Source organism: Pezoporus flaviventris, unplaced genomic scaffold (genome assembly GCF_033815535.1).
Source record: "Pezoporus flaviventris isolate CSIRO_AGI_PZ_B2104156 unplaced genomic scaffold, CSIRO_AGI_Pfla_v1 ptg000063l, whole genome shotgun sequence".
NCBI classification, from domain to species: Eukaryota; Metazoa; Chordata; class Aves; order Psittaciformes; family Psittacidae; genus Pezoporus; species Pezoporus flaviventris.
In genome coordinates, this window is record NW_026892611.1 from 11,814,091 (window position 1) to 11,952,724 (window position 138,634).

The 138,634-nt window shown below is 53.9% G+C and overlaps 7 protein-coding genes across 15 annotated transcripts; 3 read left to right on the forward strand and 4 right to left on the reverse strand.

The window, feature by feature from the left end:
* Window positions 1–1,540: 1,540 nt before the first annotated feature.
* MTMR4 (myotubularin related protein 4) lies at window positions 1,541–57,944 on the reverse strand. Of its 5 annotated transcripts, XM_061470680.1 has the most exons (20): window positions 57,885–57,918; window positions 52,191–52,845; window positions 37,073–37,146; window positions 26,719–26,808; window positions 24,218–24,334; window positions 23,455–23,537; window positions 23,066–23,232; window positions 21,542–21,638; window positions 16,462–16,575; window positions 11,134–11,330; window positions 10,737–10,865; window positions 10,336–10,447; window positions 9,722–9,917; window positions 8,761–8,946; window positions 7,847–8,017; window positions 7,570–7,724; window positions 5,960–7,223; window positions 5,532–5,642; window positions 5,167–5,255; window positions 1,541–3,789 (listed from the first exon to the last, which is right to left on the reverse strand). In XM_061470680.1, the coding sequence occupies exons 3-20, from the start codon at window positions 37,073–37,075 to the stop codon at window positions 3,612–3,614; spliced, it is 3,459 nt and encodes a 1,152-aa protein (XP_061326664.1). In that variant the 5' UTR covers window positions 37,076–37,146; window positions 52,191–52,845; window positions 57,885–57,918; the 3' UTR covers window positions 1,541–3,611. The 5 variants fall into 5 exon arrangements, with proteins under 5 accessions (XP_061326664.1, XP_061326663.1, XP_061326665.1 ...); XM_061470679.1 differs by lacking the exon at window positions 52,191–52,845 and having other exon boundaries at window positions 57,885–57,944; XM_061470681.1 differs by lacking the exons at window positions 52,191–52,845; window positions 57,885–57,918 and adding an exon at window positions 57,112–57,508.
* Window positions 57,945–59,905: 1,961 nt separating this feature from the next.
* On the forward strand, window positions 59,906–63,889 carry LOC133278149 (caspase-1-like). 2 transcript variants are annotated; one of them, XM_061470650.1, is made up of 8 exons: window positions 59,906–59,972; window positions 60,444–60,719; window positions 61,045–61,163; window positions 61,419–61,595; window positions 61,757–61,991; window positions 62,096–62,248; window positions 62,855–62,961; window positions 63,304–63,889. In XM_061470650.1, the coding sequence occupies exons 1-8, from the start codon at window positions 59,966–59,968 to the stop codon at window positions 63,394–63,396; spliced, it is 1,167 nt and encodes a 388-aa protein (XP_061326634.1). In that variant the 5' UTR covers window positions 59,906–59,965; the 3' UTR covers window positions 63,397–63,889. The 2 variants fall into 2 exon arrangements, with proteins under 2 accessions (XP_061326634.1, XP_061326635.1); XM_061470651.1 differs by having other exon boundaries at window positions 60,447–60,719.
* Window positions 63,890–64,784: 895 nt separating this feature from the next.
* On the reverse strand, window positions 64,785–67,680 carry ABHD11 (abhydrolase domain containing 11). 2 transcript variants are annotated; one of them, XM_061470654.1, is made up of 6 exons: window positions 67,662–67,680; window positions 66,629–66,764; window positions 66,380–66,553; window positions 65,888–66,058; window positions 65,345–65,526; window positions 64,785–65,041 (listed from the first exon to the last, which is right to left on the reverse strand). In XM_061470654.1, exons 3-6 carry the CDS (start codon window positions 66,500–66,502, stop codon window positions 64,903–64,905), a joined length of 615 nt encoding a protein of 204 aa, XP_061326638.1. In that variant the 5' UTR covers window positions 66,503–66,553; window positions 66,629–66,764; window positions 67,662–67,680; the 3' UTR covers window positions 64,785–64,902. The 2 variants fall into 2 exon arrangements, with proteins under 2 accessions (XP_061326638.1, XP_061326636.1); XM_061470652.1 differs by lacking the exon at window positions 67,662–67,680 and adding an exon at window positions 66,873–66,958.
* A 232-nt stretch (window positions 67,681–67,912) lies between these two features.
* CLDN3 (claudin 3) lies at window positions 67,913–69,209 on the reverse strand. Its single transcript, XM_061470655.1, has one exon. The coding sequence runs from the start codon at window positions 68,823–68,825 to the stop codon at window positions 68,181–68,183; it is 645 nt and encodes a 214-aa protein (XP_061326639.1). The 5' UTR covers window positions 68,826–69,209; the 3' UTR covers window positions 67,913–68,180.
* A 5,675-nt stretch (window positions 69,210–74,884) lies between these two features.
* Window positions 74,885–76,705, forward strand: CLDN4 (claudin 4). The gene has a single exon (XM_061470660.1). The coding sequence runs from the start codon at window positions 75,251–75,253 to the stop codon at window positions 75,878–75,880; it is 630 nt and encodes a 209-aa protein (XP_061326644.1). The 5' UTR covers window positions 74,885–75,250; the 3' UTR covers window positions 75,881–76,705.
* On the forward strand, window positions 76,109–79,952 carry LOC133278153 (claudin-4-like). 2 transcript variants are annotated; one of them, XM_061470658.1, is made up of 2 exons: window positions 76,109–76,234; window positions 79,110–79,952. In XM_061470658.1, exon 2 carries the CDS (start codon window positions 79,116–79,118, stop codon window positions 79,758–79,760), a length of 645 nt encoding a protein of 214 aa, XP_061326642.1. In that variant the 5' UTR covers window positions 76,109–76,234; window positions 79,110–79,115; the 3' UTR covers window positions 79,761–79,952. The 2 variants fall into 2 exon arrangements, with proteins under 2 accessions (XP_061326642.1, XP_061326643.1); XM_061470659.1 differs by lacking the exon at window positions 76,109–76,234 and adding an exon at window positions 78,191–78,801 and having other exon boundaries at window positions 78,946–79,952.
* A 288-nt stretch (window positions 79,953–80,240) lies between these two features.
* On the reverse strand, window positions 80,241–82,626 carry METTL27 (methyltransferase like 27). 2 transcript variants are annotated; one of them, XM_061470657.1, is made up of 5 exons: window positions 82,505–82,626; window positions 82,301–82,429; window positions 82,095–82,230; window positions 81,930–82,022; window positions 80,241–81,541 (listed from the first exon to the last, which is right to left on the reverse strand). In XM_061470657.1, the coding sequence occupies exons 1-5, from the start codon at window positions 82,610–82,612 to the stop codon at window positions 81,303–81,305; spliced, it is 705 nt and encodes a 234-aa protein (XP_061326641.1). In that variant the 5' UTR covers window positions 82,613–82,626; the 3' UTR covers window positions 80,241–81,302. The 2 variants fall into 2 exon arrangements, with proteins under 2 accessions (XP_061326641.1, XP_061326640.1); XM_061470656.1 differs by having other exon boundaries at window positions 82,301–82,626.
* Window positions 82,627–138,634: the final 56,008 nt, after the last annotated feature.

The following is a 138,634-nucleotide window of genomic DNA, read 5'->3' on the forward strand; positions in this document are numbered from 1 at the left end:
GAAACGCTGCTGTAAATCCCGGGCAAAAGCGATTTGCAGTAGCTTGAGGAAAGCGCGTGGGTCTGGTGATGGTCTTAAATTCACAGAGAAAAACTAAAAGCTGTGGTATTTCTACTAAAGGCGAGTGTTCAGAGCAGGGCGCGGGCTGGTTTCCGTCGGCCGGCAGCAGGCAGGTAGGTAAGTGCGAGTGGAGCTCCGCAGCCCCAGAGAGGCTCCAGCGAGAGCCAAGGGTACGCTGCTGCCGACAGCGAGCTCCGGGGCCGGCCCGGCTGGAGGCGACGTGTCCGCAGGCAGCCGCCGAGCCGAGGACGGAGCCGAAGCGGCTCGGGAAGGCTCGTGCAGCGCGCCGGGTGCTGCTCCCGCCGCAGGACGCGGCTGCCGGCTGCGGGCGCACGGCGGAGGACGGCGGCCGGGCTGGGCCGGGAGCGGCGGCGGGGCGGGCTGCGGGCCCGGCGGGGGCTGCGGCCGCCGGACACCGGCTCCGCGGAGGCCGCTCCTCGGCCGAGCGCGGGGCGGGGGCGGAGCGGCGGGGCCCGCGGGGCGGTGGCGGCCGCGCTCTCCTACCTGGGACACACAGCGAGGGTGGAGCCGCCGCGGCCGGGGCCTCGGGCTCCCCCTCCCGCCGCACCGCCCGCCTGCAGCGCGGCCCCGGCCCCGGCGGCTGAGGGGGATCCCGCGCCGGGGCAGCCTCACCCGCACCTTCCACTGGAGCAGCTTGATCCAAGCCCCTGTGTCCAACCTGGCCTTGAACACTGCCAGGGATGGGGCAGCCACAGCTTCTCTGGGCACCCTGTGCCAGCGCCTCAGCACCCTCACAGGGAAGAGCTTCTGCCTCAGAGCTCATCTCAGTCTCCCCTCTGGCAGCTTAAAGCCATTCCCCTTGGCCTGTCCCTACAGGCTCTTGTTTAAAGGACACTCCAACTTTCTTACCGGTCCCTTCAGGTATTTGGAAGGCTGCTATGAGGTTTCTGTAGCACCTGTCTAATATGAACACTGACCTGAACTGTAGTACTAGTTTACCAGAGCATCTGCTTAATTACAAGATCTTTGGGGCTTTAAATTCATGACAGGCTTTCTAGAAGATTCTTTCCAGCTCAACCACAAACTGTAACTTCCCAACATGTCCCTTGGCACATCAAGCTAAGCACGATGGTCCCCATCCATCTTTCTGCAGCGCAGAACACAACCATAAAAGTACCAGACAAAATCTGGTATAAATGTGGTGGTCAAGAGCTGGTGCTTCCTGTCCGAGTCCTTCCCTGGGAAAGAAAAATCCCTTTTTGGGTCATTGCAGGCGAGGCTGGAAGAGGCTGGTGTCCCAGGCAGCTGCGCGTTTGCTGGGAAGAGCGTGTGGGGCCTCGGGGTAGGAGACCATAGCACAGGGGGCTGCGTGTCCTACCTTTCACTCTGATTTGTGACACGGAATATTAAATCCCTAAAGTACCTTCGTCAAGGGGAGAAGCAGCAAGTGCCAGCAGCCTGGGAAACACCATGAGAAGAATTCAGCACAAACAAAAGGATGGGTCCCAAACACAGCAGCACTAATATAGAGATTTTATTTCGACTGCATTGAGTTGTACAGCACATTTTGTTTGTCACAATGCTATGGAACTGATTTTAGAGGTTTTTGGCCAGCACATTGTGACGCTGAACTCACGAGAGCTAAAAGCAGTTTGGACTAATGGCCTGAACGAAAGGGCCAGGAGTACCTAGTTTCTGGCTTCCCCATCGCATGCAGTCACTCCAACACGTGCAAAACAGGAGCAAATCCAGTTTCTTCTGCCAGCCCAATGGGCACTCTCCCATGTCTGGCAATGACTGCACGGTAGAAGGCAGGGAAGAAGCTGAAGCAAGGTGCCTTCTCTTCCCAAAGCCATCTTGGTTGTTCCCGGTATGGAAAAGAAGCAGAGTCCAAGGAAGTACAGGGTCTTCAGATGATGCTAGCTTTGCTTGCACTATTGGGATTTACAAAACCAGAGGCTGACATATCAAAGTGCAGGCAAGGGTTGTTATTACACTCCCTCCCACAGAGATGACAAACCATTAGCAAAGAATTTGGGAGATCGCAACAGCATCAAGTACTTTGCCTGGTTAGTAGAAGCAAACATCCTCACACGTCCTCCCCACACACACAAAGTCTCAGCTCTTGAGGTGCAGAATTTATCAGACATTTTCATTTAGCTGGAGCACACCTCTGCATTTCTGCAGAGAAATCCCCACTTTGAAACTCTTCTTCCTCATTAACACCACAGATCTCTTAGAAAGGAGGTGGGACGGGTGCTCTCCAAGGGATCTAGGGATTAAAAGCCCACCCAAAGCCCACCTTCCTCCTAAACCTTTTTTCTTTCTAGCCCCACTTCCTTTTCCTCAGAGTGAGTTGGGATTCCGGCTCTCTAGTTTCAAGAAGCAGAGAGGCAGTTACAAGTTGGCAACTCTGAACTTTGACCACTGTACAGGAAACGAAAAAAGTCAAATTCTAGAGGCATTTTAGGTGGCGCTGGAATAAGTCGGAGAGATCGTTTCCACCACTGAACAGATGCACGTGTCCTGTTGATCACTGCAGCCTGGCTATACCTGCTGAAGTGAAAAGCACAGAGCGCAGTGTCTGTGTGAGCCAGTGTCCTTCCCCATCCCCATTTTGGTATCGATGCTTCATTCTCCCTTCTTCGGGTTACATTAAGTGCACAGAAATATATAGCAGCATTTGAACTGAAACCCTCACATACACCAGACAGCACATTCCCGGAGGTAAAACAACACATTATGGCCTGTACCCTCAAGGTATCAAGTTTTCAGGATAAAGAGCAGTAGGAAGTGGAGAACTGAGGGCAGAAGAGGGGAGGAGGAACAACAGAGGTACATGAGTTCTGGTTCCGTGCCAGGAGAGGATCAGAGTGCCATTCCTGGTAGCACCAGGCTGTGACATGAGCGCAGACAAGCAGACGGGCAGAGCAGAACTGAAAAGCCAACCTCCCATCTCCCCGCAGTGCTGGGGGCAGGGGCAAAGTCAAGTGCGTTCATCAGTTCCAGCGGAGCATGGAAACGGGCAAGATCTGCTGGACCCGCTTTCAGCCACGGTGAATTTCTCTTCAACGCACGAGAGAAGATCCCTTAGTGATGGCTGATGAGTCTTATTCACCGAGCTGATCGCAAATCACACTCACAGAAAGAGAATCCACAGAGCTGCTCCGGCCTGAGGCCCTTCCACAGCCCATGGCACCACTGGAGCCTGCCCTCTTCCTTTTCACACAGCAGCCAACCTTCGCAGTGGGAGTTGGTTCTAAACATGCCTTTCTATTGCTTTTGGGGCACTTTGAATGGGCATTATCTGTGAAAACATCGTTTTCCAGCCCACAAAAGAAAGAGGTTGCAATCCCCTCTTTAGCCCTAGCTTGTCAAGGCTACAATGGTACCAGCGTGGGGACACACACACCATACTCTCTAATCTGAGCTCCTCTGCTCCAGACTGATAGTAAGACTGCTGAAGACAATGCATTCAAGCTTGGTGTTCAAGCCTTGCATCAAAGGCCTTCACAATGACAGTGGAGGCAGTCACCCGTCAAACCCACGAGAGGAAAGGCTGGGCTTAGACAGGTCCCTTGTGGTGGCATTCAGCTGGAAGCTGTGGCGATGGGCTTCTTCAGATGTTGGCTCATGAGCTCCCTGGCACGAGAGACTTGGATGTGGTCATAACAGGAGTTACAAACGAGGACAGGGTCATACAACTGTTGATCAGGGATGGGCAACTTCAGGTGGCAGCAAGCAGCACAAAACACGTTCCCACAGTTCCTGTTGAGGAGCAAAAACAACCTGTGAAAAGAGAGCTGGGAACACCACAGCAAAACCTTATCAAGTAGAAAGGATGCAGTTCAGGGGTGAAATACCAGCCTTACTCATGGCTTGTCAACATGCTTCTTAAAGTACACACTGTGGTCTCCAGTGCAAGCTAACTGGCTAGCACAAAGATGAATGGGCTGAGAAAGTTGGGGCTGTTCAGCCTGGAGAAGAGAAGGCTGCGTGGAGACCTCATAGCAGCCTTCCAGTATCTGCAGGGAGCTTATAAGGATATTGGGGAGGGACTCATCAGTAGGCACTGTAGTGATAGGACAAGGGGTGACGGTTTAAAACTTAAACAGGGGAAGTTTAGATTGGATATAATGGGGAAGTTCTTTACTGTAAGGGTGATGAGGCACTGGAATGGGTTGCCCAGGGAAGCTGTGAATGCTCCATCCCTGGTGGTGTTCAAGGCCAGGCTGGACAGAGCCTTGGGTGGCATGGTTTAGCGTGAGGTGTCTCTGCCTATTGAAGGGGGGGTGGAACTAGATGATCTTAAGGTCCTTTCCAACCCTAACTATTCTATGATTCTACGATTAAGACCTAGGAGAAGGATGGAAGGGCTTGGAAAAACAGAAACAGGAACAATGTAGAATGGAAATCTGCACGGAATTCATGAGGCCTGGGAAATAAGGAAAAACTTAAAACTTCCTTCTTGGAGCTGGAGGGAACATTCATTGCAGGTAGGTGTTTGGTGAGTTTCGTGGTTTGAGCCCTGCCAGTAAGTCAGAACCATGCACCCGCTTGCTCACTGCCCCCTTTTCCCCTCCTCCTCATTCTTGGAGGGATGTGGAGGAGAATGGGAAGAATGTAACTCCCATGGGTTGAGATAAGAGCAGTCCGGTAACTAAGGTATAACACAAACTACTACTGCTACCACCAATAATAATAATAATGATAAGGAAATAACAAGGGAAGAGAATACAACCGCTCACCACCCCCCGACTGATACCCAGATCAACCCAAGCAGTGATCTGGGCCTTCTGAGTATCTCTCCCCTGTTCATATACTGGGTATGATGTGCTGTTGTATAGAATACCCCTTTGGCTAGTCTGGGTCAGGTGTCCTGTCTCTGCTTCCTCCTGGCTTCCTGTGCCACTCCCCACTGGCAGAGCATGAGACTGAGAAGTCGTTGATCGGGGTAAGCATTAGTTAGCAACAACTAAAAACATCAGTGTGTTAGTTAGCATTGTTCTCAGGCTGAAGTAAAAAACACAGCACTGCAGCAGCTACTAGGGAGGAGAAAAATAACTGTTAGAGCTGAACCCAGGACAGTGAGGTCTGTGAGGAAGAGGCTGAGAAGAGCAGTGGAACTACAGGGATAACGTTTACCTGCAGTGGTGCCTCCGCTTGGCCAGCCAGAATTCACAATCGCAGTTAAAACAGTGTGAGGCCATATGGTCTGGAACCCACCGCGTGACCTAGGGCAGACACCAGTCCTCATCAGCTCTCAGTTTGTAACTCCACAACAGCCATGTCTCAGGACCTCAGCGCTGGCTGAGATGTGGCTTTGGACCGTAACAGGTCAGCCAGAGTGAGCCCACCCCACAGGCTGCCCTCTATCAGACACAGCAGCACCAGAGGGTGTCCTAAAGGACAAGGACTCCCTTGCTTCCAGATCACTCTCTGCTGCCAAAGTTAGCCACAATGAAACATCCTCTCCTGCTGCATTACTGCTGCTGCACCACGACACATACCTCAGTCTCCTTCTTATCCACAGGCTCCCAGCTTGCTTCTGACAAACAGTCCTCACTATGATCAGAACGGAAATCCTCAGTGTCGCTGCTGTCCGATTCCTTCAAACATGTCTGCAAAAAGAATCACAGATCTCCTCAGCTGCCTCTGTCACATGGCCAAGGCCATTCCCTACTCCAGCCCCCCTTAGTGCTTGCTGAGGGCATGCGGGTGGCTCCACAGCTCCCCATACAAAGGATTGAAGCACTCATGACCATGTAGGAGCCATTGCTTGGCCCTCAAGAAGCAGAGGTACTTCTGGGTGACATGAGAACACGGTGCATGGACAGGAGAGGAACAGGGCTGAGGAAACACAGGAACCACCCACTCCAGAAGAAAGAGATCGAGACCCACGGTCAGAGAGGGCAGTGTAAGGGATGCAGTTACTTACAAAGTCATCCTCGTAGTCCATGGGAGGTTCGGCTGGGGGCGTGCAGAAGTGGCGGATGTCCAGACGCAGCTGCAGCTCTCGCACTTGCCTGCGCAGCTGCTCTACCTCCTGCTTGTAGCTGGCCTCGATCTGCCGCAGCCGGTGCTGGATCACATCCGTGGGGAAGGGCAGCCCGTCATCGTCCAGGTAGAGAGGAGGCACAGGAGATGGACATTTTGGTGGCATGTGCTTGGGACCAGACACTTGTTTCAGGTGGCAGGGTAGCCATGAACGGCTGGGCTTCCCTGCAGAGCCTGCACAATGCATGCTGTGGCCAGGGCAGGCTGAGGACTTTGCACCTTCTCTGGCAGACCACTGGCTGTTGAGGCACAAGCTTGGTACCCGCAGAGGTTTGCTGCTCACCCTCTTGCTACAGCAGCCATAGGAGAGGAGGTGCTTGGGTGCAGGCTCGCCAGTGGGGAGCGATGTCACCATTCCTTGAAAACTGTCCCAGTTGGACCCCAGGAAGGAGAACTCACTGCTTTGGCTCTGGGAGATGGGCTTGCGCCACTGCTCCAGAGGGACTCTCCCCAGCCGGGCTGGCTCCTCACAGGGCATGCTAATTCCAGCATCACTTTTGCTATTGTCTTCATCCAGGCAGGGGATGGTCAGGGCAGGGCCTGGGATGTCCCGGAAAGGGGCGTTTGTTGCCAGGGACGCCTGGCTGGGAACGTCTTGGCATGTGGCATTTCTCTTGGGGCAGTCTCCTCCACTGGACACCATGCCAGCAGCCTTCAAAGGTTCTTGGGGACAGGTTTCTAGTTCCTGGGAACAGGAATCTAACTGCTTTCCAGAACTGGTGGAAACCCTGTCGATATCTTCCTGTCCAGAAGAATCTGGAGCTGGACACATGCTGTCCACTTCCTCCATGTATGTTCCATTTCCCTTTTCAGCCTCCGCAGAGACACTGCTTGCTGGCACTGAAGCCCAGCTGCTCAGTTCCTTGCTATGTCCTTGGTGCTCAGCATGCTTGCTGCAAGCGCTATTGACTTGCAGGGCAGCGTTTTCCTCTTCCTCCTCCACCTGCCGTGGGTCTCCTGCAGCCACCGCACTGCCTTCACTCAAGTGCAGCTCAGCTCCCTCAGTGGTGCTGTGCCGGGCTTCCAAACCCACCCGGACTTCCTGACAGTGGTTATTCAGGTTGGGGTCACTAGACGTGCGGGTCAGCGGGCTGCTGGAGTCACAGGCTGAGAGCAGGTCGTCCATAGATCTTGTCTTTGGTAATCTAGAGTGCAAAAAAATACAAAACCATCTCAACAAAAACCCTGAAACTTCCCTCATTTCAGTCAAAACTGAGATAAGGGAAATGCTCCTAATTGTAGATCATAGGGTGGGCAGGGACCGGTGGAGCAGCAGGATGAGCTGAACTGCACAACTCTATAGCATGGCCTTTGCCCTTTTAGGTCCAGTGGAGGACTGAACATGTTCCTCGCTGTGACAATGCTAAAGGGCTCTTGCTCTTCACGGGAAGGATGAGAACCACAGGTAAACCAGAGGAACTACAATGAGCAAGGAGGGAAAGAAGGACTGTGAGTAGGCAGGAACCTGGGCCTTGAGCTCTGTGCTCTTACCTGTCCAAACATCTGCCATTGAACTCCTGGCTCTGAGATCCAGGGGGTGGATAAATGTCCATATCATCCTGTCCCAGAGGATGCGGCGAGGAAGTTGGGAGATACACTGCTGTCCAAACATGCAGTGCTCGCACATGGCACACTGGGTGCAGCACCTGCAACAACCACTTCTGATTAGAAATGAACACAAAAGGAAACCCCTCCAACCTCTCCCCATGCTACCCGTGTTGCCTGGCAGGCAAAAGGCCTGGAAAGCTGGGCCAGGAGCTTTACAGACCTGCTCAGATCCTGGCATGTAGAGAAGATTGTGGAAGTTCTTATTGCCAGCTCGCAGGAGGGACCAGACAGAGCAGGTACGCTTGTAGATGTTGTGCATCTCTCGCTCGCAGGGACTGTTCCCAAGGAAGGTCCCATAGAGGCAGGAATACGTGTGCTGCACCAGTTTCACCTGCAGCATCAGGAGGGGGACAACTGTCAGAGTTCTTAGGAACTGGTGTCTCCTGTGTACAGGCCAAACACCCTCCACTTTTCTGGGATGGCTCACACATTTCCCACCCGGCTGGTGACCTTGCTGCTGTCCTCTCTTCCACACAGGGCAGGGCAGAGAGGAGAGAGCAACAGGAATCACCTACATTAAAGTGAAATCAACAGTCCGCTGATAGCATACCCATGCCTCCGGAACCCAAACCTGTATTATTTGATACGACAGAGATTACTAGCTATTATTCCCTGGCTTATGTTTCATACTTGTATTGCTCTGAGATACACAAATCAGGCTTTCAATCAGAACAGCACTGCCGATGGTATCTGGGCCAGAAACAGACCTGAAGAAGAAGGGATTCAGGGAAACCAGAGAACATAAACTCTTCCTCCCTGTAAAATCAGCTGGGTGCTCTGAGCCTGCAGCACCTCTGGGAGGGGGAGGAAATGGCCAACAGCTCACAGAAGCATCACACACACAGAGCCAGGTCAAAATATCACAACCAAAGGGCAGGGCTTGGACCCACACAGAGAAGGGATGTCAGGAATGCAGCAGAGAGCCCCAGCACTGCTCAGACACTTTCCCATTTTTAGAGAATCCAATTTATGTATTCTTTCAACTACCACACTGCAAAAAATCATGGCCCTCCCTCCACCCCTGCTCACATCTGGCAAGGAGAACAAAGATATGTTTGCATGCATATTTCTTACCAAGAAAGCTTCATTGAATTCAAAGAGGCAAGGAAATTGCTTCAGAAGCTGATGAACAGCATCCAGCCACTGGAGAAAAACTGGGCACTGCTCATTCTGATCTTCCACCTTCTCCTGGTGACCACAGCGATCACCAAACTTGTGACCAAAATCCAGCCAATCTGATTCAACAAGCACCTGGAAGCCCTGTGTATACAAGAAAATGTACCTGCAGACCCTTTGCTGTAGACCCCATACCCCAGCAATGCCAGGCAGGCTCAGTGTTGCACCAGTACTTCGTCTGGGAGCAAAGCTACCTGAATGGCAGAGATTGCCAAACATGAACTCACAGCTGTTATTTCTATACAACAAACAGCTTGAAGAATATGCACAGAGTAGGGAAGCAGCTGAACCTTGAACACAAGAGGCTATTTACTGCAGCACTTCACCAGGCTGGGGAGAGCAGTGAGGTACAGTACACTGGAAACAGGCAGAGGTGAGCATGATAAAAACCAGCATGTGCAACAGCAGCTCTGAAGTGCCACTAAGCTCATTAACAAATGCAATCCTGCTTTCTCTGGAGACTTGTGAAATAAAGGGGGGCTACAAAGAAATCCGGAGAGGGGCTTTTGACAGGGGCCTGTAGGGACTGGCCAAGGGGAATGGCTTTAACCTGCCTGAGGGGAGACTGAGATGAGCTCTGAGGCAGAAGCTCCTCCCTGTGAGAGTGCTGAGGTGCTGGCACAGGGTGCCCAGAGAAGCTGTGGCTGCCCCATCCCTGGCAGTGTTCAAGGCCAGGTTGGACACAGGGGCTTGGAGCAAGCTGCTCTGGTGGAAGGTGTCCCTACCTGTGGGAGGGGGTTGGAGCTGGATGAGCTTTAAGGTCCCTTCCAACCCAAACCATTCTAGGATCCTATTATTATGATTCTATGACAAAATGCCTTTCAACAGCCATGAACCAGCAGCACAGCACCACTCGTACCTCCATGGTCCTGTAGTAAGGGTCCAGAAGAATCTTGGCCAGTGCTACAATCTGTGGAGTCCTGTCCCAGCCATCGGAGCAATGAACCAGCACCGGACGCCCTTCTCTGTCAACCGCACTGGAGACTAGCACTGCTGCTTTCAGCATGACAGAAAGGTGCTGCAGCCACTTGGTACTCTCCAGGGCTGAAAGCCAGCTAGAACGTGGGCAAAAAGCAAGAAAACCGTTGCTCCACTCTCCAGTGAGAAAATAAGATAAATTTTAATCTAAGTCTTTTTGGAGCCCTCTATGAAAACCGGTCTTAAAAACACATGTTCCAGAGGAGCCAGCCAGCCTGGGATTAAGTGCAAAGAATCCAACTCTTAATTTCAGTTTTCTCCCAGATACAGCCACATTTGAGAAACCCTCAGAGAACACACACAGCTAATTGACAGGCAGTGCTGCAATCCCCTCTGGATTACCAGGGATCCAAAAAGCAGCATTCAAGCACTGTGAGCACTTTCCTATCTCTCAATTTTCTGAGGTAGAAACCTGAGATGGGAAAAAGGAGAAGGGAGGGAAAAGCCCCAGGACATTCACATAGCATCAAAGTCAACTAGAGAAAAGTCACTCACTTGCTGGGGTCTGGCACCTGGCTGCAGACAGCACGCAGATACTGGAAGCTGTTCCGGATGGAGTGGATGTTGGCCATGCCCATGAACACGACTTCACAGTTTGGGTAATACTCTGAACACAACAGAGACAGAGATGTTCAGAGAAAGCTGCTGCCACCGCAGCAACACATGTGGAGGCTGTCTCCTCACCACACAATTCCTAGTCCCCAGCAGGCAGGCAGGCCTACAGAAGCCTTGTGGACCTGCAGCAATGTATCTGCAGTAACAGACTTTGCACGAGCAAGTAGAGGAACATGCTCCCAAAGTACCAAAACCTGACCTGACCCCCACCTGCTCTAGGTCCTGCTCAATGTAGCAGGTCCAACAGGAAGACGTCCTGGGATGGGCTCAGCCCTGTGTACCTTCACATTCGCAGCCGCCTCCCTTTGCTCTGTTGGCCACAGCTGCAGTGTAGGACCTGGCATCAAGAATCAGCAGCTTCTGAGGAGTTCCAGCATTCTCCACACCTGAACACGCAGTCAGGGACGAGTCTGCAGAGACAGACATGGACTGAGGTCCTGGCACCTCCCTCTCCTACAACCTGCCCCCAGGGCCACCCAATGCTGGCCATGAATGGGCCCAGCAACCCATCCCACACACTGCAGACAAGGCATGACAGGGCCCAGATTATCCATTCGGATCCTGGCTTTAATCCCTGCGTGGTAACAGCCCTGTTAGCAGCAACAGTGACGCTTGGGTGTAGGAAGTGTGGAATAATTGTGTGTTTAAGACAGAGTGGAAAGGAGTGAGCTGGCTCACCAAAGTCGGCATCGCAGGCCTCGCTGCCGTCACTGCTCCCGGCGTGCAGCACACCACCGGATAGCTTCACTCCAGGGTTCAAGGCACAGGCTTTGGCAATAGATGTCACAAGGTACTCATCGTCAGCGTTTCGCCAGCCCCACCAGCTGATTTCAGGCTGGCTGCAACGTGCAATCACTGCCCCATTGCGCACGTGTCTGCAAAAGAAGCGAGACCCTAAATGAAGATCCCTGAAGAGGTGAGGAACAACCCCAGGGAGCTTCCCCTCTGATTACTTTTGTGCCTTTACTCTGGAGCAGTGATTAAGATCAGCCTGCAGAGGACTTGGGGTGTTGGTTGGTGAGAAGCTCTCCATAACCTGGCTTCAGTGTGCACTTGAGCCCAGAACCCCGCTGTGTGCTGTGCTGCACTCCCAGATCATGACCAGCAGGTCAAAGGAGGTGATCTTGACCCTCTGCTCTACTCTGTGAGACCCCACTTGCAGCACTGGGTGCAGTTCTGGTGTCCTCAGCATAAGAAGGACATGGAGCTGTTGGAGCAAGTCCAGAGGAGGCCACGAAGATGATCAGGAGCTGGAGCACCTCCTGTATGGACACAGGCTGAGAAAGTTGGGGCTGTTCAGCCTGGAGAAAAGAAGCTGTGTGGAGACATCATAGCAGCTTCCAGTGTCTGAAGGGGGCTATAAGGATGCTGGAGAAAGATGCTTCATCAGGGACTGTAGTGATAGGACAAGGGGTGATGGGTTTAAACTTAAAACAGGGCAAGTTCAGGTAAGAAATAAGGAAGAAATTCTTCCCTGTGAGGGTGCTGAGGCGCTGGCACAGGGTGCCCAGAGAAGCTGTGGCTGCCCCATCCCTGGCAGTGTTCAAGGCCAGGTTGGACAGGGCTTAGAGCAGCCTGGTCTAGTGGAAGGGGCAGGTGGTTGGAACTGGATGATCTTACCACAGCTATGACAAGAAGCAGTGTGAATCAAATCAGCGGCCATATCTCAAAGACTTTGAAATCACTGTGGCACTCTCAAAAAGCCTCAGCTCAGTGCTCAAGAGAAGCAAAAGGGTTAAGAAGGCACTAGCAGTCATTTCAAAAAGAATAAGACAGAAAGTATTATATAAAAATATAATATTTCACATCTTAAAGCATCTTCAAGATGACACAAATTTCTCTCGAATCCATTTCGAAAAGGATAAGGTAGTGCTGTGACCTCCAGAGAAGGGCGGCACAGACAAATCAGAGGTGCTTCGCTACAGGGATAATGTAAGTAGGAAACAGCTCCCCACCATGACAGAAGGTCACAGATGGATGAGAGGCATAAAAGGTCATGAAAGGTATAAAAAGTGGGTTTGAAACATTAGTCTTATTTTTCCCTAACAGACATGGAAACAAGCACTGGAATGATCATGTCATATGCTTAACAAAAACAACAAGCATTTTTTGGACAACCAGCAAGCCAGACAGTGCAATGTGGAAGTGTGAATTGGTTCCAAAATGCATTGAAGTCATGGATGGAGGCCTACCAAGCAACCACAAAGCATAAGCCCACACTCTCCTGAATACCTGTCGTATGAAAGCTCAGATAGTGGTTGCTCCAGAGATGCACCAGGGAAGAATACCAGCACACCTGTCCCACTGTGACACTTCCCTGTGATGCTGCTCCTGGGGACAGGATAATGAACCAGCTAGCCTTGCACCTCAGCTCTTTACAACAGCAGTGCCTGTCCCTCCGTACCCCAAGTGCCTCTCTGCAGATGAGCTGCAAGTAAGGATGAAGAAGTAAAGCTCCTGACTAATCACATCGAAGTTTGTTTATGTGTAGGTCAGCACCTCTGAAAAGGTTGCTCTGATGGCCAAGTTGGGGTGTAACATTCTAGATCCTACTGCACACCAGCACCACCCTCACCCCATTAGGCAAGGGCTGCTTAGCTACAGTGCTCTACAACCACTCCTGAAGACATCTCTCTCCTGTTGCACCCCTGTAAGGGGCTCTGCTGTTCCACAGAGGAGACAATGCCTGTTCTTGGAGACACACCACAAAAATGTGTCAAGGCTTTGGACTCCTAACAGCTGTGTGTGGTGTCTCTCAGCAGCTACTGCAGTTTGCAGGAATGGTTTCGCTTCTCAAAGACAAGGTCCCCTAATTCTCCTGAGGCAACTTGTCAATAAACACAGAAAATGTATTAACATCTCATAGACAACAATGATGAAGACTTTAAACTGCAGGGTCTTTTACCTTTTTGTGCTCTCTGTCTTCTTTTGCAAGGTGAGATACAGAACAGTCCTTCCCAGATCTATTCCTGCCTCCACGATCACTCAAGAATGGTTAACACAGACAGCAGCAAAGGCTTTGTTTATACTAGTAAATGAAACAGAGCCAAGGTGGGAACTCGAGCACCTGCCTATGATGGTGCAGGCTGGTTTGTGAGCACACCCACAGCTCCTGGCCTGCGCCAACCAGCGCCTTCCCACTACCTAAGCACGGTTTTGGGAGAGGCAGGTTCTGTGCCAGGGACTGCTCCTGACAGGCAGTTGGGACGGAGGACACTGTCTTGGGGAGCAGAGGCCACTTCAAGTCAGAGCAGCCTGCTTAATGCAATGCTACCGACATTGCCCAAGTGTCACGTTAGGTTAAGAAAACTTGCTGGCACAAACTTCCCAGCTCTACGACAACTGCCAGGCAAAGGCTGGCCTTGAGGTAGCCAGTTTCAAGAGACACAGCAACATGCCAATAAACACAAAGAAATACAGACAGCATCGATGAGCATGAAGTCATCAGCAAGCAGAAAGTACATAAGGAGCCAGAGGGTGAACCAAAACCACAACTGAACTTGCAATGAGATTCCCAGGTCAGGAGAGCGCCCATGCCTGGACCGCATCCTTCTGCAGCTCTCCCAGAATGAGTGTATGAAACATTTCAAGTCTTTCCTTACTGGGGATTTTTGTGGAGGTCTTCCTCAAAGCTAAAAAGCTCTTTTCTTGCCACTGGAGAGGCAGAAGGTGACAGAGTGGTTTAACTTATTCTTTAGGGATCCTCAGTTTAGTTTTAATGACTCGAGACCCTTTCAGAATCCACAGCTGGAGTATGAGGTGCCTCTGCAGTTTATCAATTATCGACTCCCAGATTTATTCAGAGTACAAGGCTAGAGCACACCTAAGACTGTTCACACATGCCATTTAACCCAGAACAATCATCCAGAAAACATCAACTAATATCTCTTGAGACACTCTCTGTTATTTTCTGGCCATTTATTGCTCATACACGATGTAGAGTCAGCAGCTTAGCTTAAAACACAACAGCGAGCTGAGAGGCTTTACAGAGCTGTCACCTAAAAGTTCCCCACTGAGATAGATGTGCATAAGTGCCCTTATTCCCTGAGTCTCTGTGCTAAATTCCTGTCTCTGCCATGCTTCAAAAGCCTAAAACTGAGCACTCAAGCCATGGGGCTGGAGCAATATCCACTGTCTGGCTGCTGCTTCCCGGGCAGCTACTGCAGCACCAACATGGACAAAGGTGCTGCTGACCACCTGTGAGGAGCTCTCTTGCTACCATAGGCTCAAGGTCTTCTGAAGGTGGCTGTGCAGAGAGCACTCCAGAGGAGGCTGGCAGGCAGCACCCCTCTGCCTCTTGTCAGCTAAATAATTCAAGGCATCCTTTCCATTGTTTTAAAGGTGAATTGTGCCTGGATGCTCCTGCATCTCTCCTGTGCCTCTCTGAGCACTGTGGGCTCAGAGGGGTAGACCTGAATTTCTGCTTTGCTTAACAAATAGATTATACTTTTTTTTGTAAGAAAACTCACCTTTGGTGTCATGTGTTACAGCTCTGACAGTGACCACATGAGCTCAGGCTTGCTTTCCAAAAGCTATGAAGTCTACCAATCAGTCCTGTTGTTACAGAGCCCGTGGGAGGCATGTGCCTCAGCCCACCTATCCGCTCTCTCCTGAGCTATGACTGAGGAGGAGCTGAGTGCGAGGCGTTTCTTTTCTCTCCCTTCCATACAGCACAAGGCACTCCAGAAGCAGCCATGGCCTTCACAGACCCGACTTTAAGAGATACACACTGGCAAGAATTTGTCCTATCTTGTAACATCACTTGTCAGCATCTTCTAATCTGATCCCAGGCTGCAAAGGGCTGCAGCTCAGCTTGTAAATTACCAGCTACTATTCCAGTGATATTATAAAGCAAGGAACAAAATAATTATCAGAGTAGCAAAAAGACAGGGCTTTGCCCTGGGGTGGGAGGCACAATCGGTAATCGCAAATACAATTAACTTCTTAGCTGACTTGGCTACAAAGAGGGAAAGGCTCCATGTGATATGCAGCATTTACTATTACCCTCTTTAAAATTTAGTTCTTCTGGAAGTAATACACTGTGTTTTGCCAGCATCTGACAGCCAACCGCATGACATGACATAAAGAGTTAAGGTACAAATTCACTGGGTTTGTTTCCCAGCTTTTGTACTTCTCAGGGTTGTCCTCTGTTGTGCAGCTCTGGTATTTTCAAAGTCTCTTATATTTGGATTTAGTAACTGCTAACAGAGCCTAAGGCTGACTCCACACTGTACATTTTACAACGCACACGCTGGTTGTGTGCACCTATTCAACCAGCCTCCCATTTGTTTCAAACACATCAGTCTCCCAGGAAACGTGTTTAGTGAGAAACCAGACCCCTACCCTGAAAAGCTCTGCTCTATTTGCTGCCTGGCCGCCTGCATCCCCCAGTACAGATAGATTATTTTTGGAAGGCTGACCAGGGACTATTTACCAGCCACATGCAAACATTTCACTCTGTTACCTAGATGTTGTCAAACTCTCAGAACTGGGTCAAAACAGAAGTGATTTGCAGTTGGGTATTAAAAGGAATGTCCAGGCCTGAGCCCTTAGTTGAGAGCAGGGCCTTGCAACAGGCCCTTTTGGGTTGAGATTTCGTTTCAAAGTAGCAATCTGCAAAAAGGTTTTGAAACTCAGAGAATGTTAATGTGGCATTGAGCTCTGGCTGCACCTCCCACAGGAGGAGTCACCCACGCCTTTAGATCTAACTGAAGGCCACACTTGACTGCATGTTTTTTTCCCCCTTTGGGTGAACACCCTGCGCTACCACCGCAGGCTGCGTGTCTGCGGAGGCCAATGTGTGTGCTGGGAGCAGTCCTGGGAGCAGCACATTTTCAGGAAGGAAGCAAAAGGAATACACAGTGTGAGGATCAGGAGGCAGCTGTCACTGTCATACCACAGCCCCGTCCACATGCTCTGCTGACCTGGCTTCCCTATGCCCTGTGCAAGACAACAAGGAAAAGGGCAGCTGTCCTGGTGGAGGTACTGCTCTGGGTTCATGCTTACCTGTACACCACCACAGGGATCCTTTTCCATGACCTAAACGATGCCACGTTCTCTAGCTCTTTGTCAGTGATCCAGACAGGGACCAGCAGCTTCTGGGGATAACTGGAACAAAGCCTGGAAAAGAGAAAGGATGAAGGCAAGGTGAGGACTCAGACATCAGAAATTTGCTCCAGAGAAGCTGTGAAGAGAGAGGGAAGGAGCAGCTCACACCTCTCCAGACTCAGCGTACAGGACTTCGGTTCTTCCTCTTCATATCTGTATCAATACAGTCTCAACATGGAAAAGTGACCTGAAAAATGCTGTCAGGAATGAGCTGAGAGATGTCCACCTCCTTTCACCCCAGGCTTCACCTCTGGGCCCATACTAAGCACCCCGGCACTTCCCAAGGATGCCTGTAAGAATTCATGCCGGTTTAGGGGAACAGTCATTAATTCTGTATAGGGTTTGGGTGTTCTTGTAGCACTTGCAAACCCAGAAGCACACAGTGCTTCTGGTAAATGACAATCTGCCACTTTGTGCCTTGCAGAAAACAGGTCACCACTTTTTTAAAGCTTTACACATCTTTCTGCAAGGAAGATGTAACTCTGCCCAGAAAGACGGCAGTGGTGGTTTGGTGTATGCTATGATGAAATGGCATGAGGGGTAACTAAGAGTGTATCTTGTTTGGTGGGGTGCTAGAAATCAGATTTCTAGTGTACATCTGACACATATTAGGAGCGAGAGGAATATGATGGGTAAGTCCCTACAAATCTAGTCCAGCAGGGAAGAAATTCACAGCATGCACAGCTAAGAGCAGGGGGCACCTAATATCACTGTGCAGAGCTGCAGGACCAGAGGAGTCTTTGATGTGCAAAGCAGCTCTGCTGAAATGGAAATTCAGCTGAGGAGGGTGAGGATGATGAGAGGAGGCAACAGGTTTGCAAATGTCCCAAGAAAAGATGTTAAAAAACAAACTGCAAGTACATTATCAGCAGGGCAAGAGGGAAGCCAAGGGAAAGAGGGGGCCAGCCAGAGTGCTGAGAGAAGGGGAGAGAGCAGTACAAGTAGAAGGAAGTACAGGGGAAAATCCAGGCGCACAGGGCTGTGCAGCCCTATGCTACCATCCCTGAGCTCCAGCAGCCCAGGCAGACACAGCCCTGCAGGGCAAGAAACATCAAAGAGCAGCTCCAGCTCTAGGATATAACCCACATCATTCAGAAAGAATGTTTCAGGGCAGATGGGAAGCAAAGTGAGGGGGCTAAAACCATCCATCCAGAAGCTGCAGAGGGTGGCCTGGTGTTCCCTGAGCCCAGGCTATCCCAGCTGATGGCAACAGGCACAATGCAGTGCTTCCTATTCCTCAGCTCGTCCTGCTAGCAAGGAGCTGCCTGCCATGGGAGGAGATGGCACTTCTTCACCCACGGTCTAGACAGCTGCTCAGAAAGCCCCAGGCACAACGCAAGGTTGGTCTACAGGATAAAAACAACAGGGTGAGGAAGAGGAATCCAGGAAGCAAAATTAAAGCTGTCAGGTAAGAAGCTGAAAATGAGGATGTCTGTGGTAGGATACCTAAGCCTGGACGTCTCTGAAATGCCTCAAGAGTCTCTGTGTAAAGTTGGACAGGAAATTAAGGCAGCAGTGAAGTGTGACTGAGAATAAAGGTATGTGCAAGACGGTTAGCATCAGTTAAGATCTGGAGGACCTTTTGGAATAGCTGAGTCTATACAAGTAGGGGTTTCATTGAAATAAAACCACAATCAGCTCCCTGGCACTTCAGATGAAACGTTACAGGAGATGTCTTAAACTAAAAATTGGGGAAATATAGTACAGGAGAGGTTCAGAAGCATAACTTCTAAGAGTCAAGTCACTAAAACTCTGTGGCCTTCGGGAAACAGTAAGACAGAATTCAATAACACTAAGGTAGGAAACAGGACAGTCTCCAGAAGTTAAGCCAAATTTAAGCAGGGTGCATAAAAAACAGCAATGGGGTCAAGACAAACAGACCTGTGCTTCTAGGCTAGAATTTCAAAAACTGAAGTAGAGCAACTTAAAAGCCAGGATAAAAAAGTGTTTGCTGGTGTAACAGCACCCTAGCAACTGGGTATAAGGAAAATTATTAGTGGTACCCCAAATTCCATGCTTTGTAGGAAGATCAAAATAGGCTGAGCTAGTGAGCAAAGTGTGGCATCTTCCAGGAAAAGGGAAAGGTAAAAGTGCAAGGCTCAGAGCTACCAAGATGCAGCAATGCAGAACAGGCACGGATGCAAATCCCAAGCCCAAAGAAAAACAGGACAGCACTGAGGCTGCACTACCAACCACTGCAGCGACAGTAACAACACCCACGAGAGGCTGGAATTGACACCGAAAGGCTGCAAGGGCAGAAACTGCAATGGGAGACTTGTACTGCCTCCACATGAAACACAAAAGCATCACAATAACATGTAAGACAAAAACGACATTTTTAGACACCATCAGCTGCTTCTTGGTGCTGTCAGCCAAGGAATACAAGAGGACATGACCCTTTCTTCAGTTCTCTAACCTGCTCCACAAGAGAGTAACTGAAAAATCACTTTGCTATTACAGTATTAAGCACACAGCTGAATTCAACACTATTTTTAGCTTCCCATGACAGTTGTAATGAGTTTCAGAAAGGGAGAAGGAGGGTGCTTGCAGATAGTAAGAGAGCTATTCAAACATGCCCTTCAATGGTCACATAAAATGCACCAAAATATCAGACAGGGCTGGCAGAGTTACACAGTGAACAAAAGAAGGATTTTAGAAATAAGGGCGTAAATGTTTCCAAAGGGCATGAGAGAAACCAATTGTGCGCCCGAGTTAGAAAAAACTAAACCCAAACAAGTGAAAATGAGACATATGGTGCAGTTTCTGAGAAATGACCTATTAAAAGATTAAAACTCTGAAGACTTTTCTCAAACATCTTGGAGGTATCAGCCTGCTGCCAGAAGGTCTAATAGATCCACAAGATCACAGCAGAAAATCAGGACTACTGGTGCTGGTGTTCAGCAGAAGAGCCACAAAGAAGCTGCCACACCAAGCTCTATCTACACGGGATAAGGCACAAGAAGAGATTAATGTGGAAACTTCTGCAGGGGAAATTACAGCAATCTGCTGGGAACAAGGAGTAACTGATCCCCAGGACTAGACAGCTAGACAGTGCTCAGCCCTTGACGTGGAGCTGTTGGAGCAAGTTCAGAGGAGGCCACAGAGATGCCGCAAGGGCTGGAGCAGCTCTGCTCTGGAGCCCGGCTGAGAAAGCTGGGCTGGGTCAGCCTGGAGAAGAGAAGGCTCCTGAAGGGGAGACCTTAGAGCAGCTCCAGTGCCTGAAGGGGGCTGCAGGAAAGCTGGAGAGGGGCTTTGGACAAGGGCCTGTAGAGACAGGCCAAGGGGAATGGCTTGAACCTGAGGCGTCGGGATGTTTGCAGGAAACTGCAGCCTGCTGGAATCCCCAAGTAGGAGCCCAGCAAGTTGACGGAAACAGAACCAGGCCTGCACCCAGCTCGCTGAGGTTTGTTTCAAGTTTTCTTCCCTAGTTTGCTTGGAAACAAAACATCTGTCTTTAAAGAAGTTGGCTGTGTATTACTGGCCAGGAAGTGAACCACAGATGAATACAAGCTGAACTTTCTGAAGTAGTCAGAGGAATCACATCCCAGAATCCAGCAGCACAGAAAGCCTGACTGCTGTCACAGACATGCAGAGACTGCCCAGGGCAGGGACTTCCAGGGCATGCACTGCAAAACAGAGCAGTTCAGGAAAACAGTTTTCACTTTACATCCATGAAGAACCTGTGTAAATGCCATCAAAGTCATGTTAACAGTCCAAGAGCTACGATGTGGTCAGCAAGGCCAAGTAGGAACTCTTGAGTCATCCCTCAAATCTAGCACTTGCTGCCTGGATTCCTGTTGAAGAGAGAACAGGCAGCAAACTGCAGAATTCCACCAGGACTTCCCCAGGTTTCTCATGGTCTCCACAAGAAACCAGTGACCCGGAACTGGCCAGTCTAGAGGTGATGGGGCTGCTTTACAGCTGAGACAGAGCGAAAAGACTGAGGGATATGAGTTATTTCAAAAAAAAGGCTTAAAGGGAAGGCAGAAATGAAAATGTCAAAGCTTGATAAAATCCTGCTGGCTTAATGCCACCAGCTGCAAAGAATGCAGCAGCGCTTCTCCAAGAGCTCCTGCATTCTTCAGTAGAAGACAGGCTGGAATCACTGACATGCTGATGGGAAAGACCTTCTAGTGATCTCCACTTCAACCTCCTGCTCACAGGGAGCCACCTCTAACACCAGATTATCAGAGACTTGACCTGCTGCAGTGTTGGAGAGCCCTCACCTCTGGTATCTGCCCCAGCACAGCTCTACACTCCTGGGGAATGCATTTTTCCCCTCCCATGTCCACTCTGAACCTCCCAAGCTGCACCTTGTTCAGTTGTCTGCCACTGTCAGCAGTTTCACTCCATCACCTTTGCAAATGCCTTTCCAGCAGCTGCAGGCTGCAAGCAGATCCCCCTTTAGCCTCTTCTGCACCAGACTGACCAAGCCTCACTCGTTCCCAGGACTTCTAAGCATCCCCACAGCCCTCCACTGACCCACCCAGTTTTTCAGCAGAGCTGAATCACTGCCTGACTTCATGAAACCTTTGTGTTTTTAATTTCAAACAATATGAGCATTTTAGAGAGAGTGACTGACCAGAAAGCTGACCCTACAATGGACGGTTCCTTCAAGACTCACCAAAGACTTCAAGGATGAATTATGACCACCACATTATAAATTACCCAAGTCAGCGTTTGCAGTTGCTGCTAGCTCTGACAGAATTAGAATGTTCTTGAAGGGACCTAAGATTATCCACTCCCAACCCTCTTCTATGGGTTGGGACACCTTCCACTAGATGTTTGGGCTTTATTCCTTCTTCAATTCCACTGTATGAAAGGCAGAAAGAAGATCTGGCTCATGCTTTGAGGGTCATCAAGGCCAGGATGGAGGATTAGCTGGAGCCTGATTCACCACCTGCTCCGCATAGGGACTGTGGAGAGGAGAAGGTATAGAAAGAAGACAGTGAGGAGAGCCTGGTGGTGAAACACTCACTTGTAATTGTTGTTGATGTCAGAGACGCGCCAGACATTCTGCAAGTCAAAGCCCATCCTCACCAGCTCCATCTCAAACCGGTATTTCACATGGTCTCCTGGAAGAACACAGGACAGCTAAGTAGAACTGAGGAAATCTGCACATCAGTGGCAGCTCCATAGCAGCTCTCACAGGCTGGACAGAAACTGCAGGACAGCTGATGGCAGGGATCTTGCATTGAAAGCCAAAGAGACTTGCCCCTCATGGGGGTTCCTCTGGTTTTAGTTTGAAAGCAAGATCACCTCTCAGTTTCAGGGCACAGAGTGGAATGGAAGCAGCCCTCTCATGTCTATATGGGAGTGTGTGTGGGGGGTAATTTAATCCACTTTTGCCCTCCTGATAGAGGCAGCTTCCAAATGGACATCAGGAACCCCATGGCAGAGCAGTACTGAGCACCCAGTGTACCTCCTCCTCCCAGACTACGCTCACAGAGGCTGACTCAGGTTTTGCTCTTATGTTTTAGCCCACCTCACAAATTCTGGATACCTTTGTTGAGTATCACATCTTGTTAATAAATAAATACTGCCAAGCTCTTTGCCTCATTCACATCCTGCAGCAACAATTTCCACAGGAAGTTTATTTATACTAGAGAGTAATACTTTCTCTAAATGAATGACAGCAAGTATCTCCCAAATGCCGGTGTTTGGGACATAGCAAGGACATGTAGTCTACCTTTTCTTTATCAGCTTCTCTCAAGTGTCTCCTTCAGCCATACTATTCAACCCTATCCTGCCATCCCAGCCTGTGTTTGGACATTTCATTCTCTCCTCTAGTATCAGCACATTTTTATGTTTAAAACCAGGTTTGTCACTCATTTTAATCCCCTTTCATTCATGAAGAAGCTGCTTAAAGACAAAGCAACTGCAAGTGAACTTTGTGGTTCCAGAGACGGGAAACTCCTGATTCATACAAAGGCACCACCACAGCTCTGGTTTTCTCTTTATGGACTCAGGGATGGCAGCTGTGCCTGTAAGTATGACCCAGACATCTCCACAGAGCTGACCACAGGAATGGTACAGCATTTCTAGGTATTGGAGAAGTGGCTGGACTCATACTCATTATGCTGCCTCAAGGCTAACAACATTTACTATCCAGGGCCAAGCCTGCTTGAGCTCACCAGCATCATGATGAGAGTACTGAAATATGACAGGTTTTCTTCATTCACAACGGGAAAGGGAAAAGCTGCTCATGTGTTGCTGGCTCAGAATGTTCCTTATTGTTATTACTATTATTCTATTATTCTTTTTTTTATTATTATTATTCTTTTATTACTATTATTCTTTTACTGTGCATGATATCCAGACACATCTGGCCATCAGCTGGATCTCTAGGCCAGGTACAGGATGCCCCTCAGTAAGGTGAACTTGGGCTATGGCTACAGCAGACCTTAAGAGACAGCCAGATATGAGTTTATGAACAAGAGTTCAAAGTGCACTGCAGTTTTTCTGGACAGAAGAGAAAGAAGGGGGCAGGCCAGGAGCCTACCTGGACGGCAGAGATGTGCATGTTGATCCTCCTCATCAACACAGACTCCTAAGCACCATGCATGGTAGGCAAATGCGAAGAGGTCCTCAGGCTTAGCAGGGCGGGCAATGGCTCGAGTCAGCCTCTTCAGCCACTCCTGGCACTGCTTAAAGGTGGAAAAATGGCACCTGCAAACCCAAACGCAAACTCTCCTGAGTAGGTATGTTCATCCAGACAAGGCACACACATCCAGCTCTGCTCCCCTTAACCAGGAAACAGAACAAGCACCAAGTGTCAGCAACCTTGGCCATGAACTGCTCAATTCCAGGAGCAGCACAGGGGAAGACACCAGAGCTGATCATGGCAATTAGCCTGCAGAGACATCTACAACACAGCAATAAAAGAGATACCTGATCACTTTGGAGTCCTTGCAGACAATGTGAAGCTGGAACATATCCCGGCACTCCACACTTTCCATCATCCTCAAAGGCACCTGTAAGGGAGAGATGTAGGGCATAACAACACATACCACATCACATAGACACATCTATTGCAGCCTCCCCTGCAGGCCCATTATGCACAGTCACAGCTCCTTCAACAATCATGAGCTTCTAGCTCAAGCTACAAACCCACTCTGAGGTGTATGAAGCATCATGACTCAGCACAGAGCCTCCTTCAACAATTACTATTCCTATTTCTACTCTGTCCCTAGGTAGTCTCCCACCTGGGGCCAGTTCCTGACTAAATCACACCCAGACAAACGCAGGAACTGAGCCAAACAAAAGCTGCAATAAAAGATGGCAAGTCAAGACAGCGAGAGGAGGCCTCAGGCTCCCACTGTCTGACTCTCGGTTGTTGGTCTCTAGGTAGAAGACTCATTAAAACTGGCTTGTAGGAGACCTTAACAGTCTTAAAACTGCCAAGTTTAATTCTTGAATTTAAAGAGAACAGCAAAGAAAAGACCTACCTATTACCTAAAGGAAAAACCCCTCCACCCATCAAAGTGCAGCAGCAAAACAGCAACTGCATGACCAGCAGTAACTAGAGACAGCATCAGGCTTGGCATCCTTCAAGAAGCACAGTTCCTATGCCACAGACCATGGGAATGGCTTATGCCCCCCTGCAAAATACTGTGAGAGATTCAGCAGGCAGAAAAGCCACGTTCAGACTTACATTGATCACAGAATCTTTGAATTTGATATGAAGCCGGTAGTTGGAGATGGCGATCACTGCGTCGTTTGCATGGCCAAGGTATTCCACTCCCTCACCCTGCAACACAGTGAATGGGACCTGGAAGAGAGACATCATTCCAAGACATGTAGAGTACTTTGCACACCATAAATGCCAAGAGTCCTTTTTCCTACTGCCTCCACAGCGCATCTCCTGCAGGAAACCATTCACAGCAATGTGCTCTTCATGCACTGAGATTAAACAACAGCATGGAACAGTACCGGTACCACCACCCAGTCCCATAAGATGGATCTTCTTCCAAGGATGCCTTATGAGCCACCAATCACCTCCTGATGGATCACATCCTGATAGTATGACAATACATTCTGTGCACACTACCTCTGGGCACCTGGTAACAGGGTCTTTCGTGGGGGCAGAGGGATTTATAGTCTCTGCTTTTGGAGAGAGTAAACTCAGCCCTGGCACAAGTGGCATGATAAAGGACAGGACCTCAGGCACAGTTCAGACACTGGGGAGTGCTCTGCAGAGCTCCAGGTGAAGCCTGAGGCGATTTGCCCCAAGGCAGAGTGTCCCATATGTGACCCTGCTGCCTTCGTCCTCTAAATGAAGGGGGCTTTTAGCAGCGCTGCAAGAACCACTGCTGCCAATCCAGATAAGTAAACGCATTTGCCTAATTTCTGCTAAAAAGGCCCTGAGGGAATTTGTGTGGCTGAGGAAATGACACTGAAGTTACCTGGATTAGAATTAAAAAAAAACACTAAACAAAATCCAGGCAATCAAGTGTCTGGTTTCCCCCTCAGCCTGGACAGGCTGTGGCTGGTTTTCAAAACAGGGAATGCTGGGACATGACAAGTTTGAATTTTGTTTTCTTCTATTTAAAAAAATAGGTAGAACAGACTAAAATTCAGCAAAGTCCTTTGTCCCCAGCCCAGCAGCCTCCTGTGTGCCCTGAATGCCACTAACACCAGGGGATGCTGCTAGCCAGCGATGCAAGAAAAGTCACAAAGATTTCTCCTTCCAGCCAGAGCCCTTTCCCTGCTCCACAGGGCACCTGACAGAACAATTCACTGTAATTAGCACAAGTCAGAACAACTTGTCTTTATTTCTAAGTTGCTTCTATCGCTTGGGTGTATGCTGCCTAAAGACTGAACTTCAGGCTTCATGTGTGACAACTGTACTATTAACTTCTCCCTTAAGTTACTTGTACAAAAAAAAAACAACCTTAGACTGGCATCTGTCTGAATACTCTTTAAAAATTATAATTATTTGACATTAAGAGAATATACTCTTTTATTTCTGCAGTTTATTTATACATGCTTGCCAGAGCTGTTTTTAGTTGACATGTGTTTCTTCTGCTTATGTGGCTCTTTCACACAGCAACAGAAGGGAGATAGATTAGAAACAGGATGGCAAAACTGCAAGAACTGACAGAGGGAAATCCTGGAATAAACTGAGAAGTGCCCAAATAGAGCCTCTTATCAAGCCTTTCACACTTCACTTTACCTTAAAGTAACAACTGACTGAAGGCAAGTTACCCTTTGGGAGGGCTGAACTTCACGGTCCTCTAGAGAGAAGACCACAGCAGATTCCATTCTCCAGGTCATCTCAGCTCAGAGTCCTCTCAGTGGCTTCCCCTGCTCAGGGCCGCAGATCTGCAGCCTTGACCCTCTGCAACTCCTCAGTCACATCCACTCCTTCAAGTAAATCATTCCAGTGTTTGCCTTTATCAGCACCATTCACCAAGGTGATGCCAATCACTAAACAAACCCAAATACTGCAGCAGCAGTGGGAACACACAACTGAGCCTGGCTCCAACCACAAGGGGAGGAGGATGAGCACTGGGCACTGTTACAGGAAGGCCCAAACACCAGGAGGCTCCGGCTCCCCCACTCACAATATTGCCTTTCTGCACAGGAGCAGCAGTACTCAGGTCTCCTTCAAGGGCTTTTTGCAGTGGGAGCCTGGCACCATATGGAGATTTCTCTTTCCAACAGCTCTGATGCAGGAAAATGCCATGAGCAACGTGTACTAGGGCCAGCTCAGCCACTGCATTGCACACTAGAGCTGCACCAAGCACAGCCCAGCCCCGATACTCAGCCTGTCCCAGAGAGCATCTACCTGCTGCAGAGCTACACAGGCAGCACCACGGCTCCTGACTGTCAGTGCAGGCGGACAGGGAACACCCAGCGCGGTGCTGGATTGCATCATGCCACTTACAAGAAGCAGAAGAGATGCTGTACGGGTTGCAGTGCCTTGGCAGGGCTGAGAAGGCTGGGCTGGGGCACAGAGAGCTTTCATCAGCAGCCTCCACACATGCACACAGAACGACGTGGCTGGTCCAAATGTGACCCACAGTTCTGCTGGCCCACAGCCTCCAGAACACGTCCTGGGCTGCAGAACTGCCCTTGGGTTTCACACTGCCACAGCTGACCCTGACACAACTGCCACATCCCAAAGCTGTTTTGTGTTTCTTACTTCCTTACCTGCAATGACTCTTCCTCCTTTATGAGCTCTTTTGGTGGGAACAAGTCCTTGGCCTGGATATACTCCAAACTGGGAGGGCCTTCCTCACCCTGCATTACAAACAAAACACACATTGAGACAGGCCCCAGCCAGCACGTGTCATGAAAAGCCCAAAATCAAAGATGCTGGATGCTCTTGGTACCCCAATACCTTGGGGATCCCCTGGGCCTGTGCATGGCAATGGCTGTTCTGCCTCCTGACCACACTCTGCACTGCAGGACCCCAGCAGTTCCTCTGGCTCCTGCAGAAAACCCACAGCACAGTGAAGGGAAGGACTGAGGCAGGTCTCCAAGTCCTGTCTTCCAACTGCATGGCATTTGGAAAGCCAAGCAGATACACCTGGACCATGCACAGGATCTTGAGATAGTGTTGTCACATCAAATGTTACCTCATCACCTTCACTACTGCACCAAAACCGAAACACTGTGACACAAAAGGGTTTTCATCTACAGTCCTACTCTTCCTTCTGTATTGATAAGGACTGCTTACTTTTGGGAGTTTTCATTTTCACTCTTAGCCCAATGGGATCTGGGAAGAACCTGAAGCTTTTTGAGGAGCATACACCAGGGTGAAATGTAACCCTGTAAGAACTGCATCTAAGTACATGCAATTCACAACATGACACTGACTGGTGACAGCACCCAGGATATTCCTCCTTGGGGCAGTCTGACCTTCCCAGAAAGACACCCTGAAAAGCTACAGATGCCTCAGAAGTGGTCTGAGAGGACACAGGGTTCTTAACTGGATTATCTTTAACACCCATTCCAACCCAAATCATTTTACGATTCTGTGATACACAGAACTTTGACACACCACCCTTGGAAAAGTGGAGAGAGTCTCAGTTTGGGGCCTGTGAGTCTTTGATCACTCATGAAGTCTCGGTCCCTGTTTTCACCAACCCTCACCCCATGCTCTGTTGAAGCACTGACTTGCTGTATGAATGAGCAGAGGATGCTCGCTGCTGTGAGCCCAGGATAGTGTTAATTCCACACATATTTGGCATGAGTATGTTTTCTTCAGAATGCCTCTTTGCTCTCTAACTATAGCTCCTCTAGGTTCCAGCATTTACTAGGAAATACTCTATTCTGTAAGCATTAAATAATACTTCTAAATGACATATCTTTCTGGGTAAGTTACCTAAGCCACGACCCCAAATTTTAATCCAAAGAAGCAAGAACCATCCCTTTGGCTCTGTTATGTATAAATGATGCTGAATTCTGTTAAGTCGCTGGCATCCACTCAGGTTTTGGCACCTACAGGCACAGCCTGGCCTGACGCGCTCCCTGGACCTCAGACTGTGGCAGCCAGACTCAGCTCAGCTCCTCTCCAGCTCCAGGACATGGGGTACGGCACCTGGTCCAGCAGCCACCGGTTACCGGGGACTGCAGGGGACTCGGAGGCCTCTCCTGCCAGTGCTGTGAGGCCAAGGCGCTGGCTCAGATGAGCACAAAGGGAAGCTGCATGCCGGCGTGGTTCCGGGGAGCAGAGATCCTCTCCCAACACCACTTTGCAGCTTGCAAAGAAATCCCAGTGAGCAGCAGGAACTGGAACAGGGCAGCCTGAGCCCTCCGCTGGCTGGGGTGTCTTTGCATCCCTCCTTGCCTGCAGCATGGGGACACGGCAGGAGGCTGAGCATCATCTCCTGCCACAGCCCTGTCTCAGGGTACCAGCAGGGCAGTGGGATCAGAACCCTGCTCTCTTCACGAGCCAGCATCCCCTGACACCCTCAGAGCCCATTTGGCCACAAGGCCTTTGGGGCAGCAGGGTGGGGGGCTTTCTGCAAGAAGGGGCATCAACTCTCCTCTGAGCAAGAAAACGCCTTTCCCAGAAGGTATAAGAGATGTCGAGCTCAGGACCCCTCCCCCTACAATATCACCCTGGCAGCACCAGCACGGGAGGAGGACTTGCACAGCACTGCCTGTCACGCCACAGCCACGGTGGGAGCACAGAGCTCCCCTGGGGTTGGCTCCTCTCACAACGTAATTTTCCAGCTCCAGGCAGGGACTGGCTGCAGCCTGCGTGGCGTGGCACGGCACGGCACTGCACACCACCGCACAGCACAGCATGGCACGGCACTGCACTGCACAGTATGACACCACACAGCATGGCACAGCACTGCACAGCACAGCACGCCATGCCACACTCGGCAGGGCCTTCCAGCCAACTCAACCCGCCATGCGGACACTGCTGTGCCCTTGGTCCCGGGCACGGCAGCAACACAGCAGTGACAGGGGCCATGGTGTCCTCCAGCTGCACATGGGAGGGAGGAGAAGGGGATACCCTTTTGCGGGGGCAGGGGGCGGCGAGCCAGGCCTGGCAGGAGGATCGACACGCAGCCCGGCCTCAGTCAGCAGGGGAGCTGGATGGGGAAGCTGGATTCCAGCCCTGCCTGCATGGAGGGAAGGAGGGTGGGGGTAAGAAAAGAAGCACTTACGAAGCAGTTGAGCATGGAGCAGGAGACGCGGCCTGGCAGACTCATGTTCATCTCCCGAGGCGGCGGCTGGGCCGGGCACGCTCAAGCAGCATCTCCTTCCTCCGGTGCCCTGCTGCTGCCGGCCCCGCAGCCGCCGCGCCGGGACTGCCACTGCCGCAGCCGCCCCGCTCCGCCGCGCAGGGCAAGCGCATCCATCCCGCTGCCCGCGGCCGGGCAGGTGCCGCCGCTGACAATGGAGGAGGGAGGGCGGAGGACGTCCAGACTCCACCTACCTCCGAAGGCCGCCGAGCACGGCTCTGCCATCCAAGCGTCTCCCCGTGAGGCGAGACAGAAAATGGAGAGACGGTCGCAGGGATCAACCCCTCCCCTCCCCATCCCGTCCTCATCCGCACCCTGCCGATGGTCGGATGGCAGCACCGCAGCCCCCTCCCCGCCGGCCCGTGCGCGGAGCGGGCTGCCGGGAGATGCAGCCCCGGCCGCGGTCCTTCTCCCGCTGGCAGCAGCCTCGTGCGGCAGGAGCGCCGGGAACAATAGCGATGAGGAGGCTTTGTGCCCCAGCACTGAGCGCCGCGCCCGGGTCATGCGCCCGGAGGTCAGTGGGAGCCTCCGCTTGCAAACGGCTGCCTGGGATCCTCCCGCCGGCCCCGGACCCCTGCCCAGGACAAAGGGGCTGCCCTGAGGCTTCCTTACTGCTGCATCATAGAACCACATGTGGTTAGTGTCGGAAGGGACCTTAAAGCTCACCCAGCTCCAACCCCTGCCACGGGCAGGGACCCCTTCCACTAGAGCAGCTTGCTCCAAGCCCCTGTGTCCAACACTGCCAGGGATGGGGCAGCCACAGCTTCTCTGGGCACCCTGTGCCAGCGCCTCAGCACCCTCACAGGGAAGAGCTTCTGCCTAAGAGCTCATCTCAGTCTCCCCTCTGGCAGCTTAAAGCCATGCCCCTTGTCCTGTCCCTATATGCCCTTGCAAAAAAGTCCCTCTCCAGATTTCCTGTCAGCCGCTTTGAGGGGCCCTAATACTCCCAAGACTTTATGCCCTCCTTCCCAGGACCTCCTGTGTGTGCAGGGAGTAAGTGGATGTCTCCGACTCTCACCACCACTCACCTGCCAGAGGGTGGTCTCCAGTGTGGACAAGGTTCTCTGGGCCCAGACCCTGGACAGTTAAATCCTGCTGGAAGTTTCACCAACTCCGTTTTAGCAATGCTTACAGACCTCTGGGAAACACCTTGGGTGCAGGAAACACTGTGGGATGAACACCCAGCTCCCAGCCCAGCCCCCCAGGAGCTGACTTTTTCTGCCTGTTTGTCAAGTCCAGGAACAAACTGCAAGCTCCCTGGACCACAGCCTGTCACAGAAGCCACAGGACAGCAGCTTCCTGGGCAATGCCATCTCCATTTCCATCATCAGCTGCTGCTCTGCCCTCCACCTCCCATCACTGAGACAGAGTGGCAATCTCATTTTAAGAATACAGAATTAAAACCTAGACCATCATTAATCCTCCAATGCCCAGGCCCAACTATTTTGCTTAAATCACATCAGCTTTTTTTGCTCCTGGACCACCAAAACTGAGCACAACCTGTAGTCATTAAGCTCCTCTTAGATGTGGTTGCTCCAAAGATACCACCAACAGCTCTACGTAGCCATACCAACGGCACCTTGAAAGGTTTTACTCAGGTCAGATAAAAGATTTGGATATTTAGGGTTAGAGCTGATCAAGGTACAGCTTTGCAACACCCAGACCCACTGCCCACTGCCAGTGTAGGGCAGCAGTGCCCAGCAAAAAAACACTCAATGACCTCCCTCACTGAGAAAATATGCACAGGAAGAACCCCACAGACCATGGTCACACGGGCTTTGCTATTCGGGTTAGAAGCCCTAGAAGGAAACATGACTATGCCTGGAGAGAAGCCACCACCTCAGCTTCATCTCACTCCACCATTCACATGGTGGATGGTGGGCAAACCTCGGGCATTTTCCAGCCTTGGGGGCACCCACAAACCAAAATGAGTTTGTGTCACGTACAGTCAACACAAGTTGAGCAGAGGGCTATGGACAAGGTTACAGATTTGTCTTGGCCAAGACCAAGTGGTAGGAGTAGTGCCCTGCTCCCCATAGGCTCTTCTCTAGGATGAATTCCTGAGGTCTGCTGCAAAACCTGCAAGGAACCTGTTATACTGATCTGTAGCAGGAGAAAAGCACCAAAGCATGTCTGTCACTAACAGCAGACAGAGAGAGAAGTCTTTACACTCAGAGCACACAGCACCTGACCAGTGCTTCTAACACCAACCCATGGAGGAGGTCTCGCTCTGACCCACAGCGAGATCTTTAGGACCAGTGCTCACCTCAGGCCCGGCACAATGACTGTTTCCAGTTCAAGGTGCAGAAGAACCTTTGTACTCCTAAGCTGCAGTTGCATTAAAAGGCTGCTCATCAGAGCATTACTTTGAATCTCCAACCTAAGCTGACCTGAACATCCATAAATAGATCTCTGCTTTCAACAAAATGTTTTTTGCACTTTTAGCATTAGGAAGACTCACACATGGCTCAAACATCTGCCCCAGCGCTGAGCCTCGTGAAGAGCAGAACTAGACCTTGCCCTGAAGTTCAGCAGCATCTCGGAAGCTTCAACAGTTTCAGGAGGAGCTGGACTCAGACTCTACCACTTCCACCTCTTCCTCCAGCCGTTCCCAAAACTCCTGCTCTCATTTCCATCCAGCCAGGCAGACGACAGGAGTGGTGGCAGTGAGCCCACTGGGGCATGCTCATCCCACTGTCTTAGCTGAGGGGATTTCCTGAATGCACCTCAGATGCCTCCTGCCTGAACAGCTCCATCACCACCAACCACCACCAAGCTGGACAAGGTTATTTTCACGACTGGGCTCCTCTGAGTGCCGTGTGTATATGCAGAGAGAGAAACCTCCTTTGTTTTCTCCCAGTCACCACAATCCTAAAGGTGTCAGTACTCTGAGGAAGAGGGGAGCTGAACATAACAGGGGTAGCCTGTTCTTAAGGCCAGTTGGCTGTAATTAATCCTTTCTCCTCTCACCTGCACTGCACTGTTGATGCCCAGAGTGGCTCTCTCCCGAGCTGCTCCTCCCACCCCTCCGTCTGTCTCTGCTTACACAGTGCAGGTAAAGGGCTTGTAACCTCTCTTCAAAGTCACCACAGGGATTTGGAGGTTCTGAGATAGCACAGGGCTTGGCAAAGATAGGCCAGGTGCTTAAGGGGCCATCCTGCAACAGTCAAGGGAGATGATATTCCTGACGGAGACTTGCCTGCATGCACCAGGACCCAGCCTGCAGCATGGGGCCTCACAGGGTGAGCTGCCCAGGGAACACGTACTGGGAGCACGGGACAACCACAAAGGTGCTGAAATCTCTAGAGCCAGTCAACACCCTGAACCACATCTTTCTGCTAAGGGCTAGCCCAGCTTTCTGCAAGACAGGTAGATGGAAGAGCAGCTACCAGCCACCCTGCCCGGACACCTCTGATTCCTCTTCAGGGGTCTGCAGCTCAATCTCTCCCCTTCAAAAATCACAGTCCACCCAAGTCAAGATCTCCAATGCTTCAAAGAGCTTGAATGACACATAGATGTACGGGAGGAGACCAAACGCCTTGTGAAATACAGGTGCTGGCAGAGTCTATCACTTGTAGAAAGACGGAACCAAGCAGCCAAAGGATAAGAAGAGGAAAACTGGTCCCATCTGCTGCAGGGAGGTTCTACCAGGGGCACACTGGACTCAGGCTTCCCAGTACAGGCATGCCCTTCCCTACCTTGACATACCTTTATCTTTTATTGCTTTTCAGGTACACAAAATTACTGTAAATACTCCTTCAGTAGGCAGAGGGCACTACTTCCATCCCTTCTAAATATTACAGGCAGGCTTTTCACCTATAATATGCAGGTGCAGATGGGGAGGAGGGAAAGCAAGGGGCTATGGCCATGGATGACAGAGATCTGCATCCACAGCCATTGCACAGACTGCCCATGTCTGCATCCAGCTGGAGAAGAATGACAGAAAACCTGGCAGGAAGAGCTGATTGTACTGGGGATGCAGCTCAGGATGTCAGGAGCAAATCGTGGGAGCCAGGACAGCTCTGTCCCACAGCCTGTGGCTCTGGCAGTCACTGAGCCTTCACGGCAGCTGCAGGCTGAGACATTCCCAGCAGCAGAAGTGGTATGAGGGCACTCTAGCTTGTATCTGCCCAGGTCTGAGTATTTTGAATGAATATCAAGGTAGGAACTGGCTATTGAACTTTTTACAAGGAGGGGAAGGGAGAAACTTGTATGCTTTATCTCATCCTAACAGAATTTATCCTTTCTGCTTAGCAGATACCAGATGAACTGTACTCAGACACATACCGCTATTTCTCTCCACTGCCTCGGCAGGAGAACAGCAGGAGATCAACATGAGCTGATGCGGAGAGCTGACTACCTGTGGCCAAAGGGACATCTTGTCCTGCCTCTTCTACTTCTGTTGCACAAAGGGCATCTTTGTTTCACGTCTCCCTATGAAAACAGTTCATCTCCTCAAAGCCTAAGGAGGTCTTTGGGTGAATTGAAAGGCTGCTGAGCTACTGAGGTGACCTCTCAGAAATAAACCCCTAAATCTGTGTGAAGTTATGATTTTGTACCCTGTAAATCAGGCCTGGGATGGTGAGTGCCATCTTTTCATCCATACAGGATGACAGAAGAGCTTATAGATCTGTAATGCTACAAGAAATATTTGTTCAGAAAGCTGCCCTGAGGTGAGCAAGCCAGACATATGAAGCAAGAAGCCTTTGAGAAGAGGGATGAAAGGACAGGAGTCGAGGGCTGTTGACTGGGCTACCAACTCCATATGTCAGTAAGAGGGGACAAGGGATTGCAACCTGCAAAACCCACCTAGACTAACAGCCCAGGTCCCCTCAAAGGGGTGTGAACCATCATGGAAACCCAGGTGTCCTCAGTCCCAGTATCCCTGCAGCGAGGGTAGGGAATGCTGCTGTGGGAGATGTTCAGTGAGCCGGAGGTGCTGGCAGAGCAGTGCAGCAGCTTGCACTCACAAGCCAGGTGAGTCTTAGGTAATATATTATGGTGACTGCCATTAGCCAGTTAAGGATTAAACCACCACTAGCACTATCTTGAAGGTCATTTTCATCAGAAGCTACTCATTGGAAAAGAAAGGAGAAAGAAGTCTTACAATCAAAGCAAACAAAGCTCCTAACCAGCACTAGGCCGAGAAAGAAAGAAACCAGCACTTTCTGTAGGAGCAGAAAGGGGAACACAGCTTGAAATCCACATTTGGGGTGCTGCAGGGTAATGCAGAAGCTTTGGGGCATGCCCTTGCTAAGCAGAGGGTATTGTTGCTGGGCAATCTGTGGTGGTCAGGGGGCAGTAACTAAGCACTCCACATGCCTGCAGGGAACTGGTTTTCCAGCCAACCCTCCCAATAGCTGCCTGAAGTCCAGCCCTGAAGCTCAAATTAACCAGCAACAAAACACCCATTAACCAGCAACCCACCTCCATCTTTCCCTGCAGCCCTGCCTCTAACTCCAGCCAGAACCTTCCAGGGAGGTCACAAAAGGTCTCAGAGGAGGTTATCAGGACTTCACATCAGCTCCGTACCTTCAGCTGCTGACAGCAGCTCAGGTAAGTAGGAGGAGGTAAATGTTATTTCTACAGCTCACAATTACAAGCTGCTTTCTTACCCTTGGCATGGGAGAAAAAAACCCTACACCCTTCCCAAAACAGTGGGCAAGTGGGGTGGGGTTTTTATTTTGGTTTGTGTTTTGGTTTTGTTTTCCAAAAGGAAAAAATATATATAAAAAATAATCAAAAGAACATTTTAATAAAATATAACATCCCCATATATCTTTTTCAGAAGGTCTTTTGAAACTGTAAAGTCATCTTCAGGTACTAAATAATAATAAGAAGACTCTCTTGTCTAGAAGAAACCAAACCATCTGTGGTTACAACTAAGGGTGGATCAAGGCCAAGTCAGGATAAGTATCTGTCAATACACTGGGAAGAAGCAGAGTGAAAACAGTAAGAAACCTGGAGAGGGGCTTTGGACAAGGGCCTGTAGGGACAGGCCAAGGGGAATGGCTTTAACCTGCCAGAGGGGAGACTGAGATGAGCTCTTAGGCAGAAGCTCTTCCCTGTGAGGGTGCTGAGGCGCTGGCACAGGGTGCCCAGAGAAGCTGTGGTTGCCCAATCCCTGGCAGTGTTCAAGGCCAGGTTGGACACAGGGGCTTGGAGCAAGCTGCTCCAGTGGAAGGGGTCCCTGCCCGTGGCAGGGGTTGGAGCTCGATGAGATTTAAGGTCCCTTCACACCCAAACCAGTCTGGGATTCCAAGTATCCAGATATAATGATTAAAAAGTGAATTAACACATGGAAAATGCATCAAAAAATCCCTCCAGGTAATGTGGAAAAGGCCTGGCTGGGTCCATCAAAGACAGATACCCAGCCATGAGGGGGCACTGGTGAACGCCGCAAGGAGAGTCTGGGGGGAGCATCTCTGTGGCGTGTGCTCTCACCTGTCAGGATCTGCAGCTCAGGGACCCGGTTAAGTCAGAAACAATTCAATGCTGTTTTATGAGCCCTTGGTAGACCAAGGATGCTCCAAACTCTGTCCAACCTGGCCTTGAACATTGCCAGGGATGGGGCAGCCACAGCTCCTCTGGGCACCCTGTGCCAGCGCCTCACCACCTGCACCACTCTCGTCTCAATGCTATACCAAGAAGTTGTTGGGTTTTTACAATTCCCAGCTGACACCAGAGTAACTCCAACTTGAACTGTATGACACTTTATCAGGTTACAAGGGCATACTTTCACCTCTCTCCCTTAGAGCAAGCTCCTCAACCTGAAGTTGCAAGAAGCTCTTCCAACAGACAGCACACAAGATCTTGAAGTAAAACGAGGCAGTATGAAGATAGGAACCACATCAGAAGTGCTGCAGCATAACTACTAGAGCTGACAGTTCAATTAAAGCAGAGAGCACATTTCCTTTTCTATTCCAGCTGTTAACAGATCCCATGGGGGACAATCCCATGGGAGATGTCTCTATTTCGTGAGGCAGTCTGCCAGCTTCTTTATTTATTTTTTTTTAACATGTTTAACCTAAATTTTCATGCGCTCAATTTGAATTCCCAGCCCTTGGACTGGTCCTGCTGTTCTCCTCTGTGCTCCTTCCAACATAAGGATTTGCTTCTGGCAGGGGTGGCACGACGCTGATGACAAAACCATGTCACTGCAGCGTTGCTCCAGCTCCCTGCCACCCACGGCCCAACATGCAGATCACCCTGTTGCCTTCAAACTCCCTGACAACACTCCAGCACAGCTGCCAACATCGCTGCTCTCAGCTTTCTTCCTCTCATCAGATCACACACATCTGGGGGTATTTCTTGCTGGAGGCATCAGAGGCATTCACCCGAGTTTATCAGCAATCTGGCTGTGTATCAGTCTTTCCAGATTCTTTATACCATGTTCTTCTGTGACTAACTATTGTGGTATTTCTGCTACCCTGGCAGCAGCAGAGCACATGATCATCACAGTGTTAAATCTTCACTGAGAGGTGACAGAGGAACAGAATGAGAAACCCAGCACTGAGTTTTAAAGTCAAAATAAATCAGTAAGCCACAAGAACTGGATGACTATATCAGTAGTCCAAGGAGGCAGAAGGGGATATTCTAATAAAAAGTTTAGGGGTAAACTTATGCTGTCAACAGCATCTAGGTGATAGTAATAAAAACTCTATTATTATATATAATGCTCAATACTGTAGCACTCTTCTTTCCCATTCTTGTATTTAGCCTCATACATTTAGCAGCAGAACAAAATTTGGACAAAGAAAGCAGAAAACCACCCACAGAGGCAGACTAGAACATATACTCACCATCCTCAGACACAGTCTAAAATCTCCTGGTTCAATCACAGCTCAGCCTTTTCTTGTTCTTTCACTAGTCTCACCTGCAGCAAAGAAGAAACAGCCCAGAGCAGAAGTTTAGATCAACAGTCATGATAGTTAGGTATGAACAAAGAGGGAAAAAGTCTCCAAAAATCAAGAGCCCAAGAAGCCAGTACCCTGTACCTCTCCCTGCTAACCTCCATTCAGTGTCTCTTCCAGGAGCTGCTGGAAGTCAGCTCAGTGTCCCAGGGAAGACACCAAGTCCATTTGGTCAGCCGCAACTTAAGGCATGCAGGATCCACCAGCACAGAGCAGCCAGTACCCCTGAGGTACAAACAACACACCTCGAGGGAGCATAAGAGGGAGCTGAAGGAAGAGAGACCTTGGCATTATGGTTCAAGGACCTGGGGAGGATCCTTCACATGAAACTAGAGTGCTGGGAGAAGACTGCTGTGGTCTTAGGAGGAACTCACCTCTAAAATCACATCTTGTCCTACCAAGGAGATAGGGCAGGACACAAGAGCTGCAGCCCCTGCTGCAGCTTCTGCCCCACTAGCAGGGGCACTGGTCACAGGAGGTGTTTCACAGGACAGTAAAAGCCAAGCAGCAAGACTTGTGCAAGGTCCTGCTCTGAGAAGGTCCTTTCAAATAGCACTGGGTGGTCCCCACAGCTGCCCTGGGATTTCCATGGAGGAAGAGACCATTCCTCAAGGTTTTCAGATCTCTCCAGTATGTGATCACTTGATCACCAACATCTCTCTCACCTGTCCACATTCTGCCCTCTGCTCTGCCCTTCCAGCCCCACACCAGGGACTGAGTTACACACCATTAAGCATCACCTTGGGGAATGGGCTGGCAGCCCCAGCGCTACTCACCCGGCTGCACACACAGCCCCTTCACTGTGCACACAAGCAGCATGTGTGTCACAGTATATAAAAGCATTAACAGTGTTTTTGGTGGGGATGCTCAGGATTTCAATGTAGCCTGAAGTTGGCTTAGAGCTCCTCAACTGAACCTGCTTCCTGCCGGTGGCCAGCACACGCCAAAGCTCCAGGAGTGCTCAAGGTCTTTGGGAAGTTTTGCCACCATTTATTTTTAACCTTGTTCCTCCACAGATGAAGTACAAATGTCACAAACGTGGAACTGGAGACTCTCGCGCAACATACCCCAGCTGAGAATCACTCCTCCTGCTGCCACTGAGGAACAGGGCTGCCTATAGAAGAGTTTCTGAATTCCTCCTCAAGGCTTTTTCTTCCACTCAGGAGTTTCTCTCCCAGCCCCGAATTAAGCGAGGTTGGACAACACACGACAGCAGCCAGGCTGAATGCCAGCACTGAGGAGTCATTTCTGAAATGTAATCCTCATGGTGAGCAAGCAGCAGGCAAGTCCCTCAGCACCCATCCTGCTCCAGCAGCACCCGGGTAGCAATAGTTAGTTACTCTTGTGCTTTCAGGTCATGTCTCATGTCCTGCCATGCAGTCAGTGAGAAAGTACTGGAGAAAAGAATGGGAGTTCAGAAAGATTCATCACTTGTGCACTGTATCACCTTACGTTTAAAAACAGACCACCAAGTTCCAGGAAAACATGAAAAAAACCCACAATGGGAATTAACTTTTTTCCTAGGAAAACAGAAAAAGACAAATACTGCAATATCTCCCTTCAAACCCAGATGCAGCCTCTTTTCCACTATAAAAACCTTTTCCCCACTATTTAGCACAATGACCACGTATCAGGCTTCACAGGGAGGAAACAACCTCGCAGGAGATTAAGATGCCACCAGCAAGAGTCGCTGCCAACTAACTTTCACAAATGAGCTGAAAAGCACAATTAGCAGGGGAAGTAAAACGTTCAGCAAGCTTTGCTCACTGCTCTGGAGCCATCTGAATTATTGATAACCCTAGATGCCACACGAGTATTTTTCCTGCAGTACACTTTGTACTAATTCATTAAATCATTGCTAATGGCTACTTCAGTTTCTCCCTTCCTTCCTCGTAGAAGTCAGTTATCAGTAGCAACTGCAGCTCTCTGCCTACGTCATGTTTGAGGATGTTCCTGCTCACTCCCATCCCCCAAGCTCTTCTGGAAAGCCAGTTGCTCAAGAGGAAGGCAGCAGGGACTCCCGCAGCCGCATTAGCTCATCCCACAGGAATGCTGCCCCTCCTCCGCCTCCAAGGGCTTCCTCCTCCTGGTCGGGCAAGGATGAAGCTGAAGGGACTCCTGAGGATTCATGGGGTGAAGGAAGCCAGGAGATACCACAGAAACCCAAGTGCTGCTACTAGGACCGAGGAGAGCCTTGTGTCTCCAGCAGTACTCACATTACACCCGGCCCAGCCCACCTATCTGTGGTCAACTTTCCTCTTGTACTTGCGAAGCTCCATGTGCTCCTCTGCTGCATCCCAAATGCATCCCCCTGATTCAGGACAGGTTATGGTGCTCCTCCTTCCAAAGGCTGACAGCTCTGCTGCTGTAGCTTCCATCCAGTCTCCAGCCCTCAGGAAGAAGGATGGCAGCTGCCCAGTGCACCCAGCACCACTGCCCAAACACCGCACCGGGCTGGCATCTACCACTGCCCCTGCTAAAGTCACCCACGTGCTTCTGCAGCTGCTCAAGGAGCTGTTTCACATGCAGGAAGTTGGAGTCCCCCAAAATCCAGGTCAGAAGCTCCCCTAAAATCTTGGTCACAGGAAACGGGCTAGAGCTGGCCCCCTGCAATGCACAGCCAAGACGGAGGCTGAAGAGGGGACCAGACCTCAGCAAAACAAAAAGGACGAAACTGAAGAGATAAAAGGAGCATGACGCATTTCCACACATGGGTGGCAACCATGGCCCAGGGCCTTGTGCTGTTCTGGGGGGCGTAAACATGGGCAGAACATGGGCCTCGTGACCCATGGCTGGGGCCCATTGCCAGGCTGGCAGGAGGCACAGGCAGCTCTACCAGTGCTGGGCCATGGGGTGATGCTGCCTGACACAGCTGGGCTGGGGAAGCAAAGGAACAAATCACTTCACTTGAGCATGTTTATACCCTGGATCCTACCCTGGAACTGTTTATCTCAGAGCCAAGCCCTCTCATAATAAGTGTCAGAGTTGAGAATGCTCATAAAACTCTCGATGTGCTCTCCCATGGCCACTTGTCTGTCTGACTTGGGCATTATCACACACTTTGTTGCACAACCACGTTATTCCCTTCAGGGATCTCTGCCTCTCCCAGTGCTGAACAGACTGGCAGGGACTGAGGCAGAGGCTGTCTTGAATCCTCTGCCCCCAGTTGCTGCAGATGCTGGAAGAGACACAGGGGCTGCGAGAAGAGCCTGGATGGAAGGACTGAGCAGCCTGTGGAGCTGCACCCATCCTCCTCCAGCATGGTCGGCCTCCACCTGAGCATGACACTTCACAGATGACCAGAGACCGTTCTCCATTTTCTGAACTGCAGCTCTGGACTCAAACACCAGTTTGTGTCTCAGCTGCAAGGCCAGCCAGGGTGGGATAAAACTGAGCATGTGCTGGAAAACCTGACTCTCCAAGCAAACATTAGGCTGTGAAAAATCAGAAGAAACACGTCTCACGGAGGTGCCATGGAAGCGCACTGCTGCTTCACCAGCCTGTGCTTACAGCAGCCTCATAGACAAGCTTGTGAAAGGCCTTGAGCACAGTTCGATTAACAACAGCAAGCCAGGAAACACCGAATTACAGGGAACGGCGCGGGTGCTCCCTGCACTCACCTGGGAGGGAGGGAGGGAAGAAGGGACGGCAGGAAGGAGGATGCTCATTAGGGCACGTGGAGCTTTGGGAAGGTGGAAAACGCAGCAAAGGAGGCTTGCAGCTCCAGCCCTGCTGGCTCTGCCGTGACGTGGGTTTCGGTGCGTGCCCCAGGTGAGGTGCGTGGCCCCTCCAGCAGTCCCAGGCTCCATTTTAATTGCTCATAAACCTTTGCCAATTGTGTGCAGTTGGAGGGAGGTTCCCGTGCTCAGCACCCGCCACAGGCGGAGTTTGGTTTAATTTCAGCTCAAATGGTAGCGTTAGTCCTGATGTGCTTCTTGGGGAAAAACACGTCCCAGTATTAAACTGGGGGTGTTAGAAGAAACAATCAGGAACCTGACTAGCCTTAGTTTGACCCCAGATGAAACAGAATAACCATCTCAAGCTTCTCAACTAATTAAAGGCTAAAAATGTAATAGTCAGACCACACAGTTACATGCAAAGCTGATTGTATGGGATGGTCTTTGTTATTTTAAGCACAATTACAGGTCCAAGGGCTGTCTCTAACGAAGGCAGCTACCAGCTGGTCTTCAACAACAACAAAACTTTTACTGCTGAGTAACTATTAACAAGAAAAGATTGGGCTACCAGAGCTTGGGAACGTCACAGCAATACCAGATGATGATGACAAATTGCCAAACTATTCAGACTGCTCTGCAGCACCAAATGATCCTAATGTAACTGCACTGGGGTGCAACCGGGGGCAAGGTGTGAATTCAGAGGTCCAGGATGACCCACAGGTGCTGGAAACGCACCTTGGAAGACCCCACAACCACCTCTGCTGGAGCTGCCGGCCACGGAGCAGGCAAGAAGTCTACTGCAATGAGAGGCAGAAGTAGGGAAGAGCAGAGGTGGTGAATGCTGTCCTCACCATGCTAGGGCCATACCTACAGCTGCCTCCCAGCGGCCAGTGCTAAGACAGCAAGTCTGAAGCACAGAGACAAAACCCACCCGGTGATCCAAGGGAAAACAAGCTCCCATATGCAGTCTAACAAATACATCTATAAATAAAGAGAAGACATGTTCAATATGTTTAAGTATTTATGCAAAGTACAGTCAGCTCTGGGTAACTCTGCTGACAAGGACGTAGCTCAATCCAATTACTGGCAGATGAAGTTTCAGAATTAGATAAATTCCACCAAGCCTATGAAAACAGCCATCCTTTTTACTGCTCAGACCACTTCAGTGGATCAGCACCTGGGGAAATCACCTGGGTGACTTCTTCCTGTCCACGTCTGAACTCATGAATCCCCACACACCCCTGGGCACGCAGAGCTGGTGATGCCCTCAGCACAGCCTACACCTTCCTGAGGAGGTCAGAGACACAGGAGCACAGACCGTATCTCATGTTCAAAGCCAACCTGACTGTGAGGGGCAGGGAGGATACAATAGACGTTCTTCCAGGGGAACATATGCCATGGCACTGCATGTGCACTACCCATCCTGACTACCAAGGCATGGTCTCAGACCAACAAGGAGCAAGACACAGACATCACCCCTCTGAACCCACGATACAGGACCACACACTGCCCGAGAGTGGAGTTACCCTGGCTCACCTGCCCTCAGAGTGTTTTCCTTCATATTGGAAAATGACCAAGATCTCTCTGAAGACTGATTAGGCTCTTCTTGTGTTTGAAACAGGAACATCCAGGTTTCAAACATGGGATGGCACTCAAGGGCACGGACTAGGACACAGAAAGCAGCTCTTTGCAGGACTGCAGAACTGCTGTGGCCAGAAACACTCCTGACTATGCAGCACCATACCAGAGGAGAAAGGCCCTCAAAAAAACAGGCTGAGAGAGCTGGGCTGGTTCAGCCTGGAGAAGAGAAGGCTCCTTAAGGGGAGATCTTCGAGCAGCTCCAGTGCCTAAAGGGGCTCCAGGAAAGCTGGAGAGGGGCTTTGGACAAGGGTCTGTAGGGACAGGCCAAGGGGAATGGCTTTAACCTGCCAGAGGGGAGACTGAGATGAGCTCTTAGGCAGAAGTTCTTCCCTGTGAGGGTGCTGAGGCGCTGGCACAGGGTGCCCAGAGAAGCTGTGGCTGCCCCATCCCTGGCAGTGCTCAAGGCCAGGTTGGACACAGGGGCTTGGAGCAAGCTGCTCTATGGAAGGTGTCCCTGCCCGTGGCAGGGGTTGGGGCTGGATGAGCTTTAAGGTCCCTTCCAACACAAACCCGTCTGGGATTCTGTGATGTGGCTGGCGCTTTCTCAGAATGTACAGTGAAGATGCCAGAGGCCACATCTAAGCCAGCACCATTATCAGGCCTGGAGTCATGTGGGTAAGATCAGGACAGATCACCCAGCCCTGCTGGGCTGACAGCCTGGCATCAAGGAGGAGGGAAACAGCACACGTATGTGCCAGCTGCAGAGGACTGTGTGCCCAGGTAAGCCTACAGGGAGCTCAGAGCAAAAGGGGGATGGGAACCAGAGCCACATTGGGAGAGCAGATCCCTACGGAAGTGCTGAAGGAGCAGCAGAGGGAGCTCAGGGAAAGCATTTCAGATGCACAGCTGCCTGGAGTCAACCCTCCTGAAGAGTGAAGGGGCTGAGAATAATTGGAGATTTTGCCATGCTCCAGGTATTTGCAGCAGCAGTTCCAGTGCAGTGGGCGAAGCAGGTTGAGAAGATGAAGGACCTCAGTCTGAATGGCCTACGTAGAGGGGACTTACCAGGTGAGTGGCAAAAAAAGCCAGCCACGGGAAGGGAGCAGGAGCAGAGGGAGCTTTGCCTCTACAAGGGAGATACTGCACAGCACAGGGAAGGATTTGGAGTTGGTGAGAATTTGAGAGTAAGGGGGAAGAGGAATGGTGCAACAGTGAGGAAAAAGCAGCATAGGGTAAGGGGCAAGAAAACAAAGCAGAACTTGTGCCTGAAGCAGGGGAAGAAGAGCACTGGGAGAATCACCGAGGCAGGAGGGGATATCAACATGGTGTTTTGTCTTTTTCCCTCCTCTACAGTGAAAAGTAAGGCAAAAGAAGACTGGAGAAGTCAGAGGTGTGCCCAGAGCAGCCATAGGCTTGATGCTGACAAAAGCTCCTGTTTAGGGAAGACCACAGCAGATCCAACCCAAGCCTTGAGCCTGCAGCACGGCGGCAGGACTGGTCCAGAGCTCTACCATGGAAGCACCACTGCCAAAGCAGGAATGAACCTGAGAAGTCTTGGAAAAGTGAGTATATGACAGGAGAGATGGGCTGGAGAAGGCAAAGCTTGGAAGAAAAATTCCACCCGAATTTGAAAGATGCCAAACTGGACAGGATGGGCCCGAGATGCACAGGCAGCAACAGCCTAGCACCCACCTCTGCTGCAGGCCCAGGGAAGAGCTTAGCCTGGGGTCACGACCAAAGCAGTCTAAGAACAACCTGGTTTGCAGAAGAATGAAAAACCAGGGAAGTGAGAGACCCTCATGGGGCAACCCAAACTGCAGGACTGCTTTTCCAGCACCATTTCATCTGTCCCATCTTTCCCTCTGCCACACCTCATTCAGCCAGCAGTCAGGAGAGATGGATACGCAGAGGAACCAGAGCACACCATGTGCAAGATGGCAGTGCACAGGCAGGCAGACACTGATGGACTACGACTCCAGCAGTGCCAGCCAGATGTCCCTACATTCTGGAGGATTACGAGGGAAGAGCACAGAGCCCAGGCCCCTCATGCACACTGCTATCCACCACCACAGCTACTGCAAGCATCATGAACTGCAGCAGCCTGCTTGCCTGCCAGCTGGCTCCACTCTGACAGTGAAATCAGAATTTCAAGGGGGAAACTGAAGGAAGCCCCAGGGACTGCAGTGAGGACCACTGATGTGTGTTACTCACGATCACCTCCTTTCTCTTACCAGTGCCGTGGCAGTGGAATACACAGCTCTGAGGGTGAAGCACCCGGGGGCTGGCGGCACCAGGTGGCAGCAGCACCCAGGGATGTTTTTGCCTTCCTCTTCCCTCCAGCACTGGCAGAGAACAGGCCTGGCAAAGGCGCTGCCATCGCTGCTCTGAGTCACTTCCCATCCTGGCCAGCAAGAAGCTGTGGCACCAGCAGAGAGCAAGACAGACCCTCATTCATCTCAATGGCACTGGTGCAACCCTGGACTTAAAGATCTCCCCCTGAACTCCCCCAACCTCCTGGCCTTTCATTCTGAGCTGGCAGAGGAGGGATCCAAGCTGAACTTCGTAACCACTTGACTGAGGGAGCCAGGAAGCACAGCTCTGGCAAACATTTCCAAAGCCCCTGGAACTCCAGCCCAGAGTTCTCCAGATTTGTTTGCTTTTCTTAAAACAAACAAAAAAACAAAACAAAGCAAACAAACAAACAAAAAGAGGCAGTTGGGACACTGGGATTCACAATTAAGCCTTTACTCAAGTACAATCGCCTGGCCCCTACCCAAAGCAGAGCAGAGGGACTGCAGTCCAGGCTCTCGTCTGCTCCCTGGGTCCTCTGCTGGCAGCCTGAGAGATGTGAGTGCTGGGCTCCCTCCCGCTCTGCCACTGCCCCTCTCTAAATCAGATTTTAACTCAGTCTCAGGAAGGAAGCAACAACGGCTTCAAGGAAATGGGGCCTGTGCTACTAAGGTCACATCCCAAGTGTTCAGGCTGGAGCAGCTCTGTCTGAACTGGTATTTGTGCAAACACTCCTTACCCATCAGGAACGTTTGCCTTTTGATTCTCATCAACTTGTGGAGTCTCTGACAACTGCAGTTTTCTTTGAAAGGCAGACTTTGTGCTTGCAGAAAAGTGTCTCAAATACGTGACCCAAATGCACCAGAAAGCTCAGAAATCAAAAGATAAAGCCCTGAAGCACTGCACCTGCTCTCCACCCTTCACCACCCCTCCCAGCCTGGCTCAGGGCTCTCCAGAGCACCCACCTGCCTTATGCTTATAATAACCATCTGGGTATTTTAAACAACTTAAACAGCAGCAACACAATTTCAGCCCTGTTGCTATTACAAATATCACTTCTATTATTCTTTTACACAAGAGGGATGTGGAGCTGTTGGACTGAATCCAGTAAGGGCCACAGAGATGCTGCAAGGGCTGGAGCAGCTCTGCTTTGCAGCCAGGCTGAGAGAGCCGGGCTGGTTCAGCCAGGAGCAGAGAAGGCTCCTGAAGGGGAGACCTTAGAGCAGCTCCAGTGCCTAAAGGGGCTACAAGAGAACTGGGGAGTGGCTTTGGACAAGGGCCTGTAGGGACAGGCCATGGGGAATGGCTTTAACCTGCCAGAGGGGAGACTGAGATGAGCTCTTAGGCAGAAGCTCTTCCCTGGGAGGGTGCTGAGGCGCTGGCACAGGGTGCCCAGAGAAGCTGTGGCTGCCCCATCCCTGGCAGTGTTCAAGGCCAGGTTGGACACAGGGGCTTGGAGCAAGCTGCTCTGGTGGAAGGTGTCCCTGCCCATGGCAGGGGTTGGAGCTGGAGGAGCTTTAAGGTCCCTTTCAACACAAATCAGTCTGTGATGATTCTCTATACAGGTGTCTAAATGTATTCATTTGGTGTTATTCTAGAAGCCTGAGGGTGTCTAAGGCGTCTGCCTGCAGCCGGACAGAGAACATGACCAATGGGGGAACTATATCCCCAGTAAAGGCAGTTGAAGGCTGGGCAGGATGCCTCTGACTTCCCGACACGTACTAGACTAAACTGGTACCTGCCTGCAAGTACCTGAATCCACCCCTGGGACAGACAGTCAATAGAAACAGTGTCTGAAAGAAAAAAAGCTGCTGTTATTGCAGGTGATCACACTCCTCAGGGGTGTGACGGCCCCGCACAGCCACAGCTCCAGGCAGGCCTCCTGCTTTCTCCAAGGGTAGCTTTCTTCCATGGGAATAAAATGAAGCATTTTTCAGCCACCTACATAAACACGTACACGAAAAAGCTACGACCAAAACTAGAGCAGGTCCGAGAGGATAACAAAGTATCAGATTTCTTCTCTTGAATAAGAGCCAAGCCAAGCCCAGTTTCCCTCGCAGCCTCCCCACTACCAGCTTGCACCAACCGAGGAGGATCCTGCACCAGGGTCTGCAGCACTGTCTGCAACATCTGACTGCTTGAAACACGGCTGTGAACACAGGTCTCTGCTCCATGCTCCTGCCTGCTTCTGGAAACCCTGTTTCTCTCTAAAACTGGCAATAAATGCACTATTATCTAGTGAAGCACACAACTCCACCTGCCACGGGAAGAAAGCTCTACAGCAGAGTGATGAACATCTGTTCAGGGTTTCTACCGTCAAGTTACAGGAAGACAGGAGTCCACAGCATGAGAGGAAAACCCTCAAGAACTGTTATTAGTAAGTTAAGAGCTCACTTGTGATTAGATGGTGTACTCAAAATCTCGCTGTTTGCTGAGCACAGGCAGCCGCTGGTCGGAGCTGTCAGCTCCTGTGGGAGCACCACGTCCGAGGGGAAGCTTCTCTGCACGGTGCCCAGTGACAACAGCCCGGACGTCCTCCTGCCCTGTGCTACAGCAGACAGGAGCCCTCTCAGGGCTTCATGTTGACACCACTGCTCTTCCCAGCCAGGCACATATAGCAGTGAGCTGGGAAACCTGCCCCTCCTGAGGCTTTTCCTGGGGGTTGTATCCCTCCCAGTAGCAAGCAACACCTAACCTGGCTGTTAACAATTCCCCTTTCCCACCCAACCCCCCAAAACTCTGGTTTAAGAAGGTTAAACTGGAACCTCTGGTCTTTGATCTCTTGGCATCCAGAGCCTTCAAAACTGCTTTGCACTTTAGCAGGGGAAAATCACGTGAAGGGACTGCCTTGCACACTGACCCGCTTTCATTAATCAGCTCACCTCAAGCAACAGGACAGCAAGCTCAGGTGATCTTAACTGCCCTCCACCATGAGCTTAGCTGGTGCTAAAAGCAGTGCTGCACATGACATCCTCTCTAAAGGCACTCTTAGAAAGGGAAATCCCCAGCAATCAATAAAAGGAAAGAGAAGGCAATCAGATATATACAGCATGTGCCCCGCTTATTGAGCAGCGAGAGCTGCACAAACCCACATGTGCTGTCCCTTCCCTGCTGGCAGCTTCCACCAGGACAGGATATGAAGACAGGCACGTGACTAAAAGGACCCTGAAGATTTATACTCATCTGCTGCCATTCACAGAAACTTGTTCAGTGCCAGGAGCACAGCCTGGGACTTCTTACCTCTAATGACTGTATTAAAACTCATTAAGGATCAAATCCCTGCCTCTGAAATATTTAGGAAAAACTGAAATGCATCTGACGTACCGTATCTAAACCCAAGGACAAATCTCAGGGAGCAAGGTGCTTCTACTCAAGGAATTTCCAGAAGGGCAGATGCAATAGAGGCGGGGGAGGGGGGGATAAGAATGGTGGGACAGTGGGAAGAAGGGGGTTTCACTTCTCATCAAGCCTGTGTTTTATTATAAACCAAAACTGCTAGCCCACTTCACAGGATGAAAACTCTTTTGCTTCCTCTTTTGCCCCATTTAGCAATGGCAGTGGAAGCTCTGCACAGTTTCCTAATGAGGCAGTTAGATCTGCACAGAACGCCCGCATTCATTTATATTATATATATATATATTTTATATTAAACTAAAATCTCACTCTCCTTGCTGAACAAACAGGCTCTGTCTAAGATCATCTTATCCAGCATCCAAAAGTGCTTGGCTGCCCTCTTCCCGCTCAAGTGCAGGGCAGGCAGCAGGAAGGTATCCGTCTGTTGGCTGCCATGGTCAGGGGTGGCTTTCCCTAGGCAGGGGTATGAGCAAACTTAATACATTCACTTTTAAAGTTCCAGAAAGGGGAAAGAGCAAAGAACACAGGAGGCACGAAGCAATTTTATGCCAGTCCAAGAAGTGCAAAGGACAGGAGCGAAGGCTATGACTCACTTGCTGGTACGTCCCAGCCCTGGCATCCACTCCCCCTGTGGGTCTGCATCAGCCCATGCTGGCTGCCTGCCGGTAACACGACATTCCCCCTGTAGCTGCCCACAGTATGTCTCCAGGCTGCCCTAGATGCAGCACAGTGTCTTGGATGCTAGAGGCTACCAGCTCTTCTAATGGGAACAGCCAATGGAGCGAGTCAGCCACAGGCACAAGAAAGGACATGACCAATTCTTCAGACAAAACCATGCTAGTCCATTAATTTCTTCTGATCATTTACTCATCTTTTAAGATAAGGGGCTTCCCTGCCGGCCCTGCTCCTCTTTAAGTCCATCAGATCTAAGCCTGAAGCAACTCCATTAATCATCACTTCTTCCCCCAAGTCTCATCCCTCACCTTCAGCCAGCAGAAAAGCTCCAACATGGCTCTTCATGCTACCAACCAGCTGTGCTGCAAAAAGAACGCGTCTGCTCTTCTAGGGTTGGCACCCTGGTAATACCTGGTATCACACTATTCAGGAACAGAGCCAACAGCATCACTTAACGTTTAAGGTGAAGATTACTTTTGCCCAGGTCACCTCTCTACGAGATGCTGACCCCAGCTCCCACCAGTGTTCCCTCCAGGCACTGCAGATGCCCACTTGAAGGATCACGACTGCTCGGCTGGGGAACAGGAACAAAGCTATCACAGCCACCAGAAGGATCAGAGCAAAGCTGCTGCAGTAGCTTTTCTGAAGGTCCCGTGTCCACTCCAGACAGAGGAGCACTTAACACTGCCCCATAAGATGGTGCAATCTGGCAAAGCTACAGGGAAAGTCTGGGACTTGCTCCTGGGTCCCTTCGGGGTTTCCTGCACAAACCTCCAATACCTGGGAGCCTCCCACACGGCCTCTGCCCTCACCACAGGACTTCTAACAAAAAGATTGTCTAGTCTTGTTATGTGCCCTTTAGTAACAACTGCCACTGTGACAAGGCACTATGGGCTCAAAATCCCCTGGAAAATAGGGACTTCACAACTTGAACAAGCACTTCTCTATTGAAATCAAGGAAATTTCTCTTCCCACAGGCAATTAACTCCAAACATGAAAGCCCAGCATACAATAACAGACATTCAGAGCCCAATACGCATTTCACCTGCCTAAGAGATAACAAGGCCCTGGGCAAGGCATCAGTGCGGGCGCTGGAGCAGGAACAGGACGGACATACAGCAGTGGTTTATCCTGGCAGAACTCCCTAAATCTGGTAATAGAACTACTTTATAAAGGCACTGTACTGCACGAGCTCTAGTACCAACCTGAGCCTAGGAGTGCCAGAGCGGGCAGCAGTACCAAAATTCAGTCATTTGGTTAACAGTCCATCAGTTCAGTGAGGCTACCACTTCCCTGCAAAGAGCCACTGCTGACCTCAGCTCTGTCCCCTTCCCTGGACACAGTGTTATTCCCGCTTCCTGCAAAACGGAAAGAGGCAGCACACACAGCTCCTTTTGGAAACCAGGTCCAGACAGAGAGGTTTCTCTGCTACAATCAAGATGCGATTTCCCTTTGCTCAGGCTCCCTCAGTATCCACAGCTGCCTGCTGGGTTTGCACACACATCCACAGGCAGGGTTACCTCTGGGTAACAACAGGTCGCCAAGTGTGCAGAAACTGGGGGCACTGGGAGCTTTCCTTTCCTAGAGCAGTTGCTTCTTGTCAGCTGCTTGGGAAGGATGTGGCTATGAAAAACACAAGCCAGTAGCTCCACTGACTGTTAGGCACTGGCACTTTCCAGAAGCAGATTTCTCCCCCATACCGGGCAGGTGGTGAACAGCCTCAGGCAGGTGAGAGATCTGTTTGCAGAGGACTGAGAAGAACCAAGCACACTGTGTAGAGGCACAGAAGATCTGAATACACAGAAAGTAAAGCTGATACCCCAGGAAGAGAAGGCAGAGTTAATCCCCCTGCAGGGATTCCAGCCATTTGCTGTCTAACCCATTGGGACTGCAGGGAAATGGCTGCCCAGGAGCACAGCAGATAGAGGCAGGCAGATCCTCCCCACACCAGACCTCAGCTGCAGCTCCCCAAGTCACGAGGGCCTCAGCTTTAAAAATAATAGTAAAAGCATCAAAGGAAATAGCTCCCACATACAGATGTTAAAGTATCAGGCCGTGATAAACCCTGGAGTCCCACCACTTGTCACACTGGAGGAGCACTGCAGAGGGAATGAGGAGCTGACAAGGGCCCAGACCTCCCCAGGGATGCAGGAGAGTTGACAACAGGACTCCGAAACATGAGCTGTACTTCAGCACAGCCAGAGGGAAAATTTAACACCGCACATCACTGGCAACACACAGCAGACACAGCATCATCGGTGGTATGCAAAGCGATTTAAAAGCACCTCTGATGCTTCCAGAGGAGCTCACCAAATCCCACTTCACTGTGCATCTTCCCACCCACCCCCCCAATACGTTACAGCTGTATTTCGCCCATCTGATTTCTGCCCCACCACACACTGGCTGCTCCACTTCACATCAGCCTCCCCAAGCCTTGGGGCTGAAGAGACTCCCTTCCACTCACCCAGGTCTGACCTTCAGGGCAGCACAGGTTTCTTGGTTTGCAGCCAGATGCCACGGGCTTGCTCCAGTTTTCAGTAAGAACAAAGCACTTCAGCCATTGGGAAATCCAGTCTATCATTAGGGAAGAAACGCAGAAGTGCCTCTGGCACTGGGGCGGCTGCAGCCCTGACCTGGTGGGAGGCAGGAGGGGCTCTGCAGCCTGGCTGGAAAGCAGAAGTACAAGGCCGAACGACGCTGACTGGGGTGAGAGCCTCTGGCACTGGGGCAGCTGCAGCCCTGACCTGGATGGAGGCAGGAGGGGGCTCTGCAGCCTGGCCCAGAAAGCATAAGTACAAGGCCAAATGATGCTGACTGGGGTGAGAAGCAATGGCTCCAGGGCTCCTCACATTCTCCTAACCCTGCACATGAACAGCCCAGGTCACCAGGAGCCCATCAGGTGAGGAAGTGCAGACACTGACCCAAGCTCGGAGCTGGCAGCCAAGTACCCTCATGCAATGTTCTCAACCCAGGTACAGGGGCCTCATCCATGAAACCCTGAAAGAACAGCTTCCCAGGCTCATTTTAAAACAGCAAGACAGAGTTCCACCTGGCTCTGCCCCACTGCGTGCTGTGGCACCGAGAGCTATGTGCCAGCCATGCTCCAGCCACAGAGTGCACTTCCACAAGAGACTTTAAAAGGTTTAAAGAGAAATTTATTGTGAATCCAGGCAGCACAATTGAAATAACAGAGGCAACTGAACAGATTTATGTTGGATCGCCACAAGGCACTCATCCACTCGGGGAAAGCTGGCTACTTCAACAAGTTTCTAGAACAAAACAAAACCCCTTCTGAAGCTTCCAGAAAGAACAATGCAAACTGCACCCCCTGCTCTGAGCAGTGCTCACTTGCAACAGAGATGTTCAGAGAAAGACTGGCAGGCTAAGCAGTTGAACTGACTGTGAAGTAGAAATGCTTTGAGGGTCCTTACCATAAAGCTGTCACTCACAAACAGTACCATGTCCAAGCACGTTCTGCCAGAGAGAACAATCCCACAGTCTCATTTTGCAACGAAGAACTGGTCAGGTTGCAAAACGAACAATGACTCCGTTTTCCAGTCAGTGCTGTCTGAGCCATGAAATGGAAGAACGCTGAGCTCTAGAGAGTACCCTGCCATGAATGTGGGCTTAAGTTCAGATAGAAGACTTTGCCCCTGAGCAGATAACTTGTGATCTGTGGCTACCTCTGCCTCTGCTGCCAGGATGGACTCCTCCAGAGGGGTGGAGCTGATGCAGAAGTAGCCCCTGCAAAAGTCAGCAGGCTCAGCTTCTTGCTAGGTCTCACCCAGAGGTCCCCAATATACAGCCTGTACTTTGCTATCCAAACAGTCCCATGTGCCTCATCTCTCTCTAACTCCCTTCCCAAGGCTCAGGTAAACCACATCCCTCCTGTGAATGCTGTGCCCATCCTCCCCAGTGTGATGAGACCTACATCCTTGCAGGAGGCAGCGTGGTATCTCCACCCCCACGAAAACACTTGTTGGGAAAAGCAACACTCTGTCATGTACGCCCCGGAGAGCCGACCTCAATGGGTCTGTAGCGCCTGAGATCAGCTGTATCCAACACACTGTTGAGCAAACACTCCACCTAGAAGATAAGCAATACGATGAAAGAGGGAAGGAAGGTTGGTATTGCTCTGTATCAGACACTAAAAGGAACAGGCACTACAAAAACACACAATGTAAAAGGAAGCCTCTGCAGTCAGAAGCTTGATATGTGCTTAAACAGAATATAGAGACATGTAATGCTCCTCCCCTGGGACAGATGCTGGGCAGGCTGCTCCTGCTTGAAGAAGAAATTTGAGGGCATCTCTCAACTGAACAAGAGCAACAGAGTCAAAACAAGTAACAACAAAGTCATTACCACTGCTAAGAGCAGGAACCATCTGTTTGGTTTGTTGCTGCTATGGCCCATTAATGTTATCTCCTCTAGGGAAGGCAAGACACTGCTTTAAACTCCACCATCTCAGGTCTCTGAAAGATGCTGCAAAACCAATCCTGTGCAGAACCATTCCCACAATTCAATCCCATCCCCAGCGAAGCACAGGGCCCTGGAGAAAGGGAAGGAGCAGCTCCAGCTCAGAGGCAAACCAAGAAATCTCAGAGTAAACGGAGGCACTGCATCAAAACCTCAGGGTGAGGGAGGCTGAGCACAAACACAGTGGTAGAACTGTGACAGAGCTGCATTGGAAGGAGTCTGAACAGACCCTAAACATCCACAGGCATCAAAGCCTCTGAGCAGCCATGAGACTGACCAACCCAGAGATAAGTGAAGCAGAGATGGAGGGAAATGAATGGAGGTAAGAGGGTGTGTGTGTGTGTGCACAGCCCAAAAATGGCTCCGAGAGTTCAGGCTTCAGGAGGAGGCTTCCTGTTACCAGTACATGCTCCCTGGCAGGAAAACTGCGTGCTGGGCTGCACCCCCAGAGCGTGAGCAGCAGGTCGGGGGCAGGGATCCTGCCCCTCTGCTGCCCCCTGGGGATACCCCCCTGCAGTCCTGATCCAGCCCTGGGGCAACACCACAAGAGGGATGTGGAGCTGTTGGAGTGAGTCCAGAGGAGACCACGGAGCTGCTGCAAGGGCTGGAGCAGCTCTGCTCTGGAGCCAGGCTGAGAGAGTTGGGCTGGTTCAGCCTGGAGAAGAGAAGGCTCCTCAAGAGGAGACCTCAGAGCAGCTCCAGTGCCTGAAGGGGCTACAGGAAAGCTGGAAAGGGGCCTTGGACAAGGGCCTGTAGGGACAGGACAAGGGGAAATGACTTTAACCTGCCAGAGGGGAGACTGAGATGAGCTCTTAGGCAGAAGCTCTTCCCTGTGACAATGCTGAGGCGCTGGCACAGGGGGCCCAGAGAAGCTGTGGCTGCCCCATCCCTGGCAGTGTTCAAGGCCAGGTTGGACACAGGGGCTTGGAGCAAGCTGCTCTAGTGGAAGGTGTCCCTGCCCGTGGCAGGGGTTGGAGCTGGATGATCTTTAAAAAGGTCCCTTCTAACCCAAACTATTCTATGATTCTACATAAATAGGCTTATTTCAAATGGGATTTAACCACTGAATGTGATTCAGTTTCATTTCTGCTCACATTCCCAGTTAAAAGATTTTCCTGCGCAGACAGAGAACCAGGCATGGCTCCAGCACACACAGCAGCACAGTGTGTTACAGCTGCTGGAGCTGTGCAAATCCATTGCAAGGTCTGAAGCTCTGGCTCCAGAGCTGCAGCACCTTGCACCAGGGCGCTTCCTTCCTCACAAAAATTCCCCCTCTCTGGTGGGAAACACACGATTTCCTTGGATTGGGTTCTGGGCTGCGAGGTGCAGGTGCAGTTGTACTTGTTGCAAATGCAGAGAACAAGACGGCAACCAAGCAGAGCAACCGACCAACATGTACTCAGAAGTAGGCCTGAAGAAGCTTTTACTATTTATAAGCCAATCATCTGATCCCTCCCAAGGGAAATCCTATCCTTTTGTAACTGCAGTCTCTGCAGGACTGTGAGGGAGGAACAGAAGGGAAGCAATTACATCGACGAGGAGCTTACCCAAAGCACTGGGACAAAATTCCTCCCTGCTCTGTAGCAGTGCAGGCATCTTCCTGGAGAGCAAGCCAGGGATTACGAGCAGGGATTAATCTGTTATGGTAATTTGCCAAGAGCAAAGTAATTTTTTAAACAGCTCTCTTCTCCATTCATCACTCTCTAAAAAGGGCTCCAGTCTACTTCTGCAAATGTTGGCATTCTCCTGCGAGCAGCAATAGGGAGTCTCACGATAAAAAGCTGGCATACAGATCCAGGAACACATCAACCAGCAGAGAACCACAGTTGGATGGAGCTGCCTTGGGGAGTGGGCAAGCAAGGATGGAAGAGAAATTGCTTCCATAATTGCTTGCTAGTTATTAATTCCTGAGGGAACATTCCTGTCCTGGGAAGCTGAGCATGACGCGCAGGTATGCATCACTGATGTTTTTTTTTTTCCTCCTGTTCACATTTTGTCCTGATATAAATAATTGGGGTTAGATTATATAGCTTTATTTGCCTGTAAAACAAAGCTCAGTCCTTTCCAACGCAACCACACAATCCCCAAGAAACAATCTCATTTTCTCTCCAGCCTCCTGTGAAAAAACTCTCTCCTGCAGATGACAGTGGTCTCCAAAGCCAAGCTGAGGATACAGAGCAGGAGTAGCAATAGCTGTGTCCCCACCAGCACAGACTAAAGCAACATCTCGAGGAGGTGGCCCAGCTCCTGGCACAATCTTCACAAGCGTGAGGGAGGCCTCGTGCTGCCTCCAGGTGAGCAAAGCTCAGCCAGCTGCAGGCCATGGGAGGGGGAACCAGTGCACCCACCACCTCTGCTCCCACCAGAGCCAGGACAAGGATGGCTCTGAAAAATCCACATGAACCAAAGCCAAAAGCAAGGCAGTACATCTCCTGGTAGATTCAGATAGAGCAACAGCTGCACAGCAGCATTCTCCAAAGCTGCTGTACCATGGTAAGATACAGCCCCAAAGCTTCCCTTGAGTTTGGATTTTTGCTTTGGCTTTTTTTCCTTTTAGCTTGCTCCAGACAGGTCCAAGTGACTCTGCTGGCCAGACACCCCAGTGAGGCCCAGAAGGGCACTGCCACAAAGCCAACGGCAATGATACCTCCGAGGCTCACTCAGCTATCTGTCACCGCCAGCATGAACAGCCTCATGTGAATGCAGCGAAGGGAAGAGGGATCCGTGTGCTCCTAGAAATTAACAGCTATAAATGTTAAAGTTTTACTTATTTCCTAGTCCCCATTTCCTGGCATATTCCTCTTCCAGTGAGCATCCTGAAAGGTGCCATGGTACCCTACAAGCTCCCAAGCTGTTCCCACACAACTCCTCTAGCTGGCAGCCGAGCAGCAGCACTTGCCCTTGCTTTTACTGAAAAAAGAAAAGCATTGAGACTTCATGTTAAAGTTGGCAGCTAATGCAGAGTCAAGGCTGACTCGGGGAGGTTTGTTCTCATGCTTGAATCGTTATCACTCCAAATACAGGCTCTGGTTTTGAGGTGCACACTTGCACACCACCACCCACTGCATGAGTGCCCACAGTGCAGCCTCTGCCCTCCCCAAGTACATGCAGACTGACAAATCCCCTCTAGGCTTCCCGCGGGATGGAGTTCTCCTCACCGCAAGGCAGCTTTTTGCACCTTTAATCCCACCCTCGTACAATGCCTCTGAACTCCGCCCAGCTTTCCACCAACCTTCACATCACACAGAGGCACCAGCCCTGGGCACTGCTGCCTTTGCACCACTGTGGGAGCTGAGCTAACTGGTACCTCCTCCTCCTCAGGGAAGTACCAGAGACCACCTTCTCCTGCTTGCTTCTAGCCATGCTTCTTCTGTTCAACATATTCATGAAGCCAGGCAAAACCCACCTAGGAGAGACTTCACACCCTTCTTCCTTGTTTCTCTGTTCACATAATGGACTGCTCCTGAGCAGTTCACTTCCTCTGGTAGATGTGTGGCCTCACCAGAAGTACAAGGCCAAACTAACCAGACCACTGTATCGCAGCCTCATCTCCAGTGTTCTGCACAGCACTCTGAGCTGCTTGTGCACTTCATCAACTTCTAGCTGCAAACTTTCTCTGGGTCATTGACAAGATCAATGGTAAGATCTTTGTGAGACCATTAACATCATGTCCCCCACAATATCCTGGGAGCTACCAATATGACATGGGTTATCTTGAGCTCATCTCCCTTCACAACTCAGCAGGAAAAGCCAAAGGCATTGTAGCTGCTGCTTTAGGGAACCGGTGTGCACAGCACGTGGGTGCCAAAGCTTATTGTAAATAAACGTCAAAGCTGCAACACAGACTCCATACACCAACCACAGACCCCCAGCCACCTGCAGTTTCTAGGTGCTGCAGGGATGACTCTGAGCCCCAGCGCAGGGGAGGCACCCTCCCCGGAGTCACCGGTGCCTGGCCTAGGGCGGGGGCACGGGCACAGGCGGGAGGCTCCGGTAGTACCCGGCGGGGTCTCCGCGGCCCAGCCTAGGTGGCCCTTGGCAGAAGGGGTGTGCGCGCCGCCGCAGCTCCTCTCCCCCGGCCGAGAGAGGCGAACCGGGCCCGCAGCTCCGCGCCCGCGGCCGGGCGTCCCGCCGGCGGGCACGGTTTACCGGGCCCAGGGGACGCCCACTGCAGTTCCCGGTACAGCGGGGGAAGGCCCAGCGGACAGGCTGCCTCAGCTCCGGCCTGGCCGGCGGAAGCTCCGAGGCCCGTTCCTTTTCTTTAACGCGATCCAGCCCGTACCCGAGGAAACACCTCGGGGCCGCCCCCGGCCACCCCGCTCCGCAGCGGGCGGCAGCGCAGGCCGGCGCGGGCCCTGAGCCACCGCCCGCGCAACCGGGCCGAGGCTGCGGGCTACGGCCGCCGCCTGAGCGGTGCCGCCACCGGGCCGGCAGCCGCCCCACGCACACAGGCCCCGGGAGGCCCCGCTCACCGCGCGGCGACGGGAAGGAGCGGGGCCCAGCCCGGCCGGCTGGCGGGAGAAGCCTAAGGGGCGCAGGCAGGGTCGGGCAGGGGCAGAAGCGGCGCTCGGGGCCGGGGACCGGAAGGGCGGACCGGCGGGGGGGGCAGGGGGTGGGGCGGACGGGAGGGGGCACCGGCAGGGTCTCACCTGGCTCCGGCCGCGCCACTCCCGCCTCTGCCGCGTGCAGCTCCGCGCCTTGCCCCCCCCACCGACCCGCGCGGCGCAACCAATCAGCGCCCGGCGCCGCCGGCACCGCCGGCCAATGAACACAGAGAACGCGTCCCCGCCCAGAGCCTCGGGCAGGCAGGGCACGCCCGTAAGCCTATCCCGTGACCCGGCGCTACGCGCGGCGCGGCGCGGGGCGGGACGCGGCGCCCGGAGCCCAATGAGAAATCACAGCGCGTCCCGCCGCAGCCAATCGGCGGCCGCTTCACCCTTCCTTCAGAAAAGGGTGGGCGACAATAACCGGGGAAAATGACCACCACGTGACCGGGTCGGCATCCGCAGCCCGCCCTCCCTCCCCCCCTCCCTCCCTCCCCCCCCCTCCCTCCCCCCCTCCCTCCCTCCCCCCCCCTCCCTCCCTCCCTCCCTCCCTCCCCCCCCCCCCCCCCTCCCCCCCCCCCCCCCCCCCCCATCCCTCCCTCCCTCCCCCCCTCCCCCCCTCCCCCCCTCCCCCCCCGTCCAGCCCCGCGGGCGGCGGGAACCGGTCACGGCGCGGTCCGCGGCGGCGTCTGGTCGGTGCCCACGGCCGCCGGTTGCACTTCACTGGCGGCCCCGGGGAGCTCGGTCCCCGCACAGGCCGCGGCCTCTCGCGGGGTGCACCACAGGAGCCTTCGGTTCAGCCATGGCCGGCTGCCACTAGCTCCCCTTCCGCGTGTCCCAGCTGCTCGTCCCTGCGTCTCACTGTCGCGGGTGTTACTCTCTCATTCCCACCCAGGCCTCACCCCACACTCAGCCCTGCTCATACAGCTATGGGGCAACCGCAGGCTTTCATAGTCCAGCTGTTAGGTTTTGGGCAGGCAGCCCGTGTGGGGACAGGGATGGAGAGCCCTCGGGTGGACCCGGACTCTGCTGCCCGAGGTGGGGTGTTGCCGCCAGTGCCTAGACAGGGCAAGAGGAAAGGATGAGCCGAGCTCAGCTTCAGAGAGGTCTGGTGAGGATGAAGGGGGTGTTGGTCCTTGGCCACCTCTGCTGGGCTCTGGGACTGGGGGCTGCTAGCGGAGCTGCACCGTGCCTGGCTATGAGGGGTGCAGGAGGGCTGGGAACCCCTTCCTTGCCCTGCGGGAGCTGGGTGCTGCTGGGCTGGAGACAGTCACACTGTGTGGGTGCCCCAGTGTGAGCTGAGCATGCCGGGAGTGATGCAGAGAGTTGACCAATGTACAGGGGGGTTGTACAAGCGGGTTAGAGGAATTTCCTTGCTTAAACAAAAGTATTGTCTGTTGTAAATGCCTGCTAAGCAGAACAAAGACACCTGGTCCTATTGATAAGGAAAAGCAGACACTTGGTTCTATTGATAAGCAGCTATTGATAAGGAAAAGCAGACGCCTGAATCTACTGATAAGGGGGACAAGCAGATGGTTTATGGCTGGGATACCGACCAAACCCTAAGGCCATATGTGAAGACTAAAAGGTGAAAAGTGCAAGAAGAGGAAGACTCATTTACTTCATCTTGAAGACTCCTACCCACAGGAGGAAGACTCAGTAACTTCATCTTGAGACCCCTGCCCATGACCAGAGGGGGCACTGCGCAGGTGCAGAGGACCTTCTGGCTCATTATAATATGAAGCCGGACTAGGACATGAATATGTATAGGCGTGTTGTGCAACCTTATGAATATACATAACTTTAGAGAATAAATGTAGATGGAAACAACACTGAGGCACGCATGACTTTGAGGAATTATCCCCGTGCGACTCAGTGCTGAATAAAGCATACCTACTTTACAACTTTAACGAGTTGTGGAGTCAATCCGCACATCAGGAGGACGTCTGAGCGTGGCTGCAAAGGACACGGGGTCTCTGGCCCCAAGGCACAGTGGGCTCGCAGGACCACAGGGGCTTGGCAGGATATGATGACAGCCCTGGGATGACAAGGCCCCAGCTGCAAGGAAACAGGAAGTGAAGCTCTGGACTTCCACTTTCACTTTTCTCCCTTCCCTGCCACCTCCCCAGAAACGGACTCATTTCAGGACTTGAAGAAGCCGGGACAGCTTCTCCTGTCTGGGGGTGATGACAGGTGCGTGCGACCGCCGGTGCTGCGGCTGCTGGTGGTGGGATGGGGTCCTGCCTGAGCACTGCCAGGGTGCTGCTCATCACCTGCTCACCCGGGCAGGCCCAATGCACACAGCATGGTACATAGGCTGGAGTCCAGCACATGGCGTCCCTGAGTAGCTGGGCCCTGCTCCTTGCAAATATCCCCTGAGGAACTTTCTGTGGGTGTGTGGGAAAAGAGGGAGATGGGAGATGGCAGGGGAAGGAGGGGAATCACCCAGGGCGATGGCAGGGGAGGGATCAGCAGCTGGGAGGGGGCAATAAGGAAGGGGGCAGCCCCTGGGGGAGGCAATGGGGAAAGGGGGACAGCAGGAGGGGTGTTGAGGAGGGGATCAGCACCTGGGAGGGGCAATAGGGAAGATGAAGCACCCAGAGCAGGCAGCGGGCACTGCGAGGGTTTGGGGGGGGGGCTCTGGGCGCTGATGGGTCCACCCAGCAGACAAGCTGCTCCTGAATGTGCGGCTGGACTTCGTGGAGCGTGCGAGCAAGCCACTCATCTCCGGACTGCTCGATGAGCTGATGGCCCGAGGGGTGCTGAACCAAGAGGAAGTGGAAGAGGTGCAGGATAGGTACACGCTGCGCACAGACAAGGCCCGCTGCCTCATCGACTGCGTGCGCCTGAAGGGGCCCCGTGCAAGCCAGATCTTCATCGACAGCCTCCAGAAGCGCGATGGCATCTTGGCAGAGCAGCTGGGCCTGGCCACTGATGTGGGTGAGTGTTGAGGGGCTGTGGTCTGTCTCTGACCTTGCTGGGGCTCCCATTGCCTCCAGCAGGATACTGGAGGAGGCCTGGCCCTGGTGAGTGTACAAGGCCTACAGGCAAGGAGCAGCTGAGCACCCCCAGTGTCACTGCTCTTTGGCACTGAGTCCCCCTTGCATACAGTCAGGACAGGGCTGTCAGGGGTGGCCATCCCCAGTGGGGCTGAAAAGGACCCCCAAGGGGCAGTGCCTGGCTCTGCTTGCCTGTACGTGGCCTGGAACAGGCCCCTCTTGCTGCAGGCTCTTCCCGGTGTAACTGGAGGGCTTTTTGCTTGCAGGGCCCTCAGGTGTGCAGCTGGCTTCCACCGGCCCCCTCATTGCCATCCAGGGCCAGCAGTGGATCCGGCAGTGTTCCCTAAGCGAGTACCAGCACATCAGGGCCACAGAGGGAGACCAGGTGCTGTGGGCAGAGGAGATGAGAGGAGTGCTGGAGGGTGGCCCAACCATCCTGCTGGAGTAAGCAAGGGCTTACCGAGAGGAGCCAGGGTCTCTGCTGACCCAGGAGCAGGGCAGGAGATGTGGGGAGATGCCCCAGGGACGGGGAGATGTGGATGCTGCAGCACTGGACCTGCTCTGCTATTAGCTGCCTCGCAAGGAAAGCCCCTGCACCCAGCCACCCGCTGCTGAGTGCTGCCTCCCTCCATTCCCACAGATCTATCCCCTCTATCTGCCGCGGGAGTTGCGAACCCGCAGGGCCCTGCTCATCTGCAACATTGACTTCGAGCACCTGAGCCGGCGGGTTGGGGCTGAAGTGGATGTGCAGGGGATGAGAGAGCTGCTTGAAGGACTGGGCTACGTGGTGGACATCCACCTCAACTTATCTTCTGAGGTAAAGGGCTGTACAAAGCAGCTGCCACTGGCCCCAGGAGTGGCGCAGGGACCCTCCTTGGGTGTGCTGGTGCTGGGGGACTTGGGGACCTGGTGGCAGTGGCTCCTGCCCACAGCTGGTGGCTGGCTCTCCTGATGTTCCTTCGTTGTGCTGGTTTGTAGGAGATGGCTACGACCATGACTGATTTTGCAGATCGCAAAGAGCACCACACCTCTGACAGCACCTTCCTGGTCTTCATGTCCCATGGGGTCAGGGCTGGGATCTGTGGGACCAAGAGCAGAGACGAGGCCACAGACATCCTCTCCCTCAATACCATCTATGAGAAGTTCAACAACCAGCACTGCCAGGCGCTGCTGGGCAAACCCAAAGTGGTCATCATCCAGTCCTGCCGTGGAGGTGAGTCCCCACCACAAGGTGCCTGCAAGTGGCCATGTGAGCGCCGAGAACGGGACGAGGTGGGGATACCCCATCATCACTGATATCTGGCCCTGCCTTCCCAGGCAAGGTGGGCTCTGTGCTTGTGAGCGATGCTGCAGACCTCTCCGTGCCTGCCTCCAGCTCTGCTCACACCACCCGTGCGACAATGGAGGATGATGCCATCTTTGAAGTCCACCTGGAGAGTGATTTTGCCACTTTACATTCCTCCACACCTGGTGAGCAGCTCCTGGAAGTAGGTGCCCTGCCTGGGGGGAGGCGAGGGCAGTGGGGATTCCTACTCCTGATGCCATGGGTCTCCTCCGCATGTCCTCCTCCTTGGGCCTCCATCTGGTGCCTGCTTGAGCATGCTCCAACAGCCTCTGGAGAGGGCAGTGTCCTCCAATGCTAGGGTATGCAGCTGCTCCAGGACACCCACAGATCCCTCTCAGAGCCACCAGGGCCAGAGCTTTGTGCCCTGCCTGCCTTCGTTTGCCCTGGCTCCATCCCTCCCCATCAGCTCTGCTCCTTCCCCAGCTGATTGATCTTACCACAGTGGCTGCCCAGGGCAAACTGTCTGTTCCTGCTGGTTAACATATGTCTCCAGGCTGTGCCAGCTGAGCAGCTGGCGTAGCTGGGAGCATGGGAGGGCAGAGAGGCTGGAAGAAAACACATCATTCTGTCTTCCCTGGGGTGCCCTGTCCTTTTCCATGTTGTGGGTTGGATGAGCCAAATATAATGATCTTGGAGAAGGCACCTGCCTCCTGCTCCGGCTCCCAACGATAATCACAGTTGCAGCGAGAGATACCAATGAAGTCACACTTGGGCATCTCCTGTCTCCCCAGATACTGTCTCCTGGAGATCAGTAACAGGATGCATTTTCATCCAGCACCTGATAGAGCAGTTTCGAAACCATGCCTATAACAGCGACTTGGAGGAGCTATTCCGAAAGGTGAGGTAACTGCAGGAGTGCCGGCACATGCAGCTGTGCCAGCCACCAGGAATGCTGCTGGGAGCAGAGCTCAGGCCAGGCCATTTCTCAGCCCTGGGGAGCAGGCTCTGTCCACAATGTGTCTGGTTTGGCCAGGAAGGTCAGCTGGATCTCTGGAGGCATCATCGTCTGCCACATGGTGGGCACGCATGAGCCTGGTGTGCTGGTGCAGCCCTTGGTGTCCCTTGAACCACCACACATGTGCTTGGAGGTGCCCCTGGGGATGCCTCCTGACACCCTTCATGCTTCCCATGCCTGGAACAGACCTTCTCTCATTTCTCCCCACTGTCATTCTCATCCCAGGTCCAATATTCCTTTGGAAAATTCCCTCGGCAGTTGCCATCGAAAGAGCGAACTACAATGCTCAGGAAGTTTTACCTCTTCCCAGGCCACTGATCTCCTGACTATGGTGAGTCTCTTCACCTCACACATCTGTGGCAGTCTTTTGTGTGTGCCCCACACCCAGTACCCAGCCAGCATGGAGGAGGGGGAGGAATTCCCCATTGCTCCTGGGCTCCAGAGCTCATGGCTGGATACCCAAAGGATTTGTGTGCCAGTAGCTGGGGCCAGGCAGCAGCCTGACCCCATCCCCATCTCCCAGCTGGCCACAGCAGAGGAGTTCTGAAGGAACTCCTTGCAGTAGCCTGTGTCTCAGGAGCTTTCTCAGTCTAATGTTCTTCACAGGTGAAAAAACAATACACGGACAGCAAGTGTTTGAATTGGGAGGTAACAGCAGAGAGCTCAAGGCTCTGCTCCAGAGAGGCACTTCTTCAGAAAAGGAAGGACCAGAGGGAAAGCCCAGAAAGAGGAAATCTCTAAACCAGCTACTTGTGCCCCTTTGCTAGGCAATTGCAAACAGACCTGGAATAAAACAGTCCTTGGTGTGCTATCGTCCCTTCCTTTTGTGGCCTCCAAACCCCAAACTAAGCAGGGAGCATCAGACACCTGACTCTGGAGCATTGAACACAAAGCTGGTCAGTGTTTCTCTTAACTGTCCCCAGAGCCTGTCCCCAGTTGCAACAGAAGACGATCCATCATCCCCAGAGCTGCCTCTGCCCCATCACCTAACAAAGGGGTTTCACAGCAGTTGGCTCCGCGCTGCTGCCCACAGGCCCATGGTGGATGGTTGTTCTGGGCAGCAGTGGCTGCTTTTGTGTTGCCTTCCTGGGAACACTGAGCAAGCAGGAGATGGGAAATCGGAGGGAGCTCAGGGAGGCAGATGTGCTCCAGCGGAATTTTCATGCTTCCCCCTTGCAGGCTCACAGCATCCTCCTGCTCAGGAGGAAGCTTCCCCCACTCCTCCATCCTCCTGCTACCCCGACAAGGAGGAAGGATGCAATTCCCTCTGGAAGACAAGAAACCCTCAAACCCATGTCTTACATGTGCTGCTCCCACAGCTTGTGGTGTTACAAGCCCAGCCCAGTTGTCACCTCCCAGAAGCATCACCCCATATTGCTGGGACACAAGAGCCACTTCCTGTGCCCACCAAATGCTCCCCATCTTCCACAGCCAGACCCAAACCATTTGCTGCCTTGGCACGGATTCAGCTTTATTGCATGTTCTGCAAAGTCAACAGCCAGATCACCAGTGGTCTGGCAGCAGTACAACAGGGTTCTCCTGCCCCTGCCCAGTGCTTGAGGTACCCCAGTGAAGCCAGTGCAGACAGGACAGGCTGCGCAGGCAGGGCAGTGTCCCTGGACTGTGTCATCCCCTGTCCCTGCAAGGTGACAGGAGAGCTCAGTGGGATGGATGTGCCTCTCTGTTCCAAGTTCAGGCAAAGGACTGGGCTGCAGGTGGGCAGCCAGCACAGGCTGAATCCCTCCTCGCAGAGCCCAGAGCCCTGCAGCACTGCCTGGAGCATCTCAGGACCCACATGGGGCTTGCAGGAACCTGGTCCCAGCACTATGGTGGTGGCAGGAAATTGAGGACAGCAGTGATGAATTCCCCAAATTTATCCTGATGGACTATGTGGCCTGCCCCTGCAATGTACTGGATATCAGCTTTGGGGAAGAGGCGCTGGATTTCCGGGTAGTCTTCGGACCTGCAGGACAAGGGAACATGCCATGGGAAATGTGGTGAGAGGCCCACCCAGGTATCTGCCCTTCCCCTCCGTAGGCAGAGGGGTCCCAGGTCTGACCGTGTCCCACTCTCTGCTGGGAAAGTCTGGAGCTGCCCTCAGGTTCCCTCTCACTCTCCAGTGCATTTTTGTTATCACTGGCTGATGGAGGCAGAGAGCTCACTCCAGAACCTTCCCCATCTCGGGGGCTTTCTCCCACCCTTGGCAGCTGCAGAAGAGCACACAGGGTGGAACCACTGACCTCGCACTGCTTCTCTCCAGCCCCACCTGATATAAGGTGAGTCAGATCCTCCCAAGAAGAGTGCAGGGCCAGGATACGACTTGTGGAAGACGGGGAAGTTCATGATATCTACCAAGTGCTGGGAAATAGCGTCCAGATTCACTCGCCAGACGTAGTGGCCCTCCACCTCTACCAGGTTGGTGAGCAAGAACTGCCTCAGCTGCGCGTGCTGCCACAGAAGGGGATCACACACTCTCCAGTAAAAGCAAAAAGCCCTCAAGCTGTTCTGCCACCCTCCATCCTGCCCTCCACTGCCTTCTCCCATGCTGTCATTCCCCTGTGGCCCCACAGCCCTGGTAAGATGTCTTCCAGCTGCCCATGATTGTGTCATGATTCTAACAGAGCCTTGGGCGACATGGTTTAGTGTGAGGTGTCCCTGCCCATGGCAGGGGGGTTGGAACTAGATGATCTTAAGGTCCTTTCCAACCCTAACTATTCTATGATGGAGTCCTGTGGGCCTAAAGCCTTGTGCTCTGGACCCAGAGATGGGCTGGGAGTAGAAACCCCATCCATGGAACAGAATTTCCTACCTGGACCACCGGACGCAGCTGATGGTCAGCCAGCTGGCGGGCTGCAGAGCGAGACAGACCATCCGGGATCTTCACTGACTTCATAGCAGAGATGTAGGCAGAGAACTCGGAGACGGGTGCGGTTGAGGTGGGACCAATGTCGACAGAGATGAGGCGCTCCACCAGGTCTGGCTGGGGACATAAACAGGGCAGACGGATGCCAGCTGGGAGCTCCCCAGTGGGATGGGGCACAGGGCTCTGCTCCCAGCCGGACTCATGGGAGGTTCTCAGCTCCCTCCTGCCTTGGCAGAGAGCTCCACATGCCCTTCCCTGATTCCCTGTGTTTCAGCGTGGGGAATCTCCAAGGTCCTGCAGCTGGGCTTACAGCTCTGAGCAGGACAGCACCCCGACCCTGATGGAGAAAACCTGCCTCTGTAGACAAGCAGCCCTCCCTCCCCCGGTGCCAGCCCCCTTCCTACAGCCCCCAGCCCCGAGCACCCTGCTCCTGCCGACCCGCTGCAAGGCCAGGGTCATGGCCGTCTTGCCCCCCATGCTGTGTCCCAGCAGGATGCACTTGGTGATGCCCAGGCGAGTCAGGAGGTGCTGCACGTCCAGGCTCATCACTTCATAGGTCATCAGCGCGCTGTGGGGGCTGCTGCCGTGGTTCCGGGCGTCCAGCGTCAGCACCTGCCTGGGCAGGGGCACGGTCACCGCCGTCCCCGCGCCACCCCCGCGCAGTGCCCAGCGCGGTCCCCTCCTCACCGTGCCGCTGCCGCCGCGCACCAGCGCCTTGGCCACCGCGTGCAGGTTGGCGCGGCTGCCGAAGAGCCCGTGGAGCAGCACGAGGGGCGCCCGGTCCGCGCGGCCCCGCTCCTCGCCGTGGGACAGCGGCACGGAGCTGCGGGGAGAGCGCGCTGGGGGCCAGCCCGGAGCCAGGGCCCCAAGCTGCGGGAGCGGGGTTCGGCCTCCAGAGCCCCCCCTGCCCCGCGCGCGGACGGGAGCTTACGTCACCACGGAGCGCGCGGCGGGAGGCGGGCGGGGGCGCAGCCGCCGCGGCGGGGCGCGGGCTCGGGGCAGCCGGCGGAGCAGCATGGCGGCCGGCGCGCAGACCGTGACGCTGTGCGTGCCGGCGGCCCCGCCCCGCCGCCGGGCGCCCCCTGGTGGCGGGAGGGCGGCCACACGCCGTGCCCCCGCACCGCCGATCCCTGTTGCCGCCGGGCAGCGGGCGAGGGGTTCTCGCGGGCAGGAACCCGGCGGGGCCCCGAGGGCGGGAGACGCGGGCTCCCGTTGCTCGCTCCTGCCTTTTCCCGGCCGCCCCCGCCGGCGAGGCCGTGCAGGGCAGCAAATCTTCCCGCCGCGCCCGCGGGCAGTGCTTTCCCGAGAGCCGCTCCGAGCCCCCGGGCGGGCGCAGGGCGGGCGGCGGCGGCGGCAGCCGCTCGGGGCCTGCTTACCGGGCCCCGCTGCTTGCCCGGCCCCGCTGCCTGCTCGGGCTCGGGTCCTGCCCGTGCACCTGCGTCGCTCCTTCCCCTTTGTCCCTGCCCGCTGGAGCGTTGCGAGGCCGTGGCCGGGCCGGGCGGTGGGAGCGGTTGTACACAGGCGGCCTCGCCCCGCCGCGGCTCTTGGAGGGGAGGGGGAAGCACCCCGTGTTCCGTCTGTGCTGCCAGACTTTGGACCGCGCAGGCAGGGAGTGCCGCTGCCCGTTCCCCTCCCGCCCCGATGGCTGCCGGAAAGCTGCCCCAAATGGGCGGAGGGGGGCAGAGACCCCCGAGCCGGGAGGACAGCCCCGTCCCCAAACCCGGTGCTGCAGTGGAGCTGCGGTGGCAGAGGGTGCGGAGTGGCTGCTGGGGAACTGGATCCCGGTCCCCCTCCCGCACCAGGTGGGATCTTACCCCCTCACTCCCCAAGGATACTCGGGCTACCAAAACAGGACACGTTTATTGACAAATGTAACCGGTACAGAACAACACGTAACAGGGACAGACGGTGCCCGGACGGCAGCAGTAAGGGGGGAGGGATACCAAGGAGGGGGGGGGGGGGGGGGGGTGAGAGCACCGTTCCCATCCCTATCCCCATCCCTATCATGTCCCGTAGGTGTGGGCAGGGGCACACCGGGCGCCACTCTTCCCGCCGACCCGAAACTGCCTCTTGTTTAACCGAAACCGTCTCTATTTACACAGCCCGGCCCTGACCCAGCGGCCGTCCCCGTCCCCTCCTTCGTGCCCCCCCCTCCTGGTGCCTCTGTTTCCTGTCCCCACGGAGGGTGATGAGGGTCCCGGGGAGGGGGGTGGGGAATTTAGGGGGGTCCCGAGGGGTCTCAGACATAGTTCCTCTTGTCGTAGCTGGTGACAGCAGAGCGCGGGGCGGAGTAGGCCACCTTGCCGGTGGTGTACCTGTCGTCTTTGGGGGGGCAGGAGCAGCACAGCAGGGACCCCCCCAGCAGCAAGAGGGCAGAGGCTGCCCAGCCCACGTAGAGTGAGGCTCCCAGCTCCCGCTTCTGCGCGTCAAGCACCAACGGGTTGTAGAAATCCCGAATGATGGTGTTGGCCGACCAGGAGGCAGGGATGAGAGTCATGATGCCGGAGAGGATGAATATGACGCCGGAGGCGATGGTGATCTTGGCTTTGGTGCTCTCATCCTCTACGCAGCGGGTGCACTGGGCGCCCACAATAGCCACCAATAAACCGAGGACCGCCAAGACGATGGCCACCACCAGGAGGGCGCGGGCAGCTTGCAGGTCCTGCGGCAGGGCGAGCATGGAGTCGTACACCTTGCACTGCATCTGCCCCGTGCTCTGCACCACGCAGTTCATCCACAGCCCTTCCCAGATGATCTGGGCCGTCACAATGTTGTTGCCGATGAAGGCCGTCACCCTCCACATGGGCAGCGCACAGCAGATGATGCTGCACAACCAACCCAGCACTGACAAGGCCACACCGCTGATCTCCAAAGCCATCGACATGGTGGATGGTTTTGCTGCCGTACGCCGGGCGATGGCGGAGGAGAACCCACGGACCGAAACCGCACTGCTCTCCGGTTGCTGCTTGCGGTGGGAGATCAGCTTACACCTGGGTGCACCTGCACTTATACAGGCTGGCGGGGCCAGCTCCAGCGCCCGCCCCGGGTGGGGTTTCACTGCTGGACGCTCCTCTCCTGCTTCTCCGTCATCGTCACCATCACCTGCGTGTCCCACACCCTCCCCTTTGTTTGCAGAGATGGCGCCAGGTTATACTGGAGAAAGGCGGGAGGGGGGGCAGAGACGCCACCAGCCACAGCTGTCCCCCTGGTTTCAGGGCGATGGCACTGCTCATTCCGACCCTCTGAAACCCCTTCCTTAGGGATCTAGAAATCCCTCAGCTTTGCCATTCCCCCCTTCCCCAAGGAGGTACTGGTGGGTCATGGTTTGGTGTATTTCTGGGGCTTTCTTATCAGTGCTCACGTTTAATAGCATGGCTGTGCAAAGTGCAACCTCTTTGCCTTTCAGCACAGGAGCACCCATGGGTGCTTCTTGTCAAGGCAGGGTGGGAGCTGGAGGGCGTCCCCTCTGCCCAGCCCCCCTCCAGCTCCCACCCTGCCTTGGCAGGGAGTGCTGGTGGGAATCCCCAGGCAGATGATAAATATCTTTGCTCATCCTGCTCACATCTCATGGGCTTGAAGGAAGCTGATAAAGCACGTAACTGCCCCGGCAGCGTCACCCCGAGCAGGAAGGGAATCAAAACCCACAGGGCAGGTGCAGGCAAGGCTGCCATAGTCACGCTCCAAACATGGCTCAGGGGTGCATGTGTGTCCCCCCTCAACTGCCCCCTCCCCCCCAGTCTTGCGTGTTGGTGGCAGTTGTGGTATTCCCAACACCCCCTGCCCCCAAGGAATGTGGTTGCTGGACATGGGCTTGTTGCTGCCTGCACTAAAATCTCCCCTACAACTTATTAACTACTCAAGAGCATGGTGGGATCCTGGCAGCCCTCTCTTCTCAGGCACCGATGGGAGAGCCCCACATCTGCTTGCCTATATCCCACAGCAATCCACAGCCAGGGGGCTCGGCTTTGGATGCCCCACAGAGCCTTAAAATCCCATATCTGGCTGGGTCAGCTGTTGTCACCCCATGTTACCCAAGCACCCTGTATTCATCCCCTTCCAAAAACCTGTATCTGACTTACACCAGTATCTGACTTACACCGTCCTGTGACTCCATGTCCAGTCAGGTTAGCCTCTGCCAGCCCAAGGCAACCCAAAACCATCCTTTGTTTGGCCAGGTGGGCTTCTGCCACCTGTTTGTACTCTGATCACCTTCCAAGGGCACCTGAAGTCCCACCCCAGCCAGCCAGGGCTGGTGGCTGTGGGGGTACCCATATGTGCTGCTGAAGTAGAGCCCATGCAAGCAGCACCCAAGGGCCTTGTGCCCTTGTTACTGGGGTGGTGCTGGGGGTCCTGGCCCTTGGGGGGCACCTTGGGGTGCCCATGATGCTGGTGCTGCCAGAAGGTGATGGTGGGTATATCAGCTCCATCACCCCCAAAACTGAGTGTGATCTGAAGTGGCCGAGGGCTGCCAGGTCTGCAGGCAGGAGTGTGGGCAGCAGCCCCAGGGTGCGATTTGTGCGCAGGTGCAACACCCCCCGCCCCCCCCCCCCCCCCACACACACACCCCCTCTGCCGGCGGGGACACCTCAACACACAGACACACAGACAGGTGAACAGGCTCACGGCGGCGGTACGAGTGCACACATGCGCACCCCACGGTGCGCACACAGTACACCAGCACATGTCCCCAACTGCTGCATGGACATGCACGGCTGCAGGGTTGGGGGGCAATAGGGATACCCCAGGCAGGAGTGTGTGGTAGGGGGGCATACTGCAGGTAGGGCTGTGGGGCAATGGGATACCCCAGACAGGGCTGTGGGGCAGGGGGCAATACCGGTGGGTACTGCTGTGGAGCAGGGGAAGAGGGGAATACCACAGGCAGGTGCATGGGGCAGTGGGGATACCCCTGGGGTAGGGGCTACTTGCGCAGGGATGGGATGAGAAAGGGCGGGCAGCCCCCTACCCTGCAATCAGAGCCCCACACGCCGCGTCCTGGCTCTGGCATCCCAAACTGCCCAAACTACAGACTGCATCTGCCTGGGGCAGTGGCTGTCACCTGACTCACAGCTGAGGAAGGGGCAAATCACCCTCTTTCGGGGTGCCGGCACCGGCACGCTTCAGCTTGCATTCTTGTGGCTAGGAAACCTGCCTGCCGGTGTTTACTGACAGCAGTGGAGCGAGGCCAGCATCCCTGCAGGGGTCCTGGAGCATCCCCATCCCTCCTGCTGCAGTATCCCCCACCCCAGTGAAGCCCCTCTGCTTTTCTCCCACAGCTGGGAGGGGGTGGGGAGTTTCACCCGCAGCAGGTCCCCCAGCATGGGGACAAGGTGGGGTGACTGCATGAGAACAGGTTTGACCCTCATGATGTGGTGACCTTGGATGAAGCTCAGACCCAAGGGTCACAGGAGCATCACTGGTTTGGTGGACCTGTGCTGTGGGAAGGACACAGGCACTGACGGGGGAAGACACCTCAGTGCAGGCACCCCCATATCCCCACCGTGTACCCAGCACCCCAGCGTGAGCAGGAGGTGACAGCAGAAACTGCCCCGGGCACTGTGGGGCTGCGTCCTGCTCACGTGCACCCAGAATCGGCACAGGGTTTGGGGTGTTCCCACTCCCCTGTGGTCTGGGCAGTGACTGCGTGTTGCCCCCGGGGAGCAGGGCAGGGGCGGTAAGTGCTGCCTTGGCTGCTTATATTTCAGGCGTGGGGCTGCTGGCTCTGCCCCAGCCAGGGCACACAAGCCGCCCATTGTTGAAGCCCCTTTGGCGGCAGCGAGGAGCAGGTAAGGCGACTCCGACCATCAATGGTGTCTCTGTCTGCTGGCGCGGTGGGGATGGAGCTGAGGGCTGTGGGGGCTGTGATCCGGCGGGATGTGGCAGGGGGGTGGCTGCTAGCCCATGATATGCTGGGTTACCTGGAACCTCAGTGTGCCGGGGGCCTCTCCACCCCTATGGCTTCGGATCATTGCCGCAGCATCGCGCTTCTTCCGAGCATCGCCTGCAGGGGAACCCCCATGGCACTGCTCGCATCCCCTGTCCTGAGCCATGGCCATTGTCCCCCCCATCCCTTTGACAACCACTGTGGCAGCACTCGGGTGTATTTTTTTGCCATTCAGAGCCACTTGTTGCTCAGCAAATTGGGCTGGGCTCTGATTTTCGAAGTGACTTCAGGTTGAAGGTCCCGTCTCTTGCAGCAGCATCCTCCCAGGGACCCCACAGCTCCTGCTGCACAGCTCCTCTCCTGCCCCGCTGATAAGACTTTGCTTTCCCATAGTGGGAAACAGCCTGACTCCACAGATTTGAGCTGGTCAGGGGGGTTATGTTTGGCAAGGACTATTTTTTGGGAACATTGAGTCTCTGGGCTGCAGGTAAATAATCCCCAGCTGCTGGCAGAGGGGGAGGGGTGGTGGCCGTGCCTCACTCGGCCCATGTGAAGCCCAAGATCCTGGCGGATTGCTGCTGGTGAGCGTCAACTGCCTTTTCGGGACCTCAAGGTAGCCGGGGCAGAGAATCCATGCGTGTGTGCTGGGGAGTGAGTGGCTCTCGGCAAAGCACGGGTCTGAGCCAGAGCTGTGCATAGGTGAGGTGGGAATGTCCCCTGTGTCCTGGGTGGGGATGTCCCCAAGCCTATTGGCAGAGGATTTGTGCCCCAGAACCCTCTCCCTGTGGGGCATCCTCTGCCCTGAGCAAGATGAGGGTGGTGCAGCCTCTGCTGTGCTCCCAGTGATGCTGGGTTTAATGCCACCTCCCTGGCTGGGGATGGCCTCCCTGCCCAGCCATGGGGCTGCAGCATGTCCCCATCCCAGTGAAGCAGAGCCCATCAGTGGAAGGCGTTTCTTGGCCACAAAGGGCTGGTGGCCGATGTGCCATGACGGGAACTCTGTTGTCGCTAAACCCATTAGTGTTCAGTGGAGCAGGGATGGGAGCTCGGAACTCCTTCATCCTACAAATCCTGCTGGATTTGGGGCAGGGTGGGCATCCAGATGGGTGCTGGGGTAGGCACTGTGTAGCAAAGGCTTGGTATGGGATGAGCACTCCGTTCTGGGGTGTAGGAGATCCCTTCTGAGCAGGGGGCTGTAGTCCATCAGGACACGTGCCTGTGCCGTGTCTCCTTGCAGGTGCCGCTGGACAAAGCTGGGGTGAATGTCCTGCATGATGCACCAGGCACGAGCAGCCGGGATGGGGCTGTGGGGCTGGTGCCCATGCAGTGATGGCCCCAATGGCTCTGTGGTGCCTGGTGCCACCAGTGCTGCATCCTCTGGTTCAGTGGGTGCTGGGAACAAGGTGCTGGTGCTGGGATGGGATGCTGCCCCAAGGGTTGGCTGTTGCCTCTGTCCCCCTCCAGGCCTGCGTCCATCTGTCCTGCTGGTGATGTGGGGCTGGCTGTGCTGGCTGGTGAGTGCATCACCAGGGGACGTGGGGAAAGGAATGGGGACTGTTTCTGGGTGGCAGACGCCAGTTTGAATATATGTCACGTTCTGGCTTTAATTACAGTAATGGGATGTTGAAGGGCCCTGCTGGCGCCTGCCCTGGCTCTGAGGGGGAGCAGGAGCAGCTCAGACCTTTGATGCACTGCATGCGGGGAAGTCCCTGTCCCCACCTTGCTATTTGTCCCCAGCCCAGAGGCATGTCCCCATGTGCCTGTGGGGACATGGCCCATGCACGCTGCACATACACGAGGGCGCGTGCCTCTTCAGCCCAAAATAATGTGGTGGTTATGGCAGTGCTGGGAGGTGAAAGCCATGCTCAGCCTCAGGCCCTGACAGGAGTGCTCTGGAGCCTGCATATTAAAAGGAGCCCTTGACCACGCGGCTCCGGCCCTGGGGTGAGAATGCTGGAATGCAAGCAATGCAGGTGCTCCAGAAGGACAGATGGATGGAGCATCCCAGTGTGCCTGGTGCCTGGGTGGCTGCTCCAGCACAGGTCAGGCAGGATGCTGCCTCGTCCCCATGAGTCAGGGTCTGCAGTGAGACCCGAGTGTCCCCGAGTGCCTGAGCTATGCTGTGCCTGCTCCCACTGCGCTGGGCACTGGCATCCTCACAGCACTGCAGTGCATGGACCACCTGGCTCATCCCGCTGGGGCACATTGCCCAGGGACATCCTGGTGTGAGCAGCAGCAGCTGCAAATAGCACAGCAAGTGGATCCTATCAGTAACGCCAGTGCTCAGGTAAACCGAGATAATCTCAGGCCCTCTTATCTTTTCCAGAGGCCCGGGGTTAAGCTGGGCTGGTGAAACATCAGCACAACCTAGCCAGCGGGTATGGCTGGTTGTACCCAAATGTACCAACACAACTGGGTGCCCCATCCCTGGCAGTGTTCAAGGGCAGGTTGGACACAGGGGCTTGGAGCAAGCTGCTCTATTGGAAGATGTCCCTGCCCATGGCAGGGGGTTGTAGCTGGATGAGATTTAAGGTCCCTTCCAAACCAGACCATTCCACCTTAAAGCCACCTCTGTCCCCTGCAGGCCTGACCCTTACGCCTGGCTGGCAGCCCAGGCAGTGCAGGCAGGGGGGTGCTGCAGCCCTGCCACCGTGGGTGTGTGAACGCCGGCTGGGCAGCGCAGCACGAGGTGGGATGTGTTCTGGGGTCTGGCCCCCCATGGCCCAGGACAGCGCTGCCTCTCCTCTGCGGGAAGCCGGCAGCTGCTCCAACCGGTTTGTGGGTCTGGGCGGTGACACCTCCTGCCCGAGGCCTGACGGAGGGCTGGGAAGCACTGGTGCAGGCGCCAAGCAACAAACAAGAGCTGCTTGTGTCCTGCCTGGGCATGGAGCCCGGCAGTGGGGCCTCGACAGCGTGCTGCTCCCTGGCACGGGGCTATGGGGGGGCAGAGATGGGATTGCTGCTGGAGCAGCTGCCCCACGAGCTGGGAGGAAACTGAGGCACAAAAGCATGAAGAGACCCTATCCAAGTGATGGGGCAGGAGGGGCTGGCAGTGATGTCAGAGACATCCTGGTGACTGGACACCAGCGTTTCTCCTTCAGCATCCCAGGCTGAGCCCTGGTGGCTGCCCTTGGCATCTCCTGCCCACCCGTGGGCAGCAGTGGGACATGTTCCCCTGCCTGGGTGGCCTGATCCCAGTCCCTGACATCCTCCTCCGCGGGAGCAGCCGGGATATTAAGTGTCATTGCTGCAGGGAGAAATGCAAGTAGAGGAATCCTGGGAAACTGGTTTTACCCCTCTGTCCGGTGCCGGCGGCAGGACGGCGGCAGTGGTGGTGCTCCTCCCTCGGCAAAGGCATATAATACCTGCCGTGGTCCCACAGCCGGCACTGCGCTGTGGGAGGCGGCCAGTGGTGCAGGCAGCAAGTGATGGCCTCCATGGGGCTGCAGGTGCTGGGCATTGCCCTCTCCGTCATCGGCTGGTTGGCCTCCATCCTCTGCTGTGCGCTGCCCATGTGGCGGGAGACAGCCTTCATCGGCAACAACATTGTGGTAGCCCAGATCATCTGGGAAGGGCTGTGGATGAGCTGCGTGGTGCAGAGCACGGGACAGATGCAGTGCAAGGTCTATGACTCCATGCTGGCGCTGCCGCAGGACCTGCAAGCCGCCCGTGCCATGGTGGTGGTGTCTATCATCTTGGCCATACTGGGCACCCTGCTCGCCATCACCGGTGGCAAGTGCACCAACTGCGTGGAGGACGACACCGCCAAAGCCAGGGTCATGGTCCTCTCTGGCATCATATTCATCATATCCGGCATCCTCATCCTCATCCCCATCTCTTGGTCAGCCAACAGCATCATCCAGGACTTCTACAACCCACTGGTCACCAACTCACAGAAGCGGGACCTGGGGTCGTCCCTCTACGTGGGCTGGGCAGCCTCCGCCCTGCTGCTGCTGAGTGGGGGGGTCCTCTGCTGCTCCTGCCCGCCCCGTGGAGAGAAGCCCTACTCTGCCAAGTTTACAGCCGCCCGCTCGCTGCCAACCAGCAACTATGTCTAGGAGCTGCTGCGCCTGCCTGGACCCGCCGAGTTGCGCCAGGGAGCTGGGACCCTCCTGGCCGGGCTGGGGACTGGCGGGGAGCCGCGCCGCTGTGAGGACGGGCAGACAGAGCTGCCTTTGTTCCACGGGGGATTGAAGCTGGTTCTTTAATCTCAGTTGAGTCGGGGAACAAGGAGATTCTGCCCTGGTTGCCCACCCCGGTGGGGGTCCCACTCCCCACACAGCGCCCAGCGCGGCATCTTCTCCAAGGCACCACCCGATCCCCTCCCTGGAGCATCTCCCGGTATCGGGGTGTGCCGCGTGGTGACGCAGCTCCCGGGGCCAGTCCTGCAGGTGGCACAGGACTCTCAATGGGTAAAACCTCCCCTGGGATGCGTCCCTCGTGGCGGGGTGGCGGTGATGGTGGGACGAAACCTGTCCCAGTGGTCATGGGGACATGGCGGCTCTGCAAACCCCGGCAGGGTTTTGAGGGGCAGCAGGGGCTCTCTCCTGCCAGTACCCTGCGTCGTGACTGACCTACTTTTAGGGCTTGCAGTGGCTCTACTGATGGGATTCTCGCAGCAGCTCCCTGGGGTGGGAGCATTATTATCCTGGGAGTGGGAAGGCAGTGGCTGGGCTGGGAGAACCAGTCAGGGAGTGGAGCAGGGCTTTGCACCCGCACAGAGTGGGAAGACTCCCCAGCCCAGTCCTGTGGGGTGCACCCAGCCCCTTGGTCCCGCTTGGCATTCCCCAAGTGGGGTGCTCGGGCCAGGGGTGGGTGGCTCATGGTGCTCCCCGTCCCTGCTGCCCTCCATCCCTTCCCACATTAAACGGCAGCTCCTCAGACCTCACTGTGCTTCGTTTTCTTTACCCTCTCCAAACCCGCCTTGGTGACAGTGACACAAATCCCCATCCCTCTGAGATCCCCAAATCCGCTCCCTGGAGCCTCCCACAGTGCTGACCCCTGCTCCAGCCCTGCCATCACCCACTGCTCCCCTCCTCACGTCAATGGGTGCCTCTGCGGCACAATGCTGTGGTGGTGCCGGTTGCGGCTGACACATGCTTGTCCCGGCAGGATCCTCCCGCCGAGCAGGAAGGTGATGGGCGCTGGTGAGGGTGGATTGGGAAGCACTGGCCCTTGGGCCATCCAACAGCCCTGGCTGGGAGCACCCCGGGGCTGGCGTGGGCAACGCTGTTTTGCTTATCTCACTTCCGGCACGGCAAGCTGTGCTGGGGTGCAGGCTTGGGAACATCTTCCTTCTGCATTGGGGGATGTTGGGATGTGGGGCGATGTTGGCTGCCTGGCTCTGGGCATCTCATCTGGGTGCAGGAGCTAGAGGACTCCCAGCTTCCCCATCTCTGGAATGGGAATGGTGCTGGTGGCTGGGTGGAAATGTCAGTGTGATGCTCCTGCGAGCATCCCTGCCAGGACCCAGAGGGACAGTGCTTGACCTGCTGCTGCAGGCAGGCATGCACCCCATTTTGGGTGTCTCTTGTGGTCCAGGGTCCTGCTGGCTGGGGAAGGATGCCTGGGATGGCTTCCTGTCATCCTGGCCCCCTGGCCTGCCTGGAGGCTGGTCTCCCTTTCTTGGGGAGAGTGACTTTAGTTTTGGTCCAAAAGGGATTTGTGGACCAGCAGAGGCAAAGTCCCTGGGTATCCATCAGGATGCCAAGGGATGGAAGGTGCTGGGGAAGGAGCGGTGCTGCAATAAGGAAGGAGATGTGGGAGAAACTGAAGCTGGGATCAGAGAAAGGAGGGTGAAACCTGCCATGCATGCCACAGGGTGTGCCAGGCTCAGCCGATACCCCACTGCTGCTTGGGGGTCATAAAAACTCTGCTGGCTGCAGCCACCAGGTGTGGGTGCGAGCACCCATGGGCGCAGGGCGCAATTTGCCCCATGGCAGCACTGGGCTCTGCTCCATGTGGGACTGTACAGAGATTTGGGCTGAGCCACGGTACACAGTGCCTGCGTGTGACTGTGCTGGAGCTATTGTTGTGTCCAATGTATCCCCCCTTCCCATAGCGCCACCCCTCTTACAGGGGTGATGCCTGCATGACCCTCGGCTCTGCAGCCTCTTCCTGGGGCTCTTGGTGCTGCTCCTGGTATAAAGGATTCAGGTATCGCTGAAAGCGCGGAGCACCACAGCCAGGCTCAGAGGCAGGCCTGACCTCTGACCCATTTCCAGCACCCCAGAGAGGAAATCCCAGGTCCAAAGGGTGCTGCAGCGTGGCTGCCAAGGGCAAAGCAAAACCTGCCCCTGAACAGGGAGCAGATGGTGTTGCAGTGAGGGCAGGGGCTGCCTGTGGCCCCCAGCGTGATGCTCATAGAGTCATACAACCACAGACTGGTTTGGGTCGGAAGGGACCTTAAAGCTCATCCAGTTCCAACCCCTGCCACGGGCAGGGACACCTTCCACCGGAGCAGCTTGCTCCAAGCCCCTGTGTCCAACCTGGCCTTGAACACTGCCAGGGATGGGGCAGTCACAGCTTCTCCGGGCACCCTGTGCCAGCGCCTCAGCACCCTCACAGGGAAGAGCTTCTTCATAATGTCTACTTTTATGTAATGTACCATGTCCTTGTCATGGCCAAGAAGGCTGAATCACCAGCGGTGGAGAAGGGCAGGGGCTGGGCATAGCAGGTCTTAGGTTAGAGCATGCCAGGATGGACACAATGAGCCCATCATTCTGCTCCCTGGAAGCCATCCCTTCCCTGACACCAGCCATGCACTTGTCCTGGCGGGGATGGGGCAATGGCAAAGGACTGCCCTGAGCTGCAGGGATATTGTGTGGGCTCCATGACACATGGGGGCTCCTGCATCTCGGCCTCCTCAGGACCTGAGTGCTTACTGCCACAGGTGTCCTCATATTGACCTGCAGCAACATCCCATGGTGTCCTCATGCCATCCTGCAGCAATTCCCCATGCTGTGGTGTCCCCAGGCAGGTCAACATGACCTGCCATCAATCCGTCATGCTTTCCTGCAGCAATTCCCCATGCCATGGTGTCCCCAGGCAGGTCAACATGGCCTGACATCAATCCCTCATGCTTTCCTGCAGCAATTCCCTATGCCATGGTGTCCCCAGGCAGGTCAACATGGCCTGCCATCAATCCCTCATGCCACACACATCCCCATGCTGGTCTTCAGCTGTTCCCATGCAGATGGGTACAGGATGCACCCAGCAGGACACCCCCTCTCTTTGGGAAGCCCCTGACTGTGGCCATGCAAGTGATGGCTGTGGCTGTCCCCACAGGTGCTGATGGCAACGGTGACGATGCAGTTGGCTGGGCTGATGCTGGCTGTGCTGGGCTGGCTCGGCTCCATCCTCACTTGCGCACTGCCCATGTGGAAGGTGACGGCTTTCATCGGCTCCAACATCGTGGTGGCCCAGGTCTTCTGGGAAGGGCTGTGGATGAACTGCGTGTATGAAAGCACGGGGCAGTTGCAGTGCAAGGGCTACGATTCCCTCCTGGAGCTCACCTCCGACCTGCAAGCGGCTCGCGCCTTGGTGGTCACCTCCATATTCGTGGCCTTCTTTGCCTTCCTCACCTCCATCTCGGGAGCGGACTGCACCCGCTGCGTGGATGACAAGAACACCAAGACCAAGATCTCTGTGGTGGCAGGTGCCACCTTTGTCCTGGCCAGCATCCTGCTCCTCATCCCTATCTCCTGGTCTGCCAACAGCATTGTCAGCAACTTCTATAACCCCATGGTGCCTGAGGCCCTCAAGAGGGAGTTGGGAGCTGCCCTCTACATTGGCTGGGCTTCCAGTGCCCTGCAGCTCTTTGGTGGGGGCATCCTGTGCTGTGCAGGACCCCCATCCCAGCAGGACCCCTACCAGAAGAAGTACAGAGCCGTGAAAACCTGCACCCCGATGGGCTATGCCATGAAAGACTATGTGTGAGCCACCGCGCCTGGGTACCTGCCCAAGGGACAGCACCACCATCCCCATCCTGCATAGACACCCCAGACCCTGCCCATGCGCTGCCTCCTCCTACCCATCCCCATGCTGCTGCACCCCCAGCACAGTCCTTCCCATGGATGCCCTTCCCTGGCTTGCAGGGGCTGTGCTTTCCAAGGGCAATAAACATCTTGGTGCCACTGAGGCTGCCTGGGCTGGTTCTGAAGCAGTGCAATGCGGGGAGGACATGACAACAGTCAGGCAGAGCGCTCCCTGCATGCTCCCAGCAGGGAAACTGAAGCAGGGAGAGGGTGCTGAGAGCCAAAAGGGGTATGGAGGGACACCAGGCTCCCAGAGCTCCATCCTTTTGGCCCTTGGAGACTGGGAGGGGACCTCAGGGAAAGGCCAACCCCTGCCTCCCCGGCTCATGGCTGCCCTCCCCACAGGGACCACAGCCCCATTGCTCCAGGAAAAATGTGCAGTGGCAGACAAGGGGTTTATTAAACAGCCAAGTGCAGGGATGGGGACAGCCACAACACCCAGCTGCCCAGGGGACAGTGCTGGGGACAAAGAGGGGGGAGAGGGAAGCAGGGCAGCTACCCATGAAGGGGACCCCAAGATCTGGTCGGGGTGGGGTGGGCAATGTGGAGGAATGACAAGAGCCATGGGCAGCATGAGTTTGGGAGGTTGGGATGCTCTGGGTGGGAGATGGGGATAGATACAGGCACAAGAGCTTGTGAGGGGAAGGAAGTAACCTGTTTCCCAGGGCCATGGGAACCGGACGAGCAAGAACAGGTCTGGAGGAACAGACAAGGGAAAAAAGAAATATCCCATCAAGAGATTTGGGTAAAAATCTTCCCAAGGGAGCAGTGGAGGAGGAAGAGTGGAAGCAGCATGGTGAGGGGCTTGGGAAACAGGCTGGGCAGGAGATGCTGGGCGGCTCCTCAAGTCCCTTCCAGCCTTATTTCCCACCCAGATCATTAACTACAAAGCTGTAGGAAAATGAGAAACTTAAGCAACTGCTGTAGGATGAAAGGCCGTTGTGGCACTTTGAAAAGTTCTCTGGCTGGGTGTTGTCTTGGCACAGCAGCTCCTGGTCTGGGTGTGGAGTTCTCCTGGGTGCTGGATTAACTCCTGGGGGTACAAGTATGGGAAACCACAGGACCCTCCTCCAGCAGTCCCCAGGTAAAGACCACGGGGGTCTGGGGTGGGGAAGATGAAGAAGTATCCAGATTTTGACCATGAGGGCTGAGAGGTGGACATGTGGGAGAAGACATCCCGAACTGGAGATGGTTCTGGACAGCCAGGTGGGTCTGTGAAACATCATGGCGTGGGGGACAGCACCTGAATGTCAGAGCCCAGGAGACCCTCCCCATGTTGAAAAGCAGGCAAGGTCCCCTGGGCCCAGACCTCCGGGGGAAGGAGCCAGGGAAGGAAATGCGGGGACTCCCCAAAACCGCTGTCACCCCACAGCAGCTGCCCTGCTCCAGGACTGGGTTTCACAAGGGGCCAAGTGCTCACCCCCAGCTCAGAGGCCGTTGGCTCTCAACCCTCCTCGAGGGGGGGCACGGGGCATTTCCGATAGACGTAGACCACACCGGAGATGTAGCCGGTGCCCTGGGTGCTCTCCTCCTCGGAGGTGGCCTTCTCCCAGCGCTCCACCTCCTGCACCAGCACCTTCTGCCAGGCTCCCTGCCTCTCCAGGTCCTCCAGCACCGCCTCCAGCTCTGCCTTGTATCGCAGGTTCGAGGGGTTGCTCCTGGTTGTCAGGCAGAGAAAGCCTCCTGCAGAGAGAGGGGACGGGTGACTGACGCTGACGCCGGGTGTTCCCTGCTGGGTATGGCTCCCCTCGGAAAGGGGGAGCACGGGGAGGCAGCGAGACCCTGCCAGGCCTGCGGGCAGGGGACAGGCAGGACGCCAGGCCTGAGCCTAGGCTGCTGTGCCCAGGAGTGCCATCTCCGCCTCCTGCTGCGTCCCCCTGCCAGCAGGCAGGACCAGGGTGCCACTGCAAGTCCCTGCCTGTACCCTGCCGCAGGGACAAGGCCACGTCCTGGATGCACGTCCTGGCTGCGCAGGGGGGCCAGCACCCAGCAGGGGACCAGGATCCACCGGGACTCGTGTCCCTGTCGTGGGGTCCCGGCGGGGAGAGGACAACGGGGGACACCCCCTCACCCGGCTTGGTGACATGCAACAGCTCCGGCACGGCCGCGCTCGGCACCTGCCCCTCGCCCAGGGCCCCCACAACAGTCACGGCGTCGTAGTGCTCTGGGGGGACAAGCGTGGATCACCGGGGGGACCCTCCAGGGCAGCCCGTCCCCACCGGTGCCGTCCCGTTACCTGCGGGCGCAGGCAGGGGCTCCCTGCCCAGGACGCACTGCCGCAGCTCCTGGTAGAGCCCCGTGCTCCGCGCCCGCTCCAGCATCCCCGAGCTGCCGTCCACCCCGTGCAGGCATCGGAAGCCGCGGCGGTGGAGCTGCGGTGACAGACGGCTCCGTTATCTCCCATCGCCGCGCCGCCCTCCCCATCCCCATCCCGGCCAGTACCTCCCGCGCTACAAGCCCGGTGCCACAGGCCACGTCGAGCAGTCGTGCCTCTGCGGGCGGCGCGGGGAAGGCGAAGGCGAGCGAAGCGGCGGCCAGGTGCGGTGCCCGGTACTCCAGAGCCTCCACATCCTGCGGGACACGGCTGTCAGAGGCGCCGGGGAGGGGAGGGGAGCGAAGAATCCTCCCGGCCCTCCGGCCCGGTACCTGCTCGTAGCAGGCGGCCCAGCCGTCGTACAGCCGCAAGCACTCGGGCAGCCCCACGCCGCCGTGCACCGCAGCCACCCGCTCCCGCACCGCCGCCGGCAGCCGCATCCCGCGCGCGTCACACGCCCCGCGAGCCCCATTGGCCCCCTGACCCCGCCCTCAGCACACCATTGGCTCCGCTGCCCCGCCCGCCGCTTCCGCAACCTCTTCCGTGCCGGATACGCCCCCCGCTCTCTATTGGCTCCGTGTACCCGCCCCGGCCACGCCCCCCAGCGCCCCTTTGGCCGTTAGAGGGAGCGGCGGACCTGGCGCGACCAAGTGCGCAGGGGGTCCGCAGAGTGTCCCAAGGGGAACAGGACCAGTGCCCCGGGGTGACAGCACCAGTGCCCGGGGGTGACAGCACCAGTGCCCCGGGGGTGACAGCACCAGTGCCCGGGGGTGACAGCACCAGTGCCCCGGGGTGACAGCACCAGTGCCCGGGGGTGACAGCACCAGTGCCCCGGGGGTGACAGCACCAGTGCCCGGGGGTGACAGCACCAGTGCCCCGGGGGTGACAGCACCAGTGTCCCGGGGTGACAGCACCAGTGCCCCGGGGGTGACAGCACCAGTGCCCCGGGGTGACAGCACCAGTGCCCCGGAGGTGACAGCACCAGTGCCCCGGAGGTGACAGCACCAGTGCCCCGGGGGTGACAGCACCAGTGCCCGGGGGTGACAGCACCGAGTGCCCCGGCGTGACAGCACCAGTGCCCCGGCGTGACAGCACCAGTCCCCGGGGGTGACAGCACCAGTGCCCTGGGGGTGACAACACCGAGTGTCCCAAGGTGGATTGAGTGCACCAGGGGATGTGCTGGTGTCCTGGGGGTATCACCAAGTGCACTGGGGGATGATCGAGTGTTTGTGATTATGGCACCGAGTGCGCCATGGCCACCACCTGCTCCCTGAAGTGTCATCTGGCCCTGTCCCATCCCACTGTTGCTCAAGTCCTGCTGCTCTGTCATGGGTGGGGGTCACTGCTGTCCTGGGCAGGGTCACTGCTCCCTGGTGCTGTGCTGTCACCTCTGTGCTCCCATCCGTGTCTTCTCTCAGACCCTCACCTGGTGCTGAGTGAGTGGTGACTGAGCTCTTCTGCCACCACGTGGACAATCCTGTCCCGCCATGTGTGAAGGCGACATCATGACGCTGAGCCGCTTTCCAGCCCCTGGGGTGGAGGGCACCCGCCACTGGTCCTTCATGTCCTGCTGCGTCTATCCAGCTCCAGCCTCCCAAGCTGCTCCCGTGGGTGCTTGTCCTGTGCTGCCCCCTGCGCAGGGAGAAGATGTAAGGTCAGAGACAGAGGACAGCAGTGTGGACCATGGGCTGGGAAGGCAGAGGTACATCTTGGTTAGATCAAGTTTGAGTTCTGCTCATGGGAAGGAGGACAAGAAATGTCAGTGAGTGCCAACATGATGCATGAGGAAGTGGTAAGATATCTTCTCTGGGTCATCCTGTAGAATGCCTGATCCAGGTGCCCAGAATTCACAACATACTGTATCCAGATGATTAAGAGGAGACGTTTGTTAGCTCTGGGGCAGACAGGATGCCAGCTGGAAGTGCCTCCACGGGAGGCCGCACACTCACTGCTGGGTGAGTCTCTGCCACATTGGGAGTCACTTTTCTGCTAAATCAACCGTTGATATTCATAGTGGAGGACGAGGGACAAACTCTGGTGTGGGGGACTCCCCTCAGCTGCTATAACCCATCACTTGGTTTTTGGCTTCTTCCAGGAGTGAAGCAGCCAAACCTGGCTCATCAACGACAGGAAGAAAATGGGTGACCTGAAGGAGCCGGCGGCTGCCGAGGCCGCTCCGGTGGCTCTCACCACCTCTTCGGGCAGCTCGTTGCTGCTCCTCTGCTGTCCCCTACCGCTGCCGCTTCACTGCCACAAGTGCCGCGGGGACCGGTCCACGGCCCCGTGTCGGCGGGCACTGCCCCGGGCCCGGCAGTGCTAGCCGGGGCCTCGAGAGGGAGCCCTCCTCCCGCGCCTCCGCGTACCACCGCCGGGACCACGGCGCGCCCCCGCGCCACCCTCGGCGCCATACGAGCATGGCGCGGGGGGGCGGCAGGGGAGATGCGAGGGGCTGCGGCGGGGGTCGGACTCACGGAAGCAGGGACCCTCCCCGCATGCCGAGGACACACGGGGGACTCCCGGACGGTGCCCGTGGCACAGCTCCTGCCACCTTCATGGGCACTTTGTCCCCTCTGCAGCTGCAGGCACTCAGGATCCGGCCCCCCGAGCTTCGGGGCATCCCCTTCTCTGACATCGCGGTGACCACCAGGCGGCTGGGTTGGGCCTCTGGTAATGGCTTTCAGACTCCCAGGATGGTTTCTAGCGCTAATTGAAGTCCGAACTTCATTCACAAATGAATAATAAAATAGAGGCAGGATACACTGCCAGCATCCCCCTGCCTGGGCTCCACTGCCCATCAGGCTGCCCCTGGGTCGTACCTTCCCCTAGCCTCAATCTGCACATACCCAGTCCCAGGTAAGCTGGTGCTTTTCCAAACATCACCTTCCCCGGGCTGGCTCAGCCGTTCAGTGCACAGCTGTGCAAACAGCTTCACCCCATGTCACAGCAGCTTTGGGCTGGCTTGGAACCAGCGCTGGCCAGCCTGGGTTTGGAGCGTCCCCTGAGGATGCAGGGCAGGGCGTTGTGGACCCCTGCAAGGGCTGGCAGCAGGTTGCAGCAGGTTGGAGCTTCCCTGTGGCCAGTGCCAGTGCTGAGGCTGGACTTTATCCTGGCATGTGGCCCTGCTCCTGCTCGGGCATGTGCCATCCTGCTGCCATGGTGCAGTTTCTTGGGGTGCTTTGTCCCGTACCTGGGGGCAGCGGGTCTGGCTGTGCCCTGGTTGTGCTGGCTGTGTGGGGTGCATTGCCATGTCTTGCTGGGACCCTGGAGCTAGGGCTGGGCCTGTGTCACCGCTCTGATGGGGTGTCCCCATTACCACTCAGCAGAGGTGGAAAGGCAGTTTAGGCAGGTCTCTTGCCCTCGAACCTGCCACTCAGCTGGGACAGGTGATGGGAAACACCAGGTCTGAGCTGAGTTTGCGTCCTTTGTGGGGCCAGGCATCTCCAGGTTGGGCTCTGCCAGCTCTAGCAATGTTGTCTGCCTTCTCCCCTGCCTGCAGACCCACATCCCAGCCATGATGGACCCCTGGGGAAGATGTGGGGTGGCGGTCGGTGCACCTGGCATGTGTGGTTGTGCTTGCATTACTCAGGGCTTGTGCAGGGCACCCCTAGCCTTCAGGGTGGGACTAATGCTGCTGCTGGGCAAACCAATGCTTGTTTTGGATATTAGGAGCAATTCCTTCCCTAGAGGGTGCTCAGGCATTGGAACATGCTGCGCAAGGCAGTGGTGGAATCACTGTCCCTGGAAGTGTTCACATACCTTGTAGACGAGGCCCTCAGTGCCATGGGTTAGTGGTGGCCTTGGCAGTGCTGCAAAGTGGTTGGACTTGATGAGATTAAAAGTCTTTTCCAACCTGGTTGACTGTGATTCTGTGATTCTGTGGAGGGAAGCCCTTAAGGCTCTTCATTCAGGAGCCACAGGATGCTGGGTCCCGTGATCTTGTGTGCCCCAGAGACTTGCTGGGTTGCCCATGCAGCCACACATGAGCCCAGTGGCATCACTTGCGATGGACAGCAGGTTCCAAGCAAGACCACAGAGGGAGGCATGTGCATGAGGCTTTCACTTTTGTGGGCACCCTGACATGTCCAGGTGGTTTGAGATGATATCCATCACACATACACCCTGCATCCTGGGCCATCAGCATCAGTGATGGCTCTGCTTGTGGGGTGAGGGATGGGATGTGGATGGAGGCTGCAATGACCATCCTTGTTAGCTCCTTGTGTGAGTCCAACTCCTGCTCCGAGCAGCTCCTGATGGCATCGGCTGCTGGGAGCTCACAGGAGCCATAGAGGCACCAGCCCTAGCCCAGTTGCTCCCCTGCCAGGGCTGCCTTGGCACCCACATCCATCCCTGGAGTTTATGGAGCAATCAGACCCCTTCAGCTTGTACTTTGCCAGCCCTCCCAGGTGCCTCCCACCTGCCCCTCTCATCCCAGCACCACAGCCTGGTGCATCACCCTGCCCTGGAGATGCTCTGCCCTGCACAGCCCCTTGGGACAAAGGGCCTGGAGGGTCCTGGGTACCACGGTGACCAAAAGACCCCCCTAGAGTAGCACATGCAGAGCTCAGCTTCTGCATGTAGCCTTCAGACATGACAGCTGGGTGGGAAGAAAATATTCGCACCCATGGGTACTCAGAGCCTGGCACTTGGGTGTTTTCCAGTCCCTTGGTCTGGCTATGGGGTGGACATTTTCGCTGGGGTCAGGCAGGGGGACAGATGCTTGACAGTTTGGGTTCTGGCAGCTCCTGGCTCAGGGGACCACAGGATCTCACCACTGACTTCCCTGCTTTGCCCCTGTATCTCAGGAAGTGACTGCCACCTCCCGGGAAGCACCAGGCGCAGGCTGGATGAGATCCAGGGGCTGGAAGTGGGAGTCAATAAAGTTCAGCTCAGTAACAAGGTGCAAACTTTCGCTGAAGCAGGATTTAATGAGAGGATTAGTGGCCATAAATAAACAAAGGATTTCTTGTGACTTGTAAGGGATGACTCAGTGCTTTTGGTGGGGCTGGCTGTAGCCCAAGCACACAGCATGGTGAGCCCTGTTGAGTCTATTGAGGTCCATCTTGATGCACTTGGGGCATTTGGTGAGGTCAAGCCACCTCAGCCCTGCTTGCACCAGTACTTAGGTGGTATTTGAGTATCTGAATCTTAAAAAGAACTCTGTAATTCCCTCCACCAGCACTCAGCTCTACAGATACTCAGGAAGGAGGATGAACTGCTGCACCCAATTGCCCCTATTTATTTTATCCCCAGGCTCTTGCATTATCTCCTGGAGCCAAGGCAGGGGGGGTCTGTGAATCCCAGCTCTGCTGTGAGCCCAGAAGCTCATCTTTGGTAGGAGGGCCAAGGATCCCTTGGTCGCTTCACCCCCTGCCCATCCTGCCCAATGAGGATTGTGGGGCTACTTTGGGGAGTGGAGCCAAATAGTCAGACCATTATTTTTTCTTGTAGTGGGCTGAACCGGAGCTGAACTTTACCAGTTCCAACTGGAACGAAGTCACAACGCACGGACCATGTATCACAGCCAGGACAAGCATGCCGAGAAAATAAAGAAGTGTCTTTTATCCTGGATTGACCACCAGAGAGCAACGGGCTGAGAAATTTTGGATGATGGTGACCATGGACTGAGAGCTTGTCTGTCCTAGAGCTTGGTGACATGTTCTGTCATGGTTGAAACGATGTCAACCAGACACTCCTGGATGTGGAGTTTTGCCCTCCCTTTGCTGAAGGATCTCAGGTTTGGAGGGGTTTGCTGCAGGATTGCATCTTTGGATTTCCTGGCTTGGGCTTCTCTCCAGTCCATGCTGATCCAAATGACCTGGTTAGGCAGTTTAGTGGTGGGTCTATCCTAACTTACAGTTGCAGCTGGAAAAGGATGTGCAATTAATGTCTTGGAAAAGGAAGGAAGGAGAGCAGCAAAATGAAGTCTATGGACAGAGAACTGCTATGTAATAACTCCTGGGGCAGCACAGCTGCCTGGTCCTTTAGAAACAGCTTTAAGGGAGAGGCTAGGAATCTGGCAAAGTGGAAATCTCTGCAATTATCTGAACAAGGAGGTGGGGGCCAGACAGTGGAAACAGCATTGAATCATTAGAGACAAGGTAACATGAGTGCATGGGCAGATGCACTGCTGCTGGAGATAGCCCATGCATTCCAAGGCTCTGCAGGGAAGGTGAAGGTGGTCCCTGGTGGTCCCAGTGGTCCTGGGGAGGTGTGACCACGGCTCTGGGATGGCTGGTTGGTTACTTTCCTCTTCTGCTTAGGTGTTTTTTGGGGGGCGCAGCTGGCACCATGGTGGCAGGACTGAGGGCTCAGGCTGGGCTGGGCTGGAGCTCTGGGCAAAGGGCCTTGGGATAAAGCCCATATTCTCAGATGCTGGATGGTGGGCTTTTGTCTTAAAGCACTCTGAACACTAAATCCACGCCTGTGGATTACCTTTGAGACCAAGCAAAGTAGGAGCTCACATGGGTTCAAAGAGTGGGTTCAGCTCAAGTTCATGGAAGAAAAATCCACCAGGGATTATCACACAGAAAGGCTCAGCTCTGGCTCAGGAGGTCCATGAACTGATGTAAGCTGGGAAAGCATGTGAGGATGTGTCACCCTGTGTGGGTCCTGTGCTTCTGCTGTTCACCTCCACTGGTGATGTATAGGAAAACACAGTGACTTGGGGCGCCGCAGTGTTCTATGAGCGAACCTCCTCCTGCAGCCAGGGACAAGGCACGTGGAAACCCCCATGGCTGATCCTTGGCTGCAGGAAGGCATTTGATACTGTTTCACATTGAATCACCCAGGACTATTATGACCTCTGTGCAGATGTGGCTCCCAAAGGGCAAGCCTCAACACCCTGTGAATGAAGACCATGCATCTGTGGACTTCACATCCCTTTGAGAAGCCTTGAAGGACCAACTCAGAGCTCAGAATAGTCCTCATGTGTGAAAGAAATGATCCTCCAAAAATATTAACCCCATGCCCCACCTCATTAAGGGAGATGTTATAAAGGGAACTCCCAGACAAGAAGATGCAGCTGGGCTGCTCGTGCTTGGAAAGGAGGAGAGCTGGAGAACGGCATTGGGAAGGACCTGCTCTGATCGGCCTCATCAAGTGAAGGGCAATTGCTCTTCTAGCAGGATTTAAATCTGGGAGTCAAGATGACAACCAGGAAGTACCAGTGTCAGAGGACACTCATGTGCCCAAAGCCCTAGGGGGATGTCTCCAGGTTTGTGCTGTCCCTGCTTTTGAGGGTTGGTCTCTCACAGCTCACTTGGCATCACATGCTTGGCCAAGCCAGAGACAGCCCTCCCCTTTCAGAACAACTACTCGTGTCTGCTCTCTGCTGCAGCTGTCCTGCCAGGAGGCTCAGACAGGGAGGTCAACCCTTGGTGTCACAGCCAAGTGACCCTCACCAGGTCTGGTTGCAAACAGTGAGTCTCCGTCGGGCCTTAGAGAAGGATGTCTGGCCTGGGGTGCACCATGGGGTGCTCAGGACTGCTGAGCTTCATGTGCCTCAGCTCTGACATAAACCATGGCAGAGCTGGGTGGAAGAGACCTCAGGAGGTCCCTAGTCCAAACTCTACTACTGCCAGCACCAGAGACCAGCCTGACACCAGGCTCTGTGCTTGGTGGGCTGTGGTCAGCAGGAGCAGTGAACTATGGCAGTGCCCTAGCTCCTGGCTGGGACAGGAAGGAGCACAAGGGCAGCTCCTGGTTTGAACCTCTCTCTGACAGTCCCCATGGGTTCCAGAGGAGCCAGGTCCCTTCCTGGGGTGTGGGTCAGCAGATAAACCGGATGCTGGGGACGTGTATGAGCCTGGCCCCAGGGTGGGAATGTAGCTGGGCTCCGTGTGCTTCCTTGCAGCTTGCTAGAGAGCTGAGCTTCCTTGCTGGGTGGATGGAGCTCGGTGCTTCACCTCAAGCCACCCAGCACATGCTGGCTGCTCACCACTGATTCCCAAAGTGTTGGCCATACATGGGGGTCCTTCCTGTGACCCATTCCCCCCCACTGTCAGGCATGCAGATACACACAGAGCTTGCAGGCTGTGCGCAGCACAGATGCGCTGAGTGATGCCAAATCTGTTTCTTGGCCCCTGGTTCCTTGACCATCTCGCCAGGTACGGAACTATCCCAGCTATTTCCTGCTGTACTAAAAAAAAAAATAAAAATTAAGTAACACAATCCTGTTTGATATAAATACACACTGCAGCTGCCCAGCCCCCTGGCTGGACAAGCGGCATTGCAGACGGATTGCGTCTCATGGCAGCACAGCCAGCACCCCAGTGCCCTGCTTGTTCCCTTTGGCAAGGGGAGCAGGAGGGGCTGCCATGGTCATGGCCCGAACCCAGCTCCCGTCACTGCTGGAGTGATTTATAGTCTGCTTTCCTCCTCCTGACAAGCACATCCTGGGACAGTGCACTTCTGCACTGAGTGGGAGCGGGGATCTCGTGCTGGCTGGAGCCAAGAGTATCCCATAGAGCTGCCTCATCCCCTTGCCAATGCTCATGGGCAGCCTCCTACAAGCCCTGAGAGCCTGGGGTTCAGGGGTGATGAGGGGCCCCCTCCTCAACATATTTTCTCAGGGACTAGTTTATTCTTTCTGTCCTGTGATGAGAGTGCCAGGGGTCTGATATCCCACCCCATAATCCCACATTTGCAGCCTCCTCACTGCCCTGTTCCAAGGCTGGTGTGATGAGTGCTTCCCAGACCAGAAACCTGCCCAGGCAGGGAAACCCATCCCCGATGTACAGCTCTCTGCAGGGTCTGTCGCTGCCAGGATGGAGGGGGGCAGGCTGTATCCCAGGATCTTTGCTATGAGGGTGCTGGGCAGGGGTGTGGGGCTGGTAGGCACAGACGCATGGCCTTGAATGGTGTCATAAGAGCCTGAATGTGCCAGTGATGTACAGCTCAGGTCAATGCATCCCTCTCAGAGCAAAGTCAATGAGTCAATGAGTCCTCATGCTGTCCTCATGCTCGTCCCTGATTGCCCTCTGCAAGCGTGGCCGGTATTGGTGGGGGAATGGGCACGGTGGTGGGGAGCAAGCCCTGGAGACCTGATGGTCACTGGGGCTGACGGTGTTTTGAGCTCTCTGGGGCTTTGGGTGTGACCAGCTGATTTCCCCCCAGCCCTGCCAAGCATCCATCCCGGCTTGAGGCAGTGGGAAGGCCAAGGCAGGCTCAAGCTCAGGGCTGCATCCATGGATGCTCTGAGGCTCTGTCATCCATGTGCCTTCAGCTCCCACCCTGCCAGTCCTGGCTGTTTGCCCCTGTGCTCCTGCTCCTGCTCAGGGCCCACCCTGGATCCCCTGGCTTGGCCCTCAGCATCCTGACTGTGCAGAAGGCAGAGCAGTGATTTGTACAGTTATGGGGTGCAACCTGAAAGGGTGAATTGCCTGAGGTCACCCACCATGGCCAGAGCTGTGCAACAAAAAGGCTGTGTCTTGGCAGGGTCAGACTCCATCACTGCAGCCAGTTTGCAAAACAACCCCAGGCATTCATTAAATAGCAAAGTCTTGGGCACCATTTGCAGCCATACTGTGAGGGGCAATACTGGGAAAGTGTGTGAGGTCTCAGACCCCTCTTTCCCACAGCCTGTGGGGGCACTGGGGCACAGCCCTGGGGTGGGGTAGGATGCTCGCCCAGCCCTAGGCTGGCAGCACTCTGCAGAGGTCCATGGAAGCATCCTCAGGTGCTATCAGACCTATTCGACTATGGGCATGACCCCAGCCCTGGCTCCTGGCTCTCTGGGGCAGTGTCCAGCGGGCAAGGGATGGTGTCTGAGGCCCCATATGTGTGGTAGGTCTTTTGTTATTTTGTCTGCTCTTTCACCCCTGACAAGAGCAAGCTATGGTCTGCATTCCAGTTTCACTGTAATTGTGCTGTTATCTCTCTGCCAGGGTCTGGTTTCAGTCATGCTTTGGGTTGCTGAATGGATGTCTCTGTTAGCAAGGGCTGTTCCAAAGCTTTCCCTGTCTCTGCCTTTTCCCACTTCATGTGCTGCCCTCACAGACCTATGCGTTCCCTTCAGTGCTGAGGCAACAACCTCAGCAGTGCAGGCAGGGTAAAGGCTCCCAGGAAGCATGGACCTGCAGACCTGGACCTACCAGTCCGCGCCAGCCACCCATCCCCTGGCAAAGGCATGGGCCTCTTTTGACCAGGAGTGATGCAGCAGGCCCATGAGGGTGAGGAGGAGGTGGAGGAGAGGAGCAGCCAGGAAGGGGTGCCAGAAGCTACACCATTCCATGATGTGGTAGCATTCCTTCCTGGGGTGCAGCAGGATGACCAGAGGGGATGGCTCTACTGGTTGCAACATGGGGAATCCTCAGAATTTTTCCTGATGCAAATTTCCTTTGCACCAAAAGTTGATCAAAAATGGTAACAGCGGTTGGTGGGACACTCACTCCTGGAGATGTTCAGGTCTTGACTGGATGTGGCCCCAGCCAACATCATCCTGTTGGACCTGCCATGCTGGGGGGAGTGGGGCTGGACTGGGCACCTGCACAAACCCCTCAGCTTCAGTCACTCTGTAATTTTCTGGTGGTGCACAGGGATGCTGGTCCAGGAGACACTTGTGCCAGAGGGGCTGACGGCACTGAGGGATGGCGGCCAACAGACCTGCCAAAAAAGGGGCAAACCATGAAGGAGGTTTGCAAAAAAGGTGCAGAGGTGATGTAGGATGGGGGCTGCTCCTCGTGGGTGCCCTGGGACCCTGACCTCATTACCCAGCCCTGGGCTGTTCAGTGCAGACTGGTTAAAGATGTTTTTGCGGTGTACTTGCCTGGGATGCAATGTTCCCACTGGCTCTGGCACCTGGATGGTTCTGACCCTTCAGCATAGGTCTGCTGCTGGAGTTGCACATCCTCTCTGAGGTACCAGAGCAGGTCATGATGGGCTGCTCGTGGATGCAGCCTGTGCCCCAGGAGGATCCTGCTGCTCCATCACACTGCAAACTTGTCTTTCCACACTGAACTCTCCAGCTCTCCAATGTCCACATCTCAGTTTTTCAGACCCTTCAGAGGAAGACCACCCATGGGATCCCAGCGTTCAAGGGCTTTGCTTTTCTGCTCTTACATCTCCCTGTGCAGCAGCAGTCCTACCCCTCTGGACCTGGTGGCCCTTGGGCTCAGAAACCGACCCTGAGCCCCATCCTGGGGCAGCTGTTGGCCACATAAACAAGGACACATCTCTGCCCCCTGGCAGTTCCCAGGCATTACTCCATATGCTGGGCTAGTGCTGGTGTGACACAGCTCGAGACACTGAGGTGCGTGTGGGTGCTAATCTTCAGGGCCATCAGACCAGGCATGGAACCAAAATCCAGCTCTAATTGGCCTCTTCCAGTAATTCTTCCTGACAAAACAATTAAGTTTCTCAGGCAAGAGATGTTCTTTGTAAATGGTCTGTGCCAGATGCTTTTGCTTTTTTTTTTATCTGTGGTATTTAAGGATCTTTTCCTAATAGTCGCTCATTATTTTATGAGGCGCAGCCCGGTTCTGCCTGCCCTTTTGAAGCTCAGTATCACACTCGTGTCCGTTTGCTGTCTCGGGGCTTCCCTAGCTCTGTGTGTCTCTTTTCGTTGTTTGTTTGGTTTTGATTGCTTTCAATAAACACTCTCGATTGGTGAAGGGCCGGTCCCTGCAGGACAGGGCCGGGAGCAGGGACGGCTCCAGCCCTCCGTAGCCTGCCAAGCCCCCGTGTACTGCAGCAGGACTGAGGTCAAAAGCTGGAAGGACTTGCAAGAGCCACTTGCAGGGCAGGCACGGGGCCAGCAGCAGCCTGGCCTGTGCCCGGCTCCTCAAGCTGTGGAGAACATGAGCTGGGGTGGCCACAGCCACTGTGCACACTCTGGCACTGCCCACAGCCTTGATTCTCTTCATCCTTGCCCACCTCTGGCAATCGTACAGCAGCAGTGCTGCTGATGGGCTCATAGTCCTTTGTCTCCCCACCTGGGTGTTTTATGACTCCACATTCCTGCCATCTTCTTCCCGTGGGTTCAGTTCATCTTTCGGGACAGTCTGTCCTCTGTTTTCCCAGCCTGGGTGCCCGGTGAGGCTGCACACAGATGTGTTAGAGCATCCAGATGAGTTGCTAATCTGAGTGCTGTCAATCCTTGCCCTTCCCAGGGCCGTGTGTCCATCACATGCCCACATACACCCCATTGATACCAGCCTCAGTGCTACTAGATCATCCTGAGAAAGGGAGGTTTGGGGAATGGCACCCCAGGAGGGTGCAGCACTTGCATTTTTGGGGAACACACCCAGGGAGGGATGTAAAGGCTTGTGTCTCTAGGAAGTGGTGTGTTAACAGAGTAAAAGAGAGCATCTGGATGGGATGTGTGTGGTTTAGGGTGAGACCAGCTGGAGTTTGGGGTGAATTTGTGCTGTCTGTGTGGTGTCTGGGCACTAGAGCTGGATGTGTCCTAGACAGCACAGTCTCTAACATCTTGCCCAGTGTCTCCAGCACTGCTGTCTGCTCCTTGCAGAGGATCTGGGCTGGGATGGGTGGTGATGTCCCAGGTGTTTGGTACCTTGCTTGGCCTTTGCTGGAGTGAGGAGGGTCTGTGTGTCCAGGTCCGGGGTGGAGAGGGAGTGGGCTGTGGGGATGAAGCTGGTGCACAAGGTGTGGGGTTGACAGGAAAATACCAATGCAGCAGCACCACAGCAGGTCCCAGCCCCCGCATGCCATCACATCATTTTCTTGGTCGGGGGGGGGGGGGGGGGGGGGCTAGCAGCTCTGGGAACTGGGATGATGACATACCTCCTTGATTCACACCCACCACTCTTAGCCTAGGGGCTATGCCAGAGGGAAAGAAAACCCCTGGCAGGTGTTCCTGTGGCTTGGGATAACCTTTCCCAGTGGGCTCCATCCCAGGGATTCAGGCACTCCATAAATCTCCCTTCCTCTGCAGCGTGGACCATGGCGAGGCAGCCCTGACTCAAGGCTGGGAGTGTCCAGCTGCGGCCGCTATCTCAGCGGAGGAGCTGTCTGTAGGGATGCCAGCATTTCCAGGCGAGAGACAATTGTGCTTTTATTTCCCTGCCACATAGGAAAAATAATAAACATTCCTTGGGTTTGTTTTCAGGCTGCTTTGTGGAATAAATCTCAGACTGTTGTTGTCTCCCCGGGATCCTCGGTCCTGTAGAACTGCCTGTTCTCACTCCATGAGTCACCAACGCCTGCGCTGCTGCCGACGCCTCCTCCAAAACCCTACGCGGTGGCCCAGGGACTGCTCCACATTGGATGTGCCATGGACACCCGGAGCAGAGCTGCTCCACACCCATGGGGACATGGGCACCAGTGTCTGCCAGGATTGATGAGACCTCCTGGACATCTCCACTGCCAGCAGCAGCCTTGACAGCACTCATAACCTTTGGACCTGGGTCATCCTGCCAGGGTCCTGAGTCTGACAGTGTGACATAGAATTGCAGACTGGTCTGGATTGGAAGGGACCTTAAAGCTCATCCAGTTACAGCTCTCTGCCATGGGCAGGGACACCTTCCACTGGAGCAGCTTGCTCCAAGCCCCTGTGTCCAACCTGGCCTTGAACACTGCCAGGGATGGGGCAGCCACAGCTTCTCTGGGCACCCTGTGCCAGCGCCTCAGCACCCTCACAGGGAAGAGCTTCTGCCTAAGAGCTCATCTCAGTCTTCCCTCTGGCAGGTTAAAGCCATTCCCCTTGGCCTGTTCCTACAGGCCATTGTCCCAAGCCCCTCTCCAGCTTTCCTGCAGCCCCTTCAGGCACTGGAGCTGCTCTCAGGTCTCCCCTTGAGGAGCCTTCTCTTCTCCAGGCTGCCCCAGCCCAGCTCTCTCAGCCTGGCTCCAGAGCAGAGCTGCTCCAGCCCTCAGAGCACGTGCTGCAGATCTTCAAGGTGAACGGTCTGTCCTGTGGGACAAGGTCTCTCCTGAAAAAGGCCAACACTGTGCTGGAGCCAGTGGCCTTTCCCATCCCTTCTGTGCGGGTGGGAAAGAGATACAAGGGATGTCACACCATCCTTTCCTTCCACCTGTGCGAACATCTGTCAGCAGTGTCCATTTTGGTGTGGTGGGTGGCTTTCCTGCATGGTGCAGAAATTTTGGCCTGATGTAGACCGTCATGGTGGAGATGTGGCTCCATGAGGAAGGAGGTGACCATCCCCTTGTCCCTTCTGATCCCCACAGAGGCATCTAGACACCCCAGATGTGCGCTGAGAGGGAATGGTCCATGCAGTTTGTGCTTGGAGACAGGCTAGAGCACGGCTGATGGACCAGTGACATGTGGTGTTTGGTAACATGAGGGTGGGAGACAGGATGGGCACCTCCTTGAGCAGCGGTTCTTCGTGTGACCAACAAGAAAGCATTACCCACATCATTTCCAATGCCTAATAAAGCATGTCCAGTGCCCAACTGCTTGTAGAAACCTCAGGAATCTGGCACCCAAACCTTGCCAACATTCCTCCTGCAGATGATCCCACCACCTGGGAGATCAAGGAGGTCCTGGGAGCTTGGCGTGGACCTTATGTGTGAGTGAGGGGAGTCGGGTGTGCACAGGACCTTGGAGCGGCTGCTGCTGTATGGTTCCCACTGTGAGAGACCTGAGCCCCTTGGCACAGGTTTGGGGCGCCAGGGTACCAGAGCATGTCCCATGAGGTGGGATGGGCCAGGGGAGTCTCCAGAAGGTCAGTGTATGCATGTGGCTGGTGTCTGACCTTAGCTGCAGCATCACGACGCACACGTCCCAAAGATAGATGGTTTTAGAAGCATGAAGTCTCCTCATGCTGTTACCCAACACTGGATACAAATACAGTGGCAGCAGTCAGTTGAGTGAAACTATTGCCAGAAATAGTGGGAATTATGGCAAACAAACCAGCTTATTCTGAACAAAGGTGGCTTGGGAGGGACTTGGTCCTCTGGGCTTCCCAATATGTGACAAAGAAGGAGTCTGAACTCAGGGTGTTTTCAGAACTGTCTGTGGTGAATAATGAAAAAGCAAAACCCAAAGGTATTTTATTGCCTCACAGGGAGGGAAAAATGGGATGAAGAATGAATGAAGCGCTGTTGCCAAGAGGGGTTGTTCAAGCACAGGAACAGCTGATAAAAAGGCTTGATGAGCACCGTGACCCCGAGCACACAGTGGCTGCGGGGAGATGCTCTGGCTCAGCCAAGGGGCAGGAGAGGAGCAGACACTGCCGCTGACGGCTCTGGCATCTGCGCACAGCCCTGCAGACAGCCTAGCTTCTTTCATGAGAGATGGGGTTGTTTAGAGGGAATGTGATTGCAGCTTACAGGAAAGGCTTGTGGAAGGAGAGAGGTCTTTACCTGGAGATGCTTGCTAGGGGCTGAACGGATGTCATGTGCAGCCAGAAACATAACTTCTTGTTTGGGAGCTTCTAAAAGTCACAGATTAAAGGTGGTCATTAGGGAAAGCTCTGGACATTGTCAGGGAGAGGATCAAGCAGCTCTGCCTTGCTAATGATGTGCTGATTGCTGGGCTCAGGCATGGGGGGTCTGTAGGAGCGCTCACCTTGGGTACCGATGCACAGTTTGCATAGTGTTTATTTGGCCATCTGAAAGATCAGTTTGCTTAAATGCAAAACAGTCACTGGCATGACCAGCTGGGTCTCTAAACTGAGAGTGGGAGGTGTTAGCAAAAACTGGGATTTGTTCAAGAATATCCCAACAGTGCCCCAAAAGCCATGATTTCATAGACCAAAATAATTCTCCAAAGGCAGAAGCTGCCAGAGGTGGTTTGCATGTGTGGAAGGACCACTCTGCCCCCAGTGATGCTGCAGGTGGGAATCAGGCAGGAGCCTGGCCAGCATCTTGGGTAGTAGAAAGGAAGCTGAACAAAGGCTGAACACAACCTTGGAGCAGACAGTGTGCCTTCCCCTCTTCCTCATCTTCCTTCTGCTTCAACTGCATTTGGAGGGGTGACTCATGGTGACCAGGCAGAGCCAGATGATGGGATGGCTAGTGGTCTGGAGCGAGTGGTCATCAGATGAGAAAAGAGACCTTTATGGCAACTCATGGGACAACAGGACGATGGCAGCTAGTGAAGACCTTGGAAAGAGTCTGCCCTTAGACCCAGCAGAGCCACCAGCCTACTGGATGGTCTGCTCCATCCAGCTTGGGAAGGTTGTTGACAGATTATCATTGTAGGTGTGGTGATGAAATACCCAGGGTTAGCATTTCAAGCAAAGACCCTCTGGTCCATGGCATAAGCAAGATAAACCTGCTCCCATCTGTGCTGCCATCTCGTGCTGAGCAGTCAGGAGACATCTCCTACATGGAAAATGCTTCCTGCTGAGAGGCTGGGATGTATCAAAACCCAAGGTCCAACCCATGGGCTGGAGGTGGAGCACCCCAGGGAGTCTGGTGAAAAGGGATGGCAGAAGCCACATGAAGAACTGCTGCTGGTAAAAAGGGAAGCCAAATAAATAAATGAACTGTCACTAGCTAATGGCAGGGAAAAGTCTTTGAAAATATGCATTTAGAATAAGCCAAACCCCCAGTCCCAGCCCTGTGCAAAACAAATGGAGTCTAACTGTAACAAGCAAACTTGTAAGTATTCAATAGATGACTCCAGTCTGTGCCTGAGTCAAAACACAGAGACATATTCAATCCTTGTGGGGGTTTAAGAAATTAGCATCTGCAATGAAGGAGGCTGTGCAAGCACAGACCAACAGACCAACAGGGAAGATTAACTTACACCCTCGAGCTAGGAATGAGCTGCTGGAAGAGTCCCTGAAATGCTGATGCCGACACTGAACAAGTCTTGGAAAGACAGGATGATACTGAGAGATGGAAAACTGCCAGGAGCTTGATGGCCCAGGCAGGGGAGGAGACGTGCAACCAAGTGTAGTGTCCACTCATTGTGGACCCGGATCCCATGGGCTGGGAAATGAGCTGCAGGATACAAGGCTCGGTTTATTGCTCTCACTCAGAGAAGCCTGGGAGGTGACGTGATCATTTTTATAGGTACTTACGCATAAAGATGTTTCCTGGTGGGGGAGGCTTTGGGAGTGTTTACAAACGCATGCTATGGTCCACTGGCTGGAAACCTAATTTAGACAAATTCAGCCTTGAAACAAGCTGCAGTTTCCTACTCCTCGAGGGTTGTCAGGCACCGGGGGAGATTTTTAGATGCTGGGAGTATTCATTGTTGCCTGGAGCTTTTGGTGCTGCAGCACAAGGTCTTCCTGCAAGCCAGGCTTTGGTCCATTTTGTAGGAGAAACCCTCCAGGTAACCTTTACTGACAAAGATCAAATCAGGGTGTTCATCCTGTTCCTCCATAACTCTTGTGGGGATCTGGCTGGTGTGCTCATAGTCTGCAGAGATTTCTGATCAGCCTTAGGGTTCCAGGCAGCAGCAGGGCAGAAGACATGGGAATGCCTCAGCCAGGTCACTGCAAGGCTACATGCTGCACAGGAGAGTCACAGTGTCTGCTTACAAGCCACAGCAACATCACATCACTGAGAGACACTCCAGGCTGTCCAGTAAGACCAGCAAGAGCATGCATGGAGGAGATTCTCAGAGCGGGAGCAAGTGCCTGCTCATGTTCCTATCCTCTCTGGTAAGGACAGGCTACCAAGAGGGGACTGGGCAGTTTTAATGTGGGGAAAAGGGCTTTACCCTTTGGTAGGGGGTATCCAGCTAAGCAGAGTCACACTGCTCAGAAGGAGAGTAGGTCCAGTTCCAGATCCAGCAGCAAAGAGCTGCTTGAGCCACAGGCTACCCAGAGGACCATGAAACCAGGGTGGTGGTGGAAATTGGAAATGATGCAGGTGATGGAGAAGACAGTGCAGAGTAATGGAGGATGCTATGGGGTAGAGATACAAGCCACCAAACACAATAATTCAGATAAGCATCAGACAGTGCTAGGGATGACGGTACAGTTGGTGGTGCTGAGCCCCACCGGTGTATCTGCAAAAGGATCTCACTTGGTGTGAAAGACAGTCTCCATCCACTTCTGTCCACCCAGCAGCAGTGCCCAAAAGATGGCACAGGCAGGATCAGGCACTCGGTGCATCTCTTTCCCTGGAACATCCACCAATGTACTTTAGCCCCGTAGGGCACTGTTATAGGAAGCTCACTGCACTGGATCACTGGCTGGCACTGAATCATCCCCGCAAGTGGGGTGATGAGACCCATTCCCAGTTTCCATCAAGAATGGGACCAGCTGAGCCTCCAGTGCCAGGGGATGGTACCTGATGATCTGAAAGCTCTACCCTGCTGCTGGGAAAATGTCCTGGCAGAACAGGAACAGCTGGAGTGGGACTGTGACCCTGCAGCAGTGCCTCTCCTCCAGACAAACTAGGTGGTGGACCCAGGGGAAATGTAGTGGGAAAGGTGTCCTTTCTCACATCACTGCTCTGGGTTGTAGCAGGGCTCCCAGGCTGGTGGTAGCACCACGCCAGCTCGCAGCTGTGGGTGAAACCTCCCACAGTGCCTGTTTCCCTGCCTGGGGCTGTGCTACCCCCGCCCTGCTGCTCAGCCTGGCTTGGGACCTTGGGATGGTCCTGTGGACGGTGGTGCTGGGATGTCCCTGCCTGGCTCCCCAGGGCTCGGCTGGTGGCTTCCACCACCTGGTGCCCAGCTCAGCAGGGCTGTGCTCGGGTCCGTCCCACTGACCTCCCTGGGGAGCAGCTCCACAGCTCCCATCCAGCCCCTTCCAGCCCTGGGGAGAGGTCTCCACTGCCTGCTCTATCTCACTGTCTGGGAATTTCTCCTGAGACTTTGCCTGGGCTTTGCTGTCCTTATTTGCACCTCTTTAGGCTCACTTATACTCTTATACTCTTGTATCATCTCCTCTCCTCCTTGGTGCATCTCCTTCCCTCTGCCAGCAGCCCTCAAGGCCTCTCTTGCTCCTGGACCTCTTCTGATGGCCCTGGGGCAATTGTTCAACACTATTGAGAAGGTCCATCGCCTCTCCCTGCTGACTCCCTTTGCCAGGGCCTGTCTCTGAACCCACAAATCTGCCTCCACCCCCAGCCTCTGACCTGCTGCAAGCTGCCCACCTGGTCCCCCACCCTGCTAACCTTGTGCCGGTCCTGGCCCTACTGCCACCCCCTGATTTTGAGGCTGTTTCTGAGCTCAGGCTGCAGCCAGGTGGGTACCTGCACCTTCAGACTAGGTGCAGTCTGCACGTGTTTGCCTGTTTCTCATCCTTCCTTGCAGTCCCAGGGTAATGCAGCACATCTGGATTCCTTGCATCCAGCCCCCATCTGATGTGCCACATCTGGATTCTTTGCATACAGTCCCTGTCTAACAAGATGTGTCTGGCTTCCCGACATGTGATTCCTAGATAACAAGTCACTTCTGGATTTCCTACATGTGATTCTTGGATAACATGGTGTATCTGGATTCCTTACATTCAATTCGTGGACAATATGGCACACATGGTCTCTGGCCAAGGCTGGGGCTGGAACAGGACTTTCTCTTTACAGTTTAAAGGCTTTTTTTCTTTTAGAAAACAAAGATTTGACCTGAATTGCTGGCTGACTCACAACATCTCCCTTCTACCTCAGCTTTGGCTGCTCTTGGCTGCAAGCCTGGCTTGAAAACAAAGATCCTATCTCCCCCCACCCCCTGGGCTTTTGGATTGCTGGCAGTGGACACACTACCCCTCGCCAATCAGTGCTTACAATAATATTTTTCTCTAGGATTGAGCTTGGAATAACTTTGTTTTGACATAATCTGAACTAATGTCTCCCCGGCAATGACAGTAAACACTTGACAATAAGTCGCAGTGCAGCCCTGAAGCTCTGCAGAAGGGGCTCCAGCGGCCGGACATGAGGGAGAGGGTACAGGGGCACTGCTATAGGTGATGATGGGGTGGGCCATAGCCCTTTGCACCCCTTCCGCTCCAGCCACATCCCTCATTTGCTCTGCAGAGGGTGATGGAAAATGCAGCACGGGACCATTGCTAATCAGTTCCTTGGGCATGAGGAGTTATTGTGTCTGCAACTGTGGCAGCTCCAATTTAAACACTGTCACTGCACTATTAATGGTCCTGGTGCTTGCTGATTTGAGAGCTCAGCCTGAGACATTGGAGCAAGAGTTTCTGTGCAGCCTAGAAAGTTGCTGAGCTTCAGTCTGTCTGCTGTGCTGGCTGTGCCCTGCTTTCTATCCCCATAAGCTGGTGTGCTGGCACTGGCTGGTATTGCCATTGCACATGACATCAAGGCATGATTCCTCCCCATCCCTCTCAGGGGAGGACCCAAGGAGATCTCATCTTCATGAGGTCAAATAGCACCCAACATAACAGAAAAGGCTTTGCCGCCACACAGCATTCCCTGGACAGCAGCTCACTGCTGGACTCATCAGTCCAACATCAGTGGAGGGATAATGACAAGGGTAGGGTCTAGGTCCTGCGTGCAGTGAGCAGATAAGAACAGGAGTGCTTGAGGTACCCCTGTAGAGAGGACAGGTGGGCCAGAAGTGGTGGGGAGAAGTTCCTTGCCAGGATTGTCCTCTTATCCCCATGTTAGCCAGGTTCTGAGGGCATGCTGTGCCCGTGCTCCCTTTCAAGTGGCATCTGCTATCCAGCCATGCATTGAGAAGTAGCTGGACCTGAACCTGGTCATGGACCTGGACCTGGTGTTAGCTCCGGGGTTGCACATGGAAATAGAGAGCTGCCTATGTGACTTTGAGCTCTCCATGTGTCCCAGAGCCTTCAGCCCCTCAGGATCAGGCAGTGTCCCACTGATGCTGGTTCCTTTCTTTTCCCACTGTGCTGGTCCCATTTTCCAGTCTCCCATGGGATCTCTCAAGGAGTCCAGACCTGGCAGATCCCGTAAGCTCATTTTGATTTTTTTTATGAGACAGCAAAGTCTGTCCAAAGCCTAAAGTCACTAAAAGTGTCTCCTTCCCTTGCCTGGAGACCTGTTTCCCCACTGCCTCCCATTCATCACACCTCCACCTCCTTGTCTGATCAAACAGTGAGATAGTGCAGGGGAAAACCAGTCCTCATAGCAAAGAGCTTCCTGCTGGTTCACCTCCCATTTTCAGCTCCCATTTTTTGGCGTCGTTAAGCACTAACAGTGCTTTAAAATAGCATCCTTAATGCGACAGAGGTGTGTGCACTGCAGGTGAGTAAGTTGGGCCCATGCTCTGCTTCACTCCATGAAGGCAGCATTGGCTGTGGGCAGTACAGACCTGTTTCTGTCCCCGTGGTCAGTCCCTGGCTGCAGCACTTCTGCCTGCACATGGGGACCAAGGGGGCAACCCTCCCTCATCTCCCTTTTCTGTGAGCCAGACATTTACTGTGGGCCTGATCCTCACACCAGTGAACAGCGGCTCTGAGCTCCAAAGCAGTGCTTCAAATCCAAGAGATAAGGACACCTGAGAGTAGGTGACACCAAGTAGACCCATCCCTGCCTCAGCAGTGTTTGGGCTCTGTGGGGAAAGGCAGAGCTGCAGGTGGAAGGTCCATCAGGGCACGCAGGACTTCAGGCTTTCTGAGAAATATGCAGCTCCATCCCTGCTTCTTGGGACCATGGTGGTTTCCACAGCACAAGACTTGGAGTGTCACCCTTGGCTGCGAAATCAGCACTGCACCACGGAGTTTGTGGACCACTTCTGAGCATCTCGTAAGGGATGTGAACTGCTCTCAGAATCCTCCTCCAATGGGCTCCTTGGGTACAGCTAGAGCCACGGGTCTTCTGGAAGACCACAGGTTCCCTCTTTTGGATGGATGAAACCATGTGCTTGATATGGGGGCAGGGAAAAGAAGCAGCGGAACAATATCTGAGAGTCTTCTGAGTGGCAAAGGAGTGAGCCCTGGAAGACTGGAGGAGGAATGGATGTGTCTGGTGTGACTGGTGCCAAGGGCAGTAAGAAAAGTCTGCCCTGGGCTGCATGTTTCATGCAGAGAGGGCAAAGAAATGTTCCTTAGAGAGGATACAAAAGGGGCAGGAGGCACATTTAGTAGCCGCAGAACCATTAACTGCTCCAAGTGATCAAAGCAGAGGTTGGACAGTGAAGGAGCAATGTCCCTCCTTTGCGGAAAGCAGCTCTTCACTGATGAAGTTGCACCAATGGCTTGTCTGGCTGCATGTTTCAGAGGAGGAATGGAAGGGACGGTCTGACCACAGAGCAGGTGCTGAGGTACCTCTCCACACGGGGAGGTGGGCTCGATGAAAAGCCTGGGACCTGTCTGGGTGGCCTTATTCATCCCTGTCTCCTTTTCTTTCCTCTTTGTCATGTTCCAGGAATTCTTTCATCCATGTGTTTGTTTTTCTTTCCCTGTCCTTACAGATGCTCAGTAATTCTTTGAATGCATCAGATGGGTTTGTGTATCCCTGTATCTGAGCTGTTCTGTGGATTCACCCCAGAAGAAAACAGCACCTCTGAAGTATGTTGCACACTGGCCTGAGGTCATGTCTGACAGCAGCCTGGCAAACTCTGGCTGGAATGCTTGCTGTGAGCAGGGGGCAGACTGTGAGCTCGAGGGGAAAGCAATGCTGCATATGGGAGCACTTTCCAAGGTGAGGAGAGGTGGTGGACATGGATGGGAATAAACACTGTGCAGAAAGCATAAAGCAGCATGGAGTGCAAAAGCCCAGAGCCATGGTGGAGACATGGACAGCTCTGGCAGCTCCTTTGGAAAAGTGAATTTGGAGATCTCCTTTCCCTGGATGCTTTATGGACCATCAGATTGTGGCTGTGCGACATGGTCTTTTCCGCAGGCACATCTACCCTCCAAAGCCCAAGAGTGTCAGAGCCTTCTCTGCTCATGGGTGGGTGCAGGATACCAAAGGCCAAGGCTCCCTATTACTTGGTGTCTTTGCCACACTGTATGCTCCCCTTCAACATCTGAATGAAGAGGTGCTCCAAAGTGAGGGTCTGATCATTTGGAAAGCCATGAGCTCTTCAAACACTGTCCTTCAAGTGCCCCAAACCAGCCATTCCATGTGGTGTGGGCCTGCAAAATACAGAGGTCCTCCTGCCTGTCACGCTGAGCAGACACCACTGTCCTTAAATAGGTGACCAAGAGGAGGATAAGGACAGAGCTACTGGCCCTGTCATTCCCATCACTCAGGGATGGGACATGCTTGCTGGGGCTGACCAGGGGCAGCCAGGGGCAGCTCTGCAGCCACCTCCTTCCCACAGCCATGCAACAGCACAGGCAGAGCAGCCAGGGTCTCCCCAGCACCCATGCGCCTTCCCACAGGCTGTGGCTGCCTCTCCTGGAATAATGTGAGTGCATCATGCAGGAGCCTGCCTCTGCCCAAGTGCAAAGGAGGCTTGAGGACATGGATGGGGGAGGGAGCACAGAGGAACAATTGAAAAGAGGAAAAAGGAAATCCTCCTGGAGCTGTGAAAGTGTTTTCCCAGACTGTCTGGCTGCTATGATGACCTCATTCTCCGAGGTGATGTTAATTCAGCTGAAGGACTGGAGAACAAGATGTCGAGCCCTGCCAGCCCCACCACCACCTCAGTCACCACCACCTTGGTCACCTGCACAGCCCCTCGTGCCCAGCAGCACTCCCTAAAAACCTGACTCAGGCTGTCCCTGCGGTGACACCTGGTCCTGGAGCTCCTGGGCTGCAGACCAGGGTTAACCAGCCACATTGTTCCATGAGTTCAACTGTTTATCCTGGCAAATCTCCTTTGCACAACTGGTGATGCATGCACAGAGCTGGAGCATCCGTGCACTGTGCAAGCACTGAGCCTAACCCGGGTGTGAGTGCTTCCCCAGCAAGGGTCGAGGACCATGCACAGAGGAGCTGGAGTCAGCAGCTGGAGCTTGGGTTGAGTGGGAGAAGCAGGATAGTTCGTGGCTGGTGAGAAGGAATTCTTGCAGTGGATGTCCTGTTCCACACACAAGGTTTGCAAGGGGATATCTCCTGAAAGGTCAATGTTTTAACTGAGATAATGGAGGTCTGAGTAATTGTTTCCCTCCCAGATCATCTGCCCTCTGAAGATGTGGATACCAATGAAATCCTTTTCCACATTCTTCTCTGGAAGAATTTTATGGGGAGGGAGAGAAATCAGCAGAGCTTCTCTCTCACACATTTGCCTTAATAGCTACCTCCTAAGGCCACTAGCTGTCTCTCAGACTGGTTTCACACATTAGGAAGATGTGAGGAAGACACATGACTCTGTAAGGCTTGCTTCCTTACAAAATGAAACAACATACACACTTGAGAGCTCTTTTATTTAGCAGAGAAATTAATATAATGAGAGCCAAGGGCTGGGAGTTAACAATAGACCTTCTTAAATGGGGACTAGCATCTATTTCAAAACTAACCGCGACTGGAACTAATTTCAGAGGGCAGAGGCTGAATTCTCTATCGTCACATGCAGGCTGGCTGCCTTTCTAGTACAGGATCTTAAGGCAAAAGATAGTTCCTGGTCTCGATGCTCACAGGGCAACTTTGTCAAGCCTCTGATGTTCAAGTCACATTTACAGTCTCCTGCCATGAATTTGGTGCATCTGCAAGCATGGTAACAGTGCCCTGCTGCTGGCTCTTGCTCAGTGATGTTCATCAGCTGCCTGGTTGCCTCCAGGAAGTCAAGCAACCAGGTCAGTGATCATCTCATAGCTCCTTTCCCTCCCCAGACAAAATGTCAGTATTTTTAAGGTGGGAAAAAGTTCCTATGGACTTTATGTCTGTTAGAGAGGACATGGTCAGAGCCAGGCTCCTGGGACATGGGCTGGAAGTGGGAGAGCAATACAAAGTGCCTGAAATGGCTTTATTTTTTCCTACTTTTGGCTTTCAAGAGTGAAAGGAGCTTCTTTTTACCATCAGCAATGCTGTTAAACATGATCTAAAATGCCAAATGCCATCTATTTGTAGATTTTATTAAAGATAAGAGAGGGTTTCCCATGCTGTTCTCTGTTCCGACCCCCACTGAGCGAGCACCTTTATAATATTTGTATTACTGTGTTTGTCTATTCTAAACTTCAAAAGGCCTTAGTATCTTCTCCCATGCTGGCATGTTGCTATGAGATCTTAAATGCCAGTAGTGGGCTGGGACCGGTAGTGGCATTTTTGTGGTGGAGCTTCATCAACTTTTCCTCCAGGACAGATAACGGGAAGAAAAGCCAAAAAGTCCTCTTGGGAGACTCTGCCAGACATGAGCCATGTCTAGATTGAAGCTTTGGATTAGAGATCTGGCTTGTTGAAAGCAAGCTATAATACCATTGGCAGTACTTGCAGGCCCTCTCACGTCCATAGGAGTGGAGCTGGAGTAGACACCTGTGTCACATCCATGCGGAGCTGCTGTACTCGACAGGCAACCAGAAGTTGATCTACAGAGTGTCTCGCTCATCTGTCTCCATTTGTATTCCCAGGTGTTTGCAGAAATGGCCACAGTTCCCATAGAGTCAATCCTAACTTTTCAAATACTTGGGAGGCATTTAATTAGCCAGACACATCACTGCCCAAACCTTCCTTCTCCAGCATCAGTTCTCACCTCCCATGTGTCACTTTGCAACCTCCCCCTTGCAGGACTGCTTAGAAAGTTTTGCAATGAAGTGCAAAATATTTGGGGCTTGCACTCAAATGAGTGCAATGAAAAGATTTAAAGGCAGATAACAGATACCATCTGGTCCCAGTGCCCCAGAGTACTAGTTTTTTTGCAGGATTTCTTAACCATTTCTGTGACAATCTTTAGGTTTTGGGGTTTCTTTTAGTATCTTTTTTTAATGCAGACAACACTGTTTTCATGCCCATGTTAATCTCTGGAAGTGGGTAGTCCCTTCCAAACCTGAAAAGTTAGGATCTGCTCCTAGAGACCTTCAAAACATCTTTTCTCCAGTGGAGAGTGCTTCAACCATAGAATGTGATCCTGCTGAAAGAGTTTTATGTTTTTTATATTTGTCTTAGTTCTATTGTGAAAATTTCAAGTTGTATGACTTTCACATACACTTTATTCCTAGTTTTACTGCTATTCCCTTTGGAGATGGCTTTACATTGAGACTTCATGCCCCCTTTTTATTTCAGGATACTGCTTATTTTTCTTATGGGATGACTTTAGCTCATGAGTTACAAATTTATCTCCATTTTTCAAACTACTTGGGAAGCAGCTGATGTTAATTGTTGAGTCTTAGTGATGTCATGGGATTGCATTTGGAACACAGCTTTCATTATGCTCTGTCTCAACTTAAATTGCAGATTCTAATAGCAAAATGTTGCTGTCTTTGCTGTCCAAGTTGGTTTAAAAAGTCTCTTGCAATTCTGATTAGTCCATCTCTTCCTTAAGGATGTCACTGAAAGCATTATTAGGGATGAAAGTACTGACCTCTGCATCTGGTTTTGTGTTGTTTTGAGACATAACTTGAGATCCAGATTCTTTGCTAATAAAATCATTTCAGGCAGAATTTAGAGCTGGCATATTTTGTCCTAGTACTTATGTTTTAATTTTCTGTATTCTGAATAAACAAACCTGAATATGGTATTTCTTCTTCTTCCTTTTTTTTTTTTGTTTATTTTTTTAGTCTATTCGAGCCAAAAACTTTACATGGGTCCAGCCCACTCTCTTACTCACCTCTGTTGCCTAATCTAGATCTGAACTAATTGAGAACAGCCTTGCTTTCCCCTGCTGAGCTACTGATGCTTCATTAACAATGTTTTCTACTCCAGCAGTGGGCTACCACTCCCCTTCCCTTGACAGCTTGGTGGGCAGGGGTGGGTCCTCCCTGGCTCAGCAGATGCTCTGGAGGTGGTCCCGCTGCCATCACAGGCAGCACAGGCTCCACCACGTGCACAGGCATGGTGAATTGGCATGCAGAAACCACATGGCTTGAGACCTTTTGCTCTGAAGCAGATGGTGGAGTAGGAGGCCTATGCTGGGGCTCTCCCCTGGGGTGCTGGTGGAGCTGTTGGGCAGGAGTGGGTCTGGAACATGTTTTCCTTGTCCTGGTGGCCCTGCTCACCCACATGTCCCTTCACCATAGGATGACCATTTACAGGAGATGCTCCAAAGCCTGTCTGAAATCTTCCTGGCTCCTTGCTTGGAAGCATGCAGGAATCCCAGGCAAAAGACACAGGCTGCATGGCAGGAGGACCCCACAGGGATGGCAGATACTAACACCAAGATACAGAAGGCAAGGGGCAGCTCACCCCAGCACGCCTTTCCTCCCTTGGAAGTCTGCTCATGTCCCTTGTTCCTGTCCATCCACCCTGTCTGTCCCTCCAGGAGACAACCGTGGGCAGCAAGGGGGTGCTGGCAGCCTGTTCCCCTGGACAGGCAGCTGGCGTGGCATCCCTACAGCACCCTTCCCTGGCTCTGCTGCTCAGCCAGTCCCTGCAGCCCAAACCTCACATGCCATCAGCCAGGCAAAAGAGATAAGATGCTCTAGGGATGGAGCGGGGACAGCAGCATGCCCTGTGGGATGCAGTGTCACCCTTCTTGCCCCAAGACTGGCCTGCCTTCTGGCAGAGCATCAAGGTGTCATCCTGTCCTTGCTGCTGTACATACACTCTGCGGGCAGCTGCCTGGTCCAGTGTGAGCAGCTCCAGATGTGATGGTGGCCAGCGAGCCAGCTGTGTGCTGCTGCTGGGAGCCCTTGGACCAGCTGTGTCCATAGAATGCTGCCAGCATGCTGTCCCCCACCCTGGCCACAGCAGGGGGCTGGAGGCACAGCCCTTTGGGACCCTGCTGGTCCCCAAGGGCTGCCTGTCTGTGGGGAGCCCCCTGTGAGGGTGTGGGAAGGGCTGCACCACTCTCCAGATGTTTGTGTGGCCCTTGACCCCCTGTTCCCTTGCAGCAGGGCCTGTCTGGGTCACAGAGGGGCTGGGCAGGCTCCGAAAGTGCCGGCTGTTTTGGTTGCCGGAGTGGGGATGAGAGGTGCTGCAGTGCAGCATCAGACACGTCCTAGCAGGCAGCAGCAGTCCTGAGCAGACCCTGTCTGGCAGCAGGGAGCTGGACCCCCAGGGCACCATGGGGAAGGAATCCCCCTGGGATGCTGTACAGGGAAACACAAGGTGCTGGAATATGCAAGACAAGCATACCTGCCCATGGTCTGACCAGTGGATGGGAGCATGGAAAGCACAGGGGCAGAAACCCAGCAGCCAGAACCAGGCTGGGCACAGCAGCAGCATGGGGCTGCTCTCTGCACTGCCCCACAACTCCCTGCCCACTGCTCTGGCACCAGCCAGCATCATCCCACTTGCCAGCCACTGGCTGCCATCTTGGCTCTGGTCTCACTGCCATGTGCTGTGGGTCTCAAACCACACCCCTACCCCCCAACCCTGCTCTGCTTGGGCCACAGAAATCAAGCTCTGGTTCCCACCTGCCCATGTCGAAGGTGGTGGGGGAAATTGAGACACACAACACCACCGTGGTTGTGCCAAACCATTCCCTTGCCTTTGGAGTGAAGGGTTAACTACATCCAACTAGTGGTGGACTAGCTGGCCAACCATTGCTCATAGGCAGCATGGTGCTGGGATGGGGATGATCTTGGGGGCACATTTAGAGAGTATCAGAAGGAAGCCTTGGACTCTGGTGTCTTAGACAGCCCAGAGACCACCAGGCTCCAGCTAAAGCCTTTTGCAGCTTCAAAATATGGGGCTCTATTAGCAGGGAGGGAGGACAGAGCAAATGTGCAGGTGGTGCCTTAGCAGAGCATGGCTCCTCTGCTCTCGCATCCTCATGTCTCAAGCACAGACTGCCCATGGGACCTGAGCACTAGTGCAGGTGCATCTGTGCCAGCCTCGGCTGCAGGGACACCATCCCTACGTGCTGAGGACATCATGGTCCCTCTTTGCCAGTCAGGCAGGTTTGTGCCTATGCCCATCCTTCACCTGCCCCAGCCAGCCTCCTCGTGCCCCTCAGCATCCATCAGCTGCTGCCAAACCTGGATCCCGGCTGTGACCCCAGCTTTGCTTGGGCAGCCTGGAGCTATCCCTGTTTCCCCACCCTACACACCCTTTATCAAGTTCCTGCAGCCTTCCCCTTTTGCTAGCCGGGCCGTTGGACAGGTCAGAATGGAATGGAGAAAGTGGCAGGTTGCCCACAGCCCTCCTAAGCCCTCTGCTGGGTCCTGGCTACTCTTCATTAGTGTGCCACCTGCTGCCCACCCCAGCTTCAGCAGCAGGCAGGCCGACAGGGGATGGATGCCCTGGGCACAAGGGGGTCCAGGCATCTTGGCAATGCACAGCCATGCTTAGGCAACATGGGAGATGCCTTCAAACAGCTTCTTCCAGAGGCACACAGCAGGGCGATACCTGTGCTTGCTGCAATGGGGCTGCTTTCAGCACATGGGTTCGGCCAGCACCGCCTGTGCACTGTCAGTGCCTGCTGCCCTTTACAGATGCTTGGGGGGGGGGGGGGGGGGGGGGGAGCAATTCCAGCCTGGCATCAGCTTTCCTGGGAGCAAGGGACACCTTGCACAGACCCAGCCTCTCTGCCTCCTGGCTAGTGCCTGCACAGGCACCTCCAAACAGCATTGATAGGCTGGGCACACTCGAGTCCCTACCGAGCAGTGCCAGGACAGTCTGGAGACATCCTAAACCCACCATGGACATGTTGCTGTGTGACCTGCTCTGGGTGGCCCTGCCTTGGCAGGGGGCTGGACAGGATGATCTTCAGAGGGCCCTTCCAACCCTGATGGTTCTGGGACTCTGACCCAGACGCTCAGTTGTAGCAACTCATGAAAGACAGAGTTTTCAATGAAGCAGTTTTCAGTAACGTGTCTCCCCAGCTGCTGATCAAAACCCAAAGTAGCCTCAAAAATGCACAAGGCATGTGGGGAAAAACTAAACCTGGAGCCCCACAGGTCACTTTTTCCATGAGATGTGCCTGTAAAGAGGCACAGCCATGGGGAAGATGTGGTCTGTGCTGGATGGGTTTCCCAACCCTGGCCCTGTTCTGGATTTTCCCATGGCTCCAGTCTTTCCATAGCTGGAGAGGACTCAACCCACTCAGTGCTTCCTCCCTCCTCCAAACCCCACTTGGTGCTGGGGCTACAGCTTTGCACCTAGTGTCTTTGTACCCCAGTGCCAAGCCCTGGGGTCTGTGTCCCAGCTTGGAGGCAGAGGCCAGCAGAAATGGCTTCTCCTTGCTTCTCAGCTCCACTGTCCCCTGCCACCCTTTAACCCTGCTCTGCAGCCTGCAGCACCAGCAGGACATACTGCAGCAAGATGTCTCTGTGTCTCCACAGCACCAGTACACAGGGAAGACCTTCCCTGGCCATGATCTCCCTGTTAAGGACAAGGTGTCCCTTCAGAAGGTGTGTGTACTGAAATCTCCTGTCCTGGTGGCTTGGCAGCCTGGCTTTGCTGTTATTTGCATCTAGGCCCCTTATCTTGCTGCCCCACCTAACACAGTGCTGGCCCTGGTGTCCCCAGTGCCAAGGCCATGGGCTAATCTCAGCCCTGTGCCCAGCCCAGGGCTGCTGCTCAGGGGACAATTGGAGGAAGCCGTGTCCTGCAGCAAACCCTGGGATTTCTTTTGGAAGTCACAACTGGAAGGGGATGATGCTGCCCACAGGGACTGGCATGGTCCCAACCAACCCAGCAGGAACTGTGCCCTCCCCCTCCCCTTGTGCAGCCTCCTGCCACAGTGATGGCAAAGCTGCACATGCACAGCTGCACACATACCTGCTTGGACCTGCGGCAGCACCACACACAGATGTGAACACAGACATAAGAAAACAGGGGCTATGCATGCTAGCACAGGTATGCGCTGTGCACATGTCTCAGGACACAGAAATGGACCAGGACTGTGCATCAAAGCAGTCAGGCAGACATGCACGAGTGGGACCACATCCACACACATGCACATGTGCAGAGGAGGAGGTGCAGCAGTGTGTGCACAGGCACAGATGCCCTCCTGCTGTGCCACCTGGTGCGTTTGTCCCTACTCACACACCCAGCCCCAATGCAGTGGCTGTCTGCTCTACCTGTGCACTACAGTGCTCAGAGGAGGTGTCACGGTGATGCACCTTAACACTGTGTGTTTGTGCTCACACCCAGAGAGCCCTCAAATCCCTGCCACGCTCTTTCCCACCTGCTGCCTCTGAAGCCCAGGTCCATGGCAGTGAAGGCAGCCAGTCCCCATGAAGGGGCTCCGTACTTGGCAATGCATGGCTGTGCCTGTGTCATGCCATCTGGGATACTCGGAGAAGGCAGAGGCAGTTCACATGTGGAGGACAAGCTCCTTAAAAGGCTGGAGACATGAAGGAAGCCGAGGCTTTCCCAGGCAGCCAGGATTTCCTGGAAGTTGGGTCCTGGTGCCAGAGAGTGAGTCCTGGAGAGCAGCTCGGGTGAGCCTTCCTGAAAAGATTCACCCCGTGCCAGCTCTTGCCCTGCCATGGGCTGCCTTGCAGGGATGGCTGCTCTGCCATGGGCACAGGGTGTGTGCAGCCAGCACCGTGACCTCTGCCACTAGCTTGCCTCCCAAAGAAAAGCAAACTCTCACCTAGGCTTTGCCCTGGTGGATGTGTGGCCCAGAACTGCTGTCATCGCCCTCCCCATCCCTAGCTCTGGGCCTGGCTGGCCCCACTCCCCAGCTGGGAGTTGTCCCAGGTACAGGCAGGGATACCTGCCACCCAGAACGTCCTGTGGCTGATAAGCCCCTTAGCTTATAGCCCTGTAGCTTGCTCTCATGTCCTGTGCCCTCTTGACCTCCCAGCAGCAAGGTGAGTTATAGAATCATAGGATAGTTAGGGTTGGAAAGGACCCTAAGATCATCTAGTTCGTTCTCACAACCTTCCTTCTGACTAGGATAAACATAGGTGTCTTCTGTTTTAGTCTCCTATGACTGAGGAGCAGTCTAGCTTGTCTCCGCCCCAGCATGTGATTGAGATGCTCAGCGTGCATCCTCCAGGAGCCCATCCCATGGGCCAGTTCCACACGGACACTTGAAAGGTGCCTACTCCGCATCTGAGACATCCCTTGGCTGTTGCCAAGATCTCATTTCCTTGGAAGCTGTGATGAAACCCCAGCCATCAGATGCCTCCAGTGAGCCAAGGCCACACAGTACTTCTGTCCTTCCTGAGTGCTCCAGATCCCTGTCTCCAGCATCAGCAGCTGGGCAGGGATAGTCACGAGACAGTGACCAGCCTCCAGGACCTCAGGGAATGGAGGTCTGTGCATAGCATCACTGTGGGTCTGTGCTTCCCAGGAGAGGGAGAGGACAAGGACACATGTTGGACAAGTGGCTGTACAGAAGTGGCAGAACCCATCCCGCAGGATCTCATCTTCTTCATCCCAGGAGCCCAACTTCAATGACCTCAGGATTCTTTTGACCCTTTTACCCTCTCGTCACAGCCATGTCACTCACACTGCTGCCTTAGGATTGACCTCTGCAGCCTGTCTTTGGCACAGGAGCTTCCACCAGACAAAGCCACCTCCTACGGAACAGCTCCCATGGATGGCTTTAAGTGCAAAATCTTCTTGCAGCATCACACCATGCCAGTTTTCTCTACTTCAGTTCTCATTTGCTGCCCTTCCAAAGCCTCCTGACCCACCATATTCCTTGCTGTACCTCTTGTTCATCAGGGATGCTGATGACCTGGCTTTGTAAGGAGTTCTGCTAGCTGCTGTGGTCTGGCTTTCCAGCACAGCCTGTCTTCTCCCTTATAGCCCAAATGATCCTATGTCACCTCCTTCTCCTCCAGCCTTCCTCATAATTACCTCTTGTCTAAAAATATCAAAACCAACCGAACCCCAAAAGCTCCCAAAAAGAGCTTTGATTGGATTTTTTTTTAAAAGATGCTTAGTCAATCTGGTACAGTTCTCTCCCTGACAAACAGCCTCCCTCGGGGCCTCTGGGATCAGAAATAACACAGGGGTTGGACCTGTTCGGAGAGAACATTCCTCCCTGCACACTCACGTCTGCTTCCCCTGGCTGCAGCAGCACTGCCATGCCCTCGGAGCCATGAGGACCAGTGACACCATTGCTTCCTGTGGGTGCCAGTGGTGCCTGGGGACAGGGAGTCAACCACCTTCAGGCAGCCATGCACCCCCCCCCCCCCCCGACATGCACCCCCCCATATGGCAGGTTTGGTCAAGCTCGCAGTTCCTGAATGGAAAATATTTGCCCAATTGTGCCACTCAGTCATGCTAACCCCCATGGGGCAGCCGGTAAAGCCCCGGTGGCCTCCCACACTGCCCTCGCTGGTGCTCATGGCTGGTATGTGCTGCTGAGCCCTACTGCCACCTCCTGCGAGCGGTCGCTGCTGAGTTGGGCCAGAGATGGTCCCATTCACTCCTCGGGGAGCAGAGCATGAGCACTCAGGTGCCTTCCTGCCAGGTGGCTGTGGGGTGCTGGAGGGTGGCCTTTGCTCTGCAGGGGTCTCTGAACTGAGGAGAGCTGCAGGGTCCTGCCTAGAGTTTTGTGCAGGTCCAATTCCCTTGCTTAGACCACTTTCAGGGCACTGGGACTTACCCAGTGCTCCCAGGAGGGGTTGCCTTTTGCCAGATACTTCAGCACTGTTGGGTGAAAAGTTGTTGCATTTCACACAACCCACTTTGCTCTCTGAATACTTGTCCTGCTGGTCCATCCTAAAGTTTTCCATGATTCTTCCCTGTGAGGGTGCTGAGGTGCTGGCACAGGGTGCCCAGAGAAGCTGTGGCTGCCCCATCCCTGGCAGTGTTCAAGGCCAGGTTGGACACAGGGGCTTGGAGCAAGCTGCTCTAGGGGAAGGTGTCCCTGTTTGTGGCCGGGGTTGGAGCTGGAGGAGCTTTAAGGTCCCTTCCAACACAAATCAGTCTGTGATTCTCTGATTCCATGATATCTGTACCCTTTACCTCATGAGGGTTCCAGCACTGGCAGCTGACCATGGAGAACTGTCCTTTCGCTGCTGGGATGCTGGCTCCTGCCCATCTTGCTCTACCTGGGACTTTCCCTCCCTGTCACTCCCCAGGGACAGTCTTTTTTCTCCTCAAGAGCAGCTGCTTAATGCAAGCGGTCTCTGAAAGGATTGCAAACATGACTGAATAAAGCCATGGAGCCCGCAGTCCCCTGTAGCTCAATGACTCCTGACACTGTCTGCTTTAAATTTTTGTGACTCTTCCCTGACCTTTCATCCCACCAACCATGATGGGTGTGAGCTGAGCACAGCCCCTGTTGGGGGCACAGCAGGACACTCACACCCTTCCCACTTCTGCTCCAGCTCCCATGTGTCACCTCTTTGTGCAGCACCATCACAAATGACCTTCCAGATCCCCAAGATCACTTTGGGCGGAAGTCCCCCAACTGGTGTGAATGGTTGTCAGGACCCTTGGTCTGCAATATGGGGCCAGAGCCCCTGGTCCACGCTCTGCTCCTGCCAGACTGGCTCCACATGTGTCTGGAAACATACTGCTTCTCACAGGGCACAGTCGTTGCTCTCTCCCACCACAGCCTGTGCCATCTTCAGACAACATTAATCATGTTTTCCATCCATTAATCACTTGTGATCATGTTGTCTTCACATTAAACAGCAGAGGACTGGGACTGCAGGAGCTCACTCGCAAGTGATGGGCCTCATTTCAGCTGCTCCTGAGAGCTGTCAGCCAGCCAGCATTCAATTACATTTCATGTATGCCATGTGGCTTTTATATTGTTTAGTCATTGAAGTCTAGGGCCGGATTGAATTACCTGTCCCACAGCAGTGCACTGCTTGGTCACAACTATTGCCTCAAGAAGTGCCTTGCAGAGCCCTAGCACTCGCTGGAGATGACCCCTCACCTGCAGCTGTGCAGAGGTTGTGAGGCTGTCAGATGTCCATGCGTGTATCATGAATCACAGTCTCTTTGCCTCTTTTGTTGCTGCCCATGACTGAAGTCAGGTTGGCAGGGGTGTGAATGTGGAGAAACATGGACCTCAGCCTGCGTGCAGAGCATCGGGGTCTCCTAGCAGGAAAGATCTAGCCTTTGAAAGCATCCTCTTGAGGTGGTTCTCTCAGAAACCCCAAGATTTGGTGGGAGGGTTCTCTGGAGGGCTCCAATCCAGCCTGATACGCAGCAGGACCATCCCCAATGCTCAGTGAGAATGGATGTGGCTTTGTCTGCCTGAGGCTTGAAAGCCTCCAGAGACGGAGATACACCACCACTTTTGCTTGTCCCCACACTGGGATCCTTCCCAGAGTCAATATTGCATCTTGGCCACAGGAATAAACACCCCCAAATCTTGGCCAAAAATATGCACGGTCTCTGCTTTTCTACCAAGAGAAGAGAAATCTTTCTCCTCTGCTGCAAAGGACTTTTGGTTGGGGATCCAGACCTGGTTTCAGTGCCTTGACAACACATGTACTTTACCTCTTCAAATCAGAAGGATTTATGAATGTAGCTGATGCTTAGCACAGCTTTTCTGCACTTTTTATCCAAAGTCTGTCTCTGAACCTGCCTGGGAGGGTTGACATTCCTTCAGCTAACAGACGCAGGTGGCAGCTTTCTTCTGTCAGGTCTGTACACTTTCCCCTGGGGTCTGGAGCTGCTGAAGCTCCTATGGCCTGGTATCAGCACAGCGCTGGCAGAAGCTGGGTCCAGGGAGAGCAGCAAGTCTGGTTCCACTCCCAAAATCTGGCATTTGGAGATTTGATTTCGTTTGGACATAGAATGAACGCAAGGCATGGACCTTCTCCAGTCAACAGATTCTTTTACAGAGGTGGGGGGCTTGGACCTGAAGCCAGCTGCCCTGACGCCCAGGCCCAGGGAATTCCTGGGAACTCTGACTTCATGCTACTCCTCTTGCTTCTCTGTCCTCCAGCCAAAACCCAGGCCAGCCATGGAAGCTGAGCTTCTCATGGAGCTGTGGATGGGGACCTGGGGCTTGCAGACTCTGGAGGCTCTTGGGTTGCTGCCCATGCCCCAAGGAGCTGCTCAGGAACATGCGGAGGCAGAGGACTGCCAGGCAGCAGGTCTGGCAGTTTCTTGGCTGAGTTTGACTGCAATCAAACCGTCTCCACAAAACATTGCAATAAGCCAGCACATTCCAATGGAGAAATGTCTTGTCTAAATGTTTCTGACCAGCTCTCGTGAAGTGGCTTTCTCACTATTCCTCCTGACTGTGTTGCTGAAGGAAAAAACTCTTCAAAGGCACAGCCCTGGCCAAGGATACTGTAGGTGTGAATGTGCTGGCTCAGCCCAGGTCCAGACTCTCCACCTGGGTTCTGATGAGCCTCAGGAGGATCCTGCCAGTGCCGAGCTGCCTGAGGAGCTCTGGGTGGGTACGAGGGGAGCATGGTGTGTGTGCCTTGTGACTCAAGCAGCTCCACCAGCTCTTCTTGCAGTGGAGGGCTGCATGGACTGAAGCCTGAGGAGCCCTGAGGTTGGGCCTGGTGTGTGTGTGCATATGACCAAAGAGAGCTGAGGTGGTGCTCAGAAGCAGATGAGACCCAAGTGAGGTGTGTTGGACTTGTGGAGGACAAGATGCCCTGTCTACAGCAAGACAACTCCTGGTGCTGTGGTGCTGGGGTCTTCTCTGGTGTAGACCTGCTCCACTTTCCCACTGCAGGATCAGCTCCTCTGCATCCACATCAGAGGGTCTGGGGATTTCCTCCTCTGCTGAGAGCTTCTAACGGTCTTCAAGGTCATTCAGAAATATCACCCCTGTTGTCACTCCTGGCAGCGGCAGAAGAGCAGAGCATAGTGCCCTGATGCCTGGAGGCTGTGTTAGCTGGTGTCCCTCACCCCAAGGATGTGCGATTCCTACCACAACAACACACCAGAGAGCAGGAGACACCCAGGGCTCTCCCAGCCCTGGCTTTTGGTACTGGTACCGTGGGGGAGCTGGGCAGATGGGAGACGTCCCCACATGGTGGGCAGGTCCACCATCAGCATGGGGCTGGCCAGGTGTGCATGCTCCAGGGGCGGTGAGGCTTGCAGGGACATGGCGTGTGCTCGCAGTGAGTGCGTCGGGCAGCACGTGCCTGGTGGGACATGCGCGCACATGTGTCGACCCACGTTTGCGGATCTGCGCAGGGCAGGCACGCACCGGCCAACATGTGGTTTGTGTTTAGAGTGTGTGTCTGGTGCTGTTTTGTAAATGAGGTGTGCTCAGCGACGTGTGTGTTCATTCTGGCATGTTGTGGCCAGCAGTGCTGCGTTCCTTGGCTGTCCAAGTGCTGTTTGTATAACGGGGCATGTGTTCAGCAACACGGGGATGCTCGTGCACGTCTGCACTGTCCATGCATGTGCACACCTTCACATGGCAATGTGACCAGCTCTCTGCAGGACCCGTTCTCATTTTGGACATGCATTTGGGGCTGAAAACCATTTTCCCTGTGTGGCTGCTGCTCCTAGAATGGTGGTCTCTGCTCCCTCCCTCCACCAAGCTGACCCTGACCGGGATGTGTGAAGGGAGGAGACGGTCCCCCACAGTGCCGTGCTCCCTGGGTTGCTGATGAAGTGTGATGTGTGCTGGCCAGTGGCCACAGCTGAGCCCAGCAGACAGCCACTGCTTTACAGCATCCCTTGCTGTGCGCGAGACCTGAGCAAAACCACCTGGAGCCAATTCCCAGCCCTGTTGAGCAGCAGAGCAATGCTGCACCTGAGGCTGCATTTTGCCCATGTGCAGTCACTGGGCTGTTTGCTTTCACCTGAAGAGGAAGGAAGGGTGGTCCAGTGGGCTAGCTGGACGGTCCAGGGATGCTTGGAGTGAGATGAAGGGCAGCAAGGCTACACGCGCATGGCATCTTGGTGCTGCGCATGTGGATGCATGGGTCTTGGACAGAAATGGATAGTCTGTGTGTTGAGCAGCCAGCTCATGGCTGGCTGTACAGCACTTTGGAGGGGAGGAAACACTGTCTCCGTGGTGGTGAAGCCGCTTTCCAGTGCTGGCGAAAGTTCAGCCATCCTGAGCCCAGACAGGGAGAGAGGCTGAAGGAAAGCAAAGGGGAGAGGGTGGGAGAGGAAGTGGGTATATACCTGAATAGCCCTGGAAAAAGCCCACCACCACTCCTGTATGCTGCAGAGAAGCACTGGGCACAAAGCTTCCCTGCTCCCTGGGTTTGGGACATGGTGAGTCCCCAGGTATCAACCACTGATGGCATGGCCAAGAGGAACTGCTTGCTTCTCCACAGCCAGGACAGGTTGACAGCATGGAGACTTGGAAGTGGTGCATATAGACAGGGGGTATGCAGACAGGCAGAGGTGGCTCATCCACAGGAGCATACCATGCTCTGGCAGGAGCAATAAGGGAACCCATTGGCTCCTCATGCCTGGCTCAGGATGGGGAACAGGGCAATTGCTCAATGTGACACCTTCTTGTGCTTCACAGACAGGCCTGGTTGGCATCAAGCTGTCCTGACAGAGAGCAAACCTGACAGATGGTGGACAAACCATCCCAGTGCAGCTCATCAAGGTCGGGGTCAGGCATCAGAGAGGCACAGAAACTGCCCAAGGAGCTGATCGCTACACTTCCGTAAAATCATGAGCAATGGCAAAAACAGCAGAACGTGGGAGGGATGCTGATGCAGAGCAGCTTCAGAAACACCAAAGGACAGAGAGTGAGCCTGGCAATCAACATCCAGCTTTTATTCCCGGTTAAATAACAGAGCATGTTGTAGGAGAGAAAGTCAGTAAGTGTGAAGAGCCAGATTTCAGAGGAGCTCAGTGCCAGGTTTCCCAGCACTCAGCACCACAGCCAGGGCCAGGCGTTCTGAAAAGCCAGCTCTAATTCGGAGCCACCACAGAGTCCAGGCTTGCAGCGGGGCTGGCTGTGGCTCCCAGGGGACATGTCTGGATGGGCTCTGGGGGAGCCCAGTGCACCACCTGCTTGGCTGTTGTCCGAATTGCAGGAGTGGTTCCTGCTGCTGGGGGATGCTCCCAGCACCAGCCCTGCGAGGTGCATTGTATGGTCCCTGCTGGGCAAGAGGAGTTGCGTCACCTGCAGGGCTGGGGTGGTTTCATCCCCTTGTCAGACTGGCTGAGGCTTTTCAAGAAGGAGACTGACAGACTGTGGGTTGTCAACTTCCTGTGGGAGTTTCTAAGTGAATAATCATTGTGAACATCATGAAAAGCACTTTAATAGTCAGAGAATACCATCTGGATGTTCACAAACAAAGGCGATATAAATCCATGACTGACAGCACACTGAAATCACTGCTTTTATAAGTAAAAGTATTTCCAAATTGTTTCCCAAATTGCTTAAGCAAGTCTTTCCTCTAATGAAATTCAGAAAAGATCCTAACATAGGCAACAGTACAGACTGAGCACAACAGAGGCTTTATACGGAGGGATTAAATTTGAGTTGGATATAATCAAATGACATCCCCTGAATATGAATGCAGTTCATGTTCAGAGATGAGAGGAATCCCAAACACTTCTGCAACGAGGGATAAATCTGGAGCTGCCAAAAGGGACCTGGGGGAGAAAGAGTGGGGCACCACTCAAACCATTTTCTGAGGGTGTGAAGGCCTTGCATGATGGTGGCAAGTACCATGAGGCTCTCTGGAGAGCGCACTAGGAGGGATGTGCTCAGTCTGGGTACAGCTGCCCCAGAGGTCCTCTCAGCAGTGGACCCTGGAGGAGTGGGAGGGGAGGGATGCTGCAGACAAGAAGGGGAGGAGCTAGCCAGGCACATGACTGCTTTGCAAGGAGGAGAGAGGTGCTAACAGCCTGGCTGGGTGTTGACTCCGAGGTGATGGAGAGGAGAGGTCTCAAGAGGGGAAGCTGACTGGGATGGGTGGAGGGTTGTCTCCAGCAATAGGGATGGACCTCACCACTCACAGGGCTTGGGTAAGAGGCGCACAAACCCACGAGAGTTTGGGCTGGGTGGGAGGGCTGCAGGATTCACAGCTTGGGCTGGATAACAACATGTGAAGGGCTGCTGCTTTCCTAAACAAAATCCCTGGAAATCAGGCAGCAGTGCAGATCCTGACCTCTGTATCCTTTCATCCTGGAGCACACTCCTGACAACCCAAAGCAGCTGCTGAGTCAAGGGCTTTTTCCACTGTGGGCCTCTGCAGAGAAGGAGCTGGGAATGGAAGCAGTGATCTGGAGCCAGTGGAGGCCACACCAACAGCAGAGCAGCCTCAGACATGTTGGAGGCAGAAACCAGCCAAGCCAGGATGTGAGCTGCCCACTGGTGAGCTGGGACCATTACTGGAAAGGTGACTTCACTACCTGACTGATTGTAGCCTGAGGACAGCTGTGTCACTCTTGGACCCCTAGACAGACTTTAGGATCCTGGCAGACAATACAGAAACATCTGCTTTTGCTGCAATGGTTTTGAGAGTCCTCCAGCCAGCAAGAACTGGGGAACACACTGGGCTATGGATGAGGAGTCCACAACCACTTGTGCCATGGCATTTGCCTGCAGATGTACCCTTGCAAACAGTGGACCAATCTGTCTTTTGACCTCCATGTGAGAAGACTATGTCTCTGCTTGCTGGAAAAGCTTTGGTTTGAAAGCTCGCAGCCCCCGATGCCGCTTCCTCTGCACCACTTCAGAGCAGAGGACGCACCACTGTCCAAGGGGGAAATGGACCCTAGTTCCTGAATTTCATCTGAATTCACCTTGTCCTGTTGTGCTGGACAGTCTTCCGAGTGGAAAAGGCCATGTTTGACACTGTTTCAGGCCAAGTTCTGAAAGGGAATAGATGCAAGGTTTGGAAGGAAAAAGTTGCTTGAAGAAAGAAACAGGAAATTTAATCTGATCTCCTCACCATGATGGGATGCCTGGTCATGAAAGACACTGCTGACAGCTAGACCCCCTGCCACCAGACTTGCTCTGCCTGGATCAGGCTTTTCTCCTTGCCCCATACGTATTGCTCATCCCCAACACAAGCTTGGCTGAGAGAGTGTGGCTCAGGGCACAGGAGGAAGATAGAGCATGGGGTCTCCCGGTCATGCTGCCTCTTGTCTCCCCATCCTTCCCATCTCCCCATCTTGTGCCAGGGTTTGCTACCTCCATGGGGCTTGGAGGCAGCTCTGAGAGCTTTGAGTGTTTCCAGCACTTTGCCTCAAGTTTCTCCTTGGAAGCATTTATTATATATGCCTTGTCTTCAGCCCATGGGCTCCGGCATGGTCTTGGCGTTGGACTGAGACCACGATTGGTCTCTTTGGATGCATCAGAAAGATTCCAGATGCAGGAGTGTGGTGTTTGCCCAGACACGCTGCTGAGGGCAGACTGCCCCATGCGAGCCAGCTGCCAGGTCAGGGGTGCTGTATCCCCTACTGGCCCCCAGCCGGTGGTTTCTGCAGGTCCCACAATGAGACCAGTGACCAGATCCCTCCTGTCTGGATAAATGGGTCAAGTGGTGTCACCAGTGATGGAGGATTAGAGGAGACGCCAGTTTCCTTGCAGTCACTTTGCTAACATGCCCCTAAACCTTCTCCCAGCCAGAACAAGCATTAGTCATCATCACAAAGTCAGGATGAGCAGACAGAAATAACAAGTGCATTCGTCTAGAGCATGTCCATGCCAGGCAAAATATTGTGGCTGGGACCATTCTGTGCTTGTTCTAGGGAAGAGGCAGAGGAACCTGCTTGGCCCCAGCCCATGGCCAGCTGTGTTGGGCACTTGTGATCACCAGAGCTGGCCCTGCCCAGGACCACAGGTTTACAGAAATGGAATGACCTGGCAGAGGGATTGGTGGACTGCTTTGCTTCCTGGGAGTCCAGTGAGATAAAGAAGGACTTAGGGAGACAATGCTGTGACCTCCTGGCTGCCAGATGCTCTCTGGGCTAGCTCATGGCCAACCATGACCTGGTGACCATTTTGCAGGGACCTCCTCCATCGTGCATCAGCGCCATCAGCCTCTCCCTGCACTGGTGCTGGGGGCAGTAGAACAGTAGTCTGGCTGCAAGGAACCAGGCAGCCCAAACTCCTGGGATACTCCTGCCCTCTAATGTGGCCTGTCTGCCTGCTTCAGCCTCACTGCAGAGGAGCAGAGACTCTGGGAATGGGATAATCCATGACCTGGATACTGGCCAGCAAGGGGAGAGGGTGAAGGGAAATCTGAAGTCAGTGTAAAAAAAGGCGAGCAATGAGGATGCAGCCGGGTGCTGCTCACGGGGGTGGCTGCAGACAGCATTGCAGCAACGTGCTGGCATGGAGCAGGGGCCAGTCTGAAGTCAAACATAGGGAACATTTCTACCAGACAGGACAATTACACACTGGAGCTGCTTGCCAGTGAGGCCCCATCAGGAGTGGAACAGATCCCATAAGATACTTCTAAGTTTAGAGTAAAGGAGCCCTCTCCAATAGGGGAGGATGCGAGACTGGAGAGCTAAATCCTGTGCGCTGCCGCCAAACCGCATTCCCTGGAGAAGCACAGACAAACCGCTCTTGCAACACTCGAGTTACGGCTGAGACACACATTCCAGCCGAAACCCCTATTTTCAGTTGTTTATACATCGCTCAAAAAATATCCTTTTGGATTAAATTTGTTCATGCTTGATCTCAACCCAAAAAACCTAAAAATTATTTGGGGATGGTTTGAACAAAACCCCTTCAGCTGTTTCTGTGTTATGTAAGCACGAGAATAAATACGTTGTCCTCTTTTCAAACATTTTTCTCATCCTTGCTAGTTGTTAGATAGCTCCAAATTAGCTTCATGATTTGGAAGTGTTGTACTTAGCTCATGCCTCACTCTCAAGGAGGAACCAGCCTGCTCATCAGCCAGACAAGACCCCCTCAGGGAGCAAGGAAACCAGAAGGGACTACAGCTCTCATGTGCAGAGCTTGATGTCCTTGAAGGTGATCTTCAGGGGCATCAGGTCACAGCTTGGCACTGGGCACCTTCTGAGTGCTTGGCGAGAAGGGGTTGGCCAGAGGGTTTAAATACATAGATATTGAACAAGGATGTGGAAAAGAGCCGTAAGTATTTGTGCAAACGGGTAAGTACTGTGCTGTTGCAGAGACCATGCAGTAAAAGGAGTAAAAGGACCTCTTGGGCCAGTGCTCTGACAGAGACTATGTGTGTTTCACTGCCCACCTACCTTGAAGGTTGTGCTGGAGCTGCTCCCTGCTTTTTTTTTTGGGTGCTGTGCCCTTGCCTGTTGGTGGATTGTGTTTTCAGGAGAGGAGTGAGATCTCACAATCTTGGAGAGACTTTCACTTCAAGATCTGGCCAGGTGCAGAGAGGTGATGGGTGATGGTCATTGCAGACGGAAGCCCGGTTGTGGTGAGGTGGATGAGCAGATGTTGGGAAGACTGTCCCAGTATCATCAGGCTGGGGCCGAGCTGTTGGAGGTGAATACAGAAATACCCTTGAAATACAACTCCAAGACTGGAGAATACCATGGTCCAAGTTTAAGGGTTTCTCACTAAGTCAATGTAGAAGTGATGCCTTGACTCAGCAGATCATGTGCTCGCAGGACTTCCTCTTGAATTAAGGGATGAAGAAGTAATGTTTTCTCCCATGATGTGCCCAGCAGGAGGGAGGGTCTCCAAGACACTTGGGTGCTCACCTTTTTCCAGTGTGAGGAGGAGTTACATACCTGAATGCTTGGCAGTGGCTGGGATGTCATTCCTGATCCACAGCCTACAGAAACCAAGGGAAGTCTGTCCAAGTGCTGATTCTTAACTATGGAGCAAGGAATGACATTCAAGTAACTACAGACAAAATGCTATAGCAATGAAAATTGAGCTGCAAGTAACAGACATTCCAGCATTGTGTCAAAGTTCTGTGGAGAAACCATGAGAAAAACGAGAAGGATCACTCTGAGATGGGGAATTTTCAAGAGAATCAGGAAGCTGATAAAAATGGCCAAAGGACAAAAAGAATTAAATTGAAGTCTTTCAGATGAATGTAGAGGCTGCCTCAGTATCTGTACAAGCCACTGAGGGATTGCAAAATTTGAGTGAAGAGGGAAGGAACAAGATTCACTTTAAGTCTGTCAGGAGGGAAATGGCTGTGAAACCATGAGAAGGCAAGGATAAAGAGTATCAGGGGAAATCCAGAAACCTCTTGACTTTGACAGAAGTCTCCAACCCAGGGGCCAGTGAAGCAGTGAAAGGAACCAGGAGTCGAGGGGAGATCTCAGTGCCTCAAACAGAAGAGCACAAGCCTCCTGGAGCCAGTGTAAGCCCAAGACAGCTCCTTGGAGCAGAGGCATCACTTGGACCTGCAAGAGGTTCTGATCCACTCTGAAAACTCCCAGCACCTCTAGGCTGCCTGCATTGGTAAGAAACCAGCATCCCCAGCATTCCCAGAGTCCTGGGGAAGGAGGCATGATTTAGCTTGAGAAGGAGTGTTGAATGCTGTCCAGGAATGAAATGGAATCATAACAAGATCTAGGTAAAATTTGCCTCTTCCTTCTTCCTCACTCCACTGGAGGGTCCTGTCAATAACTTCAGCAGTAGAAAAGGACATGTAAACACCCCTAGATTTTCCTGGCAGCAGAGGCATCTGGAAACCCAACTACTGCCTTTCGACAACTCAACTTAGGTGACTCTGCACTGAAGCAGATAGAGTGCTTCCATGATCCATCCTATGAGCCAGAAGGAATATGTTCTTAACCCATCCCAGATGTTTGCAGCACAGATGTGTATCTTAGTCCCGAGCTAGTAGAAGAAAAAGTGCTGGAACAAAACTATATGTTAACAAAGAAACTCCAGATTCACATGGTAGAGCTGAGAGTGCTCAGGGAGGCAAAAAATTTAGCAGCTGCTCTGTCAATGAAGCAGGCAATTTAACATTAAAGCTACTGCTGTCTGTAAGTCTGGAGTGGGAGCAAATGTTGTACTGGTCTGCAAAAATGGCAGCAGCAATGATCTTGGGAATAGTTTAGCAGCTCTTTGTTCAGGAAAACTCACTGGCAGGAAACAATCATTGAGGTTCAGATAAGGCCCATTGAAGGGACCTTGAGGTCCCTCTGTCTTTTTGACAAGCTGGATGAACGGGACAACAGGAACCTCATGAAGCTCAACAGAGACAAATACTGTGTTCTGCATCTTAGATGGAGCAACCCTATGTGTCAGGACAGGCTGGGAACCAACTAGCTTGCCACAAAGGATATGAGGACTGGGTAGACAAGTTGACCATGAATCAGCAGTGTGCTTTTCATGCAATGAAAGCCAACTGGTGTGCTCTGTTAGCAAGAGCTTATCCAACATCTGGAGGGAAGGTGTATGAGAAGAGGCTGAAGGAGCTGGGGTCATTTGGTCTGGAGAAGAGAGGTCAAAAGGGGGATCTGACTGCATTTCCCTCTGCCTAAAGGTGAGCTGTAGAGAAGACAGAGCCGGACTTTTCTCATAGGTGAACAATAAAGGGAAAATAGGCAACAGGCAGAAGCTGCAAGCAAGGAAGGTACCAATGGACACATGAAAAAATGTGTTGTGCAGCCCTAGCACAGGAGCCAAAACAGGTTGCTCACAGACGAATGGATTTGGCTTTGGAGTTAACCATGCTCTGAGCACAACTGGACTAGAGACATTGTATGTGTCTCCAAAACTGTTATTCTCTGATCCTATGGCTTTCTGATAAAAGATCAAGAAAAAATACATTTCTTAACCTATAACACAGCTGTGGATAGTTTTGGCAGAGCCATGGATGGAGAAAGACTGCTGTTTGTTCCCTACACTTTTGGGTCTGATTGTTCCACCACTGGACAACGCACAAAATTTCTGTCAGGTTGCAGAGAAGTGTCCCTGTGTTGGGTGAGGCCAGAACAGCAAATGGTCTGCTCCCTCTGTGACATGGTGGGCCTCTGCTTGGGAGGAGCATCAGAGCTGCTGGCTCTAGGATGGCCAAGGAGATTCTGCCTTTTTAAATTTCACCAGGCTGCAACCTGGAGACAGGAGTCTTTGGAGATGCTCCAGGCTTGGAAGAAGGAACATTGGTCACCATGCTTGCATGCTTAGCACTTGTTCAATTTATGGACAGAGGTGCTGAAAGAGAGCCCTGGCGTTGCCTGAGGAGAGCCTGGCATCCCTTGGCAGTACAGAATAAACCCTCCATCTTCAGGCCTCCCCCATGCTCAAATTTCTGTATCTCTTGGACAAGGTTGCCATCTTATCACCTTTCCATTGCAGTGCTGGAGGGGAGCAGGTGTCACCCTGACCATCCATAACAGCCTTTGAGCTGTTGGTTGATCTGTGCAGGTTGTGCTGGTGACATCCTCACTCCCCTTTGGTGACCACGGTGGCACAAAATCCTTCCAGATATCTCACATCTTGACTGTTGCTGACCTTATCTCCAGGATCAAGACCACGGTTTCCTCCTCATTCCAGGAAGGGAGAGTTTTAAGTGGCCCAGAATTAGAAACAGCTCCTCTCTCTTCTTATGCTTCTCACAACTTTTTCATGTGGGGAGCTGTTTACTGTGGCTGTGCAAGTAGAGGGAGAGTGTGAGACTGAAGCTCTGCCCACCAGGCCCAGCACAGCTCCTGTCCAGCATCCCACACGCTGCAATGTTGGAGTGAGCAGCGGGAGAAGGAAATGTTCTGCTGTCCTGGTCAAGACCAGTGGGACTGGATCTCAAGGTGAAACTGTGGGATGCATCCTGGTCTCCGTGGACACCCAGAGCTGCCTGAGCTACCCTGCTCCTTTCCTGGGATGCTGGTTGCAAGCCAGTGACAGTCACCAGGACAGTGCAATGTCCATGTTTCCCTGTTAGAGTCCCACACTGAAAGCAGTGAAGGGCCAGAGAAGGGGGAGGGGACATCACACCCCGCCTTGTGCATGGTGGCCAGGAGAAGGTTTATGCTGTGGAGCTGGGCATGGGAGGTGGAAAGGGGACAGGCACGTGGTAGCAGGAGGGGTTGCACACTCTGGGGGTGTCTCCTCCTTTATCCAGAGTCCCTTGCCCATGCTGTGGGATGGATTGGGCAGCAAGAGGCATGAGGAGGACTTATGGACCTCCACTGCCATGTGGGAACACAGCATTCATGTGGTCCGCTCCCCACATTGCTGGGACACTGAAGGGGGAGAGCTCCTTTCTCATATCTCATGTCAAGTCTCCCCTCTGGCAGGTTAAAGCCATTGCCCTTGTCCTGTCCCGACAGGCCCTTGTCCAAAGCCCCTCTCCCTGCAGCTCCTTTAGGCACTGGAGCTGCTCTCAGGTCTCCCCTTGAGGAGCCTTCTCTTCTCCAGGCTGACCCAGCCCAGCTCTCTCAGCCTGGCTCCAGAGCAGAGCTGCTCCAGCCCTCACAGCATCTCCATGGCCACCTCTGGATGCAGAACTGCCGAAGGGGGCTCCCCAGGGTGCAGAATGCCCTCCCTTGACCTGCTGGACACAGAGGAAGGGGAAAGGGGAAAGGGAAAGAAGAAGAGAGGAGAGAGAAGAGAAGCCCCAAACAAGGGCTCTTGCAGCATCTCCATGGCCTTGCTCCAACTGTTCTTGTGTGGTTTTCCCAGAGCTGACCTGAGCTCACTGTGTTGAGATCTGGGAAGAGCTGTCCTGTGCTGTGGTCAGGGTGAAAGGATCAGCCTGCTTGCAGGGCTGCGTAGCACAGGACAAGAAACTTGAGCAAGAGCGTTTGCAAAGCCTTGAAGTCAGCAGCCAGCAGCCTGCTCCCAGTTCCCATCTGTGCTCCCAACACAGAGCTGAGCGCTCTCCCCACCATCCACTGCGGCTGTCAGATGTGCCCAGGGACACTGCTGGCTCTGGCATCTTGAACAGGACCACTCATTCCCCATCACCTCTTGGAGGTGAAAGCATGTGGATTTATTCTTTCCACTAAGGATTTATGTCCTTGGCAAAGGTGACAGCCAATTGAGGGTGCCAGCCTGCAGTTGCAGATGCCCGAGCCCTTGGGTTTTATCCTGAGCTCTATGGAGGAGTTCATGCAGGATTTCTCCGGCAGCCCAAGCCAAGACAGCATGTGGTTTGCCCTGAATGGCATGGATGAAGACCTCAGACCATGCCCTGGTGCAAACAACGTGGGAAGCCCAACCTCCTAGGCCAAGAAACTTTAGAAAAGCAGACGCTGCCTGGGGTCTCTTTCAACTTCTGTTTGCGTGCCTTGCTCAGAGCAACTTTCTTGCACTACCATCACTCCTGGCTGTGTCTGGAGGGGGTCAGGGCCCTAAGGGTACTAATAGCCCTTAATTTCCCTGATCAGCATCACATGGGCCCCATCCACATGGCTGTCCATGGCTCAGGAGCACCATTTAAGCTCATCCCTGGGTTTTCAGAATCTTCCTGAGTAGTGTTGTAGGTGTACTTGTGTTCTGCTCTCTCTCCTGGACCTGTGCTTTAGACAGCTTGTCTCCAGCCCTGTCTTCTGGATGGACTGTGGCACCATGCTGTAGGTATCCTGTTTCTTGGATGGACCCTTTTTGTGTCTGTTGTGGCCATGTCTCAAGCCCTGTCTCCTTTTGCTCGATGGAACACCTTGGATGCACCCCAGACCAGGTTCATTACTCTTAGGTCATGTTCCCACTGTGCCAGGGAAGTGATAACTGCTCATGGCTGGGGTGTTTTCCCACGCTTAGTAGCAGAGTGTGAAACGCAAAGATTAGGACTGAGAGAGTGCTCATATGGTGATCACAAAGTGCCTTTGTACTTGGCCTTGACACGACTGTGAAGCAGGGCAGTCTAATTAAGGATGTACAGAGATGATAGTGTTGAGATACTGCTGGGATGAGATGTGGTGGGAAACATGTCTGAGCAATGGAAACCAGCACCTGGCTTCTTCAGCCTAGTGAGCTAAAGGCTGTGGTGGCATGACTCATTCACCAAATGAGTCACCCTGTGCAGTGATCCTGAGTCCCCTGGAGGAGTTGTAGGGATGATAAAGCTGGACTCTCCTTAGAGGTGCACAGCAAAGAAATAGAAGTGGAGATGAGCTGTGACAAAACCCAGCTACTGCTGGACATAAAGATGACAGTTCCCATCATGAGAGTGATACAGGTGGACAGTGACTGCATGGTGTGGAAGGGGCAGCCTTGCGACAGCCATGGAAAACTGCCTAACTTTAGAGGAAGAGAAGATGGCCATGGATGTAAGCTGCCTGAGCACATGGCTCATCTGGGCACATGAAGAAATGAAAGTTAACTGGTCATGAATAATCTGATGTGGAAAAAGAAGTCCATAATCCTCTGCTGTCCTGGAGGAGCTGGACACCTGGAGGTGTCTTAGGGAAATGTCTGGGCAGGAGAAGATGGCACTTGTGAAGGCTTCTAAGCAGTGAGGTGGTGTGGGGCTCAGAATGCCCATGTGGGGCTCAGGTTCCCTTAAGCATGGAGCTGTACTGGATGTGACCCTGCTCCAACTGTGGAGTTGGCTTTCACGTACCAAGACTCGCCGTCCTCAGGAGAGGACAGGGACTTCTGCTGACGTGCTGGCCATACCCCCTCCTTGTGCAGATCCAACCTGTGGCTGTCTCACCTTCAAGAGGAGTGCAGTGCTGACCTGTGCTCATGGCTGCATAAGCCATGGCCTTTCTATTTGCAGATCTGCCACATAGATGGCTCTGCCCATCCCTATTCAGAAGGTGGCACATTATCCCAGTTGTGGAGGGGGCAGCATTCCTCGCACATCTGCCATCCACTTCTCAGTTTTGAGGAGCTCCATAGGCAGAGCTCTGCAGTACATCACCACCACCACCACAAATGGTTTTCATGGGCCAGGTTTGTCCAGAGCCTTGAGCAGCACAACGGTCACCAGCTCCACGTGTTGTTCTGAGGAAAGTCCTGGGGTACCATCCCAGCATCCAGAGCTGGATGTTGCTTTCCTGACCTGGAGCTGGTAGATGACTTTAGGGTGGACATGGAGTGGAATGTCACAGGACTGGAAACCATCCTTCCACCTGTGCGTAGCCAGCAATGTGGTGGGATCTGACTCCTGTGATGTGATCCCCCCTGCACTGTGTCCAGTTCTGGGAGCAACAACAGCAGAGGGATGTGAAGCTGTTTGAGTCCAGAGGAGGCCACACACTGATCTTAGGCAGAAGTTCTTTCCTTGCGAAGGTGCTGAGGTGCTGGCACAGGGTGCCCAGAGAAGCTGTGGCTGCCCCATCCCTGGCAGTGTTCAAGGCCAGGTTGGACACAGGGGCTCGTAGCAAGCTGCTCTAGTGGAAGGTGTCCTTGCCTGTGGCAGGGGTTGGAGCTGGATGAGCTTTAAGGTCCCTTCCAACCCAAACCAGTTTGATTTCCTTCCACCATCCTGCATTCATAATGGTGCTCCCTGCCCTGCCCTCTCCAGCCATTTCTGCTTGCTGGTGTGGACTCCCCAGAGGAGAGAGCAAACTGTATCATGGCAGGCCTTTGCACAGCCTCATGGGGACCATCTCAGACCCGGAAAGCTTCACCCTGACTCCTATGGTGGGCAATGTTCCCAGCTTGGTGCTCAGCCATCAGCCCAGGAGGTTTCTGGGGGCTTTAGGGTAAGGGGTGGAAGGAGGCAGATAGGAATGTTGGTCATGAAAAGACCTGCCATGGTGGGTGACGTTGAGGGATCAGATGAAGTAAAAGGCAGTGGCTGATTACTCTATGACCATGCCTGTGGGTCTTGGCTCTCTGAACCCTGCAAGGACCAGAAGACAGGGTGACCCTAACCAATGGGTCTCCTGCCTGCAGTCCTGTAGTCAGGAGGCCAGCAGAGCTTCGAGTACAATTGGGAAAAGGCCAGAGCTTTTGGCAGCCCTTCTGCAGGCAGAACAATGGCTGACATCATCTTTTATTTAAGAGGGAGAAAGGAAAAAAAGAAAAGAATTGTGGTTGAAGGACCATGGTCCTGTGCCCTAGGAGAGATGGAGTTTATTTTTCCTGCCTGCTGGTTCCTCTTGTGCTCTCCCCAGCCCTGGCTGTAGCACATCACATTCCTTTGCTGTGATCTCCTCCCTCCCGTGCAGCAGCACATTCCTCCCACGCTGGCTGTTCACTTTAGCCACGACCATGTTCTAGCCCAGCTCTGGCCACTCTGGCATGATCAGGGTACAGCAGATGGCCACCATCTCTCCTTGGTGCCTGTTCACAGCTGGAAGCTCTCTGCTCTTCACCATCAAAGGACCTCAGGCTTGGCCCCAGTGCATGTGGCCATGCACTGTCTTGCTCTTGGTCTGGGTTCACCTCCACCCTGTGTACAGGTGTCTGTCCTGGTGCTTCTATCCCTGGAGAGTATCTTGAGGTGATGGGCTGAGCAACACCACCTGCGTGGTTCCCTTTGCTGTTGTGACCAGTAGTGCTTGCTTCTGTGGTAAGTGTATTGGACTGGGGGTCCCAGTTGCATGGGCCAACCTTCCAAGTGGGGGTACCCATGCACCTGGCCTGGTGGGTCTGGGGAGCACTGGGTGTTGAGTATGGCTCACTGTCTTCCCATGGGAGGTGGAGCAAGACCTGCCTTGGCTTGGGTCATCAGTTTGGTTCCCAGACAAGCATGAGCACAGGAAGGTGCCTGCCAAGTCTTGTGAGCAGAAGGGGATGAGCTAATGCCTTGCACTGCTGAGCCCACAGGGCTGTTGGGAGCTCCCAGTGCAGAGGCCACCCCAGGCAGGGCAGGTCACCTAAGAGAGTGCAGCCAGACGTGTGCTCAGCTGATCACCCCAGGGTGATGCTCCCCTCCCAGCCAGTGCTGTTGTGGGGTTAAGAAGGCCAGGCTGTGGGTGCTAGTGTGCCCATGCTAGACCCTTGCATCCTGCACACCCAGCCCTCACACTCTGCTGGGCTCACTGGGTTTTGTTGGCAATATACTGTTGTGTCCTTGTCCCCTCCTGACGCTGCTGTGAGCCCATGCACAAGCCTGGCTGCTTATCTTGTAACGTTATCCAATGCCAAAAGACCAAATGAGATGTTACCTTCTCCCAGGACATGGCTCTGTCCTCACCCTGAAGCCTCCTGGGCTTTGCCCTATACCAAACCATAGAGGTGACCATCAATGTCCCTGTGCAGCCCACTGGGATGTCCAAGAGGTAAAACAAGTCCATTCCTCCTGTTTTTTTCTCTCTGCCTTGCTCATGCTGGAGGATGCATAGGAGAGAGCCAGGGGGCTCTGGTGCAGGGTTATGGGAGCATTGGAGGGCTCTGGGCAAGGCTGTGGGGTCTGGCCTAGACCACAAATAGCTGAATGGAGCCATGTGTGCCCCATCTGCTGCCAGGCTGGGCTAAATCAGGGTTAACTAGTGGGGTGGGCGGGAGCTGCCACATGCCAAGAATGCTTCCAGACTGGGGAAAGACTGGACATTAATCATCCGCTCCTGCTGCCAGATGTTGTGTGCAGGCTGGGCTCAGCACTGTGCTGTGTGGGGCAGGTCCTGCAGCCTAGGGACCTTGTATAGCCCCACCAGCATCGCCTGCTTGGAGGGCTCCAGCCTGGTTTTGTGTTTCCTGGGGTCCATCACCCCCACTCAACTTCAGGCACTGCTTGTCAGGGAAGCCCACATGTGGATGTAGCTGCAGTCATGGGACATGCTCCTCCCATGCTGCTTCAGCCCTTTGCCTCTACCACGTTCATCTATACATCTGCATTTTCAGGAGTTGTAAATCAGTCTCTGGAGATCTCCCCCTTTTGCTGGTTGGTACTACGATGATGCTCAGCCCAGTGCTGGCTCTCTTGCATCCTGCTGCCTGCCCTAGTCCCAGCACCCATCAGTACAGGGGATGCTCTCCCTTCATGGAGAAATGGGAACCTGCAGCCTTCCCACAGCCAACAGGCTCCTGGTGAGCTTGTGCTGGGGAAAGGTTTTGCACCCCAAGGTGCTCTTTTGCATGTCCAGTGCTCTGGCTGCCCAGCAAGGTGAGTGGCTGGTCCCACGGCAGCCTTCAGACACGGCCATACCCCTTGGAGCATCCCATACCCAAAGCAGTGTTGCGGCTTTAAGAAGACAGGCAGTCCACTCCTGCTGACATCCAGCTGGTAGTGTTGGGGGAGCTGGTCTTTCTCAACCTCTGTGCTGGGCCCTGAGCAGCATCCAGTGCTGCAGACGGAGCTTCTCCTCCCTGCGCCCCTGCCTTTCCCAAGGCTGCAGGAGGAGCTTGTTCTGCAGCAGGGACATGGTGCCTGCCTGGCTGTAGCTGGCAGGGACATTGGTTGGGGTTACCTGATGGTCCTGGAGCAGCTGGCTGCAGGCTCCAGCCAGTGGCACAAGCATCAGCCAGGCTCCATTCATCATTTATACTTCAGAGTATGTGTACCAACAGGGATGTGGAGAAAGGCTCTGGAGAGACCTTATAACAGTCTTCAAATACCTAAAGGGGCTACAGGAAACCTGGAGAATGGCTTTGGCCAAGGGCCTGTAGGGACAGGCCAAGGGGAATGGCTTTAACCTGCCAGAGGGGAGGCTGAGATGAGCTCTTAGGCAGAAGTTCTTCCCTGTGAGGGTGCTGAGGTGCTGGCACAGGGTGCCCAGAGAAGCTGTGGCTGCCCCATTCCTGGCAGTGTTCAAGGCCAGGTTGGACACAGGGGCTTGGAGCAAGCTGCTCCAGTGAAAGGTGTCCCTGCCCATGGCAGGGGTTGGGACTGGATGAGCTTTAAGGTTCATTCCAACCCAAACCTCTTTGTGATTCTTGAAATGCCACTGTCTGGTGCACACCAGACGTGTTTCAGCAGCATGGCTCAGGGGAGAACTCTTGGAAGGGTCTTCCTTAGTAACAGACCTTCTTAGTGCATGCTCTCACACATGATGGGCAATGGGACAGCGGCTGTTTGCCCCTCCTCCTGGTGTCATTGCAAGGTTCTGGGTGGCATAGCAGTCTGGAAAGACAGGGATGACTGTCTCCTTTTCCTGCCTGAGCAGGAGAAACTGGGTGGTGGGTTTCATGGCTGCCTGAAGTGTGTGTGATGATGATGCAGCCACCTCTGTGTACCTCAGGCAGGGTGAGGCACCTGCAGCAGAGGATGCAGGCTGGATAAAGAATAAATCCAGTGTTCCCAAGGGACCTGCCCTCTCTGTGGCAGCCTGAGCCCTCCCCAAGTGCTTTGTACTACCTATATGCACTAGGAGGATTGCCAGGAACCGTGAGTGCTACCCCAACATAGGACTCCCAGTTTTTTGCACCGAAGAGCCTTCAGGGAGCTAACCCACCAGGATGATTCATGCTCCTGTGGTTTGGAAGTGGTGGCAATGCAGGCTGGAAAATTTCACACTGGTGGTTTGCATGTGATGTGGCGCTTGGCCCCACGTCCCCCTCATGTGCTTGTTCTGCTCCCCACCTTCCTGAGGAGGGGAGAAGAGTCATCCCTGTAGGCAGGTCAGGGAATGACGCTGCAGGCACCAGTTCGCCGGCACTAGCCTAGAGGAGGTGCCGCTTCTCTCTCCACTTCCCTCCCATTTCCAAGTAACAAGTGACAGGGCAAAAGAAAACAGCCTCAAGATGCACCAGGGTAGATTTAGACTGGGTTTTAGGAACCCAAAATGAGTTTTCAAGCATTAGAACAGGCTGTCCAGGGAAGTGGTGGAGTCACCATCCCTGGAGATATCTAAAAGACATGAGGATGTGGTACCTGAGGACACGGCTTAGTGGTGGCCTTGGCAGTGCTGGGTTAATGGTTGGACTCGATGACCTTGTAGGTCTTTTCCAACCTAAAACTTTCTATTTTATGATTCTATATGGCCTTCTGTGTTTATCTTGCAAATAAACTTTCAGATCCTTCAGAGTAGCATCTGGAGGGAATTAGGGCAAGAATGAGGCTACCTTGGACTTCCTGGCAACCAGAAGTCCCTTGGCATAGTCCCTGCAGCTCCTGGTTCACAGATGTGTCTAATTCACCTGCTCACCATACACAGCAAGGCAGCATCGGGATCTGAGCACCAGCCCAGCCCCGGGGACATCTGTGAAGCAATGGCTGAATGAAGGGAGCAGTAAAAACATAAGGAAAAAGAGCTGCCGCTGCCCAGCACCAGACTCCTCCCCTTGCCAGCAGAATGCATAAGGCTAATGTCATGTTAGCTCCTATAATTCACAACATCTCCATTTTCACTTGGAAAATAAAAAAGGCTTCTACGTCCACTCCAGCCCTGCCGAACCTATCTGGAAACACACATCCCTGTGGATGGTGCTGGAGAGAGGGTCCTTGCCTGGGGATGCAAGGATGTTTCCCATTGGATGCAGTGTCACTTCCTTCACTGCAACAAGAGCAAAACCATTGCTGCAATGTTTTGCTGCAGCAAGACGCATGTTCAAAGTGTTACGCAAACAGTCAGCTTTATTCACTGTGCCTGGTGACCTTGCTCCAGCACTTCTGATGAAGGATGTGATCTCTAGGGAAGTATTTTCCCCTTGCTTTCCCAGCTCTTTCCAAACAAGCTCATCTGAAGCCATTGACTCAAGAGTGTCAAGAAGCCGTGCTAAGCATGCTTTCAGAGACTGGTGCCTGTGGACTTGTCAGCTCATCGACTCAAGAAATAAACAATACATGAAGCAGATCTCTAAACATCTGGTGGAAAGTAGGAGCCTGTTCCATAATCTGAGTGTCTGAAGCATAAATGTGGCTGGACCTAGCCACAGCTCCTTTCTTGTGTGTTGTGAATGGGGCAAGCTTGATATTTATGGCCTTTAGTGATGCTGTGACTACAGCATCTTGGCACTTCCCTTTCATCAGCTTCTAGGGGAATAGTAACACGTGTGAAAAACATGCTGCTGGGGCACAATGTCCCAGGTCTAAATGGCAGCAGAGAAGGGGAGGGGAAACTATGGGGACAAGCTGAACTTTTACCCACAAACACGATTGGATAGGGAATGCTGTGCTAGGAGATGAAGAGAAGCTGTAGTCTTGGAGAGCTGGAGCCACCTGGAGAAGACAGAAACCAGGTGAGAAGTAGCCTGGCAAGCATGTTGGCTTGCTTGTCTGGCGCTGTTGTTGGGGGAGACTTCCCTAGAGGTAGGTATTTAATATGTGGGGCTGACCAGGAGCAAGTAAGGGAAGCTGTAGTGAGCTGCTCAGTGCCCTGGAGCTACGTCTTGCACCTTGTTTTCACAGGTCTGGAGGAAGCAAATATAAAAATAATCAGGACCTTGAAGATCACGTAGCCAAGGAGCAGGACTTGGAGTCTGGCATGGAAACACACAAGCCATTGAGTCTGGTGATCCCTGTTTCTGCGTCAAGTGCGTGAGTGATCCCACTGATTTCACTTAGGGAGGAGTGTGCACTTAAGTGCTTTGCTGGAAGAAGGCCTAGGAGATGGGAGGGATGAACTCCAAGTGGAGTTGGGCAGGAAAGAACCTACGCACTTCACTGCAATAGCTGGGATTTCCACCCTGGAGACAGACAAGCAGGGCAGCAGAGCGTGGAAATCCTGCCTTGGAGCCCCAGGGAGGGCAGGGGCTGGAGCCAGCATCTGGCATAGCCCAGTTAGTGGTTCGCAGCATGGCTGGAATGGGGTGGGGAGCTCTGGGGTGCTGTGTTGTCCCCCAGGAGGCCCAAATGTGGTCAGGCACTAGTCCATCCTGAGAGATTTCTCCTTCTAGAAGTTCCAGCCAATCTGACATAACAAGCTGGTCATGAATTTTCTGAAAAGACATAGAAAAGGATGGCAGAAGGATGCAGAAACTGTGCCTACCTGCAGAAGTGCAGGGACAGTCTGAATGAGGACAGCGTGAGGAGGATCGGGGCAGTGTGACTCAGGAGAGCCACAGTTAGCCAGGATGCTGGGGGAAAGATCCCAGCAAGAAGACTGATGACCAGATGGTCTTGATGTGGGGCCATGGGTAGGCCCCCACCTCTGCGAGTGACTGTACCTTGTAGCTGGGGAGCTGTGTGTGCCTTTGGCCATAACACTGACCCATGCCCAGC

Excerpts from the sequence above, each read along its gene's own strand:
- CLDN4 (XM_061470660.1), top strand. The coding sequence starts at position 75,251 with ATGGCCTCCATGGGGCTGCAGGTGCTGGGCATTGCCCTCTCCGTCATC.
- CLDN3 (XM_061470655.1), bottom strand. The coding sequence starts at position 68,825 with ATGTCGATGGCTTTGGAGATCAGCGGTGTGGCCTTGTCAGTGCTGGGT.
- LOC133278153 (XM_061470658.1), top strand. The coding sequence starts at position 79,116 with ATGGCAACGGTGACGATGCAGTTGGCTGGGCTGATGCTGGCTGTGCTG.
- METTL27 (XM_061470656.1), bottom strand. The coding sequence starts at position 82,612 with ATGCGGCTGCCGGCGGCGGTGCGGGAGCGGGTGGCTGCGGTGCACGGC. Across the intron at positions 82,023-82,094 it reads GCCCCTGCCTGCGCCCGCAG|AGCACTACGACGCCGTGACT; the intron begins GTAACGGGACGG and ends TTGTCCCCCCAG. Across the intron at positions 81,542-81,929 it reads GTTGCATGTCACCAAGCCGG|GAGGCTTTCTCTGCCTGACA; the intron begins GTGAGGGGGTGT and ends CTCTCTCTGCAG.
- LOC133278149 (XM_061470650.1), top strand. Across the intron at positions 61,164-61,418 it reads GGGCCACAGAGGGAGACCAG|ATCTATCCCCTCTATCTGCC; the intron begins GTGCTGTGGGCA and ends CCATTCCCACAG. Across the intron at positions 61,596-61,756 it reads ACCTCAACTTATCTTCTGAG|GAGATGGCTACGACCATGAC; the intron begins GTAAAGGGCTGT and ends GCTGGTTTGTAG.
- ABHD11 (XM_061470652.1), bottom strand. The coding sequence starts at position 66,958 with ATGCTGCTCCGCCGGCTGCCCCGAGCCCGCGCCCCGCCGCGGCGGCTG. Across the intron at positions 66,059-66,379 it reads TGACCCTGGCCTTGCAGCGG|CCAGACCTGGTGGAGCGCCT; the intron begins GTCGGCAGGAGC and ends TTATGTCCCCAG. Across the intron at positions 65,527-65,887 it reads AGCTGCGTCCGGTGGTCCAG|CACGCGCAGCTGAGGCAGTT; the intron begins GTAGGAAATTCT and ends CTTCTGTGGCAG.
- MTMR4 (XM_061470678.1), bottom strand. The coding sequence starts at position 29,243 with ATGAACATGAGTCTGCCAGGCCGCGTCTCCTGCTCCATGCTCAACTGC. Across the intron at positions 8,947-9,721 it reads CTTACTACAGGACCATGGAG|GGCTTCCAGGTGCTTGTTGA; the intron begins GTACGAGTGGTG and ends TTGTATACACAG. Across the intron at positions 7,224-7,569 it reads AATGGCAGATGTTTGGACAG|ATTACCAAAGACAAGATCTA; the intron begins GTAAGAGCACAG and ends TTTGCACTCTAG.